Source organism: Gossypium hirsutum, chromosome A08, assembly GCF_007990345.1.
Source record: "Gossypium hirsutum isolate 1008001.06 chromosome A08, Gossypium_hirsutum_v2.1, whole genome shotgun sequence".
Classification (NCBI taxonomy): domain Eukaryota; kingdom Viridiplantae; phylum Streptophyta; class Magnoliopsida; order Malvales; family Malvaceae; genus Gossypium; species Gossypium hirsutum.
Genome location: NC_053431.1, coordinates 120282099 through 120407948, shown reverse-complemented (window position 1 = coordinate 120407948; position 125850 = coordinate 120282099). Strand labels below are relative to the sequence as shown.

At 32.9% G+C, this 125850-nt stretch overlaps 7 protein-coding genes, 2 long non-coding RNA genes and 1 pseudogene across 18 annotated transcripts in view; 6 read left to right on the top strand and 4 right to left on the bottom strand.

Moving 5' to 3' along the window:
* Positions 1-4448: 4448 nt before the first annotated feature.
* Positions 4449-19374, top strand: LOC107938987 (chromatin modification-related protein EAF1 B). 8 transcript variants are annotated; one of them, XM_041075036.1, is made up of 25 exons: positions 4546-4773; positions 4867-4911; positions 5959-6161; positions 6277-6331; positions 6408-6505; positions 6586-7756; positions 7838-8047; positions 8155-8274; positions 8459-8725; positions 9406-9591; positions 9781-9861; positions 10107-10164; positions 10242-10756; positions 10876-10929; positions 11459-11516; positions 11627-11817; positions 11907-11960; positions 12051-12131; positions 12367-12501; positions 12620-12736; positions 13823-13911; positions 14039-14254; positions 14340-14715; positions 15390-17159; positions 17545-17870. In XM_041075036.1, exons 3-24 carry the CDS (start codon positions 6019-6021, stop codon positions 17073-17075), a joined length of 5961 nt encoding a protein of 1986 aa, XP_040930970.1. In that variant the 5' UTR covers positions 4546-4773; positions 4867-4911; positions 5959-6018; the 3' UTR covers positions 17076-17159; positions 17545-17870. The 8 variants fall into 8 exon arrangements, with proteins under 8 accessions (XP_040930966.1, XP_040930968.1, XP_040930970.1 ...); XM_041075031.1 differs by adding an exon at positions 5034-5108 and having other exon boundaries at positions 6586-8047; XM_041075034.1 differs by having other exon boundaries at positions 4519-4773; positions 6586-8047.
* A 51-nt stretch (positions 19375-19425) lies between these two features.
* LOC107938988 (probable LRR receptor-like serine/threonine-protein kinase At5g48740) lies at positions 19426-24303 on the bottom strand. Its single transcript, XM_016872270.2, has 16 exons — positions 24088-24303; positions 23075-23621; positions 22423-22992; positions 22269-22337; positions 22119-22187; positions 21971-22039; positions 21815-21886; positions 21632-21700; positions 21325-21551; positions 21039-21244; positions 20717-20843; positions 20571-20639; positions 20167-20356; positions 19959-20091; positions 19662-19875; positions 19426-19581 (listed from the first exon to the last, which is right to left on the bottom strand). The coding sequence occupies exons 1-16, from the start codon at positions 24179-24181 to the stop codon at positions 19571-19573; spliced, it is 2736 nt and encodes a 911-aa protein (XP_016727759.1). The 5' UTR covers positions 24182-24303; the 3' UTR covers positions 19426-19570.
* Positions 20366-21142, top strand: LOC121204696 (uncharacterized). The gene is made up of 3 exons (XR_005899886.1): positions 20366-20746; positions 20838-20918; positions 21005-21142. It is a non-coding gene; the product is annotated as an uncharacterized lncRNA (long non-coding RNA).
* Positions 24304-28004: 3701 nt separating the features above from the next.
* Positions 28005-30090, top strand: LOC107938975 (receptor-like protein EIX2). Of its 2 annotated transcripts, none has more exons than XM_041075029.1 (2): positions 28005-28191; positions 28806-30056. In XM_041075029.1, exons 1-2 carry the CDS (start codon positions 28168-28170, stop codon positions 29766-29768), a joined length of 987 nt encoding a protein of 328 aa, XP_040930963.1. In that variant the 5' UTR covers positions 28005-28167; the 3' UTR covers positions 29769-30056. The 2 variants fall into 2 exon arrangements, with proteins under 2 accessions (XP_040930963.1, XP_016727743.1); XM_016872254.2 differs by having other exon boundaries at positions 28058-28191; positions 28714-30090.
* Positions 30091-38243: 8153 nt separating this feature from the next.
* Positions 38244-48745, top strand: LOC107938976 (uncharacterized). The gene is made up of 3 exons (XR_001695019.2): positions 38244-38442; positions 38705-39500; positions 48492-48745. It is a non-coding gene; the product is annotated as an uncharacterized lncRNA (long non-coding RNA).
* Positions 48746-60556: 11811 nt separating this feature from the next.
* LOC107938974 (cytochrome b5-like) lies at positions 60557-62712 on the top strand (annotated as a pseudogene).
* Positions 62713-62777: 65 nt separating this feature from the next.
* On the bottom strand, positions 62778-65630 carry LOC107938973 (BTB/POZ domain-containing protein At5g48800). The gene is made up of 4 exons (XM_016872253.2): positions 65118-65630; positions 64962-65028; positions 63707-64876; positions 62778-63628 (listed from the first exon to the last, which is right to left on the bottom strand). The coding sequence occupies exons 1-4, from the start codon at positions 65183-65185 to the stop codon at positions 63089-63091; spliced, it is 1845 nt and encodes a 614-aa protein (XP_016727742.1). The 5' UTR covers positions 65186-65630; the 3' UTR covers positions 62778-63088.
* A 9375-nt stretch (positions 65631-75005) lies between these two features.
* Positions 75006-76875, bottom strand: LOC107938978 (cyclin-dependent kinase inhibitor 3). Its single transcript, XM_016872256.2, has 3 exons — positions 76197-76875; positions 75336-75470; positions 75006-75264 (listed from the first exon to the last, which is right to left on the bottom strand). Exons 1-3 carry the CDS (start codon positions 76583-76585, stop codon positions 75195-75197), a joined length of 594 nt encoding a protein of 197 aa, XP_016727745.1. The 5' UTR covers positions 76586-76875; the 3' UTR covers positions 75006-75194.
* A 9927-nt stretch (positions 76876-86802) lies between these two features.
* On the top strand, positions 86803-89323 carry LOC107939000 (desumoylating isopeptidase 1). Its single transcript, XM_041075028.1, has 5 exons — positions 86803-87118; positions 87802-87882; positions 88032-88129; positions 88217-88533; positions 88639-89323. Exons 2-5 carry the CDS (start codon positions 87874-87876, stop codon positions 89064-89066), a joined length of 852 nt encoding a protein of 283 aa, XP_040930962.1. The 5' UTR covers positions 86803-87118; positions 87802-87873; the 3' UTR covers positions 89067-89323.
* A 36176-nt stretch (positions 89324-125499) lies between these two features.
* LOC107939168 (uncharacterized) overlaps positions 125500-125850 on the bottom strand; it is a 2637-nt gene continuing 2286 nt past the window's right edge. For both annotated transcript variants that reach the window (XM_016872451.2, XM_016872450.2), the window contains exon 5: positions 125500-125673. In XM_016872451.2, coding sequence (XP_016727940.1) covers positions 125654-125673 — 20 coding nt within the window. In that variant the 3' untranslated portion in view covers positions 125500-125653. The remainder of the gene's footprint in view (positions 125674-125850) is intronic.

Here is a 125850-nt window from a genome sequence, read left to right as displayed (position 1 = left end):
CGCCGGATTTGAGTACTTCTGATCAAGTGAAGTGATAAGTGGTAGCTTTAGCTACACTTATCTGATCAAGTGGACAAGTGGAAAGTGATAAGTAATAGCTTCGGCTATACTTATCTGATCAAGTGATAAAGTGATAAGTGATAGCTTCGGCTATACTTATCTGATCAAGTGACAAGTGGAAAGTGATAAGAATAGCTTCGGCTATACTTATCTGATCAAAGTAATAAAGTGAATAAAGTGATAGCTTCGGCTATACTTATCTGATCAAGTGACAAGTGAAAGTGATAAGTGATGAGTTTAGCTACACTTATCTGATCAAGAGACAAAGTGATAAGTGGCTGCACTTATCTGATCAAGAAACAAAGTGATTAATGGCTACACTTATCTGATCAAGAAACAAAGTGATAGGTGGCTACACTTATCTGATCAGGGACAAGTGAAAGTGATCATACGTAAGACCATAGTTATACTATGGCAAAGTGAAAGTGAAGTACTCAATTTTTCGTGGACCGTTCTCTAATTTGATTAAGGATGGTAAGTGACAAATGCCCAAATTAAATAATGGATATGGTAGTGTATTTTTCAGGACGATGTTGTTATTCAATAGTGATATTTTCATTGCTAAATTGAGAATTTCATAAATGTGTTATTGAATGGTATATCAATAAACATTGAGTTAATTGTAAATACGTATTAGTTTTGAATTTGATGTCATTGAATTGTACGTGAATTAATGGAAATTTCTAGTGATATGATTTAAATTATGGCATGAGAAATTGCGAATTGAATGAACGGAAATGAAGCATTAAATTGCATGAGTATGTATCGGGTTCGCAGGCCCTATTTTATGATTATAATATTTTGAGGATATATTGTGAAAATTTATAGACATGTTAATTATTTTTGAGTTTTAATTTTGATGAATTTTATACTCGGTTAAATACGTTTACAAGTGTATGTGTTTTGTAATGCCTCGTACCCTATTCCGGTGTTGGATACGGGTAAGGGGTGTTACAAAATAAATCTCCTATTAATGGTTCAACATATTTAATAATAGAGGAGATTCATAACCAACATAAATTCCCAACCTCCTTTGAGGACCCATCTTTGTGCATTGTGGTGGAGCAATTGGAACATATACTGCACATCCAAAATTCTAAGATGGGAAATATTTGGCTCCTGACAAAAGTCATTGTAATGGGGAGTACTTATTATAACTTGTTGGCCTTAAGTGCACAAGTGTTGCTGCATGCAAATAGCATATTCCCAAGTTGTAACAGAGAGATTTGTTCTCATAAGCAATTACCGAGCTATTAGTTGGAGACGTTTGATAAATGATTCAGCTAAACCATTTTGTGTATGAACATAAGCTACAGGATGTTCAACTTTTATCCCAATTGACATACAATAATTATTAAAAGCTTGGGATGTAAACTCACTAGCATTATCAAGTTGAATAGTTTTGATTGCATAATCTGGAAACTGTGCTCTTAATCGAATTATTTGAGCAAGTAGTCTCGCAAATGGTAGGTTGTGAGTCGATAATAAGCACACATGTGACCACCTACTAGATGCATCTATTAACATCATAAAATATTTGAATGGTCCACATGATGGATGAATGGGCCCACATATATCACCTTGAATACGTTCCAGAAATGTTGGAGATTCAATCCCAACTTTAGCTGGTGAAGGTCTAATAATTAATTTTCCTTGAGAACAAGTGACACAAGATAAAACCTTAAATTCAAAAATCTTTTAATGGGTGTCCAATTGAATTCTCGATGATTCTTCACATCATAATAGATCCGGGATGGCCTAATCGGTCATGCTAAATAATAAAAGTATGTGGTTCTACAAACTTCTGGTTTGTAGTAACATGTGACTCAATTGCACTAATATGTGTATAATATAACCTGATGAAAATCAGGTAGCCTTTCCAAAATATATTTCTTTCCATATTCAACATTTGTAATATATAGATATTCAACATTTTCTCATTCATAGTCTCAATAGATATCCATTAAGACGAATATCTTTAAAACTTAATAAATTCTTAGACTTGTGGAATATAAAGCACATCAATGATAAATTTTGTACCTTTAGGTAATAATATAATAGCTCTTCCAGAGCTTCAATAAGTTTTGAACTACTCGATATTGTATTAACATGGGCATACTCATTGTCAAATGAGAAAATATTTTTTATCTTGAGTATCGTATGTGTTGTAACACTATCTGCAAGACACATGTTTTCATAGATTTTGGGTCCATCAAAATTTTGTTGAATATCATATTCTTCATAAAAACAAACAAATATAATATGAGAACATTGCAATTTATTAAATATATAAATTATTCTTTATGCAAGCAAATAAAACATACTTAAAACAAAAAAATGTAAAGTAACATCAATTTTCTAATGATTCTCAAAGAAATCTACACATCTAGGTGAGTTATATTATTAAGGTCATTAAATTTATCATCCTCGTAGGCATGATCAGTTTTATATTATAGTGAATATCTTCATCTTTGCTCCATTTCATCATTTTGGGATATAAATTTGTCTCCATATGCTTTCACTCCATTTAATGGATGCTTGATAAAGTTTCACTAAATGCTCAGACGTATGACAGGTCGTGACCAATGCCCTTCATACCACATCGATAGCATATATTCTCAACAATCTTTGAATGATCATTTTGACGCTTCTTTCATGTCTTTCATTGTTATTCTTTTTCTGGTGGTTAGAAGTATCATTGTTATGACCACCATGATAACGATTACTAATACGTCTTCGACCATGTCCCCACTATGTCCATGACCACGGCGGCGACTTCTATATTTTTATTTTATAATTATTGTGTACTGCTACTTTCACTTCAGGGAATGGTGCAGAACCAGTAGGACGAATTCCATGATTTTTCATCAATAGCTCATTATTTTGTTCAGCCACCAAAAGGCATGAAATCAATTCAGAATACATTTAAAACCTTTTTCACGGTATTGCTGCTGCAGGAGCACATTAGTAGCGTGAAAGGTTGAAAACGTTTTCTCTAACAAGTCCTCATCAGTTATGTTTTCTCCACATAATTTTAGTTGAGAACTAATTTTGAAAAGTTCTGAATTGTATTCACTTACAGTCTTAAAATCTTGCAACCGTAAGTGCATCCAATCATAACGACCTTTAGGGAGTATCACAGTTTTCTGATGGTCAAATTGTTGTTTCAAATTTTTCCATAACTCAAGAGGGTCTTTCACAGTGAGATATTCCACTCTTAATCCTTCATGTAGATGATGACGGATGAAAATCATTGCTTTTGCCTTGTCTTGGTTAGATGCTTCTTTATCTACTAATATAGTATTTCCTAGACCTTTAGCATCTAGGTAAATTTCAGCATCTAACACCCATGACAAATAATTCTTGCTTGAGATGTCTAAAGCCACAAATTCAAGTTTGGTAAGATTTGACATTATAATCACTTGAATCAAAATATAAAAAATTAGTAAAATAATAAGTATTCTCAATCGTAAAATAATTCAATTATATATACCAAATTTGCTAAATAATAATATGTATGTCAAATATTGGCATAAAGAGGAATAGTCATAATAATAACTTAACACAAATTAAATTAATTGAAATTTCTTTTAATAAAAAAACATGTATATATAATTATCATTATTAGATTTTCGTTATAAAAATAAATGTGTAAATGTTACCCAAAGCAAATATTTCATCTAGAAAATAAAATAAAAGAATTATGAAAATACGTATACCGTATATAGTTTAACGAGAGTTATATAGGCAATTATATAAAGTCGAAATGACTTGAACTTCATTATGAACTCGTAGAAATTCGTGCTGATAACGTGTTATAGAAAAATTAATAAACAATAAATAAAAGTGGATGAAAATACAGAGAATTTTTCTCGTCTTCTTTTAGTTCACTCAGGTAAAGATTCTATTATAATTTATAATTAGCATTTAATGCAATAAATAAAGCTTATTTAAGTGCGTCATTAACTCATATTAAACATTGTATAATGAATGAGAGGTTTTACCTCATAAATGGGGTTAGAAAATGTACATTCATATTTATTTATAATAATATTAGTATATTTTCTCGAAAGAAAAATAAACTGTAATTTCATTTATCATTTGTAATAGCTCATCCATCAACTTTAATTACTTTTCGTGTCGTATTTAAAATTATCAAATTTAACCAACATAAAAAGAATTAATTCATTATTTATTATTTTAATATATTAATCGAATTGGTATCATTTAACTCAAGAGACAAACTAGACCGAAAATGTATAGAATTTTTATCCTTTCTTTTGGGCAGGCTATTAATGAACTAAGAAGCCCAAAGCCCGTTTGTCTCGTCGTCTTCCTTGGGTGAAACCCAAAGCCTACTCACAGTAGCCCCGAAAAGCAGCCGAGCCGAACAAAACCTAAAAAAAAAAAAAAACCAAAATTCGAACAAGAAATTTCACCATTTTTTTTTGGGAGCGAAAAAGGAAAAATAATTAAAAGGCTTTTATCAGAGAGGGACTCGACAACTCGCTCATGGCTTGCATTTGTAGGGAAGTGTCATGTTATATGGTGAATTCATGTCGTTTTGATTGAGGGCAATAAGTTTGGGGTAACGTTCAAAGCTTCAAAACCCTAAGAGATAGAGAGAGAGAAGTGTTGAAAAGAGCGGGAACGTTTCTGGTGCTCGGTGCTTTGCCCTAGCTCCCAATTATTCGACTGTATATCCGAATTCAGGTTATTTTCGCGCTTAATTTTTGTTTTAGAAACCCTAGAATTTTGAGTAATGTTTCAAACTAGGGCTTAACTTCCGTGGTTCAATGCGTTTAGGGTTTCTATTTACGCATTTCGATTGAATGCTTATGGATTTACGTGGTACGTGGTCTTTGCACGTGTTTATTTACATTAATTTGAGGTAGAATGCTGGGGAAGCTCATTAGGTTCTATGCTACGTTGTTTTAGCTTCTGATTTTGGACTTCTGGTGTTTATTTTCTAGGAATTTGAAGAGAATTGCTGGTGCCAAGCTCTTTAGATGCTATCATTTGGTTCTACATGCATTTGTATATATGAAGTATGGTTATCAATTCGCAATGATATTTTGTTGATTGCCATGGTCCAGCATTGCTTTTGGCTTTTGGACTAATGATGAGCTATAATTCATCAAGCTTTTAACTGTTTAGAACCTAGTATCAACCTCTGTCACAAGAAGTTTAATATTGTTTTGTGCCTTTTGCAATAGATATAAGGGGTTGAGTGAACTTTAATTGAATTTTAATTTACTTAGCTTGTGTTCAGTTGCTGTGAAACTACCGTGTCAGATAGGGAAATTAAGAGGTGAAAGAGGTACAAACAATGCGCAATTAGTTGACATATTTATTGAACACCTTGTTTCCCATATGAAAACTCATTGCTTTAAACAACAGAAAAAGTAGGAATCACCTTTATTTGCTAAAATGTTACTCAGTAGGATTAATACTGCTGCCCTTTAATCTATTAAAGTATTTTATGAGTACATTTTTTCTTTTCTTGGAAAAATCTTTCTAAAATTATCCTTCTTATGGCAAAACAAAATTCTTCTCTGTCTTGTACTATTTTTTTTCTTCTGTCCATTTCTTGGGGGTTTCAACCTTGGTTTTTAGTGTTGGTTCTATCCATATCTGAGCTGCTGGAAAACTACCTATATTTTAATTATCTTGAGTGATTTTGATGATATCAGTTTGTACAGTTGTGAATTCATACAAACTTGAATCTTTATCAACTGAATCAGTAGCACATCATCTTTACTGTGGTCATTAGGCTGTCTGCATCATGACTTACTGGCGGGAGAATGTTCATCGTTATTGGATGCTTCTTTTCTATTCATTTTTTGCCTTTGTTTCTACTCTAGTTGTAATTTTCCCCCTTTTTTGACATCTTTGTAGGTATTCACAGATATCATCTTTTTTGCGTCGATGGGAGGGGCTGTAGATATTTAGGTAGGAATGCATGGATGTAACTCAGGATCTGCGCTCTTAGTAAATGCTGAGGTTGATTTCATGGGAAGGGTTGTTGATGGTGGAGTCGGGATTGGTGTCAAAACCTCTCCACACAGATCAGCCATTGAGCAGGCTCAAGCAGAACTGAGGTGATACTTACATTCCACTTTTGTTTACTCATACCTTTTTCCAGAAAGTGCACTTGGTTGTCATTCCTTAGAATACACAACTTATTTTCTTTCATTTTTATCCTTATTATAACAGGCAGGAGTATGATGTTCGCGAGGAAAGGAGAAGGGAACTAGATTTTCTTGAGAAAGTATGCTTTTATATCTCCTCTTGCTGCTTCTGATTTTTTATAAATTAATATTCATCATAAAGCACCTTGCTGTCAGGGTGGAAATCCCTTGGATTTCAAATATAGCAATGCAGCTTCAGATAGTGTCCAATCTACTTCTCTCACTGATCAGCATGCACAACATTTTGTTACCAGGTATATATACATATAAATATATATTTTTTGTGTACTGTAGTTCTGAATTATATTGGAGTAACTGGCTGATATTAATACAGTGAAGCAAAAGGTAGTTTTGCACAGTCTGCTTCAGCTCATGGCGATTCAGTAGAGAGTAGTGGTAGACCAGGGGTTCCTGCAGCTTGTGAACCCAATAGTGCTGACAATCTCTTACTTTTTGATGGTGAAAATGAGTTGCCTGAAGGTGAAAGGAAGTCTATGCATTCTCGTAAGAGGAACACTGTTGTTCCATCAGAGCAATCTTCACATATGGAAGGGACTCAAAATGTTAAGGAGTCTGAAGATTCGACTATTTTTCGCCCATATGCTCGAAGGTACAGGTCCAAAATCAAACGAGATGGTGGCCGATCAAGTTCAACAGATATTGTCCATGGTCGAGGTGGTCATGGCTCTTCTTTACTTGCTCGTGGAGCATCAAAGGATGTGAAGGCTTCAACATCTGAACCAAATAACCAAAAGGAAAAAAACATATCCTCTGTTACTACCACAAAATCTGCTACTTCTAATGGTGATTTGGCTTCAAAGGTGATAACTTCTGATGATAAGTTAAATATGGAGTTGGATGGTGGGAAGCCTGTGGAAGAAACGACTGGTCATTCAAAGGGTGATCAATTTGAAAGAAAGGTTGATGTCATAGCTTCCAAAACAATGATAGATGACCTGCCTAAGGAACCTACTATAATTGAAGCTCATAAATCTCCAGTTAGTTTGGCTTTTGAGGAACCTAATCTTGTTGTAGGGAAGGAGCAGGTAGTTTCAGCAAGTCTTGAACGCTTACCTGGTACTGGTGCAACAAAACCTGAAAATGAAACTAGTTCTCATCAGCTAAATGGGGTTGCTGATGCTAAAATAGATAGGAAAAACATATCAAATGAAGAGCAAAATAGCAGTGTGCCAATAGGGACAAAGGGCTTGGATATGGAGTCATCTTCTACTAAAAACAGCTTAAGCTTAGATGTAAATAACGATAATGAAGCGTGTATTAACCCCAAAAATGTTGATTCTAATGTAAATCCCTTGGAATACACATCAGAAAAAGAAGAGTCACCAGCCTTAGCTGTTGGTGAATCGGCAAAAGAAAAGAATGAGATCAAGGTTCTTGATAATGCTGCTGTCATTTGTGATGCTAATACTTCCTTGAATCAGAACCACTCACTTAATGATTCTACTGTCAAAGTGGAGGAAGTAAGATCTGAATTGCAAATTGAGGTAAGCTGTCCTTACAACAATGAGGTGATACAAAGCAGTGATGCTGTATCAGAAGCTGATAGGAAAGTTAGTACTGTGCAGGGTGATAATTCTAACTCCAACATAGACAAAACTTGTGCTAGTAGGCCCCAAGGCACAATGGATAACTTTATGTGTGAGATTCCTGAGATGACTTTCTCAGGAATAACCTGTACTGATAATGCTGATACACAAACTAGTTTGGAGAATCATGTGGAAATGGTGGACAAGGCACGTGAAGATTCCATTTTGGAAGAGGCACGGATTATAGAGGTGGTTTGTTTATCTTTTTGACTGATAAATGCCCATTAATTTCTTAAATTGTGATGTATTTTGTTTGTCTTTAAAAAGCTTAAAAGGTCTAGTATTATGGTAAACAGGCTAAGCGGAAAAGGATTGCAGAGCTGTCTGTTGGTACCTTACCTTTGGAGAACAGCCGGAAATCTCACTGGGACTTTGTTCTTGAGGAGATGGCATGGTTGGCAAATGATTTTGCTCAGGTATTATTTCATTGTTGAATGTATATTGAATTCATCTTATGCATTCTTCTTTTTAGTTTTTTCCTTCCTATCGAGAGCCATTTTTTTATTAGCTTTACTTTTATATCTGTCTATAAAGTTGGGTCCAAAGCATAATTGACAATTTGCTTATACTCATCCTTTTTTGTTCTTTATATGCTTGTAGGAGCGTCTTTGGAAGATGACTGCTGCTGCTCAAATATGCAAACGTGTTGCTTTTACTTCACGATTTAAATTTGAAGAACAAATTCGATATTGGAAACTCAAAAAAATAGCTTTAACCCTTGCTAATGCTGTCATGGACTTTTGGCATTCGGCAGAGGTCCTACTAACTAGTAAGGATGCAAATCTTGGTCCAAAAACCTGTGGCCATGACTTGATGGGGTCAAGGACCAATAAAGTTACTGAGATCACAATTAGCGAACTAGATATGGTACTGGTTATTTCTTGGACGTTTATTGGTCTTTATTCTTGATCAATTTATGCATGTCTTTCTGTGTGGTAACAGTGATGATAATTTTTATGTTTAATTTTTCTATTAAAGCCTGGTGCAAGTTGCTTCTATATTATTCAAATTGAATTAAAGTTTATTTTAATGATTATTTATGTTGCTTATCAGCTTATAAGTTCTGTTCTCCAGTACATGGTGATTTTTACTTGATCTTGGGGGAGCTGACTTATCTTAGAAATGTAGAGGCCACTGAGAACTTGGCTAGTTATGTGGATTCTTGGCTTTCTTTAATCAAACTTTGGTTGCATCTTAATTCTAATTTCATTGGTATGCTGGCTTTTTTAAGTGCATGCTGGTTTGCTGGGCTTGATTGGATTGTTTGATGATTGAGTTCATAGGCTCTGGATGATGAGTTAACATTCAATTGAAAATGCATGATGATTTATGGCCTTTGACTTCAGAACTAGATTCTAGAATATGCATTTAAATATTTGGCATTGAGTTCTAGTTCTAGAGCTGTTTGAGCCCTTTCTCCATGCTTTCAGTTCCTTTCTCTTGCGAAAACTGCTTGATACTCCTGTTATATTCATTTCTAGATCGTACCATACCCTGAAATATTTTTCTTTCTGTCTTATCTTTTTGTGAAACATGATGTGGAGCAGGATGCAAAGGAGTGCCAGCAGCACACTGGAAAGAACAATGGATTTGCTATCCGGGCATATGCTCTTAGATATTTGAAATATAATAGTTCCCCTGTTCCATCACTCCTAGCTGAAGCACCAGCAACTCCTGACAGGATATCTGACTTGGGCATTATGGACATTTCTTGGGATGAACACCTAACAGAAGTATGGCTTAAATATTTCCTTTCAGGTTTTCTTAAACATTATTCTTGGCTTTTGCATAGAGCTTTTTGATCTCTCTTTTAATAGCTTGTATTTGTTTAACTCTGCATGCCCAATTCTGGAGTTTATTTTCTGGTAATATTTTCTTTACATGAGATTCTTTGCTTGAATTTTTATGCACTTTATTTTCAGGAAAACCTGTTCTATGCAGTTCATTCTGGAGCTATGGAAACCTACCGAAGATCTATTGAATCTTATATGGTACTGACTGAGGTAAAATATTTCGTTTAATCAGTTTATATGCACCTTTTTCTTTTTCTTCCGCTATATTTATTAAGGTAGAATAGAATTTGAAGAGCATAGTGCTGGACTGATATAATTAATCTTAAATTATTTCAGCCATGGTTGCCGTGGACAACCATGATAGTTCCATTTCTGTGCCCAATTTACCTGAGTCTTGTTCTTAGGACTTCTCTGTTTTGAATCTTGCTTATTATTGGAGATTTTTTTTCTACCAGAAAACTGGAAGTACCGTGCAAGAGGAGGTTGAAACATCTGCTTATGATGCGAGAGCAGGTAATTATTGCTCTTTATTCTTTTAGATTCTTAGTCATTGAATATTCTTCTGTTCCTTACAACTTCTGTGAATTCAGAGTTTGGATATGATGACTCTGTGTATGATGAGGATGAAGGAGAAACAAGTACATATTATTTGCCTGGAGCCTTTGAGGGGAGACAATCATCAAAATTAAACCAGAAGAAGCGAAAGAACCCAATGAAATCATATCCTGCAAGACAATATAAAGTGGATGCTGATTTGCCATACAAAAATTGCGGCCAACCTTCCATTTTCATGGGAAAAAGGCCTTCCAGTAGTCTAAATGATGGTTCCGTTCCTGCAAAACGTGTGCGCACTGGCTCCAGGCAGAGGGTTTTAAGTCCATTTAGCAGTGCAGCAGCTGCCAGGGATTCACAGGCTCCAACACAAACTGATGCTTCTAGTGGAGATACTAATTCTTTTCAGGATGAACAGAATACATTGCATGGAGGATTACGGACCCAAAACAGCTTGGAGGTTGATTCAATTGGGGACTTTGAAAGGCAGCAACCATATGATTGTGCAGGAACACCAGCAAAACCTAAAAAGAAGAAAAAAGCCAAAAATCTTGTATGTAGGAATTCTTCTGTTTTAACTGACACTGGGGTTTCTCACCCCTGGAATGATATGGATAGTCTCATTATTTGTCTTTATGGTTTCTAAAGGTGCCTTAATTGTGTTTCTGGTAGGGTTCGGCATACAATCAGGGTTGGCAGCTGGAGTCTCCTGTTCACAGTGAACAGGTATTTTTTATTTTTTAAATCTCCACTGTTCCAAGCTGTTTATCTTGTTATGAATATATATATTGTTTACTTCATAGTTTTCTTTCTATTTTAAAGAATTAGTATGTATTTATTTTATCACTATTCTTTTTTCTGCCTGGATGAGTAATTACCTTTTTTAGGTTTTTGTGTGTATTACTTTAAAAGCGTAATTGTACCCAACTTGATATTCAATTACAAAGGTATTGCCTGTTTTAAATTTGATGGTGAAATTCAGTCGTATTTCTTCTGTTTTCATGATTAAGGAAACTTTTTTTCATTTTCAAAGCTTTAAGGTCATTTCATTATTTTCAATTGTCCATCTGACCAAGTTGGATTCTGCTTTCCATGATAGATATGACTTATGAGGGTGTCATAACTCATTAGTCTTTTTATGGAGCAGTGAACTTTATCTGCATTTTCTGTTTTCCCTTGTATTTGCCAAAATTTTGGTCTATGTGCTCTTTTTCTAATTGGTAATCTCATGTTTGATGGTGTTGTTCTTTCACAGAGGGATTATTTGAAAAAGAGACCAGAGAGTCATCATTTTGATTCTAATGGAACCAGTGGTAAAGCTCTTTTCTTCTTGCATTTGATTAAATGGTTGGTTACTTGGTTGGGTATATCTATCTGGTGTTATGTTCTTCGTCCTTCAAATTTTCAGTTGTCTTTTTCTTAGGTTTATATGGACAACATAATGCCAAGAAGTTGAAGATAATGAAGCATCAGCCTGATAGTGCTTATGACATCACTCCAAATGGATCCATCCCTTCACCAGTAGGGTCCCAAATGAGTAATATGCCCAACCCAAGCAAAATCATTAGATTAATTCATGGTAGTGACAAGGGTAGAAAAGCCAAAACGCCTAAGGTATTTTTCGTTTACCTGTTTGTTACATTCTGCTTGATCATGTGCTTCATAGTTGTCTTAGTTCTGGGTGTGATTGAAACTTCTTCCAGATGTCTACTGGTCAGCCTGCTTCTGGTAGTCCATGGTCACTATTTGAAGATCAGGTTAACTTTTGGTATCTTTTCTTGAAATTATTCTTCAATTGCTGTTACCGTTACAACCACGCCTTGAGATGTTTCTGGATTTATGTTCAGGCACTTGTTGTCCTTGTACATGACATGGGTCCAAATTGGCAGCTTGTAAGTGATGCCATCAACAGTACCCTTCAGTTTAAGGTCAGGGCTTGAGCAAAATGTCTATATAAACATATCCTGTTATTTAGTTCTTCCTTCTAATGATATGTCTTATCACTCTAAAAGTGCTTCATATTTCATTTGCCATTTCTATCTACACTACAGCAGCCTTACTAGTGCTTTTTTTTTGGTCCTTTGGCCCTCACCTTGCTCCTCCCTTCCACTTGTCACCTTTCTCCATTTGGTAATAATCTTGTGAACTTCTCAATGTGTTCAGTGCATATTCCGCAAGCCTAACGAATGTAAGGAACGCCACAAAATTTTAATGGATAGGAGTGGAGATGGAGCTGACAGTGCTGATGATTCAGGGTCCTCACAGCCATATCCATCGACATTGCCTGGCATTCCGAAGGTCCTCTCTCTACCAAAAGCTAGTAAATTCAGATTTTTGTTTATGTTTAATGAATGACATATTCCATGAAGCTAATTTTATCTTGTATGATCGGCTGCTACTGCTGTGTTTCATGCAGGGAAGTGCCAGACAGTTGTTTCAACGTTTGCAAGGGCCGATGGAAGAGGATACTCTGAAATCTCATTTTGAGAAAATTATACTAATTAGCAAGAAGCAGAACTATTGGCGGAGTCAGGTACATATGTGAATTTTATAGTACATATAATTTTTCTCTAGAAATTCTGGCATGTATGTAGTATTAAGAAGAGATCAGTCTCTTCTTGGTACCTTCAGTAATTTCAAATTTGCAGTTATGTTATTTTGAATATTGATGCAAATTATTACTATGGGCATTTTAAGGACTTTTGTGCACTGTTAATTTTATTTCTGAAGGTACACAATACATGTTAAAAAACTACTAGATTTACTGTACTCAGTATTTTGAAACATTCTGACCTATGCTTCAAGGAAATGGACCAGCTGGCATGCACTATTTTAGGATTCTATTTGTATTACATGATGCCACTTGATCAATATCAGTGTCTCTTTCAATAAAGAATATATGGATGAAGTTTCATATCTTGTAGTTGTGGATGTTGGTGCTCTGAGACTGAAATGAAACTACTGAACTTGCGGTGAACTATTCTTAAAATGAAAACAAATGATAAGGTCAAAACAGCAGACATGTAGTCCCATTGTCCTCTAGCTGCAATTTCTTGAAAGGGTTTCATTAATTCTTCTTGGGTAAGCTGGGAGATCAACAAAAGAAGTGTCCTGTTTATTGAAGTTGACCTTTCCCCTACTTCCGATTATAGAATAGATACTTGCTCTAAATCCATAGTATTCTTTGCTCCTTTTTTTCCCTATACTTCATCTGAAGTATTCATATAGCACTTGAGTAGTAGTATAAAACATTAATATACATAGTTAAAGGGGATCTTAAAATGTTAGATTTACTTTGAAAACATTGAATAAGCTGTCTTTTAAGTTGAGATGCTGTTCCACACTGTATGGTGCACTTAATTGGACATTTGTCTGTGCTCTTAAAGAACTATTAAATCTAATTGAACCTAAATGTATTTCACTGTAAGAGAACTTTCACCTATTGTTTCGTAAGTGTGTTAGCAGTCAGTGGTGTGGCATAAAGTCCGGAATTGAACAAAACCTACAGTCTTAATGCTTGAAAGCATGCTAAATTCTAATTTGTTTACTTCACCTTAATTCTTCAAACTTTCCTGACTTGGTCCTTTCTTTCTTGTCTATTGTAAAACATGATTACCAGGATTTGAAGCAGATAGTTCCAGTCCATAATTCTCATGTTATTGCTCTTTCACTAGTCTGCCCAAATAACTTAAATGGAGGGGCTTTAACGTAAGCTTTGCTGTTTTGGTTAGCTTGTTATTTCATTCGTGTTCATTACTTTTTCATTGGTCTTGTCATGTTGTTGCTTTTATTGCAATCTCTGCATTTTTATTTTTTGTTCATCATCTTGATAAAGGCCTCTAGATCTTTGTGATGCCACTGCATCAAGCCAAGATGTTCTACCCTTTGGATCTCAGGCTTCTCATGTTAGTGGTTTAGCAATGTTGAATCAAGGAGATGTGGGATCAAGGCTTCCTGCCTCTGGAGGAAATTCCTCACTGCAGGGATCTTCTAGTATGGTTCTTGGAAATAATTTATCATCACCATCTGCCCCACTCAATGCAGCTGTGAGGTATAAAGCTTATGTGCGGCTTGCATCCTCTGTATGTACATACTTTCAGATACTAATGGCACAAGTTTGGGTCATTTGCTCTCAGGGATTGTAGATATGGTGTTCCTAGAACATCTTTACCAGCTGATGAGCAGCATAGAATCCAACAATATAATCAAATGTTATCTGGCAGGAATGTTCAGCAGTCCAACTTATCTCTCGCCGGGTCTGTTTCTGGATCAGAACGTGGTCGTATGCTACCTGCTGCTAATGGTATGGGCATGATGTGTGGGGTAAATAGAAGCATGCCAATGTCAAGGCCGGGCTTCCAAGGAATGGCATCATCTGCAATGCTGAATTCTGGCAGCATGCTGTCCTCCAATATGGGGGGAATGCCAAGCCCTGTCAATATGCCCCCTGGGCCAGGTTCTGGTCAAGCCAATTCAATGTTAAGACCTCATGACACCACACAGCTGATGCGAGTAAGTTATTTACTTTCCAGAGAGCGATATGGTTAAGTCTATATTTCAGCATGCTAGTCTGGCTTGGGCTTCTTTTCTTCCATGTAAATGGTTAATTGTCATATGCAAACAATCAGCATTGGTATTTCCCCCAACAAATTACTTTTCATTGATTGCTGGGTCCAGAACTCAGGAACTTTGAGGATTGCTTGCACCGAAAGATCCCATCAAAATAGATTTCTTTGATGACTGTAATCCTAAAATCTTCTTTTATCATAGTTCTCTTGTTAACAATCAGAAAGAGAATGAATTGTGGGTATCTAAATAAACACTTTAGATTTAATGACCTGATGAAATTCAGGAATTTAGTATAGGCTTGATTGCAGGCTTCAATGCTTTGAGGTTGGATGCAACAACTTGCTGAAATTCAAGAATTTAATTGGCTGGATATTACATGTTTATAGACCTCAATGCCACCAAGTTGGGTGGTACTTTGGCTGACTGATAAGCAATACCCATTGTGCTATCGATTGTTGATATGAATAAATCTTACTCTTGTATGATTTTGTTTAACTATCATTCTCATATCTTAAGCTTTAAAGTATTCCTCTGAGTATAAAAATGCAGTTGATTTGGCATTTATGTACTTGTTTCTGAACTAAGATGATTTTCCTTTTTCTATTTTTTTTTGATAGTCTGGCCCCAATCCAGAGCAGCAAATGCAAGTGGCACCTGAGCTCCAAATGCAGGCTCAAAGGAACGGCCAAGGAATTCCTGCTTTCAATGGGTTGAGTTCTGCTTACCCTAATCATCCTCAGCAGCAGCAAACGCCTCCACAGCAGTCTCGTGCACTGAGTAAATCTCGTCATGCGAATCTTCAGGGTTCTAATCATGCTACTGGGTCACAACAGCAAGTGTCTGCCATGCGCTTAGCTAAAGAAAGGCAAATGCAGCCGCAGCAGCTTCATATGCATCAGCAACAACAGCAGCCACGGCAACCGTTTGCTGCATCCAGCACTTTGATGCCACAGGTTCAACCTCAGGCCCAACTTCCTATCTCTTCTCTTCAGAATAGTTCCCAGATTCAATCTCAAGCTTCAAATCAGCCAGTATCACTCCCTTTGACACCAACTTCACCAATGCCTCCTACCTCAATTCAGCGGCAACAGAAACACCAGTTGTCCCCTCATGGGCTTGGTAGAAATCCCCAACCTGGTGCTAGTGGGTTGAACAATCAGGTAGGCAAGCAACGGCAGCAGCAGTCAGTGCAGCAGCAGTTTCAACAGTCTAGCAGGCACCATCCTCAGCAACATCAACAAACGCAGTCTCAACAGCAATCTAAACTTTTGAAGGGAGGGGGAAGAGGACTGATCAATCAGAACGTTTCTGCTGACCATGCTCGTCTGAATGGCGTTAGCATGGCCCCTGGCAACCAAGGTGCCAAGAAAGGAGAGCATATGATACAAAGTCAAGGCTTGTATTCTGGGCCAGGTGTGAGCCCTGTCCAACCATCTAAGCCTGTAGTTTCTTCTCAACCTTTGAACCATTCCCAGCCGCAGCAAAAGGTAATGTCTGGGGCAGCAGCGCTTTCTACAAAGCAGCTCCAGCAGATGGCTTCCCATTCCGATAATAGTTCTCAAGGCCAGGTTTCCACAGTGCCTTCTGGTCGTACACTATCAGCTGTGCATCAATCCGTGCTGCCAGGAGCTATGGGTTCACACCACCAGCACTTGCAGCTACAATCACAGCTGCACCAAAAGCATGCTAATCAAAACCATCCGAGCATTCAAAAGATGCTTCAACAGAATCGACAAACAAATTCTGATCCTTCCAGCAAATCTCAAGCTGAGCCAGCTCAAGCTGACCAACAGCCTAGGAATAATGCCTCACAGATGGGTACAACCACAACATCGGCAATGCATCAGGCTGGCCCTGATTTAGTTAATAACATGGTACCGGTTGTTTCTCCTTCTGTTGGTGGTTCTCAGTGGAAATCACCAGAAGCAGTGTATGATCCTGGTATGCCAAATGTTGCCACTCAAGTGGGATCCATAGGCAGTGCTCCTCTTACAACTTCAGCTGGTAGTGATCCAGGACCTTCTGTCAGCCAAGGGCTAGGGCAGAGACAATTATCCGGCAGCTTACCCCATCTTGGAAATAATTCTGGGGCACAATGGTCACACCAGCCACAGATACAACAATCTTCCACTCCACCATCATCTCAACAACACTACCAGCCACCAGAGCAATTACAACAAGATCAGCATAATTCTCCCCCACAACAGCTGCCATTGCAGCAGCAGCCACAACAGCAAACTATGCATCTGCAAGCAGCACAGGGCAGCTTGTATCACAGGCATTCTAATTCTAAGCTTGAATGAATTGATATAGTTGATGGAGCAGTGCTGACAGCAATAGGTCCTGCTGGGGCTGGGTTTGCATGCTCTTGTAACAGCATTGTACAGGTAATGACAATTTATAAAATTTAGGCAGGTCTGATATATTTTTTCTATATTTTAGGCTGGCATACTAGGCAAAACTAAAAGATGCAGAATTTCATTTTTTTGTGATGTATCAATGATGATAAATAATCCTCTCTCTCGCTTTCTCTCTCTCATTCTCTCCTTGTTGTTAATTGATTTGTTAAAGCTTCTCTATCTCCCTCCCAATTGACCCTTGCTTGATTGAAGGCTACTTTCTGCAGCTGGTTATGGGTGCTTGGGCATGTAACTATTTGGATTGTGTAAACCTGTCGCTTTTTCAGTTTCTTTTTGTTTATTTCTTTCGTATCTTAATTTTCTTGAACTTGAATGGTGAGTGGACACTAATCGAGTTGTGGGTTTCATGCAGATGAAGCTGACTATTTTATTAGGGTATTGCGTTGTGGAAATAGGTCGTTGCCATTTGCAGGTTAGAAATTCACTGGAAAAAAAGACTTAGTTTTTGTTTCTGCCTTCTTTTCGGATTTTGAGGGATTATGTATATGGCTGCTTTAGAGCATAGTGAAGATGGAGACAGATATAGAGGCATTTGTACATAGGTCACATCTCCATTTTCTTTGTACTTTCTTCCTCTTTTTCCATTGTCTTCATAGAAGGGGCCTTATTTCTTTTTGCCCGTTAGATTAGTTCATGTATTATTACCCTTTCAGATCAAAGCAGTAGCAATCATTTTTATGGGCAAACGCCTTCAGAAATTTTGTGAATATAAGGTTTCTGGTATACGTACTGGTCCATGGTATTAGAACGATCAGCATCTGAACCTAAAGCGTAGCTTAGTTAGTTTATGCAGCAACTCTTAAAAGGTAATATTCAACAAGTCTGGGGTTCAAATCCCATTATCTTTCTCCCCATTGCTGGGTAGCAGTCTCCTCTAAACCATCAATCCCATTACATTTCCCTTTCCTTCTTGGGTGTAATAAATATTAATTACAAGCCTTTGTGTATCTTAAATGGATTATTGTGTAGTTGGAGGTCAAATGCTGGTCGTACTCCTGTTATGAAGGTTTAAGATCCTAGTTTTGGTGCAATCTGAAATGCGCTCCGGATCTTATTATAATCTTTGATTTGATTTCTTTTGAATTTGGAACGACCCAATTGTCTATGGTCACTCCAAAAGAACCGTATTGCATCTCATTCTAAAGGCTTCGTTTTGCTTGGCCCTTGCAATTTTTATCTAATTTGCTTTCCCTGTTTAATTGAAATGAATAATTAAGTGCCGAACTTAGGGGTATTAAGATATTATTTAGTGTTTTAGCGTATTAAGATATTATTTAGTGTTTTAGCTATGTGTTTACCCGTTGGTATGGTTCCTATAATTAATAATGCAAAGTTATGCCGTTCATATGTATCCTATAAATGTATTACTTTAGTTTTTCTTGTTTTCAAAATTTTTATATACAATTTATGTTTATGTGACTGTTGTTTTTATGTTATGTAAATTATGTACATAAAATTTTAAATAAATTAAGTCATTAATTATTTGTTTGATGAAAAAGTTTTTAACTGTTAATGTGATAGATTTTGGATTGATTTTGGAACCGTGTAAGATGAATGTGGATCTTGCGATTAGATTGTTAAAACATTAAAACATTAATCGTATATGAACTGTCAAACTGTTCGAGTATATATTTGTATGTATGTATGCATAGAAGAATCTTAGATGGGATTGTATCAAAAACAGGGAGTAAGTTATTTTCGCATTGAATTATTACTTATGGAATCAAGCAGCAATTAGCCTAACTCAAAAGGATACTGGTGTATGTGTGTGTGTATGTACATATGTTAAAGTCAAATAGATTAATGATGTTCATTAACTATGCTACTTCATATGAATATGTATGTATATACATATTCATTCCCTCAAATTTACTCCCACATTGCAGAATGTTAAGGTTGCAAGATTCAGCTTCCAGCATATGATGAGCAAAGGAGGCTATAAGATATAAACTATAGATCAATGATATTTTATTAACTCTGCTGCTTATGTATCCTATATACTTGAAATGTCAATGGAAGGTAAAACAATTGAAAAAAGTTTGTTAGTTCCATCTTGAAGTCTAACCTTGAGGTAAAAAGGACCCAATCAAGGTTATACTACTGTCATCGTTTTTGTTCTGGTATTGGTTCTAGCATGTTACAGGATATTATTTCGGGTTTATTGATTTTCTAAAAAATATTTTCCATATATTATATATAGACATACATAAAAATATATTTATATGCAAAATAATTAAAAAAAAGAATTATTATTTGCTTGCAATTGACAAAACGGACAAAAATATACACTCTTGTAAGTATACCCTGAAATAAACCTCATGCAATGCTCAATAACTTAATGTTCATTTCTCTGAAATAAAGGCCTCTTCTTGAAACAATTATGCCTCACCTAGCCAAAAACCAAATCTTCTTGTAACATCCTTAGTAGGAAAAGAATATATATTTTTGATTTCATGTGCTAGTTTTAACCTGAGTGTCCCAAAGATGCAAGATATGAGAGCTGAATACTGTATGCATCTTTCAGCTCTGCTAAAACCTCTGCAATGGTTGGTCTCAAGGATGCATCTCTATCGACGGATTTTACAGCGACTAAGGCTGCTCTTTTCATGCTCTCTGCATCGAAGGTTCCCTTTAAGCTATCATCTACTATCTCAAATGCACTTGCCTGTAAGTAGGGCTTCGCCTGCAATGAAACCAAGTATGAACCAGATTTTAAGAGCTAAGAACTAAAATATAGGTTTAATGTTATCAAACTCAGTTACCTACCCATAGCACTAAATTGAAGGAATCCGGGGATCCGGAGTGATTCAGTGGTTCTCTTCCACATATGAGCTCTAAAAGAACAACACCGAAACTGTATACATCACTTTTCTCAGTCAGCTGTTTAGAGGAATAGTACCTGCAGGTAAAATTGCATACATCAATGGTCTGGTGCAGTGAAGGCATTAACTTAATGAGATCAATCAAGGCTTACTCAGGATCTAGATAGCCTGCAGTGCCTTTGACAACGGTTGTGACATGAGTTGCGTCGGATTGAGTTACTTGCTTAGAGAGGCCAAAATCACAGACCTTGGCATTCATTTGAGCGTCCAAAAGGATGTTACTGCACTTGACATCGCGGTGTATTATTCTTGGATCGCTCCCGTTATGCAAGTAGTCCAGCCCTTCAAAAAGAAACAGATATAAAATGTGAAAATTTGTCATTGTGGTAAACAAGAAGATTATGCATCAAATATTAATCCCCAGAAAGGATTGCTTCTATGTTAGGATCTTATAATCATTATGTTTGAAGAAAAAATTGTTACCATATGCAGGTACGAAAAGTTCGAACCAGAAAACACGAAATTTTCCCATTGCTAAACAGTGTACCAGACTTACCTTTTGCAGCATCAACAGCTATTTTCAGTCTCCGAACCCAGCTTAAAGAAAACTTTTGACTATTTGGACCTGAAAACAAAACATCAAGGTTGAACCAGGGCGTATTTTAGCATGTGAGAGGAACAGATTTATCCTTCCAAACATACCATGGAGGTAATCAGCCAGTGATCCACCAGGTAGATACCCATACACTAGTATCTGCTTCTTTGATTCATAACAAAATCCTTCCAAGCATACAAGATTTTGATGTCGAATTTTCGATAACAGATGAACCTGCAGGCATTCCATATGCATGGAGAGGCATTTAGGTCAAATTGAAATACCCCTAAAGATTATCATTAATTAATGGTATAGATGATTGTATAGAGTCTTCAGTTAAGTTCTTCAATAGAATGGCTAGAAAATCACTGAGCTCACATTGAATTATGTGTTAGGCAAGGAAACTGGAGAGAAGGTTAGATGATAAACCTCGTTAATAAAAGAGTCGGCACCCAATTGAGTTCGATCAGATCGCACTTTTACTGCTACCAGTTTGCCATCTGATAGCTTTCCAAGGTAAACAGATCCGAAACCACCACGACCTATGACTTCCTTAAAGTTGTTTGTAGCTGCTTTTATTTCTTTGTAAGAAAATATTCTTGCAGCATTCCAGTTTCGCATATCAATAGGTGCACCTGAATATGAGAAAGACGTGCATATATGAATCGTGTTGTCAATTTTCACAGTAACAATGATGTAAACAACTATCGCATACTTGTAGTATCTGCGGCTTCAGTTTCCCTTTTATTTATATATAAAAATACTGAACGAGAAATGAGGAGTAGAGCAAATATGGATCCTCCAGCTGCTCCGAGTATAATGGCTAAACGCGTATGTGGAGTGTGCTTCCTATTTGTAATAACAGTAACTTTTGGTGTCTCATTCGATGAGGCTTCGTTGCATGCCATTGTTGAAAAGGAAAGGCATAAATTCCCTAATGTTCTGCACCAGTGTTGATTCCATCCAGAAACATGAATACGAATATCTCGAGATAGAATAAAACAAGAACATCAGTGCCATACCTAACTTCCAAGCTTTCTCTGTTCAAAGATGGGGGTAGGGTGCCTTGCAGTTTATTATTCTCCAGGTTCCTGAAGAATGAAAGAACACAGTTTTTCATCCATTGAAACACATTGAGGCAATGAGGGAGAAACCACATTTTCGGTTCTTCACCGGTTGGTACGGTTTTTATAGAAGTCACTTACAGCAAATGTAGATTCTCCAACTCTCCCAAGCTGGCAGGTACTATTCCCTGTAAACTGTTATTATGCAAGTCCCTGCATGTAGAAAAATAACAATGATGCAGTATTTATACAATCAATAACAGTTTCAATGAATAATTACAGAAGATTACAACTTACAGAATTTTAAGGTTAACCAAGCTGTCTAAATCAGAACCAATGGATGTTAACTGATTGAAACTCAGGTTCCTGAGAATTTAGGGAAGATATATTATGTCTCTGCTACATGAAGATATTAATGAAAGGTGAATGCTTTGACCGAAATTACAATTTCTCGAGGTATTGCAGGCTGTCCAGATTTTCTATTGCTCCTGAAAGTGATGTGTTATGCAAATCCCTGAAAGAGAATGAGATATCTATATAGAGGATGCGATAGGCTCATAATATTAAGAGTTAAAAGACAGATGAAGACATTTACAGTATTTTAAGATCCAGCAAGTCACCAAATGTTGGACTAATTGATCTCAAGTTGATGTCTGAAAGGTCCCTAAGAGAAAAATGATAAATCCATACAAGTAGTTAGCCGAGGTAGAATATGAAATTCGTAAGCTACAGTTTACTTTGGTACATACAATGATGTCACTGTACTTCCTTCACATTCAATATGATTCCATGGAGTTGGTAAGCATGGATCATCTTGCCATCCGAGATCGAAACCAGTAGACTGCTCGATAACTTGAAGTGCTGAAACTGTAGTTGAAGAAGCCTCTGGTGGAATATCAACAATTTCATGGACCTCAAATGCACTGATTTGAGGGTAGAATCTGATTCTCCTAAATGCAATATCCAGACTTGTGATTCCCTTTTGTGTGAAATATAGAGTGCTGGTTTCTGAGGTTGTTATAGTGAAATTGGATTGCTGAACGACCCCATTGATTAATATATCGAAAGAAGCGGAAACTGGAAGAATGTCTGCAAAATAGAGGACAATATAGTAGTCCCCGAATGTATCTAGAGGTAAGTTGTAATGTAAGACGTCATCCCGAGCCAGAACTCTAGCAGTCTGCAACACATCCAAAGGAGGGCTCTCCTTTAGGCTTGATAAATTCAAGCCAAGAGGAATGTGGAAGGCTGGTGAGAGATGAGCTGGTGTGTAACTTTGATCAGCATCCCAAATGCGGTCAAATGGATCTGCAGGGTACCTGTTTTAACCAAATTTAATAGTAAAACATCCTAACAGAAGACAGCAGCCATAGATGGTGAAAGGTTGGTAAACATACTTACCTCAATGATCCATTGGTATAGCCACTATTGATTCGATACTGCTTACGAAGTGACTTATTTGAGAAACCTCCCATGCCACTACGGTAAGCCCCTTGAGGAAGTGGTCGAACTTCAAGAGAAGAAATAACTGGTGATCCACTGCTCGGAATAGCATTCAAACAAAATGACAGTGTGGCCTTACTCACTGGCCATATGAACTCTTCAATCCATGGATCTTTGTTAGTTAAGTTCACAGTACTAGTTATAGCTGTCCCAAGAGAAACTAAGAAAGCTGGAGGTTTCCAATGTCTATCATAGTTCTTATACATAAATTGAGCTCTCACAAGAACCATGGATGATGTATTTTCCACTGGTAATTTATAGCAATTACGACGTTGAGATTTGGGGAAAAACCGAAGTGGAACATTGGATGAATAAGAACCAGAATCCTCAACATAGTTGATGGTAGTCATATTGCCTGTGTTTATGTATGTATCATCTGAGACCCATGTTATATTAGATGAATCAACATAAGTCCTTGCTCCACCACATGATAAGCTCAAGAAACCTGTCACATAGCAAACCAAATGTAAAAAACAAGACACAAAGTCCTCAAATCCAAAGCCTCAGTTGGACCATTCTGTTTCCATCAAAGCTTTAAAAACAAAAATGAAGGCAAAAGTACCATGGAGGTCCTGTACTAAAATTCAGATTATATTTTGTCCTTTTTATTAACAAAATGAACAAATTAATTCCTGTAAATTAGATCAAAGAGTAAAAAATCCTTTCTGCTAAAAATTTATCCATTTCTACTGTTAAAAGTTTTCTACGGTTAAAAGCTGATGTGGTGTGTCTCCTTCAGATGTGCATGGACATTTTTAAGTGTAGAAATGGATGAGGGGATTGGTTTGCTATTTGATCTATGAACTTTTTCACAAAAATGAACAAAGGCTATAGCTAAACATAAAAGGTGGGAAACTTGGATAAAACAGCTACGCATTTACACAAACATGAAAAAAGCAAATTACACATACCATCTTGCTCACAGAAAACAACACCCAAAAAGCCAAAGAACAAAAACAAGGTGACCCAGAAGCAGTTCAAGGCCATAGAATCTACTAAAAACATAAAATGAACATAATTTGAGTAAAAACAGAGCAGGCTCCCTTAAATCCTTAATAAGAGTAATTATCAAGTTTGCATCATGGGGGGTGTAAAAGTTATAAGAGAGAAAGTAATTGAGTAAAAAGGAGTGCAAGTAATGGGAGGATTAAAGAGAAAGATAATGATGATTAAAGGGTACCAAGAAACCAAGAGTGGCATTCATTATTAAGGTTGTGGCTCGATGATGATTGTTTTTCTATGATATATGGGCTTATCTAACACCACTAGTACCTCCATTGATGCTATTGTAGCACTGTGGCAATAGATGAAAAGCAGCTCAAAGGGGTAGAATAAAAATGGTCACTTCCTTAGTGGACCAAAGGTCGTTGAAAGTACAACTTAAAGTGGAAGCCATGAAAATGATGCATGTTAACGAACTTCCATCATATCTGCTTTAGCTTTCAGTATATTTCTTCTGGTTTGATCATTGTTCTTTAAAAGGACATTCAGGCCAAACTGAGAAGAAATAAAATTAGGGCTAATTGCACAAGAGCCCCCAAACTATGATCAAGATTTTAAATTAGTTACAAAACTTTAAAATGTTTTAATTAAGTACTTAAGGTATCAATATCGTGCCAAATAAGTTTTTCTATACATGTTAAATGTTAAATTATATTTGATGTGAAACATATTTAAAACATGTCTTATTGTATATGACGAAATAAAAAAAATTTCCAAAAATTTAATATCATTGTCTATTTTATTTAAACATGTCAATTTTAAGCTATCCATTCAATAAGTTATATTTTATAAGTTTTGATTCACGTATTTTAAATATACTCTTTATCATATTGAAATCGACATTTAACACAGAACTGATGTTAAACTAATAAAAAATTCTAATTGATACGATATTGATACTCAATTGACTTTTCAAATAGTGTTCTAAAAAAAAAAACTTAAGACGTGTTTAAAATTACAAAATAATTGGATGAAATCAAGTGAAATATTATTTTCGTAATCGTATTCTCTTATAATTAAAAAAATATAATTTCTTAAATTTATTTAAATAAGAAAATTTAATTAAATTGTAAGTGTTTATGTTATATTTAGTATTATAAATTGTAATAGTATAATTATATAATTTTAATTACTTCAAACTATGATGTTTCGAGGGCTCCACCTTTGCTTGAAGATTAATTCTCACTTCAAAACGTATCTTATTTATAAAGAAAAAGCTGCTTTCTACTTTCAACAAGGTCATTTATTACTCATACATATAGTGAATTTCCTTTATTTTCAATAAGAATTGATACATTTCTATATGAGCAATAAATGATAACTTGAATCATTTTTCAAGGTAAATTTATCTTTATTATTATTATTTTTAAAAACTTAGGCAATAAATGTTTGGTGGAATTTTATTTCTTAGTAATTCTAGGAAAGTAAGTGGATAATAACTTTGTGGGGGTTGGGGGGAGGGGGTGTGCCTCCGTATCAGAAATGTTGTAGTTGCTTTAGATAAGAATTATGAGTAATTGAAGAAGTATCAAAATAGGTCGGATATCGAGATAAGGAGGTTCCCGATGTTGGGACGACGGACGAACTCTTAATTTAAGGTGGCGACAACGTCGTGACTAGTATGCATAGGATGTCACGACGATGCAACGTATTTTTCATGCAAGCAGCTGCGTTTTTTTAGAGTTTTTTGGTATTGTGCATTTAGTACATTTAGAATTATTATTTTTATATTATATTTTCGTTTGTCTACTCGTTTAGTGAAAAGTTAAAGCAAGCCCATGGTTTTATCCTTTTCGAAGGAATTTTTATAGGTAAAAATTTGTGTGTTCGTTTTTCTCTATTTTACTTATTCGTTGTTTATATGGTGTATCCCTAACAAACGTAACTAAAATAATTAAATAGTGATGGATGTTTTATGGTTAATATTGCAGTTACTAAGTTTAACCAAAGGGCATTAATGTCAATAATTCCCATATTTTTAAGCTACAGACTTTGTTGTTATTGGACTTGATTTAACGATAGCAACAGGCGACATGGGGGCGATTTTCTTTTATTGAAACCATGCCTATAAACAGATACCTTATTAGCTACAAGCTCTCTTCAGACTGAATTGTTGCCATTATTTTCTGTCTCCATGAGAGTGAGAAGACTTCATTTTCATTTTCACCTATGCCTTGTGCTTCTGTTTGCACTAACTGCTGCTGGTCTCGGTACGAGTGTCAAAAACCAGAGCGAGAGGTGCTTTGCAGCAGAGAGACAAGCTCTCTGATGAGGAAAATTTAACGAAAGAAATCAATCATACATATATATTTGTGATTTGAATGGGATTAGACTTCCAAAGACTTCTAAGTCTTTATACCTTGTGTGAAATCTTGAAAAAAAAAAAGCTAAAATAAAATGGTTTATATGCATTTTCAAAAAATATATAATATTTAATAAATGTAATATTTTAATTTTATGTATTTATATTATTTAAAATTTTAATTTAATTAGTATCATTCATCAATCTATCAAAAACTCTCACTTTTATAAAATAAAAAACATTATATATGAGGACTTTTTTTATTTTAATTAATATAAAATTAAAGAAAAAGCCATCAAAACACTAATTTAAAGTAGCTTACCTTGACCTATCCTCACTGCTAAAAATATATATTCTCCATTTCCAAATAAAATTTGCGATCCCAACTCTAATTTATTCTACTCCAATTCTTTCGTTTTGAATTACAATTTTAAAAAAATAAAAATGAAGTGAATAAAAAATAATAATCTTCAACTTTGAGTTATAAAACTTAGCAATAAATGATTAGTGGATCCCTCTTCCTTTGGTAGTTTCCAGGAAACAAGAAGGAAAGTTAGGGTGTTTTGGTGGTGAACGCAGATTCTAATTATGTAGGCAATTCCCATTTTCTAAACGTGTAGGCTCAAGGGAAGTGACTTTTGCGTAGGGTGCCCATTTTCCTCAGTTACAGACTATTCTCGTTGCTTGACTTGCTGTAGCGATAGCAACTTGGGAGATGAGTAGGGGCAGGTTTTATTATTTAAAAAACTATATATGCCAATAACCGGATTCTTTAATAGCTATATACGCTTTCTTTGGAACAACCATTTCAGAGTGAATTGTTTCCATTAATTTTCTGTCTTCATGAGAGGCGGAGGACTTCATTTTCACTTTCACCTATGGCTTGTTTTTCTGTTTGCATTAACTGCTGCTAGTTTTGGTTTGGGTGTCGAAAATCAGAGTGTGAGGTGCATTGCAGCCGAGAGACGAGCTCTCCTTGATTTCAAGAAACGTCTTACCGTTGTGGAAAACCGCCTGGTTTCATGGACAAGTGAAGAAGAAGAGTGTTGCAATTGGATAGGTGTTGGTTGCGACAACTCAACCGGCCATGTTGTCAAGCTGGACCTCGACGCGATGTTTACTACGGGCGAGATCGGGTCTTCCTTGCTTGAGTTAAAGCACTTGAGTTACTTGGACCTCTTTTCTAATCACTTCCATAAAATCCCAGACTTCATTGGTTCACTTTCAGAGCTCACTTACCTCGATCTCTCAGGCAATTCTTTCACTGGGTTCATTCCTCACCAGCTTGGGAACCTTTCCAGGCTGCTCTGTCTTGATTTCAGTCGCAATTCTTTATCGAGTTTCATCCCAATTTCTTTTGACAACATGCCAGCTCTTCAACGCATTAATTTCGAGGGAAATAATTTGGAAGGTGGAATACCAAAGTCCTTGGGGAATATCTGCAATTTAAAAGAGTTGAACTTAAACGATAACAAGATCAGCGGATCTCTCGGGGTTGTTATCAAAAACTTAAGTGGGTGTGCCAAGGATTCTCTAGAAGCTTTGAATTTGGCCAGGAATTGACTGACTGAAGCATTGCCTGATCTTTCAATATTATCATCATTGAGAAAATTATCTCTTTCAGGTAACCAACTTGAGGGGCCTCTTCCGGTCAGCATCGGAAAAATGTCTCAACTTGTGCTTTTGGATGTTTCCTCCAACTCTTTGCATGGTAACATTTCCGAAGCCCATTTATTTAATCTTACCAAATTACAAAAACTGCTCATATCATTTAATTCTTTTTCTTTCAATTCTAGCTCTGATTGGATTCCTCAATTTAAACTTGATTATATTGATATGAGATCATGTAGTCTAGGTCCGCAGTTTCCGAGTTGGCTACGATGGCAAACTACTTTCTCTTACCTTGATATTTCCCACTCCAATATTAATGATGCTAGCCCTGATTGGTTTTTGAATATTCTACCTTCGAGTCTAAATTATTTGAACCTTTCCTCCAACAAAATTAGTGGGAGTATTCCAAACTTGCCACTAAAATTTGGTGGATTCCCTTTAATAGATTTGAGTTCGAATTTATTTCATGGTCTCATACCTCTATTTTTCTCTAATTCGATGGTTTTGGATCTTTCCAACAACATGTTTAGTGGACCTTTGGCAATTTTATGCACGACGATAATGAATATTGGTTTGAATTATCTTGATCTCTCTAACAATTTGTTATCGGGTGAGATTCTAGATTGTTGGAACAAGTACATGATATTAACTGCAATCAACTTGGAGAACAATGATTTGTCGGGGATAATCCCTAATTCTTTGGGCTCACTACAGACTCTGGAATCATTGCGCTTAAGGAACACAAGTTTGTACGGTGAAATACCACAGTCCCTAGAAAATTGTACTGCATTGAAACTTCAGGATTTGGGAGACAACAAATTGACTGGAATCATTCCACCATGGATAGGAGAAAGACTTAATGGGTTGAATGTTCTTCGTCTAAGATCAAATGAATTTCATGGAAACATACCTTCAACTCTATGTCGCCAACAGCTTCTTCAAGTATTGGATCTTTCTCTCAACAACATATCAGGAGACATTCCTTCGTGCCTCAATAATTTGACAGCCATGGCTCACTTGGGAAGTTCTATGGCACTTATCCCTTTAGCGGGGATAACGTATACCGTCGATTTTATTGGTGCTATAGGGATCAACTTCCATGAGCATTTGTTAGTTGTATGGAAAGGTTTTGAACGAGAATATGGCAACACCCTTGGATTGTTAAAGAGTATTGACTTGTCATGCAACAAATTAAGTGGGAAAATCCCTCGAGAACTAGCAAGTTTGCAAGGGTTGATTAATCTGAATCTATCAAGAAACATGTTGAGGGGAAGCATAATTAGGGAGATTAGCCAATTAAAATCCTTGGATTCACTCGATTTGTCCACAAATAATCTGTCCGGTGAAATCCCGGAAAGCATGTCTGAATTATCTTTTCTTAGCATGTTGGATTTTTCGAACAACAATTTGTCTGGAAAAATTCCCTCAAGCACTCAGTTGCAGAGTTTCAATGCTACTTCATATTCAGGGAATCCGGGACTGTGCGGAGAACCATTGCGCAAATGTCCTGGAGGTGAGCCACCAAAGATGCCTAACAATGGCGGTAATGAAGGTGATGAAGGATTGTTTGAGCCTTTGTGGTTTTTTATTGGGATGATTATTGAATTTCTTATAGGATTTTGGGGGATTTTTGGTTCATTGATGATTAACAGGTCTTGGAGATATAAATATTTTTAAATTGGTGAGCAAGTTAACAGATTGGATCAAATTAACAATGGCACTGATGATGGTGAAATTGCAACGCAAACTACGATTGAAAGAGTGAGATATAAAATGCTCTCCATTTTTCTTAGTCCGGTTGCTTGTTAGGGTCTGCCTTCTAATTGTATGCTTGGATTAATAATATCGCGTTCTTATTTACAGTTTTACCATCATTGTGTAAGTTTGGATTAATAATGATTGCTTGTGTTATTCTGTTGATGTAAATAATTATTGTTTAAGCAAATAATTTTAAATATCAATTTCGATTAAAAAATCGATGAATCGTAATTTATATAAATGTGTTTTTAATTTCATTGAGAAATAATATTAAAATACAAACAAAATTGGAAAGAAACCATTGAATTTACTCCGATTCTTTCGTTTTAATTTTCAAATTTTTCGTTTTTAATTACAGTTTTTTTTTAAAATACAATTGAAGTGGATAAAAAATAATAATATTCAACTTTCAGTTATAATACATAGCAATAATTGATTGGTGGATCTCTCTTCCTTTGGTAGTTTCCAGGAAACAAGAAGGAAAGTTAGGATATTGATAATAACGTATAACTAAGGCAGGCACATTTGACTGCAGAATTGAAACAATTAAATGTTGATGGGTGCTTTTATGGTGAACACAGATTCTACTTATGTAAATAGCCATGGAATACGAAATGACCAAAATAGATTAACTTACAATGTTTACTAATGATCTCAATATAGAAAGGAAAATATCAATCAAAACAAAGTTTATCAATAAATTAAAGATTGCTGATTGAGTATATAAGCAAAACAATTGAATCAATTTTTTTTTTATGTAAAAGAGCAGTTTAATTAAATTTCAAAAGTTGATTGAAAGTGATGAAAATATTAGAGCTAAAGTGATAAATAATAATTGCTAAATTTATTATTATGCAATTTCAATATTTACTTTTTAACCCTAATGGTAATAGAACTTAGACGTTGAATTGGAGGTAATTTTAAAGGGTTCAAGTAGATATTATCCCAATCTTGAATATGACTTGGAGACATAACTATTTTCAATTGGTGAGCAAGTTAACAGATTTGATCAGATTGAAATGCTCTCCATTTTTCTTAGTCTGGTTGCTTGTTGGGGTCTCCAAACTCACTCTTAGTGCGTTGCTTGACTTGCTTGGGGATAATAATGAGTGTGATGAGCGGGACAATTCTTTTAAAATAAAATTTAAAATCATGCCAATAAACATAACACTTATTTTCAAATCAACTAGATATTTTTATTTTATCGATGTAAAATATTGTCCATGTTAATATACATTTAACGGTTAAAAATTTTATATAAAATAAATAGTTATAAAATTTTAGTTTAGCCAACAACTTCTTGGTCCGGTGGTAAAAGATATTGTAGGTATGAGAGTTTCGATTCGATCTTAAGTAACCCAATTCCCCACTCCCAATTATATTTGTGTGTTTGTTCTTCTCTATTTTACTTATTCGTTCTTAATACGGTGTATCCCCAACAAACGCAACTAAAATAATTAAATAGTGATGGGTGTTTTATGGTTATTATTGCAATTATGAGTTTAACCAAAGGGCATTAATGTCAATAATTCTCATTGTAGTGCCGTAAAAATTTTTAACTTTGGGGTCGCTAATTGTGGCGATTTATTGAAAAAAAAGTTTGAAATTTGACGTTTGATTTTTGAAATAAACAATGAGTCGCCACCAATCTTTTTTCCTAGGTGTGATCGGACACCTATTAGATCTCCTATTAAAACAAATAAAAGGCTGAGTTTAGGTCTACGTTAAAATCCAGAGAAAATTTAGGGTTCGGGAGTCGGTTACGCGCGAGGAAGGTATTAGCACCCTCACGATGCCCAAAAATTGGTATCCCATAAACATGTGTTGTCTAGATTTTCAAAAATACGAGTTCAATGTAATGTTTAGTCGTGATCTGATTGAAAAGACAAGAAATTTTAGTTTTTTCAGGTTTTCAGAAGGACATACCGTTTTAACACTAGTCAATGGAGTTTCACCCAATATAGCGATGAAATTTGATGACTTAATGTCAAATCGATATGTTACCTTATTTTTGAAATTAATTAAAACATAGGAAAAAATATTCCTAAAATAAGAATTTAAAATAAATCAATGATGCAAGTAATGACATTATGAATGAAAAATATTAGCATGGGATACTAGAACATTCGAATAACAATAACAATGACATTTGCAAAAGAAATAAAATTAAAGACAAATAATGAACGAATACAAAATATACTTAGTAATAATAATATAAAATAATAATATGTATATAAGGTAACATAAAAATATATGTTCAACTAATAACATGAGAAATACATACATAATGTAAAATTAAAAAATAATGTGCATAAGGTAGTTTTAAAAAATATATGTACATATTTATATGATAATATGTAAAATGTAATATAGCTTGAAAAATATATATGACGTATAAAAATACAATAAAAAATATACACATTGAAAATATATATATAGTATAACACTCAAATATTTATATGATACATACATATTGGGAATAAAACCTATTGAAATATTACATAAATGTATACTTATATATACTAGAGATATATGCACATATATATATAAAAACATGTATTAAGATTAACAACAATAATAAATAAGATAATAGAAAAAAATATGTACGTGAAATAATATAAGTATATACTACTGACATTAAAATACATACATAATATATACATATTAAAAAGATAATAAAAAAACTATTGACAGTGCTTCCCAAATATATAGGTATACACTTAAATGTACATGATTATATTGAGAACACGTGTTTTTAATATTATGTGAAATAATATATAGAATACAATATTAAAATATTTACATAATATACATATTAAAAATAACTAATAATAATATTCCATAAATATATATAAAACACATACGCATATATGTACATAATACAATATACACCACTACATATATTAAATATAGTAAATATAACAAGAATATAAAAATTATAATTAATAATAATAATTAACAGAAAATAAAAAACAAATAATTTGAAAATAAAACCGTAATCTAACAAAAAGGACTAAATCGAGCTCAAAACAAAATTTTTAGGGCGAAATTTGAAATAAAATAAGCCACGGGACCGAATTGCAACATGCATGAAACATGGGGGGACTGAAACAGCAATATTTTCGCTCTATCAAAACGCAACACATTAACAGGGATTAGATCGCTAATCAGTTTAAATCTTAGGGCCGATTTATAAATAAATATAGACCTGATTTAAACAACAAAAAATGCGGAAGGACCGATTGCACAAATATCCCATTGAGTTGAAAACACGTGGATCCTGAAGCAGGTTTGGGTCGAATCGGGTCGGGCCAAGTAAAACGACGTCGTTTTTTAGTCTAAGTTTGAGCCCCAAAACGGTGCCGTTTTGGTGGGCTATAAATAGCCTAAAAATCTGAAAAAAAAAACATTTGGAGAGGGTAAAGAAAAAAAAATGAGGGAGAGGGGAGCACGGGGCGATTTCCGGTGGGGGGAAGGGGCACCGGTCCGTCTCCGGACCTTCGCATGCGCCGGCACCAGCCACCGTACAGGTGGCCGGAAAGGTAAAAAATTCTACTTTTTTTTTTATTTTTTTTTTGTATTCTTTTTTTTTGTACTATATTTTATGTTTATATTAAATAAAAAATAAAGAAATGTGTATATATATATGTATGCAAAAATCGAAAGAAATAAAGAGCAAAAAAATGCAACCTTTTCGTTTACTCCTCGTTTGTTTGAACAACCACTATTGTCAGTTTATTGAAGTCTATAAATTCCTTTCGATGTTTACAAAGAATAAAGAAAGAAAGGGAAAGGAACCCTCATTTCAGTTTTCTATTAAGCTTTTATAGCCTATTTTGTTACATACTTTATTATTATTTTTGCTATTCTTGCTTCTGCTTTGCTTGTCTGTTGTTTTTGCAGGGCATGGCCGGTGCTAGTGGTGGGAGTGTCAGACGGTATGGGCAGTGCCAGGTCTCGGGCAGAGGCATGCCTAGCATGCGGCTGAAGAGGGGCTAGGGTTTTTTCTTTGCTGGAAAATGTTTAGTGGTGGTGGGCTAGGGTTAGTGGGTTAGTTTAGGTGGGCTGTTAGTTTAGATTGGGTTTGATGATGTTGGGCTGATGAAATTGGGGTGGGTATTAGGTTGGATTGGGTTGTAGTGGGCCATTCGGGTTTGGGTTAGATATTGGGTTGTTTTGTATTGGGTTTTAAGGGGTTTAGGTAATTGAGTTGTATTTGGGCCAAAATTGACCTACAACACTCATATTTTTAAGCTATGGACTTCTTTGATCTTGGACTTGATTTAGCGATAGCAACGGGCGACATGGGGGAGATTTTCTTTTATTGAACAAACCATGCCTATAAACAGATACCTTATTAGCTACAAGCTCTCTTCAGACTGAATTGTTGTCATTAATTTTCTGTCTCCATAAGAGGGAGAAGACTTTATTTTCATTTTCACCTATGCCTTGTGCTTCTGTGACGCAGTTGCACTAATTGCTGCTGGTCTTGGTACGAGTGTCAAAAACCAGTGCATGAGGTGCTTTGCAGCAGAGAGACGAGCTCTCCGATGTGGAAAATTTAACGAATGAAATCAATCATGTGGAAAATATATATTTGTGATTTGAATGGGATTAGACTTCTAAAGACTTCTAAGTCATTTTACCTTGTGTGAAATTTTAACAAAAAAAATAAGCTAAAACAAAATGGTTTATCATGCATTTTCAAAAAATATATAATATTTAATAAATGTAATATTTTAATTTTATTTACTTATATTATTTAAAATTTTGATTTAATTAGTATCATTCATCAATCTATGACAGTCTTAATTTAGTTATGCAATTATTAAAATCTCTCACTTTTATAAAATAAAAAAATTAATGAGGATTTTTTTATTTTAATTTATATAAAATTAAAGAAAAAACCATCAAAGCACTAATTTAAAGTAGCTTACCTTGAGCTATCCTCACTACTAAAAATATATATTCCCCATTTCCAAATAAAATTTGCGATCCCAACTCTAATTTATTCTACTCCAATTCTTTCGCTTTGAATTATAATTTAAAAAAAATACAAATGAAGTGAATAAAAAAATAAAAATATTAAACTTTGAGTTAAAAACTAATAATTACAATTCTTCCTTTGGTAGAATTTCCAGGAAACAAGAAGGAAAGTTAGGGTGTTTTGGTGGTGAACACAGATTTTAATTATGTAGGCAATTCCCGTTTTCTAAACGTGTAAACTCAAGGGAAGTGACTTTTGTGTAGGATGCTTATTTTCCTCAATTACGGCTATTTTCGTTGCTTGACTTGCTGTAACGATAGCAATGTGGGAGATGAGTAAAGGCAGTTTTTTATTATTTAAAAGACTATATATGCCAATAAGCAATAGAACTTAGACTTTCAATTGTAGGTAGTTTTAAAGGGTTCAAGTAGATATGATCACAACTTTTTTTTTTCAATTATATTTTGGTCTAAACTATCTTAATTTGGGGTTTGGTATGCTAAGGGTGCAACGATGGATGATCACCTTAAAATACTGTTGAGGTTTGATTTTTTTAAAAAAAATATTTATTTTTAGGCTAAAAAAATAGTTAAAATAGTTAAAATTATTTTATTAGACACAAAGAATACCAACAAAAATAAAGGTAATTATTTATTAAAAAATCACTAATTAAATCAATGTAAATCATATGAAGCTTTCGTGATTTGAATGGAATCACAATTCTAATTTTAATTATATAATTCTTTCTTCTTAAATTACAAAAATAAAAAATAATAATAATAAACTTTGAGTTATAAAACTTAACGAGAAATGACAGCTATATGCTTCTCCATTTGTAGTTTCCAGGAAATGATTCCCCGCATGTGACATGGGGAATTCCCATTTTCTAAAGTGTAGACTCAAGGCAAGTGAATTTTGCCTAGGGAGCCCTTTTTCCTCAGATTTACTGTTACATATTATTCTTGTTGCTTGACTTGCTGTAGCGATAGTAATGTGGGAGATGAGTGGGGGCGATTTTTTTTATTATTTAAGAAACTATGCTAATAAGCGGATTCCTTATTAGCTACATATGCTTTCTTTGGAACAATCATTTCGGAGTAAATTGTTGCAATTAATTTTCTGTCTTCATGAGAGGAGGAGAACTTTGTCGAAATCATTTTTTTGAAAACGGGAAATCGACTTTTGAAAATGAAAAGTTGGGAGTCGTCACAGATCCTTTTTTGAGGTGTAATCGGACCACCTTGAGGTTGATCATTTTAATAAAATATTTAATTTATTAAAACAATAACTTTAGGTCTACGAAAATTGAGAAAATGGGTTCGGAAGTCGGTTACGCACGAGGAAGGGTTAACACCCTCGTAACGCCCAAAATTGGTACCATTTGATTATTTAATGTCCTATCATTGAAAATTTGGAAAAGATTCAAAATATGATTCTTTTAAAAATGTATGAACAATTTGAAATGGATTTTAAGGTTCTCTCGCTCCAAAGAAATAAAATACCACATCCAATACGTTAGGACACGATACTTTAAGTCTCCAAAAATTGAAATCCCCTCATAATTTCCAAAACACGCAATGAATTCTTAAAAGGGTATTCAGTTATTTGGTTCAACGATAAATCGAAACCCAATACGTTAGGGCACTATTACTCGAATTTTCAAACACGAAACATTGCCTTGTTTTGACATTTTAAAACAACGAATGAAATTTTTAAAGGGATGTTTGATTATTTTGGGTAAACAGAAAATCGAAACCCAGTACGTTAGGGCACAATTTCTCGAATTTTCAAAACATCAAACATCGCCTTTGTTTTGGGAGGTTTTTAAATACGAATTTTCAAAACATCAAACACGAAACATTGCCTTGTTTTGACATTTTAAAACAACGAATGAAATTTTTAAAGGGATGTTTGATTATTTTGGGTAAACAGAAAATCGAAACCCAGTACGTTAGGGCACAATTTCTCGAATTTTCAAAACATCAAACATCGCCTTTGTTTTGGGAGGTTTTTAAATAAACAATCGCAAAATCAGTTCAACACGCCTTCACCTAACTTGCTTAGAATAAAAATGAGACAGCCAACAAACATTGAAATTTGAATCCCGATACAATATCATAGAAAAATCAAAATTACACCAATGCCGGCATTTATATTCAAAGGCTAATAAATTAAAAGCAAATTTGAATGAAATACCAAGCATAAATAACATGCACAAGTCTTAAAAATAAATAAACAAATAAATGATGCAACTTGAAATCGACGACATGCAAACAAACAACGACATATGAAAATCTTGAAGTATGTAATTCACATGAAGACTTGAAACAAACAATGGAAAAAAAGTAATATATGAAATAATAATGCATAAATGACATTTCAAAATAAATAATGAGTGTAGGAAAAAAATATCTATCTAAATTAATAATACACATGGAATGGAAAAAACTTAATATAAACAATATGCACTAAACAAGGCTAAACCTACCACAAATTATACATAATAATATATGAACAATTACCAATATATATAATATGCAGGAAGATATGTGAAATAAATAATGCATAATATAATAATAAGTAAAACAAATTAATTTGACTAATGACACATATGTGAAAATGGGAAAGAAAGAAAAAAAAACATATATAAAGATACTAAAGTATTTAAAATATATAAAAAAATAAAAAAATAATATCCCTAAGAGAGAACCAAATTATATAAATAAATTTAAAAAACAATATATATAAAAATAAATTTAAGAGAGAATATTTACATGAAATAAAAGGAAGTCAATAATGTACACTTAAAAAAAACTTAGTATAAGTTACACATACATGAAATAAAGAAAACCTAATATAAGCAAAGTATATAAATACAAAATAATATATGAGAGTATTTTGGGAAAAAAACAAATAAATATGCACATAAAAAATAGTATATTCTTCTTGCTAAAATAATATATACAAAAGTAAATATATCAATCTTCTTAAACAAAACTATATATTAAACTAATATATTCTTTTTTATAAAAAAAATAATAAAAAACTTAATTGGAAGAAAAAAAAATTAAAGGGACAATTTATGAACAAAACAAACCATTTAAACAGAATTTTGGGCCAAAGTAAAACGCACTCCAACGTTTGGTGTCTAAAAATGCAAATTAACCAAACCCCAAAACGGACTCTTCCAGCACGGACTAAGATGAACACTCGCGCAAATACCTAGGACAATTTAAAAGAATTAAAGAAACCATGGAAAGGGCCCAATTGAACACTGGTGCAAATGGGAAAGACTGGCCACGAAATTACCCATTCAAGGTAAAATGCGTGGACCCAGCCTGGCAAATGGGTCAACACGCCTTCCCCCACCCCCCAAATGTTACTGCTTCTCACACTCAAGCATTTATTTTATTATTAAAAGAAAAAGTTTGTTTTAAAGCCAATCTTTTGCTAAAGAAAACACTTTAACTTCTGTTTCTTAAAAAAAAAACTTTATTACTCCCACAACTCACCCCCCAGACGAATGGCCAAGCTTTAACCGCCTCAAAATCCGACTATGGCAAACGGAGTCGAGCCATCAGCTGTCGTGAGCGTGATGCAACTCCGGTAAGTCTCCTCCTTTCTCTTATATCTTAGTATATTTGATGAAAATAGAAAAAAAGAAAAACGAAATCAAACAGCAATCACCACCTTTGAATATCTCTTGGTTGCTTTTTATTGATTTTTTTAATGTATTTTGTATACAACTTGTGTTCTATCTCTTTGAGAAAAATGAAAAAGAAAAGAAAAACCACCCCCCTTACAATTAAAAAAAATCGAAGGCTTTATAGCCTATACAAACGGTTCCTTGCTATTCTCCATTTTGCAGGTACGTGGAGACGTGAAGAGTGCGTTCATGGGCGTGTGAACGTGAAATATGAAGGTGGAAGCGTGGGCTGAAGTAATGGCGCGCGTAGAGGCTGGCTCGAAGGCAGCAGCAGCGCAAGGGGGTAAGGGAATGGGTTCTGAAAACTCCAAAAACCTGGGCCTACTGGCTTTGGTTCATTTCATTCAGTATTAGGCCATTGTAAAACTTTTTGGGCCTGTTTTATTTGGGTTTAATGCAAGGCCGGGCAAAATATGGGTTTTACAGACTTCATTTTCATTTTCACTTATGGCTTGTTCTTCTGTTTGCATTAACTGTTGTTTGTTAGACGTTTCTATCCTACTCCAACTGTGACATCCATTTCACCAGTAGTGACTTACACCAGCTACCCCTTTAATCAGTGATCTTTAAATATTGTTGATAGCTGCATTCCTTGTTGGTTGCAATACCCCTTATATATATAATCTGTGTTGTACTTGCTCTGCCATACTGTATCTTGGTGTTTTTTTTTATTCATCCATCATTGATCAGCTTTTGACCTCTGAAGGCTTCAACTCTGTGTGTGTAGATATATATATAACTATCTAAGTGAGTGTTAAACAATAAACACACAAAACAAGGCCAACCGGTGAAAGCCACATAGGAACTTGTTTATCTTTGGGAGTTATTAATATTATTTTTATTTTGGGCTGTGAGTTTCTGTTGTTGTGCTGAGGCCTTTCAATGGCTTCTTTTGTTGGGGCAGTGAAGCTCTTTATCTCTTTGGTTATTTGGCTCAACGCTCTCTCATCTCTTCAAGGTTTTCCCTTCTTCTCTCATCTCTTTCTCTTTTCCCATCTTTCTCCACTGTTTCTGCATATATATATCATCTCCTTCTTGTTTTGTTTTTTGGGTATATATAGTTTTTCTTAATCTATCGGTGAAAAAACAATCTGAAAATAATTTTATTTACATATGTTCCTTCTTCAATATAAGATGCATTTTGTTTCTGGAAAATTTGGGAAGAAATTAATGTCAACTGTGATCCCCTATTTTCCTTTTGTTTTATTTTTCTACAATTTACTTCCTTTTAATTAAATGGGCGTAGTTAGATATCTTTTCATTTCAACCTTTTTTTTTTTTTCATATGAGTTTCTTGTTTGAGTTTTTTTACATTTGAACTTAATATGGTTGCATTAAGGTCCTAATGATCTCTGAAAGTGACTGTAAATTATCCTGATGTTGAAGAAAAAAAGTTCAAATAAAAGAGAATTTGGTCCAACAATAGTTGACTTTTTTATATACATGTGAAACCTGAAAATCATTAAGTATTGTCCACAAGAAAGTATTTATTAAGTATTTAGGGTCCCCCATATCGCCAAAATTCTTAAATTAGTTGGTGATCCCATTTAAATTTTTTTTAATTAAAATCAAGGATGTAGATGTTTCGGTTATCAAGAAAAATTGATTAGGTTATTGTTATGAATTGTAAAACTGGAAAAATAAAAAGAACCCATTAATGATTACATCTTCCTTTCAATGAAGTCATCTTTTTTTCCTTAAATATTCTTATTTTTCTTTAAATTTTTGTCCCTTTTATTGTGTCACCTATTAAATGTTTGGATGTGATATTGAGTGGTCCTTCTGCCTTAATTTGGTTGATTCAGAGATATGATTAGGTAAGGTCTAGTATAGAATCCGAAATAGAAAGCAATGACATTTATTTGTACTTCATTATTTGCCCTATACATTTAATTTGGTACAGCCTACTAAGATTATGATTTACTAGGGCACAAGCACCACCAATTGGATTAAATTCAATTTCTTTTTTTTTTTTATGAGAGTGGGATGGGATGCTAGGCTAGTGAACGAGTCCTATCCATGGATGGAGAAACAGATTGTTCACCAGCCTAAACTAGCACCATGGCAAGATGCCTTCAAGGACAGTCTTTTAAATATTGGGGTCTCACCTTATAATGGATTCACCTACGACCATATCTATAGAACTAAAGTTGGAGGCACCATTTTCGACCGATTTGGGCATCGTCATACGGTGGCTGAGCTTCTTGCTTCTACTGACCCGGAAATGCTTACTGTTTTAGTGTATGCCACTGTCCAAAAAGTCTTATTCGATAAATCAGTAGGGAGTGGCCAAAGGCAATGAGAGTGATGTTCAAAGATGAAAATGGGAACCAACATTAGGCATTTTTGACTAATAATTGAAGGAGTGAAGTGATTTTATCATGTGGTGCAAACGGGACTCCTCAATTGCTAATGGTTAGTGGCATTGGACCCAAAGCTGAACTCTATAGGTTGAACATTTCCATGGTGTTGCATAATGAGTTTGTTGGAAAAGGCATGGCTGATAACCCGATGAACTTGGTTTTTGTCCCGATGACACGTTCTGTGGAACAATCTTTTATACAACTGTTGGCATTACCAAGATGGATGTTTACATCAAAGCTAGCAATGCATTCGGACGGTCCTAGGACAGTATTCATTGTCATCATGGATTGTTGTCTACTGAGATAGGGCAACTCTCAACAGTTCCACCAAAGCAAAGAACACAACAAGCCATTGACCTTCAACCTACAATTTTGATATCCACAAACATCAACCATTTCTGCTTGCAATCCCTCTTCGTTTTAGCAGAACTGAGTATCATTGATTCAAGCTTTAAAGCCTCACTCTCTAGCTCTGCTTTAACTTTTTTATTGCTCGTGGACAACTTAGATTACTCTAGACAATCTCGCATCCTATGCGGACCACAACAAAAAAAACACTTCACTGACTTCTTCTGATTCTCTCTGATCCTCTTGGCTTCGACAGAACGCACAATCGAACCAAGTCTCATTGATGCTTTATCTGATCATCCCCTTCGATGGCAGAAAACACAAACCTTTTTGGACAATCCCTCATCATATGTAAACGATCACAAATGAAGCATTTCACTGACCCCTTTGATTTGTTGTTGCGCTTTCACTTGCGATTAGGAAGTTCTATGGAAGCTATCTCTATAATGGATATAACTTTCATGGATTTTAATGTTGGTATAGGGATGAATTATTTCGTGCATTTTAATGGTGGTAAAATGATGAACTTTGATGAGCATTTGTTAGTTAAATAAAAAGGTTTTGAATGAGAATATGGCAACACACTTGGATTATTAAAGAGTATTGACTTGTCATGCAACAAATTAAGTGGGGAAATACCTCGAGAACTAGCAAGTTTGCAAAGGTTGATAAATTTGAATCTTTTAAGAAACATGTTAAGAGGAAGCAAAATTAGGGAGATTGGCTTTGGATTCACTTAATTTTTCCACAAATAATTTGTCTGGTGAAATCTCAGAAAACATGTTTGAAATATCTTTTCTCAGCATTTTGGATTTGTCAAACAACAATTTGTCCAGAAAAATTCCTTCAAGCACTCAGTTGCAGAGATTCAATGCTATTTCATATTTAGGAAATTTGAGACTGTGCGGAGAATAATTAAACAAATGTCCTTAATATGAGCCACCAAATTTGCCTAAAAATAGCGGTACTGAAACATACAGTGAATGTGATGGATTGTTTGAGCCTCTATGGTTTTTTATTGGGATGACTACTGGATTTCTTGTAGGATTTTGGGGGATTCTTGGTTCATTGGTGATTAATAGGTCTTGGAGACAAATATTTTTAGTTGGTGAACAAGTTAAGAAAGTGGATCAGATTAAGAATGGCACTAATGGTGGTGAAGTTGCAACACAAACTTGGATTGAAAGAGTGAGATATAAAACGCTATCCATTTTTCGGTTGTTTATTGGGGTCTGCCAACTTGGATTAATAATAATTGTTTGTGCTATCCTGTTAATGCACCAAAAAGAAATATTTTGATGTTAACTGAGATTGAAAATTAGGTAATCAACTTAATTACTATTCTTAAAGCAAATGATTTTAGATCCCAATTAACATTTTCGATTAAAAAAGATTTATATAAGAGTGTTTAAATAATTCATTGAGAAACAATATTAAAATACAAACAAAATTGGAAAGTTTAATATTGGTTTGATATATACATATAAACATGTGTTTGTTTTTGAAGCTTTATTATGGCATGTTAAATCGATGTTTAAGTGTTCATAAATTAGGCAAAATGGATTGAATTAGGTATGTTTATAATTTGGACTTGAATATGTTTATAATTGGGACTTGAATGATGTTTTAATGATATGTTTTGATGATATAAATGTGGTACCAATGAGGATACATTGATTAGGCACCTAGGATGATTATTTTGACATGATTTGAATGTGTTTGGTTGTGTTTTGAATTGGTTAAACGAATAATTTTTGAATTGCTTAGTGTCCAAGCTTGCAGGGAATGGTAAACTTGTTATTTAAGGTACATTTTGAGTCCACACGACCAGACACACGGGCATGTGTTTGGGCCGTGTGAGACACACGGCTAGCACACAGGCGTGCGAGGTCATTTCAAAAGGGCACATGATTTTTTACACGTGCGTGTGGCTTGGCCGTGTGACCTAAGTCAGAGAGTTACACGGGTACAGACACGGGCTGAGACACGACCGTGTCCTTACTTTGAATGCCTACACGGCCTAAGACACGAACGTGTCTCTTGACCGTGTGAACCCTGCAGTTTTGAAAATTTTTAATATTTTTTGAAAAAATCTTGAAGTTTTCAAATTAGTTCCGACTTATTTTTAACGCGTATTTTGGGCTTCGAGGGCTCGAATAAAGGATAATATGTATGAGTTTAATTGGTTTCTGACCTGAATATTATATGATATAAACCTAACCACACGGTCGTGTAACCCTTGTAGTGTTGAAAATTTTAAATATTTTTGAATATTTTTGAATTTTTTTTGAATTTTCAACTTAGTCCCTATTTGTTTCTAATAAGTAATTTGGGCCTCGATGGTTCGTTTAAGGGACAATATGTATGATTTTGGTTGGTTTCTAATACAAATGCTAGATAAAAATAAAATGTGTGATAATTAATTTATAAACTCTGGTAATTCTCCGTAACTCTGTTTCGGCGATGGATTCGGGTTAGGGGTGTTACATTCAGAGCTCACTTGCCTCGATCTCTCATACAACCCTCTCACTGAGATCATTCCTCATCAGCTTGGGAATCTTTCTAAGCTGTTTTATCTTGATCTTGATCTTATTTACCTTCATTCATTGAAATCCGACAACCTTGAATAGATTTCTCATCTTTCTTCTTTGAAATCACTGAAAATCGGTTCCACCAATTTTACAAAAGCTACAAACTGACTCCAAGTTATTCAATTTCATCTTTTCCTCTTAGTATTACACTTTGACCATTGTGATTTTCTAGAGGTTGATCTTTCATCTCTTTCCAATTTTAATTATTCAAATTCTTTATCTGTTTTTCACCTGACATCATCTACTTTACAACCTTCAACATTTCCTTTGTTGCTGAATTTAAGTCAAAAGTTTGTTGAACTCAATTTCTCTAATAATTACTTCTTGGGTTCAATCCCACTCTCTTTTGACAACATGGCAGCTCTCCAACGTATTAATTTAAGAGGAAATAATCTTGAAGGTGGAATACCAAAGTTCCTGGGGAATATTTGTAATTTAAAAGAGTTAGACTTAAGGGATAACAAGCTCAGCGGATCTCTCGGGGTTGTCAAAAACTTAAGTAGGTGTGCCAAGGATTCTCTAGAAGTTTTGGTTTTGGCCAGGAATCAAGTGACTAGAGTATTGCCTGATCTTTCAATATTATCATCATTGAGAAAATTATCTCTTTCAGGAAACCAACTTAAGGGGCCTCTTCTGGTCAACATCGAGAAAATGTCTCAACTTGAGCTGTTGGATGTTTCCTCCAACTCTTTACATGGTGTCATTTCTGAAGTTCACCTGTTTAATCTTACCAAATTGAAAGAACTATCCAGATCCTTTAATTCTGTCTTTTAATCTTAGCTCTGATTGGATCCCTCTATTTCATATTGATTATATTGACATGCGTTCATGTAAGCTTGGTCCATAATTTCTGAGTTGGCTTCGACGGCAAACTAATTTCTCCATTATGGATATTTCTGACAACAACATTAAAAAACCACATAAGCTCAAATAATCCTTCATCACTTTTATTGCTTCTTTCAATATTGCCATTATTAGGCACCTTTGGTGGCTCATCTTCAGGACATTTGCATAATGATTTTCCGCACAGTCTCGGATTCCCTGAATATGAAGTAGCATTGAAACTTTGCAACTGAATGCTTGATGAAATTTTTCCAAACAAATTGTTGTTCGAAAAATCCAAAACGCTCAGAAAAGATCTTTCCTATATTTTACCAGATAGATTATTTGTGGACAAATCGAGTGAATCCAATGATTTCAATTGGCCAATCTCCTTAAATATGCTTTCCCTCAACATGTTTCCTGAAAGATTCAGATTAATTAACCCTTCAAAACTTGCTAATTCTCGAAGGATTTCTCCACTTAATTTGTTGCATGACAAGTCAATACTCTTTAACATTCCAAGGGTGTTGTCATATTCTCTTTTAAAACCTTTCCATACAACTAACAGATGATCATTGAAACTAAATATAAAGTTGTCATCGTCGGCGATACCAAAACTCCCCTCCCATAAATAAGTCATTGCTTCAAAACTTGCAGCACTTGCCATGGCAGTCAACTTGTTGAGGCACGAAAGAATGGCTCTTGATATATTATTGAGAGAAAGATCCAATACTTGAAGAAACAGTAGGCGACATAGAGTTGAAGGTATGTTGTCATGAAACTCATTTGATCTTAGACGAAGAACAATCAACCCATCGAGTCTTTCTCCTATCCATGGTGGAATGATTCCAGTCAATTTGTTGTCTCCCAAATCTAGAAGTCCTAGTTGTGTACAATTTTCCAATGAGTGACTTCAAATTTTATAGTGAGCCCAAAAAATTAGGGATTACTCACAAAAATTATTGTTGTCCAAACTGATTGCACCTAATAATATGTACTTGCTACAACAATCTGGAATCCTACCTGATAACAAATTATGAGAGAAGTCAAGATAATCCAAATCAATATTCATTATCGTTATGCAGAAGAACGACAAAGATCCACTGAACATGTTGTTGGAAAAATTCAAACTGAACGAATTAAAAAAAATAGAGGTATGGGACCATGAAATATATTCAAACTCAAATATATTAAAGGTAATTCATCAAATTTTAGTGGCAAGGTTGGAATACTCCCACTAATTTTTTTAGAGGAAAGGTTCAAATAATTTAGTTCTGAATAAGGTAGATTCCAAAACCAATCAGGGATAGCATCTTAAATATTGGAGTGAGAAATATTAAAGCAGGAGATATCATTTTGCCATCGAAGCCAACTTGGAAATTGTGGACCAAGACTGCATGATCCTATGCCAATATAATCAAGTTGAAATGGAGGGATCAAATTAGAGCTAAGATTGAAGGAGAAAAAATTAAATGATGAGGACAATGCTCGTAATTTGGTAAGATTAAATAGGTGAACTTCGGAAATGACACCATGCAAAGAGTTGGAGGAAACATCCAAGAGAATAAGTTGAGATATTTTCCTGATGCTGACTGAAAAAGGCCCCTCAAGTTGGTTTCATGAAAGAGATAATTTTCTCAATGATGATAATATTTAAAGATCAGGCAATGCTCCAGTCAGTCGATTCTTGGCCAAAATCAAAGCTTCTAGAAAAATTTAACGAATGAAATCAATCATATATATATTTGTGATTTGAATGGGATTAGACTTCCAAAGACTTGTCTTTATACCTTGTGTGAAATCTTGACAAAGAAAATAGTTAAAATAAAATGGTTTATTCACCTTGGAAATAAAGAAATGCAAATGAAAATAAAGAAATTTTGAAAAGATAAAGTTATTTAAATCTTACTAAGCTTAGGATAATATGTATAAGTGATGTTATAGATTTATTCACCTTGTGAGTGGATGAATATAGCTTCATTAGTATTACGGTATCAATTTTGAATTATTCTTGATATGTATAAATTTCATATTTGAAAAAAAATATTATGATTAAAGTTTATACGAGCTTACTAAGCATCCATTGCTTATGTATTTGTTTTCCTTTATTTTTCAAATTATCGGAAGTTCGATTGGGTTGGAAGCTTGTAGGAGTTATATCATACTATCCATTGGTTTTATCGGTATTTTTGAATGTTTTGATTTTAGTTATAATGGCATGTATATAGGTATTTATTTTAATGATGGCCTATATGTAATTTGTTGAGTTTAATCACTTATTTTGGCTTGTTTTGGATATCTAAATATGGCTTGTTGATATGTGTATTGTTGATTGTAGATTGACATAGAATTGAGTGAGAAATATAACTTGTAAAATGACCTATTTTCGTCCACACGGGCAGAGACACTGGCGAGTGTCTCAATCGTGTGTGACACACGGCCAAATGACTCGACCATGTGTCCCATGTTTCTTAAATTTGCAGAAAACAAAATTCCCACACGGCCTGAGACACAGGCGTGTCTCCAAACCGTGTGAGTCACACAACCTAGCCGCACGGCTGTGTAACCCCTGCAGTGTTGAAAATTTTAAATTTTTTTGAATTTTTTTGAGTTTTCAACTTAGTCCCTATTTATTTCTAATGAGTAATTTGGGCCTCGAGGGTCTGTTTAAGGGACAATATGTATGATTTTGGTTGGTTTCTAATACGAATACTAGATAAAATAAGATGTCTGATAATTAATTTATAAACTCCGGTAATGCTCTGTAACCCTGTTCTGGCGATGAATTCGGGTTAAGGGTGTTACATTTAGAGCTCACTTATCGATCTCTCATACAACCCTTTCACTGGGATCATTCCTCACCAGCTTGGGAATCCTTCTAGGTTGATTTATCTTGATCCTGATCTTATTTAACTTCATTAATTGAAATCCGACAACCTTGAATGGATTTCTCATCTTTGTTCTTTGAAATCACTAAAAGTCAATTCCACCAATTTTACAAAAGCTACAAACTGGCTCCAAGTTATTCAATTTCATCTTTCCCTCTCATTATTACACTTTGACCATTGTGATTTTCTAAAGGTTGATCCTTCATCTCTTTCCAATTTTAATTATTCAAATTCTTTATCTGTTTTTCACCTGACATCATCTACTTTACAACCTTCAACATTTCCTTTGTTGCTGAATCTAAGTCAAAAGTTTGTTGAACTCAATTGCTCTAATAATTACTTATCGGGTTCAATCCCACTCTCTTTTAACAACATGGCAGCTTTCCAACGTATTAATTTAAGAGGAAATAATCTTGAAGGTGGAATACCAAAGTTATTGGGGAATATTTGCAATTTAAAAGAGTTAGACTTAAGGGATAACAAGCTCAGCGGATCTTCGGGGTTGTTGTCAAAAACTTAAGTAGGTGTGGCAATGATTCTCTAGAAGCTTTGGTTTTGGCTAGGAATCAAATGACTAGAGCATTGCCTGATCTTTCAATATTATCATCATTGAGATAATTATCTCTTTCAAGAAACCAACTTGAGGGGCCTCTTCCGGTCAACATTAGGAAAATGTCTCAACTTGAGCTGTTGGATGTTTCCTCTAACTACTTACATGGTGTCATTTTCGAAGTTCACCTGTTTAATCTTACCAAATTGAAAGAACTATCCAGATCCTTTAATTCTTTATCTTTTAATCTTAGTTTTGATTAGATCCTTCTATTTAATCTTTGATTATATTGACATGCGTTCATGTAAGCTTGGTCCACAATTTCTGAGTTGGCTTCGATGGCAAACTAATTTTTTCATTATGGAATTTCTAACAACAACATTTCAGGTACCATGCCCAACTGGTTTTGGAATCTGCCTTCAAGACTTGAGTTTTTGAACCTTTCCTTCAACAAAATCAATAGGAGTATTCCAAATCAGCAACTAGAATTTGATGATTCCCCTGTTATAATTTTGAGATTAAATCTTTTTCATGGTTCTATACTTTTTTTTGTTTAATTCAGAGATTTTGGATCTATCCATCAACATGTTCAGTGGACATTTGTCATTCTTACACATGAGGATAAATAATGATTTGATTTATCTTGACTTCTCTTACAATTTGTTAGTAGGTAGGATTCCTGATTGTTGGAACAAGTATAAGAGATTAACTACAATTAATTTGGAGAAAAATAATTTTTCGGGGGTAATCCCAAGTTCTTTGGGCTCACTGCAGACTCTGACATCATTGCGCTTAAGGAATACAAGTTTGTATGGTGAAATACCACACTCCCTAAAAAATTGTATTGCATTGCAACTTCTTAATTTGAGAGACAACAAATTGGAATCATTCCACCATGGATAGGAGAAAGACTTGATAGGTTGATTGTTCTTCGTCTACAATCAAATGAGTTTCATAGCAACATACATTTAACTTTAAGTCGCCAACAGTTTCTTCAAGTATTAGATCTTTCTCTCAAAAACATATCAGGAGACATTCCTTCATGCCTAAATAATTTGACAGCCATGGCTTAATTTGGAAGTTCTATGGAAACTATTTCCATAATGGGGATAGGTTATTTCGTAGATTTTAGTAGTGGTATAGGGATGAATTATTTCGTGGATTTTAGTTGTGGTATAAGAATGAACATTAATGAAAATTTGTTAGTTGTATGGAAAGGTTTTGAACGAGAATATGGCAACACGCATGGATTGTTAAAGAGTATTAACTTGTCATACAACAAATTAAGTGAGGAAATACCTCGAGAACTAACAAGTTTGCAAGGGTTCATAAATTTGAATCTTTTAAGAAACATGTAGAGGGGAAGCATAATTAAGGAGATTAGCCGATTGAAATCATTGGATTCACTCAATTTGTCAATAAATAATCTGTCTGGTGCAATCTCAGAAAGCATGTCTGAATTATCTTTTCTCAGCGTTTTGTATTTGTCGAACAACAATTTGTTCGGATAAATTCTGTCAAGCATTCAGTTGAAGAGTTTCAATGCTATTTCATATTCACGGAATTTGAGACTGTGCAGAGAACCATTGAGCAAATGTCCTGAAGATTAGCCACCAAAGCTGCCTAAGAATGGCTGTATTGAAAGAAACAGTGAAGGTGATAAAGGATTGTTTGAGCCTCTATGATTTTTTATTGGGATAACTATTGAATTTCTTATAGAATTTTAGAGGATTTTTAGTACGTTGGTGATTAACAGGTCTTGGAGATATAAATATTTTCGGTTGGTGAACAAGTTAAGAGAGTGGATCAGATTAAGAATGGCACTTATAGTGGTGTAGTTGTAATGCAAATTTGGATTGAAAGAGTGAGATGAATGACTTTCTCATATTTCTTTTTTAAAATCACTGAAAATCAGTTCCATCAATTTTACAAAAGCTACAAACTGGCTCCAAGTTATTTAATTTCATCCTTCCCACTCAATATTACACTTTGACCATTGTGATTTTTCAGAGGTTGATCCTTCATCTGTTTCCCATTTTAATTATTCAAATTATTCATCTCTTCTTCACCTGACATCATCTACTTTGCAACTTTCAACATTTTCTCTGTTTTGAATCTTAGTCAAAAGTTTGTTGAACTTGATTTCTTTAATAATTACTTCTCGGGTTCAATCCCACTCTCTTCTGAGAAAGCTAGCATATTGTCAAAAGAGAGTGGGATTGCGTTGCAACTTCACCACCATCAGTGACATTCTTAATCTAATCCACTCTCTTAACTTGTTCACCAACTGAAAAAATTTATGTCTCCAAGACCTGTTAATCACCAACGTACTAAGAATCCCCCAAAATCCTACAAAAAATTCAGTAGTTATCCCAATAAAAAACCATAGAGGTTCAAACAATCCTTCATCACATTCACTATTTCTTTCAATATAGCCATTCTTAAGCAACTTTGGTGGATCATCTTCAGGACATTTGCTCAATGGTTTTCTGCACAGTCTCAAATTCCGTAAATATGAAATAGCATTGAAACTCTTCAACTGAATGCTTGACGGAATTTATCCAGACAAATTGTTGTTCGACAAATCCAAAATGCTGAGAAAAGATAATTCAGACATGCTTTTCGAGATTTTACCAAACAGATTATTTATGGACAAATCGAGTGAATCCAAGGATTTCAATTGGCCAATCTCCTTAATTATGCTTCCCCTCCACATGTTTCTTGAAAGATTTAGATTTATGAACCCTTGCAAACTTGTTAGTTCTCGAGGTATTTCCCCACTTAATTTGTTGTATGACAAGTCAATACTCTTTAACAATCCATGTGTGTTGCCATATTCTCGTTCAAAACATTTCCATTCAACTAACAAATTCTCATCAAAGTTCATTCTTATACCACAACTAAAATCCACGAAATAATTCATCCCTATACCACCACTAAAATCCACGAAATAACCTATCCCCATTATAGGGATAATTTCCATAGAACTTCCAAAGTGAGCCATTACTATCAAATTATTTAGGCATGAAGGAATGTCTCTTGATATGTTTTTGAGAGAAAGATCTAATACTTGAAGAAACTGTTTTCGACTTAAAGTTAAAGGTATATTGCTATAAAACTCATTTGATCGTAGACGAAGAACAATCAACCTATCAAGTCTTTCTCCTATCCATGGTGGAATGATTCCAATCAATTTGTTGTCTCTCAAATCAAGAAGTTTCAATGCAGTACAATTTTTTAGGGAGTGTGGTATTTCACCATACAATCTTGTATTCCTTAAGCGTAATGATGTCAGAGTCTGCAGTGAGCCCAAAGAACTTGAGATTACCCTCGACAAATTATTTTTCTCCAAATTGATTGTAGTTAATCTCTTGTATTTGTTCCAACAATCAGGAATCCCACCCACTAACAAATTGTAAGAGAAGTCAAGATAAATCAAATCATTATTTATCCTCATGAATAAGAAAAACAAATATCCACTGAACATGTTGATAAATAGATCCAAAATCTTTGAATTAAACAAAAAAAAGGTATAGAACCATGAAAAAGATTTGATCTCAAAACTATAACAAGAGAATCATCAAATTCTAGTTGCAGATTTGAAATACTCCCATTGATTTTGTTGAAGGAAAGGTTCAAAAACTCAAGTCTTAAAGGCAGATTCCAAAACCAGTTAGGCATGATACCTAAAATGTTGTTGTCAGAAATATCTATAATAGAGAAATTAGTTTGCTATTGAAGCCAACTCAAAAATTGTGGACCAAGCTTACATGAGCGCATGTCAATATAATCAATATTAAATAGAAGGATCCAATCAAAGCTAAGATTAAAAGACAAATAATTAAAGGATCTGGACAGTTCTTTCAATTTGGTAAGATTAAACAGGTGAACTTTGAAAATGACACCATGTAAAGAGTTAGAGGAAACATCCAACAGCTCAAGTTGAGACATTTTCCCGATGTTGACCGGAAAAGGCCCCTCAAGTTGGTTTCGTGAAAGAGATAATTTTCACAATGATGATAATATTGAAAGATTAGGCAATGCTCCAGTCACTCGATTCCTGGCCAAAACCAAAGCTTCTAGAGAATCTTTCGCACACCTACTTAAGTTTTTGACAACAACTCCGAGAGATCCATTGAGCTTGTTATCCCTTAAGTCTAACTCTTTTAAATTGCAAATATTCCCCAATAACTTTGGTATTCTACCTTCAAGATTATTTCTTTTTAAATTAATACGTTGGAGAGCTGCCATGTTGTCAAAAGAGAGCGGGATTGAACCCGAGAAGTAATTATTAGAGAAATTGAGTTCAACAAACTTTTGACTCAGATTCAGCAACAAAGGAAATGTTGAAGGTTGCAAAGTAGATGATGTCAGGTGAAGACCAAATAAAGAATTTGAATAATTAAAATTGGAAATAGATGAATGATCAACCTTTAGAAAATCACAATGGTCAAAGTGTAATACTGAGAGGGAAAGATGAAATTGAATAACTTGGAGCCAGTTTGTAGTTTTTGTAAAATTGGTGGAATCGACTTTTAGTGATTTCAAAAAAGAAAGATGAGAAATCCATTCAAGGTTGTCAGATTTCAATGAATGAAGTTAAATAAGATCAGGATCAAGATAAAGCAGCCTAGAAAGATTCCCAAGCTAGTGAGGAATGATCCCAATGAGACGGTTGTATGAGAGATCGAGGTAAGCGAGCTTTAAATGTAACACCTCTAACCCGAATCCATCGCCGGAACAGGGTTACGGAGCATTGCCGGAGTTTATAAATTAATTATCAAACCTTTTAGTTTATCTAGCATTCGCATTAGAAACCAACCAAAATCATACATATTGTCCATTAAACGAACCCTCGAGGCCCAAATTACTCATTAGAAATAAATAGGAACTAAGTCGAAAATTTAAAAAAAATCAAAAATATTTAAAATTTTCAACACTCAGGGGTTACACAACCGTGTGGCTAGGTTGTGTGACTCACACGGTTTGGAGACACGCCTGTGTCTCAGACCGTGTGGGCATTTTTTTGTGCAAATTTAAGATATAGAGGACACATGGTCGAGTCACTTGGCTGTGTGTCACACACGATTGAGACACACGCCCATTTCTTTACGCGTGTGAACGAAAATAGGTTATTTTACAAGTCATATTTCTCAATCAATTCTATGTCAATCAACAATACACATATCAATAAGCCATATTTAGATATCCAAAATAAGTGATAAAACTCAACAAATTACATATAGGCCATCATTAAAATAAATACCTATATACATGCCATTATAACTAAAATTAAAACATTCGAAAGTACCGATAAAACCAATGGATAGTGTGATATAACTCCTACAAGCTTCCAACCCAATCGAACTTCCGATAATTTGAAAAGTAAAGGAAAACAAATACATAAGCAATGAATGCTTAGTAAGCTCGTATAAACTTTAATCATAATACTTTTTTTCAAATATGAAATTTATACATATCAAGAATAATTCAAAATTGATACCGCAATACTAATGAAGCTATATCCATCCATTCAAAGTGAATAAATCCACAACATCACTTATACATATTATCCTAAGCTTAGTAAGATTTAAATAACTTTAACTCTTCACAATTTCTTTATTTTCATTTGCATTTGTTTATTTCCAAGGTGAATAAACCATTTTATTTTAGCTATTTTCTTTGTCAAGATTTCACAAAGGTATAAAGACTTAAAAGTCTTTGGAAGTCTAATCCCATTCAAATCATAAATATATATATGATTGATTTCATTCGTTAAATTTTCCTAGAAGCTTAGATTTTGGCCAGGAATCTACTGACTGGAGCATTGCCTGATTTTTCAATATTATCATCATTGAGAAAATTATCTCTTTCAGGAAACCAACTTGAGGGGCCTTTTTCAGTCAGCATCGGGAAAATGTCTCAACTTATACTCTTGGATGTTTCCTCTAACTCTTTGCATGGTGTCATTTCCGAAGTTCACTTATTTCATCTTACCAAATCGCGAGTACTGTACTTATCATTTAATTCTTTATCCTTCAATCTTAGCTCTAATTTGATCCTTCCATTTCAACTTGATTATATTGGCATGGGATCATGTAGTCTTGGTCCACAGTTTCCAAGTTGGCTTCGATGGCAAAATGATATCTCCTACTTTGATATTTCTCACTCCAATATTTAAGATGCTATCCCTGATTGGTTTTGGAATTTACCTTCTTCAGAACTAAGTTATTTGAACCTTTCCTCCAAAAAATTAGTGGGAGTATTCCCAACTTGCCACTAGAATTTGGTGAATTACCTTTAATAGATTTGAGTTCGAATCTATTTCATGGTCCCATACCTCTATTTTTTTTAATTCATTCATTTTGGATCTTTCCAACAACATGTTCAGTGGATCTTTGTTGTTCTTCTACATGACGATAATGAATATTGATTTGGATTATCTTGACCTATCTAATAATTGGTTATCAGGCAGGATTCCAGATTGTTGTAGCAATTACATATTATTAGGTGCAATCAGTTTGGACAACAATAATTTGTTGGGAGTAATCCCTAATTCTTTGGGCTCACTACAAAATTTGAAGTCATTGCACTTAAGGAACACAAGTTTGTATGGTGGAATACCACACTCCTTGGAAAATTGTACTCAATTAGGACTTCTAGATTTGGGAGACAACAAATTGACTAGAATCATTCCACCATGGAAAGGAGAAAGACTTGATGGGTTGATTGTTCTTCGTCTAAGATCAAATGAGTTTCATGACAACATACCTTCAACTCTATGTCGCCTACTGTTTCTTCAAGTATTGGATCTTTCTCTCAACAATATATCAAGAGCCATTCCTTCGTGCCTCAACAAGTTGGCTGCCATGGCAAGTGTTGCAAGTTCTGAAGCAATACTTATTTATGGGAGGGGAGTTTTGGTATCGCCGACGATGACAACTTTATATTTTGTTTCAATGATCTTCTGTTAGTTGTATGGAAAGGTTTTGAAAGAGAATATGGCAACACCATTGGAATGTTAAAGAGTATTAACTTGTCATGCAACAAATTAAGTGGAGAAATCCCTCTAGAATTAGGAAGTTTGGAAGGGTTGATTAATCTGAATCTTTCAAGAAACATGTTGAGGGGAAGCATATTTAGGGAGATTGGCCAATTGAAATTCTTGGATTCACTCGATTTGTCTACATATAATCTATTTGGTGAAATCTCGGAAAGATCTTTTCTGAGCGTTTTGGATTTGTCGAACAACAATTTGTCTGGAAAAATTCCCTCAAGCATTCAGTTGCAAAGTTTCAATGCTACTTCATATTCAGGGAATCCGAGACTGTGCGGAGAACCATTGTGCAAATGTCCTGAAGATGAGCCACCAAAGGTGCCTAACAATGGCAGTATTGAAAGAAGCAGTGAAGGTGATGAAGGATTGTTTGAGCCTCTGTGATTTTTTTTTGGGATGACTATTGGATTCTGTTAAGAAATGGCTTAAAATTGGTAGTGGATTGTTGTTGTTGGTAGTGGGTTGTTGGTGGTAGTGAATTAGTGGATGGTTGTTGGTGTCCATTTTCAACCACAAATCTTTGCCAAAGTTTTGGACAATTATGTCCTTGAACTCTCTTATAAATAGAGAGGTTCATTAGCCATATTAATCATCCCAAACCAAGAGAGAGCAAAGCTTGTTCTTTGAAAGCTAGGATTTTAGCTTTCGGGTTTTCTATAGGGGTTGAGAGTTGTGAGGTTCTCGGGTTGTGTCTTGAGTGTAAAACACTTGTAATCTTCATCTTGTTATAGTGAAATTTCTTTTCGCCTCTGCCCGTGGACGTAGGCATTAAAGCCGAACCACGTAAATCCTTGTGTTCACTTTATTTTTCGTTCCGGTCAATTTACTTGTAGTCATATCGGAGTTCTCGAAACGATCCTTTCCGCAACAAATTGGTATCAGAGCGTAGTTGAAGGAGTGATAATATTTTCTGAATTGCCCTGTGACTGCAGCTTTGTCTGATCTTTCACATCAGAAAGAAAATATTATCATTCATTCAAAGGTTCCAAATTATGGCTACAAGTGTTTCATCGACTAAGTATGATGTCGAGAAATTTACCGGGAAAAATAGTTTCAGTTTATGGCGCATCAAGATGCGGGCAGTGCTGGTTCAACAAGGATTGCTAAAAGCATTGTCTGGTAAAGATAAATTACCAAGCACGCTTTCGGAAGAGCAAAAGGATGACATGCTAGAAAGAGCACATAGTGCTATTCTGCTATGTCTAGGAGATGAAGTGCTACGAGAAGTAGCGGATGAGAAAACCGCGTCCGGTTTGTGGCTCCGGTTAGAGAGCAAGTACATGACGAAGTCATTGACGAACCGGCTCTACCTCAAGCAAAGACTCTATGCCCTGAAGATGGAGGAAGGTACACCTGTTTCCCAGCACCTGGATAAATTCAATTCCATTATCATGGATTTGAATAATATCGATAACAAAATCGATGATGAGGACCAAGCAATAATTGTTTTGTGTTCTTTGCCTCCCTCGTATGAGAATTTTGTTGATACAATGATGTACGGTCGTGATGACCTGACTCTAGAGGAGGTGAAAAATGCCTTAAGTTCCAGTGAGTTGAGGAAGAAAATCACTGGTAAGGTGGTCGAAAACAATGAAGGCGAAGGCTTGGTTGCTCGAGGAAGATCCAAGGCAAAGGGTGGAAGTTCAAGTAAAAGCCATCCTAGATCGCAGTCCAAGAAGAGAATACAGTGCTACTACTGTAAGAAGTACGGGCACATGAAGGTAGATTGTCCGAAAAGGAAGGAGAAATCAGAATCACAGGAGCAACAAAATGATCGTGCGAATGTAGCTGATGCAGATTCTTCAAGTGATGCCGAGATCGTTCTTGCAGTATCCGACTCTTACGCTGGTGGGAGATGGATTCTTGATACGGGAGCTACATTTCATATAAGTACTTCGAAAGATGCATTCTCAACATACGAGAAGCATTCTGGTTCAGTACTAATGGGAAATGACCACGCATGTCAAGTCATGGGGATTGGCACAGTTCGTATAAAGATGTTTGACGGTATTGTTAGAACTCTAACTGATGTTCGGCACATTCCAGAAATGAAGAAAAATTTGATCTCTTTGAGTACGTTGGACAAGAAAGGCTTTCGGTACTCTGCTGAAGGTGGAGTTCTCAAGGTATTCTCGGGTGCTTTGACTGTGATACGTGGTAATTTGGAGCGGGGCCTTTACTTCCTCGATGGTTCCTCGGTTACAGGTGTTGCGGGAGTGTCATCATCAGATGATCTAGATTCTGACACCACGAAGTTATGGCATATGCGGCTCGGGCATATGAGCGAGAGAGGCTTATCGGTGCTAAGCAAACGAGGATTATTGTCTGGGCAGTGTACAGGAAAGTTGAATTTCTGTGAGCACTGCGTCTTCGGTAAGCAGACTCGGGTAAAGTTCAGCACTGGGATTCACAAGACAAAAGGCACAGTGGATTACTTCCATTCTGACCTTTGGGGGCCTTCTCCGACAATTTCTAAAGGTGGTTACAGATATCTGCTTACCTTTATCGATGATTACTCGAGAAAGGTTTGGGTGTATTTTCTGAAGAGCAAGTATGAGGTTCTCATCAACTTCAAGCAATTTAAAGCTTTGATCGAAAATCAAACAGGAAAGAAGATCAAGCGATTCCGGACGGATAATGGCTTGGAGTTTTGCTCAGGTGAATTCAATGAGTTCTGCAAAAATGAAGGAATAGTGAGACACCGCACTGTTCGTCGAACACCACAACAAAATGGAGTTGCAGAACGCATGAATAGAACTCTCTTGGAGCGAGCTCGTTGCATGCGATCAAATGCTGGGCTCGGTGAAGAATTTTGGGCTGAAGCTGTTAATACTGCTTGTTATTTGGTTAACAGATCTCCGTCAACAGCTATTGAGCTGAAGACTCCTGAGGAAGTATGGTCTGGTTCTCCTGCTGATTACTCTGGTTTAAGAGTGTTTGGCTGCCCTGCGTATGCTCATGTAAATGAGGGAAAACTCAAACCGAGGGCGAAGAAATGCATATTTCTTGGATACGGCCAAGGGGTGAAAGGATACAGGTTGTGGTGTCCTGATCCGGTTTCGTCCAAGTTCATCATCAGCAGAGATGTGACTTTTGATGAGTCATCCATGCTTCGATCCACCACAAATTCCCGGGAAAAGGAGGAGTCAGATAGAATGGGAGATCACGGTGTTGAGAAGCAGGTGGAGTGTCAGGTGGACGCTCCAATTCCTACGGAAGGTACTTCAGTCCAGGATGATCAAGTTGAGGTGCAAGATTCCGATGAAGATGAGTCACCTCAAGAAAAACCATATAGCATTGCCACTGGAAGAACGAAGAGACAAATCAAACCAAATCCGCGTTACGCTAATCTGGTGTCTTTCGCGCTCAGTGTGGCGGAGTCCATTGGTATAGAACCTTCCAGTTATAATGAGGCTGTCACGTGTGATGAGTCGGCACAGTGGGCAATTGCTATGAGTGAGGAGATAGAATCTCTTCACAAGAACCATACTTGGGAGTTGGTTAAGCCGCCAAGTAACCAGAAGATAGTTGGTTGCAAATGGGTCTTCAAGAAAAAGGAAGGCATCCTAGGGGTTGAAGCAACTAGATTCAAGGCACGATTGGTTGCTAAAGGCTTCACTCAGAAAGAGGGGATTGACTACAATGAAGTTTTCTCCCCAGTCGTAAAGCATTCTTCCATTCGTGTATTACTTGCCATGGTGGCCAAGTCTGATCTAGAACTTGAGCAGCTTGACGTAAAAACGGCGTTCTTGCATGGTGAGCTCGAGGAAACAATCTACATGCGTCAACCAGAGGGTTTTACAGTTCCTGGTAAAGAAGACCATGTCTGTCTATTAAAGAAGTCTTTATATGGATTGAAACAATCCCCAAGGCAGTGGTACAAGCGGTTTGATAGCTTCATGATTCAGCATGGTTACACAAGATGTGACTATGATGCTTGTGTCTATCATCGGAAGCTCTCAGATGGTTCGCACATTTATTTGTTGCTGTATGTTGATGACATGTTAATTGCTTCCAAAAACATGTCGGAAATCAACAAGTTAAAGTCGCAGTTGAGTGGTGAGTTCGAGATGAAGGATCTGGGTGCTGCCAAGAAAATTTTGGGCATGGATATTCACAGAGATCGCAAGGCGGGCAAGCTTCGTGTGTCGCAGAAGAACTACATTGAAAAGGTTCTTCAACGCTTCGGCATGGATAAAGCGAAAACTGTGAGTACTCCGTTGGCACCACATTTCAAACTCTCTGCAGAGTTGTCACCACAATCTGATGAAGAAAAGCAGCAAATGTCTCACATTCCATACTCGAGTGCAGTTGGAAGCGTGATGTATGCAATGGTTTGCACTCGTCCAGACATTTCACATGCAGTTAGTGTGGTCAGCAGATACATGAGTTGTCCTGGCAAGGAACACTGGCAGGCCGTGAAATGGATTCTCAGGTACTTGAGAGGTTCTGCAGATTTATGCTTGGTATATGATCAGAGTGACTGCACTAGCAGTGTCACGGGCTATGTGGACTCTGATTATGCTGGAGATCTGGACAAAAGAAGATCTCTGACGGGTTATGTTTTCACTTATTCTGGAGGAGCCATTAGTTGGAAAGCTGTGTTACAGTCTACCGTAGCCTTATCTACGACTGAGGCGGAATATATGGCATTAGCAGAAGCAGTGAAAGAAGCATTGTGGATGAAAGGTCTAGTAAGCAGTTTGGGTTTACAACAGGATTTCACTGTTGTATTTTGCGATAGCCAGAGTGCCATACATCTGACTAAAAATCAGATGTTTCATGAACGGACCAAACACATTGATGTCAGATATCATTTTGTTCGGGAACATGTTACGCAAGGTGACATTGTTATCAGCAAGGTTGCTACCGAGAAGAATCCTGCAGATATGTTAACTAAGGTGATCCCTGCATATAAGTTCAAGCATTGCTTGGACTTGATAGGTATTCGGGATTGATTAGCGCCAGAGAGGCGTTTGGAAGAGGTGATCCAGTTCGAGGAATTCACTATGATGTTCAGCTTGGTAAATTTCAAGCCAAGGTGGAGATTTGTTAAGAAATGGCTTAAAATTGGTAGTGGATTGTTGTTGTTGGTAGTGGGTTGTTGGTGGTAGTGAATTAGTGGATGGTTGTTGGTGTCCATTTTCAACCACAAATCTTTGCCAAAGTTTTGGACAATTATGTCCTTGAACTCTCTTATAAATAGAGAGGTTCATTAGCCATATTAATCATCCCAAACCAAGAGAGAGCAAAGCTTGTTCTTTGAAAGCTAGGATTTTAGCTTTCGGGTTTTCTATAGGGGTTGAGAGTTGTGAGGTTCTCGGGTTGTGTCTTGAGTGTAAAACACTTGTAATCTTCATCTTGTTATAGTGAAATTTCTTTTCGCCTCTGCCCGTGGACGTAGGCATTAAAGCCGAACCACGTAAATCCTTGTGTTCACTTTATTTTTCGTTCCGGTCAATTTACTTGTAGTCATATCGGAGTTCTCGAAACGATCCTTTCCGCAACAGATTCCTTGTAGGATTTTAGGGGATTTTTGGTTCATTGGTGATTAACAGGTCTTGGAGATATAAATATTTTCAATTGGTGAGCAAGTTAACAGATTGAATTAGATTAACAATGGCACTGATAATGGTGAAATTGCAATGCAAACTACGATTGAAAGAGTGAGATAGAAGATACTCTTCATTTATCTTAGTCTGGTGGGTCTAAAAACAAGAGTTTGTGACGAAATTAGAATAAAAGTTATAAATTAGAAATGTACTGTGTATAAAAAATTACAATCACACAAAATTTGAATTGATTTTATTAATAAATTATTTTACATAACTCCAATTTAAATTTAGAAACAAACAATTTAAATTCAATTGATTAAGAAGAACTCATTAAAAATCCATTTATTTATAAAATTAGTTTCAAGTTCTTATCTTTAAATTAATAAAACATATTCTTACCCGACCCCAACGCCTCTAAAATACCCAGCCAATCAAAATATTGCCCACTAATTCACTTCACTCTCCGCTCTCTACGTCAATTTACCTTATTTTTCTAACTCTATTTTTTAATCTTTGGGGTTCAAAACCCAATACACACAGACAGTGGCACTGGCAACCACACGACAGCAGTCAGATCAGCAAATCTCTGCTCTTTTTTCCTCAAACAAGCAAAATGAAAATTGTAAATGGGTGGCGAAGGAAAGGTCTATACTTGAGCAGAGTTTTCTCAACACAACAATGCTAAAGACTGTTGGCTTCTCATTGGGGGCAAGGTACCATCTTTTTTTTTTTTTTTTTGGTTTTGTTAGATTTTTTTTGATAATCTAATTTTAACCTTGAACCAATCTGGGGTTGGTTTTTTTTTTCTTGGTTAAAAAAATGGTTTCTTTTTGCTTATATTATGCTAAAAGTTGGGGTATTTTAGTTTAATTCTCAAGTTGCAAGATTCGAGTGTTAATGGATCTGATGAATCCTCTTGTTCTTTATTTGATTACTCTATAACTTAACTCAGATTGGTGAATTGACAGTTCAGATTTTGTTCCCTATAATGGATTCTGTGGGATGTAATGTATTGTTAGTTGGTAATAATTTTAACAAAAGAGAGATCAGTCATTTTGTGTGTAATAATGTTCAATTTACTGAGTACTCGTTGGCATGTAAGAATGTCTTTTTTATGGAATTCGGCTATGGTGTTTTAGGTGGCTGCAATAATTAATCAGTCCCTAAACTTGTAGTAACATGAAATATTGTTTGAATAGGTATACAATGTGACATTCTTGGAGGACCATCCTGGTGGTGATGAAGTCTTGTTGTCTGCAACTGGTATGACGAATACCGTAACTTTTTTCTACTTGTTCTGTGTAATATAACGTCGGAACTATTGCGGAAGATGGAAGAAAGGGAAATAACTTTGGCTTGGTGTATGCTTCATAGGGAAGGATGCTACCGATGATTTCGAGGATGTTGGTCATAGCAGCAGTGCTAGAGCAATGTTGGATGAGTTGTACGTGGGTGATATTGATGCATCAACCATTCCCACCAAGACAAAGTACACTCCTCCGAACCAGCCTCACTATGAGCAAGATAAGACCTCGGAATTCGTTGTAAAGCTTTTCCAGTTCCTTGTTCCACTCCTAATCTTGGGATTGGCATTGGGCATCCGCTTCTATACCAAATCACCAGCTTAAGCATCGAGACCATAAGAGAAGCTGGCAAGATTCTTCACAATAAGGTTATGTTGGTGAAATTTTTCAGAACTGTCATGCTTGCTTTCTCTATCGACTAGTTCCCCATGCCCCCTTTTCAATGTATGATCGAAGATTGTTTCCATTTTTCCTTGTAGCTTGGAAATTTTCCTTTTCTTGCGCTCTTGCGCATTTGGTAACCGGAAAACTTGTCTTTTTGGAACCAAGTTCATTGATTTTTGAGCAAAATTCATGTCAAAATAGTACTAATCCTGAATTTAATGGGACCAATAGGTTCCGGAAAATGGTTTCTCTGCAAGTTTTTGTACTTACATTTAGCTTTGGGTACAAAATAATGTACCAACAGTTTCTTTGCATGTCCATGGCAAGCCTTTCAGGGTTTTGAAATCATGAAAAACATGGTACATTTTATCTCTTACATCGAAAGACCGACATAATTTAACATACAAAATGGGCTCTACAACCATGGTTGAAAGGTTACAAGAACAAACATGGGGGTATAGTATATGCTTCCTTAACATTTTCTTACAGGTATTTTGCTAAAGAAGAACGAAAGAAGGCAGCCATTGAAGAAGAGGAAGATCCGCTGAAAGCAGGGGATTAACAAGGACACCATTGCAGTCTAAAGAAAAATATGGAAAAACATCAACATAAAAGGTCACCAAAACCATGGCCTTGCTCAACAAAGAAAGGGGAACCCCCCCCCCCAAAACACATTTTAAGCATCTAATCAGTGCTTGCACATGTTCTCTCAATCACCTTAGAATCAGTTCTATATGATTGCCTTGAAGGGGAACTTGATCCTCTCGAAGAACTACGTCCAAACAAGCTTAGTTTACCGATTTTCTTTGAGAAAGACCTCATGAATCTACGAGACCGAGACTTCACCATATCCCTCTTCATGCAAACATGTTCTTTCTCTAGATCATTTAATCTCATCCGCATTCGAGTAAGCTCAAGTTTTAACTCCCGGTTTTCTCGCCTCAGAGATGCATAGTTGTCTCTTGGGGACATTGCTGCACTGAGTGCACCGCTGCTGATCCGCCAGGACTGGTGATGCACTGCCGGCTTGTGATCATCGTCAGGATAAGAGCAGCACAAAGCATTTCTTAGCCTTAATTGCTCGAAATAAAGAACTTGGACTATCGATTGGATCGGAAGTCGTTCATTCTGTGCGGCATGTGCACCGGCTTCTTGTGAGAGCTTTTGGAAATCAATCAGCTTGCAGAGTCTCTTCCGGTCTTCATCTAGTAAACCCGGATGAGCCTGAACACGATGCAATCATTACAAGTCAGGTAGTTGCCTGAAAAGGTTATCAAAATCGGAAAATATTGGCATACATACTTTTAGATAAATATCAATGGCTCGATATAGCCCGTCGTGGATAGTACGAGCGTGTTCTGGTAAAGTCTCTGCGATTCCCAAGAACTTTGGAAGCTTGAGATTTGCATCAGGAGCAATTTCGGCTAAGTAATTATCAACTAGTATTGCAACTTTGAACAGTGCAGTTTGGGATGGTGATCGAGGACTATCAGATTCGAAAACCGACTCATCATCCATATCACCTTCACTGTCATCTTGCTGGGAAAAGTTTACTAATATCCTTTGAACTGTATCGACATCAAATAAGGTCCCATCTCCTGAATGTCGAAAAGACGGGATCAAGATATCATCAAGAGTTGCGATATCCAACATAGATCCGATCCTCCGTTCTAGATCAAGCCTACAAGAAATCGAGCAATCAAGCATCACTGCACTTCGGAGGAGTCCGAAAAGGAAACTGATAGGCACAGCAAGTTTCTCAACAGGTAAAAGGCCAATGATTGCCTCGACCACAAGCTGTTCATGATCGGTTGAACCCAAATCAACTTTCGTAAGGCCCGATGGATTCCACAAACTGCATTTCTTCGTCAGCTCCTTCTGAGCGAAATTCACAAGGGAGGCACCAATACTTTCAGGACGGACACCGCGACATTTCATGGCCGTAATGAGTCTTTGATACAAATCAATCTGAATAACAGAAAGATCTTCTATCCACCAATCTCCCTCACATTTTGTTTGCCTGTTCATATGAAGCCTACCCGAACTGCTATACTCTAATCGTGAGAAGCTCGATGCAATCTGCTCCGCACAAGCTTTCGAGGCAATCGCATCAATGCAACGGCTAATGATTTTCAACTCATCCGCAAGAGGAAGCAGACTCTCACATTGCTGCAAAACCTCAACACACATCTCCAAGTTCTTGCAAACAACAATCTCGAGATACTCTTCAGTACGAGACCCGAGATTATCCTTCGAAAACTCCTCAGTCATCTCGAGGTAATCGGAAACGCAATAAAGCTGAGCCACATTGAAAGATGTAATCTCAAAGTTAATGCCATAACAGAACTTTGCAGCCAACTCGAACGACTCGGCACCTCCAGGTACGTTAACAAGCTCCACTCTTAACATATCGGAATCCCTATGCTCTGCAACTAGTTTCTGAATTCTCCCACTTCGAGAAACAAGAGGAAACTACACATGTATACATACATACATTCATACATACATACATACATATTAACCATCTATATTTGATGAAATTAAAGCAATAAATTACCTTGTGTAGAGCAAAAGCTACACCATTTACTTCTATTGTGATATCACTTGGAACATCTCGAAAAATCCTACAAAAAAAAACCACATTAAAGGTGAACAATCCATTGAATACCCAATAACAGTATGCATTAAACAAAGCTAAAGATCAAATTTTTACCATTCATTACAACGCTGTCTTGTGCTCTTTGCTAAGAACAGCTGTTGCTGTTGCTGGTGTTTGTCCATTGGCAGAGAAAAGTGAGCTTAACTTTCAAGAGAGACAAATATGAAAGGAGAGAGAGACAAAGACAGAATCTTTATTAGAAACGTAAGTTGTTGGTTAACTTGCTTGGCCATTTTTGATGAACCATAGGTTGCTATTGGCTGAACTAATGGCCTCTAATGGTGGGTCATCTTTTTACACCCCGTTTCTCTCTTTCTTTAATTGTTCTTCAAAACTTCAAATGCACTAAAAATCTTTTAAATCTTACTGTTTTTCTTTGATGTTTAGCTTTGGTTTGTTTATTTTTACATTTTTTTTGGGGGGGGGGGGCTTAGAAAGTCAAAACCTCTCATTAGAACATAAGAACAAAGAACGGCAAAAAGTGGGGGAAAAAAAAGAGTTGTCATCTTTGGACATCTTTTTGCATGCTTTTTGCTTTTTTCTTAGTGACAAATGTGTTTTTATATTCGTTTTATGGTTGGTGAAGCTCTCAACTAATCTTTTTATTACCAGACCGACGATCAAGTCACCGGCCAAACCAATTTAAAAAACCGATTTAACCACCAGTTCAACTGATTTTTAATTGGTTCAATTGGTTCATATTGATTTCTCGTCTAATCAATTTAAAGTCAATTTTTAGATCGATCCCTCAGTCGATTTAAAGTCCAACCAATAGTCTAATCCGATTCAAACAACATTGCTCTTGACAATATCATCTCGAGGATCTAAACTTGAGCTTTCTATTTGAGAGCACGATGTGCCTTCCATTGCATTCACCATTTTGTTAGTTGTTTCTTTTATTCTCTTAAACATATGTATACAAAACATTCGGTCGAATTATGGTTTTAGTCCCTTTATTATGTTGATACTAGGGATTTAATTTATCCAATTTGGCATAATTTAGTCTCTCTAGTCCAAATTGATAGCACTATTAGTTGATGCTGTTAGAATAATGGTTTGGAATTCTTTTTAGAACAATCTTAAGCATTTTATTGACAACTATATGATCAAACAATAATTAAAAAAATATTATGTCATAATTTTAACGGAGGCAACTATCAATATTATCAATTTGGATCAATAGAAATAGAGTATTAAATTATACTAAATTAGAACGATTAAATCTTAAATTTTAACACAGAGAGACTAGAATCATAAATAGACCAAAACAGATTATTTTTCCCTCCTTTATGCATTGTTTGTCTTTGTAGCAAACTTCAGTTATAAGTTATGTAGAAGACATTGATTTGCATTGCCAAGGAAGCCATCAACTTGGGATAATTTCATGATAACCCATACTCTTGTTTTTTTCTTTGTCGAGGGATCATTAATGAAAAAAAGACAATGATTAGAATAGTGTTAATGATTGGTTTAACTAATTAACCCGAAATCACCATAAAAATTCATAGTTCTTAAATAAAATTTTGAATTTGAGTTTTATAAATGAAGAAAACAGTAGTGAATGAGCTTTACTCTCGATTAAAAACTCGACTTAGTTTAACTTCAAATTTTATTTTTTAATGGAAATATTATTTAAAAAAATATAATGGAAATGGCATAACATATGTATTGGATATCAAGTTATTTTAATTTTTTGGTACTTTCTGAAAAAGAAAATTTAAAATATTTTAAGAAGTTCAATATATTATATTTTTTACCATAATGGAACCCTAAAATCTTTGTTTGATTTGATTGAATGGGACGCCAAATCTAAAGTAAATTATTCATATTACAACATGCACATTTGTTCTCAAGATTTAACAATCAACACATTCAAAATTAATTATTTTAACACTGTTGCTATTAGACATGAACAAAGGCCAATGTGATTGGCAAATTTCTCAATTTAGTCATATTAAAAAGAAGTCAACAAATTTAAGTTTTAATAGAATTAATATTTATTATTTAAAATTATTTTTTATCTACAATTTAAATTTAAATAAAATATTTGATTTACAAAGCTATAAAATCTTTAAAAAAGTATTAATGATATTCTTTAAACAATAAAGGTTAAAATTTGTTAAATTTTAATTTTATTTTTTAAATAATACAATGATTAAATTGATTTATTTAATAGTGAAGGAATTAATTTGATAAGATTAATTCAAATTTCACTATTTGTCCTTGTATTATGTGTAAAATCTAAATTAAGTCTCTAAGTTCTAATTGGATCAATTTGTAAAAGTAAAACCCAAAACTTGGAGGGAGGGGAAGGTGGGAGGCGGTGCTGCCACTTTTTGATGATGTTTTATGATTAGCCACCGCCAGCGGCCACCACCACCACGTTTAGGGGGAGTTCTTTTAAGTGGGGGTATCATAAGTGGAATCCCTTCCCCACATAATTATACCTGTTTTTTTGTTTTATTTTTGGTCGGCTTTTTTTAATTGAATAGATCTTTACTTGTTATCATTTGATATGATTTATCTCCCACTACTAACCTTTCTATTCCTTTCATCTTCATCAAGTTTTCATGTCATGTACCAAATAAAAAAGTTTCATGTCTGCCATGAAAATGGTCAATTCTGCCATTGGATACATCACCATTGGCATGCATTACCCCAACTACATGCAAGCAAGGCAATGGATGAATCATTCATCACAAAATATGATTTAGATTAAACAAATTTAAATTATGAATTTACAAACATTGGTAAATTAAAAAAATTTTGAAATTTATAATTCAAATCCAATTATTTTTTTGGTATAATCATAAGTATCCTCATTCATTTTACGATATAAAAGTAATCATATTTAGACTAAAATAATATTTAAATAAAATCTTCTCAACAATATAAATTTGATTTAATTTATCAATTTGAAATTATAAATAAACTTTACCTGAATCATCATCACTATTTGGCACGCGTTTATGCTTATATATATTCATGTGTTTTTTTTCCAAGACAATATTATTACATGACACCCTATGTTCCAACAAATGTTTCAGGGATTTGGTATAATTTCTTGTTTCATTTTGGGATGTTTGAACTTCATTATAGATGCCTTTTATGTGGGGTGTACATGCAAATTTAAAAAAAAAAAAACCTGCCTTTGAACCAATTTGGTGTGGAAATTAGAATGTATATTCTCATTAATCCTTTTTTAATTTTACTTATTTATATTATATAAACTAACTTGGTGGTGTTGGTCCAAAAATATATTGGAGGAACACATTCCATTTTAGCATTTCAACATTAATACAAATAAACTGAATCATAAACTATCTTAGGAAGCTGATTTAAGGCATGTCATGATCTCTTTTGAAATCCCATGAAACCTTAAAAATGGTTAGATTTATCATTCAGTCCTTTAATTTTTTATAAAATTATATGTTAATATAATAGTAAAATTATACTTTAACATCTTTAATATTTATTATTTATTTTTGATCTCTTTTAAAGTAATTTTCTAACTTCGTCCTATTGTTAATGTTAAGCATCACACAAATCGGATATTGTTAGCTTTAATCACCCCTATAATGAATAATCTAATTTTCTTATATTTTTATTATCTATCATTTTTGAAAAAAAAAAATTTAAGGTACGTGCTCTCGAACCATGACCTCTATGAACATTGGGGTCAATCGACAACCATAATACCATTCGTACTAACTATTTTTTGGGAGTAACGAGAGGACAAGGCTTGATCCCAAGACAAAACAATGAAACTTAAGATGCTTCGCATCAGATTTCTTTGCATATAAAAGACCCTTTTGGTTTAAACATTTGCCTGCACATTTTGCTATACATCACATGCAACACAGTCTTTTGTAATGATAGCTATCCTGTTTGCTTACCATAATGATTTACCTAAAGGGGGATGTATGATTTCAATTGCAAGGCTAACAATTGAAACAATTTTGTCCATGCTTTGAACTTGATTTACTGTGATTCCTTTACTGTTACTTTAGCTTAATTTTTGTATGGATATATGTAAATGATAAATCATGATAATTATCATCTTATTGCACGACCAAGAGCATGAAAAACTAGGAGATTGGCAATTTGTTTACATGTAATTGTGAAGAACTTGCCAAACTGGTTTAATTCAGTTGATTGAGTATATTCATCAATTATGACCCAACTTGAAATTAAATTTTGAAGAGTTTATTAAAATTTTTAGGTTTAATAAGAATATTTTAAAAAATAATTAAAATTTATGAAAATTTTAGTGGGTTCAATTAAAATTTTCAAAACTTCGATAGAGTTTAATTAGGATTTTCAAAAAATTTGAGAGATAAATTTAAGTAAAATTTTTAAAATTTGTAAAGGTTTAATGATAATCTTTTAAACTTTCGAGGGACTTGGCCCGCTTAGGTTCCTTTTATATTCTACCCCTCTTTGATAAGCACCAAGATTCAAATGTCTCTTGAGTGGCATCATTGGTGATCTATAAGTACCACTTTCAATATTCTTTCAAACTATAATTTATCTTTACCTTCAACTGTAATAATTTCTCCACATTTAAATTTTATCTAGCCATAAAGAAAACAAAACATAGAATGGAACTTGTTGATGTGCCTAGGCTCTACCGAGAATCTTAGGGTTCATTAACTTAGGAGTATATCAACAAGTCCAACATTGTCCTCGATCAAAGTTTATCTCTCTATTCTATCAAGAGTTGGAGCAAGTTGATACGGTAGGAGCAACTGAGCTCAAAACATGCTCCCTAATTATGGCGTATAAGTCATAGTTCATGAGGCCAAGTTAAGACCTTGCACAAACTCTTCATTTTATGAATGGTTACACCTATTCATGCAGTATAAGATACTCCTATAAGAGATAAAACCCTAACAAAAGTTAAAGATAATACTGAACTTAACCTATCAATTCGTAGAACTCTCTACAGAGCCGAACCACATCAACAAAACTCATACTTTTGTTGCTTGAAATTTAAAGAAAGGAAACTGCAATGCCGGTAATGTCTATTTAGCTCAATGATCACTAACAATTCTATCACATCTTTGCCATACTTTCCACTGGTTAAACTTTTAAGCATGTTGACCACCCACTTTCTTAACCATTATTCTTTGTGTCACCCACTTAAAGAAAAATCTGCTGATTCCCCTGGCAAATTAAACACCAAGTACCGGGCCCAACATCAGCACCACCGTTGCTGCATTGGCGCTGCTACCAAATCACCAACAGCCTTTCCCCATCTTCTTTTACCAGTTTAGTGACCTACCATCATCTCTGCCCCTTTATTTATAATCACTAATACCAGCTTACATCTGTATAAAGTTCAACCCCTTTCTGTACTAACAAATAGAAGATTATCGAGGATTATGTTCCATGTGAATATGAAGAGTCCGAAAAACATATATTATAATACGAAAAGTTGTTTGCCATAAGTGTCACGGTGAATCTTGCACATGCCATGACAGCAGCAACGTATAAGGAACCTTTTCAGTCAACTTAGCAGTGTTCTTTTTTTCCATGTTAAGAATTTTGGGCCTATCCCACATGCTCGGACCAGCATTAATCATGATCCAACATTTTTACAAAGATAAGCAAATTATTTTGAAAGTAACCATTTGTTTTGACAACCTATTGTTATAAAACACCCAGAAATTAAGATGTTTTAATCCATAGAAACAAGAACATTACTGTTGCCTGCCATGTATGCTAATGCACAGCTTTCTGTTTGCTATATATATAACCTAATACCTACCCACAGTAGTTGAGTTTCTTTTGTTCCAAAAATATAAAACAGTAACTTACATATCAACTGTAAACAAACACTGGTCTTTTTGGTCCATTTTTTGTCTATTGATGAACAGCATAGCAACCCTGTTTTATATGCATGTGTATATGTTTATGTACATACGTATATGTATATGTATATGTATGTAGGCCATTGGCTGTCGGTCATGAAAAAAGAGCTATGAATAAGATGTTCACAGATTTTTTTTTTCTTTTTTCGGTTTTCTAAATGATCCATAGATGCAGTAAATGCAAAATCTGGCATTACAGTGGGGTTGATACTTGCTTCAGGCTTGCGTCAAAATCAAATAGTAGAAGTTGTTCTAGCTTTTTGTATACTAATTCCGTAAGTAATGATTCGGATTTCAATTTTGTCTTTCTGGATTTAATGCATTTCTGATTACAATCAGCGTTGATGATTACAAAAGGTTAAAATATGTCACAACTCCCTGTATTTTTTGAAGATTAGGATTTTAGTTCCTATACTTATATTTTATGGAATTTAGTCTTTTTATTTTTTATATTTTGAAATTCAGGTCCAATTGTTAATACTGTTATTTTTTTGTTAAATTCATTGCTGTGATATTTTTCAAATAAAAGAAACTCATTTGATAGTCATTTAATCAAAAAATGAATTTGTAATTAACTTGAATTTAACAAAAAAGATTGACAGTACTAAAAGTTGAACTTGAATTTTTAAACCTGAAAAGTGGAAAGACTATATTCCATGAAATAAAAATATAGGGGCTAAATTTTTATCTTTGAAAAGTACAAAAACTTGTGTACATTTTAACCATTACAAAAAAAAATAAACAGTTTATTTATAGGTTTATTATCGTATCCATTAAAATTTTAAAGTATCAATATATTATGAATTTATTTTGTTTAGAATAACATATTATGAATCTCGAACAATATATATATATTATGAATTAAATTTTCGAGCAAGTAAAAGTATCGTGGAGGCTTTTATATTTGTATTTTACCTCTCTACTCAAAAAATAAGTAAATTAGCTCTTATAAATTAGACCAATGAGCAAACTGATCATTCTATTAAAAAATTCATTCATTTTTGTTGTAAAAAATTTGTCCATATATGTCAATATGATGTATATGTGGCACGTCACATGTCACTGTTTATTTAATCAACCACACCAGTTTTTAACAATACAAATGAATGAATTTTTCAACAAAAAGGACCAATTTGCTACTTAATCTAATGTAAATAGACTAGTTTGCCCATTTTTTAAATAGATGAGGCAAAATGTAGTCTAACTCCTAATATAAGGGCTTTATAGTACTTTTACCTCTAGCATTAAATATTCAAAGAGGGAACAAATGTTGAAATTTATTTTGGAGGCAAAATTAAATTATAAACTTTTAAGGGGTGAAATATAATTCTATCATTGTCTTAATTTATTATTTTACATTTTTTAAAGGTATCATACTAGTGCAAATTTACAGTTGTATCTCAAAAGTATTTTAAAGGACTAAAAAGCAAATTTTAACAATTTTGGAGTGACCAAAACCTCTTACCGCCTCCTCTTGGCCTTGATTTTGGATCTAATGTGAAGAAAGATTAAGTTCGAGCAGAGCAAGGACTTCATTTTTAGTTACTATTAAATATCAATAATTCAATTTAAAGTATTCTAGTTGTTTTAATAAATGGAAAGAAAATTTTGGCCTTCTAAAGATTAATTATTTAATATAAATCCTTCTAAAATAAAAAATTTTAATTTTAACCCATCAAAATTTTATAATTTTATCTAAGCTCTTTCCCTAATTTCTTGATTTTGTTAATGCTATATCATTTTTAACGTATCATATCAAAATTCCTAGTTTTGTTGTTCCTACAAGGACGATTCTCGATCTTGTTGACCCTACGAGGGCTATATTTTTTTAACACATCATATCAAGCTACAATATAGTAAGTGCAAATATTTTTTAAATATGCTTCTAAGCTAATAATTAATTATCAAGATTTTGACAAGACGGATAAAACGACTTAATTTAATGTATTAAAATTTGAAGTATAATTAGAATTTCTAACCATATCTAGTTTACCATTTAGTACAGAGATAGAGCGAGAGGGCAGGCAATAGCCTTGACTCCTTAAAAATGAAAAAATTTATATTAATTTATTTAATTATTATAAAATTATAAATTAGTATGATGATAAAAGTGTACTTTAACCCTTTCAAAAATATTTATTTATTTATTTATTTATGCCCCTAAAACAATTTTTTAGCCCCTAAAATTATTTTCATGCTCCTGATTTAATATGTACCAGAAGAAAAATATTTGATTGAAAATATCGTATCTTTCCATTTTTCTTATTTAAAACCACGATTTCATTCGTAATAATTTTTTTAAAAAAAAAGGAAAGAAAAATCCCTTATAATTTTTTTATGAAAAAAGTCCTCTATAATTTTACAGTAATTATATCATATCCATGCTAATCCCAAAGTAGAGAAAGTATACATCAAATTTGTCCAAATGTTATTGAAGGACAAACCTCTGCAAAAACACATCTGCAAATTAGAACTCATGTTTAGGGTTAATTCACCAAAAGTCTCAAAGTTATCGTCTAGATTTTAAAATGGCCCATAAACTTGAAAATGATCTAATTTAGTCTGTAAAATATGAGTACTATATTGATCAGATTATTCTATTGGCTTAACCGTCAGTTCAGGAGTTAAATGTCAGTTCAAACTTGGCGTGGAACGTATTTAAAATACATGGATTAAATTTTAAACATGTGTGTATTTACCGCGTAAACAATTTAAATCTAACATGTTAAAAAAATAACCAGTATCAATAAAATGTACGAAGGTTATCTTTTTTAGTTTGTGTAACCCAAGCTATTCATATGGTAGGTACATATGTTTTTAAAAGTATCATATTGGATTGGACATTTAAACCCAAACATGATTGATATAATTTTGATACTTTAAATATTTAATTCAAACATTTTAAAAAATTTAGTAGGGTTATGAATGAATTGAACTTGAACGAGCAAACCTATGCCTATGTTCGTTTGTCTATTTTTAAGTTTGTTCATGTTTAGTTTGTATTCAATTCATATTTGTTAAAAATCTCAAAATTGTATTTGTGTTCTTTTATTTAAAATTTATGCATGTTCATCTTCATTCGTATAAATTAAATGAAGTTGTACATAAACATTAGACAAACACATTTACAAACATGTTCACAAATAATATTCATGAATAATAATAATAAACAAACAATAAATCATTGAGTATAAATTTAATAATTATATTATACATAAATAAAATACACACACAACACATAATTATATTGTTAATTATAACAATCAAATAAAAAAATTAATTTAGATGATTTATTAAACAAACTTGTTAAAAGAAACTTTGCTGATAACTGCACAAAAATTGAAGTGTTCTTCAAATGTTTTGTTCATAACAACCCTAAACACCAAAGAGTGATCTTATTCTCACATTTATTGTCTTTATTTAATTATTTTGCAATTGAAAAAGTAAAAAAGAAAATTTCAGAAGAGAAACAAAACCATGAAATTTGGTTCCAACCCACCAGGCTAGCCTAACAATACTTTACAACTTCCAGTTTTCCACAGGGTAATGAATGTAGGCATTTCATTTTCATTACACAATCACCCAAAATAAAAAAAAGGGACATCATCATCAAATCTAAGGTTGAACATGTTTAAAAAAAAAAACCTGTTTCACTGAAATCTCTGTAAAAAAAAAACCGTACAGTGTCCCATGTGAATTGTAGGATTACACTCATACAACACAAAGGTCTTCCCTTTCTTTCTGCCATTGATGTACCTTTCAAATTAATGCCTCAACTCAGTTGACAAAATCAGCAGCTTTATTGCTTCTCACACAAAAAAAAAAATTGGGACCAAACCCAAATCAACACATTGGTTTTAAAACAGAATTTAAGACTACATGATGTTTGGAAACAATATTGAAAAACTGACTGTTGTTTTGCAGGTAAGTGATTTCATGGAGATTATTTTCCAGGGAAAAAAGACAAGTTATAAATATGACAAATGAACTCGCATTTATTTTCCAGGAATCATCATCAAGGCAAAAGCCCTTTCCTTACAAGAATATAGACAAAAGTGAAGAAAGAAAATAAACCCAGAAAACATTGATTCATTGATGTTGTCCTAACATTACAATGATGAAACTAAAAAAAAAAAACAGCAAATTCCTACCAGGCTATCATGTTTTGAGGTATGTAAATGGGGTTAAGTGTAATTTTATAAAATTACACAAATCTTAGTCAAGGCTCAAATCAATCTTTTTTTACATTAATGGAGGATTATGGGATTATTTTCACCCATTCATAACGCCCTTGAAGTGGCAAATCATTCACAATATCAAAGTTATACCTGCAAGAAGATATCGTAAGACTCGGCCGATTAAAACGATTGGAAAAATGAAAACTTCGAAACCCACTTACTTCTCCATGAACCGTCGATGTTGTTGTTGTTCCGCGTAGACGACGAACTCTTCCATTTCTTGCGTTGACGGGACAGACTGTAGCACATCGTTCAAGTCCTTTGTTAAGCTACACGGTGTGCTTTCTCTCGTGCTCCTGCATGAAAAAGAAGTACAAGTTTTAGACATTAATTAACTAAAATTCACTTAATTACAAAAACCAAGACTAAAATTCCAATTAAAATGGAACAAAATGTTCATGTAATGCAGTGACCAATTTGTCACTTATTACTGCTACACAGAGAATCCCACATTCATGTCTGAAACTAGGCCCCGTGAATATGATATATCCATATCTAACACATAAGTTACTCGTTTTCGACACATATTTAGATATGAATAATGAGATATAATATTTGATATAAAGACGTCACTTGGATCAGAGTTCGAGTAACATAAAGCTACCAAAAAATGGCAGCTTGCCGCCTAGTATTGCCAATTTTTTTTGTCATTTCATTTTTTCTCTTTGTACAATGTACTTACCAATTTCCCATTTAGACCCTAAACCTACGCACCTAATTTTTTTTTTTCAATTGAGAATCAAAAACTTATCAATGTCTCAACAATTATTAAAAAAAAATTCATAAATCAAAAGCAAAAACCAAAGAACAAACATTTAATATTTAAATCTTTTTTGCTAATAATATGCTAAATTTTTTTCATGATAATGGAAGCAACCCGATACAACAGAGAAAGCCCTAATCCTATGCAACAGAGTGGGAAAAAAAACCTTTGAAAGCTTATGTAAGCTAAAAAAATGAGGAGTTTTTCAATAAAAAATAAACTTTTTTTAATGGCTAAAGAAGAAGAAGAAAAACCAGACCTGTCTCTGAGTTCAAAATCCATAGCTTGTTCTGTTCCACAACAAATCCCTACTTCAAGAACAATTTCCCTATTCCCAAAACACCCTTTACTTTTCTTTCCACCATTCTTTCCTTCCTCTTCTTCTCTGAACCCACTTTCTTTCTCTTCTTGTCTCTGTTTCGTTTTACTAGAAACAGGGGAAGCCAGCTTTTCCAACCTACGGTTCCTCAGTTGAAGATAAGACAAGGAAGAAACATCTTGGTTCGAACCAACAACTTGGGTGACTTGAGTTGTTTTTGAAAGCCTTTGTAAAGCTAGAGTTTTAGCAGCTCTGGTTCGAGACCCCATTGTTGAACGATGAGAAACTTCCATTACTGCTACGTCTCCTGTTATCTTAGACTTCTTCATTGAAACTTTACACCCCCCCCCAAAGACACTTTTGTGTTTTTTGGCCCTGTTTTCAGTGAGAAAAAAAAACAGTTTATGATTGTTAGCAAAAGGGGGCTTTCTTCTTTAAACAGAGGAGGGAAAATGGAGGGACCAAATTTTTGTAGCCTGATAGTGAAAGGAGGAAGAAGGAGAGAGAGAGAGAGAGAGAGGGAGAAAATATTTAGGATTTTGGGGGGTTTAGGGGAGAGCCGCTGCCATTTTTATTTTCTCAATCAATGGTATTTGGATTGGCTAAACTGGCGGCCCCATTGGCCTTTTCAGATATTCTTTTATATAATTATATTTTTTTTTTTGGAAATGGAAATATTAATTTTGGTATTTTAAAAGATATGACATTATTTATTAAAATTTTAGTGTTAAATAGATTTGTATGATTTGATGATTATAAATTTTGAATTTTAAAGATTATCCATGCTAAATAGTTTTTTTTTTCATAATCAGTATCTTTGTTTACACAAATTTTTTTTTGAATTATAGATAGGGTTAAGAAAATCAAGGGGAAGTAAAAAATTATGTATAGAAGTTGATATAAAATAAAAAATTTGAAGGCAAAGGGGAAATTTTGTAATTAAAATTGATTTAAATTGAAATTTTAAGAGTTGATTTAAAAAAGGTTAAAAAAATTAAATTAAATTATTTATATTAGAGAGCTCCTAAAAATATAATTATACATTCAATTAATGGAGGCTCAATTACACCTGTTAAGATGTTATTCGAGGAAGGTGAAATGAGCTTGGATACTTTAAAGGTTCTTGCAAGAGGAATGTGACTTTAATGTATTGAAACTTGAAATCCAAAATGCTTTCCGATTATTAATTTAATGCAGTGATGTTATAATTGAGAAAACAAGAACTAGAGATAATGACGAAGAAGATGAAGGAGAAAGAACCCCTAATATATTCTTTGTCCCAAGCTTTCCCTTATTATTTACATTGTGAGTTGATTTTATATCGAGGGTGTCTTTAAATTAGTGTTTATTTTTAATGTGTTATGTTTATTTTTTTTTGTCTTACACTATAATATCATTGCCGTAATTAATTCTATCGCCACTGTTATTTTTACACTAACCACATGTAAACATATTATTCATGCAAAAAAAACCCTAAATTTGATTTACACCATTAATGCTTAATAAGTAGTCTTATGTCCTCATGATATAACAAATTTTATATATTTTTCGACATAATTTCTTATGGATTTATTTGAGTAAATTATGCATAGAAATATAAAATAAAAATATTTATTTTAGAACATAAAGTAAAAATCTTGCGGGTAGGGTTTCAATGTGAAAATGAAAAGCTCCAACTTTGCAACTAGGGAAGACATTTTTCTTTGCCTTTTAGTGCTTGTTTTGTGGTTGGTATTTTAGTATAGAAAAGAACAACTTTAGGTTCAAAGCAATCTACAAATGTAAGTTCTTTTGTTTTTGGTTATTACTTTATTTTCATAGTAGTTGTTGGACTCACCATGTTAATGGGATTTTTTTAAAATTTCTTATTATATTAACGGTCGAAGATAGTATTTTCTTAATGGACCTAAATAAAATAAAATAAAAAATCTTGGAGGGATTACAACATGAATTTTGTATTAAAAAAGTTAAATTAAGTTATAAGCTTTTTAAAAAGGACTAAAAGAGTAATTAACCCGCCAATAAGACATTGGTATTATCGTGGCTTTTGAATGTATTAGATGATGAATTGGTTAGTAAAGATTATTCATGAACCGTTGAAGACGTGGTAGTTGCAGGAAGGGTAAAGGATGCAATGAGGAACCAATTTGTGCTTCGGATTACCCTTTGATTTGGTCATCTGTTTTTGTTATTTTCCTACCCCATTTGAGTAAAGGGGCTGTGGTGATAAATATATTTTTTTGGTCTTCTGTTAAGGCTGAATATATGTATATGGTTTTCGTCACTTGTGAGCTCAAGTGGCTGAAGGCCTTGTTATTGAGTTTAGGTACTCATCATCCTAAAGCTATTTCTTTATTTTGTGATAGTCATTCTGTATTAAATATTGCACAAAATTTTGTATTTCACGAGTGTACTAAATACATTGAAGTGAATTGTCACTTTGTTAGAGATGCAATCCAAGATGGGTTGATTGCACTTTCTTATGTTCCAACCTCTATTTAGTTGCTGACATTTTTACAAAGATACTTGGTAAACCATAATTTGAATACATTCTCAGCAAATTAGGCATTAATGATATGCATGCTCCAACTTGAGGGGATTGTTAGAAAATTATTATCAAATGTTATCTTTTAAGAATATCTAAATATATTGTATATTCTTATTTTTACACGACTATTGTTGTGTAAATATTATATATACTCTTGAAATTTATCTATAAGATTAAAAGGAGTTACCCTAATCTTGTCATCTTGTTACAATGAGACATTGGTATTTTGAATTAAGATAAATGGATAATTGCAATGTATAAGTCTTCAGTCTCATCACATGGATATACCATGTATGAGTTATTTGTCCATTGTGTTTCATACCCTGTTTGTAATAGTAAACTTTACAACAAAAAAGTATAAACCCATTAAAATCGAGAGGAGCGGCAAAGCCCTATCTGTTCCCTTTAATATTAATGTTTGATTTTTAATACTCAAATTTTAATTAAAGTAAATCTCGAGTTGGATCTCTGAATAATCTCTCTACTTCCTCTTATTAAAAAATATTTATATTTGATAAAAATATTTAAACATAATTAACTCAACATAGAGCTAATTATATTTTTTATGTCTTAATAAATTCACTTTTAAATATATGTTCTTTTTTTTCCATTTTCCCATAAGGTGAAATTAATGTTTCTCAGACGGGCAACTGCCCACCGAGTAGGGGAGCAAGACCATTTGGATATGCTCAGACATTTTATACGTAGCTTTCAAATAGACTATTGCCTTTTATGTGTGAGGCTTTTAGAATTTCTTTGTTTTTTTTTCTTTAAGCTTGCTAAGAATATTCCTTTTCTATTTAATATTATCAATTTTAATATTTTATAATAATATATTTTATTTTTTAAAAACATCAACTAATTTTTTTTATATATTTTTTCTTTACATATAATTTTTATATATTAAATATTTATTTTAAATATTTATTTATTATAAATTCTAATATAAAAATCAATTAATCATTTCAGGTATCATTATTTTTAGTAAATATAATTTTTATATGTGAAATATTTATTTTTTTCTACCTACATTATGGGTATGGTAAATTCTAATATAATAAAATTAAATAATTATTTCAAATATCATTTTTGTACATAAAATATTTCAAATAATTATTTAAAATACACATTCAAAAATATATAATACTAAAATTTGTCAATCTCATGATATGGATGGAAAATAAATAAATATTTCACATATATAAATTATAAATATTTCAAATTCATCATTCAAAGATTGTATGAATTTATTTTTGAACTGTGGTATGAAACTTAGGTTTTGGTTAGATTTGATTTTGCATGCGTGACATTTAAATTAATTTAAAATATGATTTTTAATTAATTAAGCATAAAATATAAGTTTTATTAAAACTAAGTTAAAAATCACTTTTCGCTACTAATGAGTATTCCTAAAAGAATCATCGAAGTTAAACTAAAACATTTCTTTTTATAACTCGTCAACTTTTCTGAAAATAAATTAAATTTTCTTCTAATATAAATAAATGTTTTAAGTTTATTGTTTTATAAACTCTGATCATACTAGGTCATCTCGGCAGCCAATATAATCTCTTGAATTCGAGTCTAATGTTTAGGCTGGGCTGGGGAGGTTACACTTTATGTGTAGTTGTCTAGTTACTTTGTCAGCAACGCCTATTTTTAACAATAAAAATGAATGAAATTTTAAACAGAAATGATCGATTTGCGCTTTGATCTAACATATATGAATTATTTTACTATTTTTTAGTAAAAGGGAAGTTAATAGTGAACAAGAGTTCATTATGTTTTTGAAAGAAAAAAAACAGGATAAACACTCAATGTAATGGGAAAATGTTACACGGAGCTTCTTAACTACTTTCATATCTAATCCATTAAGCAAAGCTCATTGGAACATCCAATAATAAAAGTCAACCCAAGAGCCGTGGGGGTCATTTCTACTTCTTCTACTTTGTTGAAGTAGTGCCCTATGAAACATCTTTTGCAAAACATTTCTTGAAATACAAGTTATTCTTAATGAAGAGTTGTTCTTAAATGAGAGCTATTCCTGAAAAAAGGTTAATCTGAGTTCTTTTAAATATGAGTAGTTCTTAACATAACTGTTCTTATTAGATGTTGTTTTGAATAAGAATTGCTTTGTGGTAATGTTATTCTTGTTGATTCTTCTTAAAAATACAATTGATGTAAATAAAATATATTTCGAACAACAATTGTTTTAAGCATAATTATTATTGGAACACAATTATTCTAAACAAGTCATCTCGAACATTAGTTGTTCTCAAATGACAATTACACTGGATGAAAGTTGTTCTAAACTGGATCCTTGTTCTAAGTAATGTTGGTACTTGTTCCAAGTTAACCTTGTTATTATCATAATATGTTTATTACAGGATTTGCAATTTTCTAAAATATAATCTTATTCATCCTTGAAAAGAAAAAAGAATTATTAGTAATCAAAACTAAATATCTATACACTTTCACTTCTTTTATACTCGCTCTTTCATAACCTCCTTTAGAGGATCACTTGGGTTCAAATGTTTCATTCAAAATCCTTTTGCATGGTTTAAATTACTTTAAATTCTCTTCACAAATTTCCTTTCTACATTCACCTTAACTCTCATCATCCTAAGTCACCTTCAACTTTCATCACAACAATGCACCTATTACCACACTTTATTCTCTTCACGATATTTAGTCCTACTTGTTTATAGCTTTTCTTTTTTTCCATCCAAAAAAAACTCATCGTGAAAATATGAAACAATACATAAAAATTCCTTATTTTGTCATGGCTAGTAGAATTTATGTTGGTGGGTGGGGACAAAAATAAGCTTATGAAAAATTAATGAAGGCTTCAAGGTGTGTATCAATACACTTTCTTTAAGGTTCTATTCGTCCCCACCTATATTATAGTGTGCAAAAGAGTTACTAGCAAATGAACTTCGAGGATACAATGAAGCCCAATGATTGTCTACGTTTTGCATTGACGAAAGCAGTCTATTGAGGAATGCATAGTAAGGATATCAATTTCTATGAAGAATCTAAGAATATAAAAGATGGTGGGAGATCATAAAGAAACTTTTTTTTTTCTATATTTTTAGATTGTCATGCAAATGAAATTTCACTCCTATTTATAGAAAGCCTCGTGTCTCGTCATAGTGATATCTTTAGCAATAAACATAATTATTTAATAAATATCTATATAAATAATTATAATTATTTATTATTAATTAAGTAACATAATTTTCAGTAATTTATAACTTTTCATCTATAACTATTAAAATATTATATATTTTTAAAATGTTGAATCTCAAGTATTAATAATAACAAGATGTTAGAGATAGTTTTCATCATTGTTGCAATTTTTATAATTAACTCTGAAATAAATAATAAAAATTTACCTACAATGTGAAAGATTCTCTCATGATTCCATTGAAGAAAAAATATATGAGGCCCATAGGTTGATTTGGTTCATTAGTGTTAAAAGTACAATTTGAAGTTAAGTGTGAGTAAATTATAGTATACATTCATGTTAAAAAGATCATTATGAGATACATATGTACCAATTATGAGGATACATCGCTTTACTACTCTCTTCTATATATTTAATATTTCTTTCGACAAAATTTTACCACTTTTTTTTTAGGGCACGATTATCTATAGTCATTACATCATCAATTAATTCTATAAACACAACCATCCTATGTGGGGGAATCTTTTTTTCCCGCCAAAACCACTTTCACTTATTTGGGGCTTTGATTATTTCAACCCCCAATTAATAATTTTATAGAGATTCAATTTTGTAGTTAGTGGAGGAGTGAGGTTAGAAAAATTTTTAGGGTGAAAATTAAATTATAATTTTTAAGATAATAAAAATGTTATTTTATTATTTTATTAGTCTATATTTTTATAATTTTTAAAAGATTAAATTAAAATTTTTTTATCATTTTTAAGGGATTAAAGTATAATTTTATCTTTATTAATTTAAAATTTTAAAAAATTTAAAGGACCTAAATTTAAAAATTTTTGATTTTAGGGGGCTCGAGCCCCTATCAAGCCCCCTAGCTATGTTCCTGAGTTGATGTTGTTTATGAATTAGGTGATTCATTCGATTTTTTGAGGTCGAGTTTAAATTTATTTTTTTCTTTTAAATTTTGGATTGATTCAATTTGATTTATTTTATTGTTCAGAAATAAAAAATAAAATAATTTTATATTAATATTGATATTTTTATAATTAAATTAAATTAATTATTCATTATTTTTGAATAATAAAACAAATAATTTGAATAAGTTGAATTTGAACTTAGATTATTTTAGAATTGAGTTTCGATCCAATCCATGAATATCTTTAATCAAATTATTTTATAGTGTCGTTAAAATTTTTCACTTGTAGCATTACTTTAGGATAAGGCGATTATCTAATATAGATTGGTTTTTTTATCAACTTTTTTCTTAGATAAAAAAAAAGTTACTTCTACCCATAATTCTCCCAAAAACATTTAAATTAGAGAAAAATACAAATTTAAATATATTCAAACCTTCTAATTATTGCAGTAACAATGCTGCAAACACTCAATCCAACTTATATCATTTATTACAATTTCTATATATTAAAAACAACAACCTCCTCCTCCTTAAAAACTTCAAATTTTATTATAAAAAGTGTTAAAAGTTTGTGTGGATGGAATCTTATCACTTATTGATGAAATAAATACAGTGGGTACGTACCGTGTAACACAAGTTGAATCTATAAATATTTAAACAGAACAGGATTTTTCAACCCTTAAATAGATGTAGTCGAAATTCCTCTTGTATCATTCGTTTTTTAACATTAGTGAATTTTCTTCGTTTCCTATAAAGAGTTTTCATGTAAAATATGTGTGTTCTTATTTTTTCTTTCAACAATGAGAGTCTTTAATTTTGTTAGGAAAATTAATTAAAAAAAAACTACTTTATTTCATTATTTATGCTAAAGTAGAATATAAAAGAAATTTGTTAAAAAAAACGTGATAAAAAAATTATATTGAAAAATAGAAAATAAAAGATTATAAAAGTTTGAAAGGTGAAAACAAAAAATTGTTTTGATCCACTTATTGAAGGTTACAAATTTAAAGAGTTGGAAGGAAGGAAAAGACTAAAGACTCTTGCTTTTGTCTTAACCTTTGTTTCATTGTAATAATATTATTCTTTTTTAATATTCAATCAACCAAAACATTAGTATATATAATCATCTTTAAATAAAGTTTTAACTTTATTTTGTTTTTTTTATAAAATGTCTTTCCTTTGCTTATCATTTAGTGAAGGTATGATGAAACTTTATGAAGATGTGTCATTCTCGTCGAGATTCTTTGCTTTTGTTTAAGCAATCGAAATAACTACTCCTATGGCTTTCAATTTTTTAAATAAATAATAATAATAATTTTGAAAAGTTGGTGGTTATCCTTGAATTTATTAAATCCAAAGGTTAATCAATTTAGGTAATATTAAGGTAATTATCCTTAAATTGCTTAATATAAAAATCAATACTTAAACAATTTTTATATATAGAGAGAATAACTCTTTAATATTGTAAAATATAGAAAAAAGGTTATACGATGTTTACATTCAGGGTCATGACATGTGTATGAATTAGGTCTTATTCTCATAAACTATTAGGAAGCATAATAATCCTTTTTTTATATATAAAAAATAACTCAAAAGCCGTTATATCAAATTAAAAAGCATTAGTAAGTCTGGATACTAAAAGATACAATGTTTATTAATAGCAAATTTATAAAAATTATAATTCTTTACATAAATTATAATAGGATATAAATAAATTAAACAAGATATTATATGTGCACTATACAATAAAGAACTCAACACATATTTTTTACTAAATAAGTTGAAGGCGGTACATTTACGTGAGGTGGTGGCAAGGTGGTGGTATTAATGAGATGATACTTTGATGAAAGGGTTTTTTATTGAAATAATTTTTAAAAAATTTTTTAATTGAGTAAAAAACCCCAAGATGAAATGATGATGGTGAAGTCTGAATAAGCAAGGGTAAGCTAGTTGGATCCAAAATCAAAGTGGTTGTTAATAAAAAAATAATTATAATTGATATTTACGAAAAGGAAATTATTTGGGAGTCCTTGAAATTGCGTGTAGGAGAGAAAAGAATATACTGACAACCCTAAAGCCCCCTAAATAAAAAGTACAAATCCCTAAAACCCTAGGTTCTTTTGCATCATTATTTTTTTTAATGTACAAACCCCTAAAAACCCTACTTTATTTTACTTTGCATGTATATTTTTTGTGGTCTTTATTTCTTAATTTCATTTCGTTTTCGTTTTCGTCTTAGGCTTAGGTCCCCAAGAAGGCATAATAATTTTCTTTTGATTTTTCTAACTTCAATTTTTTTTATCAATTCATCTCAAAATAAAAAGTTGATATTTGTTCAAATATCTTCTTTCATATTTAATTTTTTTTATATATTTTTATGTCCTTTTAAAGGTTTATATCTGAAATTTTTGATTGAATATTTTAATAATCTAGTCTTTAAAATTCAAACTATTTTAATATTTTTTTTATATATAATGTTTGGAATAAAAATTTTGTGAATACAAAAATTAACACTTTGAAAATTTTTGCTTTTTTTTATGAGAATCTTACTTGAATGAGCTCTCAATTTAATCTAATACAGGAGAATAAAAAAAATTAAATTCTGTTATTAATCTTTGGAATTTAAGTAAGTTGTGTATTCTAATTTACTTCATTTCAGATTTTTTACTTTTTTAAGTTTTGAAATTTTAGTTTTGAACTAAATTTTGTCAAATTTTGTCATTACTTTCATAAGTCAGTGATTTAGCTATTGTTCTTCAATTTGATCACTTTAGAGTTATTCATGACAGAACCCTCTCAACTTTCAAGTGGACTTTTAGGACAAGCCGAAAGGATTCTGTCATGAATAACTCTATTATGAATTATAGACTAACAAAATGCACTAAATGAATCAAAGTTGGTTCAAATTAATTTATGATTAAGTTGGTTCACAATATCAATTCAATTTATAAAGTTTTAAAATAGTTTAAGTCATTTGGTTATAAATTATGAATCTTCATAACAGAATCGACGAGTTTAGTTGACTTTTAATTTATATTTTTTTCTTAGTTTTACATATATTTAAAGTTAAGTAAACATAAGGCAATTATTTAATGTACTGTTTGTAGAGTTTTTATATTTTTTTACAAATTTAAAATTTAACCAAATCCATAAAATTGATTCATGGTGTAATATCTACATGCTTAACAAGTCAAACTATAAATATTCTCCAACCATATCTATTTTTTCAGAAATATTCGTAATTCTTTTTAATAATTTTATTATAGGTTCTGATCGTATTTATTTTTTTTGATATAATACTTAGAGCTACCCATAGACCCATTCTCAACTCATAAATAGAGAGATAATATGTTTCAGCACACTCAAATTCACATTCTACTACATTAGTAACAATGCTGAGCTAAGACTCAATTAACCACAAATACCCATAACTTGGAGTATTGTCTTGAGAAAGGGATAAGTGAATTAAGCTTAATTTGTTAGTTGATATTGATTTACATTTATAAAAAGGAATATATGACGGAAAGAATATAAGTTGCAACTGAAAAAGAGATGTAATGCTTATGCGAAGATAACCCTTTATGGGTTTTGATGTTTCTTTGGTCCATTATGCTTATTTTGGGCTTGAGCTTATATATATATCAAATCTGGGCTCACTTAATTTGAGATATTAATCATCTTAATAAAAGCAAATGTTTAATTATGGTTTTAGTTTATCAACTAATTAATTTTAGGATTTAATTGAATATTTTTCCTTGGTACATATTGTTAATTGAAATATGATTGATTGGATTTTAGGGTACCTCATCGCCAAGCGGAAAATTAAATTATAATCATATTAAGATAAAGGATTAAATCTAACATTTTAACCAAATAGGAGGGTTAAAATCCAAATTAAACCAAAAACAACAAACTCGCTCGCTGTACATGGCGCGGGACTCCTCACGGCTCACTCCAGAGCCGCGTTTCTTTTGCCACTTAGGACCGTCACCGTCCTTAACACATTAAAATCAACACGTGTCAGAAATAGATTGGATAGTAAGTTCTAGAAGGTCATAGAAGACTGCGAATCATGCAGAATCTCGGAGCACCGAACAAACCTAACCGCCCAACTATAAATTGACCTCTTTCCTTTTAATTCGTCCAGTTTCCAATCTCACGCAAAGCGGCAATTTGAGGAATAAGAACTAGAAAAGCTTTTGCGATTGCGATCTCAGGTGCGTTTGTCTCCCTCTTCGTATAGTTTACATTCCCCTAATAAATTTGAAATTTGGATTTCTTGATTCAGTTTAGTCTTTGTGTTTATATTTTAAATTTGAAGCGATTTTGATTATGTATATTTTTGGTATTGTTCAATTCGGTTACGTTCGCAGTTTGGATTGTGTGTTATGTTTCACTGTGGAGTTGTAAATTTTAATTTTCGTGGTTTGTTGTGAGGAAGATTGGGAGTTTTTAAGTCAATCGAATTTTCTTGGGTGAAAAGTTAGGTTTTTTGTCGTTTAAGCTAGTTACTAATTGGCTAGTTTAGGTATAAATTTTGATATAAATATGTAATTTTCAAATATAGATGTTGGATGTTTGCCATCGAGTAACACGGATGAATGTGCTGAAGTGCTGAAATCTAGTTATTTTATTTTGAGATAAACACAATAAGAAGTGTTTAGTAGGAAAAATTGCTTGTAAAACCAGAGAGTATTTCTCTTACAATTAATTGTATTAAGATTAATCAATCACAAATCAGAATTACGTAGGTCTAGGATAGGGTCATACTTTTAAGCGGTGAATTCAAGCATAATTTTTATAATTATTGGACATCATATTATCATAATAAATTTTATTGTAGGCAAGATGCTTCCTTATAATTGATCTCATTGATATGTTTGGACTTCTGTTTGGACAGGTTATCTTCTCCAATAAATTAGTGGTTGCATTTTTCTTTTTCTTGCAAGACCTTTTATATTGAACTGCAGGAATGGCTGAGGTATTAAATTCTTTGCATATATATTAACTTTTTTTTTTTTATTCTTTCCTTTGCTCTGTTATATTTCTTTGCATATCTGCTCTTGGTTCTTTATAATATCTTTCATCAAAGATGCATGTGAACTAATGATGGCTTTGGATTGGTGGCAGGAGGGTCATAAGGTCACCTTGAATGTGTATGACTTGAGTCAGGGACTGGCTCGGCAGCTGTCGATGACCTTATTAGGGAAGGTTATTGAGGGAATATGGTAAGCATTCGTTTGAGGGTAGACAATAGTAGCATCTGATTGTTTGCGATTTCTGACTTGGTTTATTGGTTTTTCTTTGCTTGATAGGCACACTGGTATAGTAGTTTATGGTAATGAATACTATTTCGGTGGAGGAATCCAACACATTCCTGCTGGGACAGCACCATACGGGAGACCAATTAAAGTGATCGATCTAGGTGTCACTCATGTGCCTAAAGATTTGTTTGAGATGTATTTACAGGAGATTAGTCCTCGTTACACAGCCGAGACCTACAGTTTGCTTACCCACAATTGCAACAACTTCAGCAATGAAGTTGCCCAATTTCTAGTTGGTACTAACATTCCAGACTATATTTTGCAACTTCCAAATGAAGTTATGAGCAGTCCAATGGGTTCACTTTTAAGTAAGTTACCACAACCTATGTTACTTGAACTCGAGTGTAATTGCCTTTTCAGCTAATTAGTTAAACAATATGTAAACATGACCATTTTGTTCATGCTTTATACAGTGCCCATGATACAAAATCTGGAGACAACTTTGAGGGCTGGTGCTGTTCCTCAAGTTCCCCAATTCAAGCCTTCTGTTTCTGCTCAGCCATCTCAGCCCTCAAGTGCCAGTGTGAACAGTTCATCTGATACCACTAAGAAAGACGAGGTTAGCAGTAAGGTGAAGGCTGATCAGCAGCCAAACCACGCGGAGACGGATAAGACTACATCATCTGTCAAACCGACAGGAGCACAGGAGAAATCATCGACCAGTGGAGCTGCAACAGACCCTCTTGGGGATGCTCGAGCCAAGGTCCAAGAAGAGATAAGCCGTGAATTTGCTGCTATCATGGCAGCTGGAACGCTGAGAGCTAGCGAGGCAGCTGCACTGGCAACCAGGAAAGTGATGCAGAAATACGGACACTTGAATGTTGTTATGCCACAGAGTTAGAAGCAGGCGAATGTGATTTATTCGGATCTTGCTCTGTAGGTTGCAAAAATATGGATTTGGGTTAAAAAGAAAAAGTGAAATAAGTTGTTTCAGCTTTGTTTTCAAATTTAAAATGAAAAATCAATCAAATCAAATTATTTGTTCCTGTGATATGATCTTGTTTACCGGTTAGTCAAAAGTAATAGAGTGGGGTCATTTTGATTTTGGGGCCAAGTGTAATAAACCCATTAATATTTATTTCACATATTTTTCCATCATGGTTTCCTTGCAACTTACAAATTATATTTTTTATTTTCAATTATCGTATTAGGTGAAATATAAGATTTCATTTCATTGGAAAGGGTGGAGACTGGGGAGAGAAACAACTAGAAACATCACCAAATGCCAACAAACGAGTACCGATTAATCTCCTTAATAGTGGATTTGAAAGTGGGATTATGTTGCATCTATCCCAATCCTAATAGCAGGTTTCAACCATTTATACAAACACGCAGTAGTCTCCTAACTCCACCGATTAATGGACTCGAAAATTTTATGAAGAAAACAAGTACAAGCACAAGAAAGTCGAGGAACACAACCATCATAGGTAGAAGGAAAAATTATTAATCTGGCTAGACTTCATCCTTCTAGAAAACATAGTCGGAATCTGGAATACGGACAAAGCCTATGATAGGAAAGGGGCCAGTGACCGGTTGTTCCATGACCAAACAACCAATCACCACATCAACATCTAAACTAATAACTAAACAAACACAGCTGCTCGAGATCTCCTACCGAAGATTTGAGCAGGCCAATGGTGGCAGAGTAGAAACGAAAAAGATAAGCAGCATACTGGAGGTGCTACCAACAATGGATTGAAGCAGTGGGAGACCGTCTAGTCAAGGTCAGCGACAACCCTCTCTCCGACAAAGAAAATGCACGAAGCATGAAAGGTGTCGTTTTGTTATGCTTTTGGTTGAAGAGGGGAGAGACCTTTTGAAAAGCCTACAACGGTGGCCGGAGAAACAAATGGCACCGGCAGAAGTAGCTCTCCTCGGGAGAGCAAAACAAGAGAGAAAATGGGTTTATATTTTAAACCTTTTGAAATTTCAATAAGAATTTGATTAATAATTTCTAAATTCTACCTTTTTCTTTTCCAATCGTACTCTATAATAACTTACAAATCACAATCTTTGTGGTACCGTAAACCTCTCTAACACCTACCCATGACGACAAAATCTATTGCACATATAAGGTGTTTTTATGCCTTTAGGCCTAGACCATCTAGAGATGCTCCAACTTCAACTATGCTCCATACACTCAGGCTTTTGATGGTCACAATGTCTATATCAACACATCTTCCACCCTTTCTGTCGAGGTCCAAACTATTCAAGTAACGGTGGAATTTAGAAAAAGAAATGAATAGATTAAAATTATTGTTGAATCGAATTGCTCTGAGCTCTTTAACAACGTTGAGGATTGGCTCAAGTTTCATAAGAATTGGATGCTATTATTCACAACATTCTTGATTTATCTTCCTTTTGTACATTTCCTATGTTATGACATTATTATAGAACAACTTGTTTAATCAATGACAAAAAACACTAATAATTAACTGATCATATCTAATGAACTCATTGATTATACCCTTCAAACTCTCTCTTTTGTTGTAATCTAAAATTGTTTTATTGATAAAATAAAATATTTTTACTTGAAGAAAGTGTAAAGACTATCAATTTGAGTGTCAATAATTTTTTTTTCTTCTTATGTTGAAGATGTTATTGAAAAGAAAACATAATAATTAAATGAAAGAGAAAAAACATGATTGGATAACAATATATATCGTATTCAACTAACAGGAAAATGACACAGTAATAATTATCAAATCATGACTTTAGGGGCATCTCGACTTTCTCGGATTATGTGTTCCCACAAAGACAAAAGCAATGTCCAAATTTACTGAACCCAACCCCAAAATTATTTCTTCACACCAACACCAAACAAAAAAAGTTGTCCTTCTTCACTGTGACATAGATCTGTCACAGTCTACACACAGCTAGCTGCCCCCCTTCATTTCCCTTCGTATCCTTTCCTTTCATCTTTAAAGAAACATCCCCATGGAAGCTAATCAATGCACTTAAAAGCTTCCTTAATAGAAAAAAAGAAGCAAACAAAAGCAATTCACTAGCAATCACACTTTCGTTCACTTGCAAAAAAGTTACAAAAAAGAGGTTCATATCCCACCCACCATAAGAAATTAATTATATGAATGATAGGAATAAAAGTATCATCATGACTTAATTAATCCAACATGGAATTGAATGAAATCATAGAAACCATACCACCACCATTATCGATCATCTATATATGATAAAACATGTAGAAATATATATATGTTTATATATATATAATAGAGTATCTTTCTTCCTATACATTTCTAGTCCATAACCAAAACAAAACTCATCACAAAAAGGACAACAAATATATTAATGGAGGATCTAAAAATATAAGTAGCTAGGCATAAAGATATCACAAAAACAAATTAACAATATAACTTTTTTTTTTGTCACATATTCCATGTTCTTCAAGCTTCAACTCCGATTACATCACCTATTGGAAATAGGGTTGGGACCGCTCGGAACCTCGTGAGCTTCGGCTCCAAACTCTCTACGTGACGAAGACGACGTACCCAAGGTTCGTGTTTGCTTGGGATGCAAATTCATGTTTGAGGAAGCATCTAAAAGAAGCCTTTTGAAAGGGATAGAAGGGGTGCCATTGGGTGAGTCCATGGGGTAATTTGTGGGTTTAGGGTTAAGGAGTAGAAGGAAAATGAAGAAAAGGGTGAGAAGGAAAAGGAGAGAGTGGGATTTGGCAAAGGTCTCAGCCACTATGGATGATGATGATGATGATGGTGTTTTAGGTGTAGCTGCCATGCAATCAATGAAAATAAAAAACCACCCCCCAAGATCCCACAAGGGTTCAATATCCATGAACCAGCACCAACGCTAGAGGTGGGGGAAGGGGAATTTGAAAAGAAAAGAAAGTTTTTAGTAGAAGTGAGTGGAAAGTAAGGTTTGGAATTCAAATACACATTTGTTGAAGAAACCAAATTAAAAAGAAAAGTGGGAAACCAACTTGACATGGAAGCTTTATATCAGAAGTCTTTGCTATTTGATTGATAAATTCACCAATAAGCCCTTACATTTTTTATTATTCAATAATTAAGTTTATGAAACTCTAGTGAGCATAATATAGATTTAATTATGAATTTTATTCTTATATTTTCTTAAAAATTAAGAAATTAGTCCTAGTTAATTTTATTAGGATTTGGTCCTCATACTATACAATAACTGAGAAAACCCTTAATTTTTACTAATTTTTCGCATATAAATTGTTGAACAATTGCTTTTTATTGATTCTTTACCAAAAAAGTTGTTGAACTAATGTTTTTTAAGTCAATGAGTTAACGATAATGTTTGATTGTGTTATCTAATTTAATTGATTACTCAGTTTTTTTTATAAAGTGTGATAACCAAATTTAATAAATTAGAGGGATCAAATTTATAATTAAAAAAGTTTAATTTTATTTAGTTATTTTTGGATGGGTATTTTTTTCTTATCATGAGTAATGCCCTTACTAGGGCTTAGATATATAGTAAAGTTTGATTTTTTTTTATTTTATTTTATGAATCATCCATTTGACACATGATTACATACAACCAAAAACATTGCATTAAATTATTGCCTTTTCCAAATGGTGAATTTCTTTACCTATGGAAGCAGCTAAAGTTGCTAAATTATCGAGGGGCCGTTCGTGGATCATGTTTTGCATGATAAAGCAAATTAAATTATTTGTACCGTTTTAATATTTCTAAATACCTATTAAACAAATTAGATTGATGAAAGATTTTCGATTTTTTTGAAAAAGTAATAATAATTTAAGTGCCGTTTATTCAAAGTTGACATATTTTTTAAAACGTTTGGTATGGTGATTATGCAAGTCTTAAATTTACTATATTCATGATATTCTAGCCAATTAAGTTAATAGGCTCATAGGTGTCTTACATGTAGTAGAGTACAGGCTCAATTCTTATTAAGGGTTAGTGTTAACATTTTATTAGTAGGTGATTATGTGTCTCAAAGAAGCGCTCAAACCCTAGAGGCTCTCATTAGAATCAAAAGAAAAAATTTTAATAAAAAATAATATCAGTTTTCTGAGGACCTGATAAGAAACTTTGAAAAACTTTTTTTTTAAAAAATCATCCTCTCGAACAAATTTGAGAAGTTGGTGCATGTTATTGAAAAAAATAAAAAAGAAAAGTTAAAAAGGGGTTGAAAACATGAAGAATATTTAAGTATAGATTTAAAACACAAATGGGTGGAAAATCAAATAAAATAAAGAATCTTGAAAGATATGAAAGAAAAGGTGTAATGGGAACAAAATAGAAAGAAAAATAAAGGAAAGGAGGAATAGAACAGGATATGGTGGCTTTTATGGCTTGGCCGCTTCCCCAAGAAATCTTTCTTTGACTTCTTCTACCCTTTAATAAATAATATGCTAATGATTTTTTGCTTCTTTTTTTCTGCAAAATAACTATGGTTTTACTTCCTCTTTCCGGCGCGTGAAATACAATCCAAAATTTCGTATTTGTGCAAGGACTAGAGATGAAATAAACCCCAACTCCACCGTTTTGACTAGACTCGATTTCATATTGTTGGATTTTTTTTTTTTTAAGATTAGGTTTTGGGATGGGACCCCTGGGTTTAATTTTTTAATCAATCGGGTCATATTTACCAAAAACTTGTCATGCATTGAGATAATTACTAAAATACTTTTTTTAATATATATGATATTAATTTAAATTAATTAACCCAATAAGGTTTACATTAATAGTTGCTCTAACATAATTATACCTAGATAATAATTAATAAGATCTTTAAAAATAATAAAATTATAAAATTATTTTGATAAAAAAATGTCACATATTGGGTTGGGTCAGTATAGTTTTGATTTTTCGGATGGTATTAATTGAGTTATATTGAGGATATATGGAGTCAGGATTGGGGCAACCAAAAATGGTCTCGACTTGTCTCATTGCTATCTTTACCAAAGATTAGGTAATTTGTTCAATTTGATAGATTTTATTTGACTTGAATCAAATTTAGATAAATCTAATCAGTTATATATATTTAAAGGTGGGTTTTGAATTAATAAACTTAGTTTATAGTGGGAAAGCCTCATGAAACCAGTCATAAGATCAGAGGTAAATTTAGGGGATAGTAGGGCCAAAACCCTTAAAATAAAAAATTATTATTTAAGCTATTTAAATTTTTTTTAAATTTTAAATTAATAAATATAAAATTGTACTTTGAACCCATAAAAATATAAAAATTTAATTTAATTTTTTAAAAATTATAAAGATATAGACTATAAAAAACTTATATTTCATTCGACCCTTAAAATATTGTTCTCTCTTCGCTTCTGCATAAAATTATTGCTCTTAAACATGTTAATGTTCCCAAATTATTGAAAATCTTATTTAGAGTATAAGAGTTAAATGTAGAAAACATGTATTGTCCAAATAGTGTGGGTTGAATTATTATTATTTGTTGTTTCTTATGCAACATATAATGATAAATGTGCCATTTCTGGTATTAAGATTATAAAAGAAAAGTAAGCTAAAAGGAAGAAATGATACACCAAAAGTGATGAATGGTGTATCATATCATCATAATGATATTCTAATATATACTTTTGTATAGAGAGAGTGATGGCCAAATATTGTTTATATATATATATTAGATTTTTCCACCCTCACCATTTTGGTGAACGAAAATATCTTATATATTAAAAATATATTAACAGATATTCATTAGTGAAGTGGTAAGGATTTTTTTTTATGAACTTGTTAGTTTTGTGCTCAATTTCTAAATATTATTTTTTAATTGTTTTATTTGAAGGCTATATGAAAGTATGAAAAGATGAGAATACCTTTATAATAATATTAAAACAATAACAATTTAATAATTTTATAACTAAATTAGTGTCGAGTTCGTGACACCAACTTAAGTGAACTACTTTACATATAGCATAGGTATTAAAAATTTTTTTATTAAATAAATTGTTATGCGTGCAAGCAGGGGCTAAAATGGTAAATTTATACTTCGTTCCTCAAAATTGAAAAGATTTTTATTTCATCCTTTTAAAAATGATGAAATTATAAATTAATATAAGATAAAATTACACTTTACCCTTACAAAAAATTATAATTTAATCCTAATCCTTAAAATATTTTTTTAGATTTCTCTAGTTTCCAATACTTGAATTCTCCAATTGAAAGTGCAAAGTAATTTATTATTACATTTAATACTTGTTTTTCTTTTAAAGTAATATAAATGGATCTCTCAACTTGTATATATAATTATGGGTAAATTACATATATTGTTACTCATTATTAAAATTTTTCTTATTAAGGCACTTAACTCTAAAAAAACTATAAAAAAAATCATCTGACTCATCAATTAATTTATTTTAATCGAAAACCGTTAAAATACTAAAATTATAAAAAAAAATCATCTAACTTATCAATTAATTTATTTTAATCAAAAACCGTTAAAATTCTAATAATAAGTTAACTTGCATTTTTTCCATTAATTTTTCCACATAATTTACATGTCATTTTAAAATTAAAATATATAAAAAAAACTATTTTAAAAGCCAAAACGGTACTGTTTTGATAAGTTTGAGTGCTTTAAAACCCTAAAGAATATAGGGGAAAAGTTGAAGAATAGAAGGCAAGGCTGCCGCGACGGCCGGAATGCGTCGCCGCAGTGTTATATAAGGGAGGCGCTGCACCTCCGCCTCGGCTTCTGTCAACTCTGGATCCGGAAGCAACATGGTTCGGTTCTACACAGACGATGCTCTGGGCTTGAAGATCTCCCCTACCGTTGTCCTAGTCATGAGTCTGTGCTTCATTGCCTTCGTCGCCACTCTCGACGTTTTTGGCAAGATATATTGTGACAAAGCCGGAGGTGGACCATGAGTCGTGACCCGATCCGATGTCATTTTTTTTAAAACTTTTAATACTGTAAATGATGGATCGGTGGCAAGCTTGTAATTATCTAATGTTGTTTGATCCAATTAATTTTCAAGTTTTCGTTAGTGTTCTTACTTTAATTCCTCGTTCACTGTTTCTACTTTGCCCTTTCTCTATAATGGAAGAAGATGGAGATATATCAGATTTTCATGGTTTTAAAGCACCAAAAACGGTACCGTTTGGGTTTTAAAATATTTTTTAAATTTTAATTATAAAATAGCATGGAAATTAGGTGGGGAAAAAGTATTTTATTTTAATACTCTCTTTATAGGTTTTGATCATATATACTTTTTTCGATATAATAATTAGAAGTATTTATAGTCCTTCTCAAATCTATAAATAGAAAGATGTGTTTCAACACACTTGAATCCACGTTCTCCTGTATTAACAATAATACCTATGTCAGTCGATAATATGCCATTAAGATAATTATTAGTATTTTAGTGATTTTAGACTAATTTTTTTTAAAAAAAATTAGGTGACTTAATAAGAAATTTTTTAATAATCGAATTACTATTTATGCAGTTTATCCAATAATAATAATAAGAAAAAGGAGGAAGGAGGAAGGACAACACGGAAAGAAAAGGAAAGGTAAGCATCCAATTCTCTCTTCTTCTTTTAATTTTGTGTGTGTCTCCCTACTGAAACAACGAGAGTGGTTGAAGTCTCTCGGCATATTGCAAAGGCCGGTACTCTGTATGTCTCCCATTATGGGTACTGCATGGGCCCTAACTAATTTTGATTACTTCTATATAGGAATTATATTTCTGCATAATATGAAAATGTAAAATAGTATGTTCGTAAAAATAGAATCAAATAAAATAATTATGTATAAAATTTTATAAAATTAAAATTTATATATAATATTATACATTCAAATTTATGTATAATTATAATATTTAATCTTTTTATTTTCAATAATTTTTTAAAATTATTCATTAAGTCATTCATGATGGATTAACCTTTTGCTATGGATGTGGATCGTTTACGAATTATGCCAAAATATAATGTTAGTTCTTGTGCGTTTACAGAATTTGTGATTTAGTTTTGTATTTTAATAGTTTAAAGTATTTTTTTATCAAAAATTGTCAATTTGACAAATTTATTTCTCATCAAACATATATCATGTTATATGCAAAAACATTAGGTCAAATTTTGTTATTTACCCTTGTATTATACATAAATAACGGATTTAATCTTTATAGTTTAGTTTAATAATTTTTAATTTTATATTTTTAAAATTTAAAATTTTAATCGTAACTCATATTGATTGTGCTTAATTATAGGTAATGCTGATATCATGCATTATTTTCCCATTTTTAATAGTTTTAGTGTGCATAGTTGAAGGAAAAGATGATTAATTGCACAATTTGTAGGCATTGATAGGACTGCATTTAGAATAGAAGATTTTGATGTGATTCAAGAAATCACATGGTTGACGAAGGTAGCAAAAATAATATAAGTGAAGTCTTTTCTTAATTCACTTCCTATTTGATATGAACATGATGTATAATTAAAATGCAATAGTAAAAAAGTAGGTTTCCAATTTAAATATAAAATTTATTATTTAAAAATTTATATAATATTAATTATTATAATATTAAAATTTATTTAATTATAACATTAGGGAAGATAAAATGGATACGGATGCGGAAACAAACGAAGACAGAGTGACAAATAAAGTGCGACATCAGGACGATAAGCCTCCGAGTGTGGGAGACAAAGGAATGATAGAGCTCAATGGTTTTCCTTCTTTCAAATATGTGCTTACTAACGGTAGCAGAGCCATAGAGACAAGGAAGATTACGAGAATGATGATTTTGATATGAGGGAGGGAGATGCTATCACGTTCATTGTTGATGGGATACTGAATATTCGTTTCTCCAATAGAGTACACTCGATGGTCCGAAAAAGTATAGAAAGGCCCATGATTATTAAAATGATGGGCAAAAAAGATTGGATTTAGCACTTTATGTAGTAAGCTCTATTCTTTATGGAAGCCGACTTGAGCATTCCAACTAATGGATCTTGATAACAACTACTATATCGTTAAATTTCAAGCCAAAGTGGACTTTGGAAAGGCTTTAGCAGAGGATTTAGAATTGAGATCAATTTTATTAACAAGATGGATGTACTGTGGGTGAAAGTTTTACATGCTAAATATAAGGTTACTGAAACATTTCTTAGTGGTGTATCCTTGAACCAATGTAGCCATGTGTGGAGATCAATGATGAGCATTTGGGAGGATTTAAAAGAGAACGTGGCTTGAAGGATTGGTAATGGTTGTGATGTAAAATTTTGTATAGACTCTTGGTTAGGGACTTTGGTTTGTTGATCAATTATTGCACTCAAATGAAACCTTTGTTCCCGGAAGCTACAATCTTTGGGATGGTGACAACTGTGAGGGATTGGAACTGACATTGTTTTGTTGGTGAACTTCCATTGGAGATTGTACATTACTTTGTTGAATCCAGTCTACCTTTAGAAGCAAAAGGCAATGATATTTGTGTGTGGAAGGCCTCAAAATTAGACAATTATACGGTGTCAAGGGGCTATAAATCCATCCAGAAAGATATTTGGCCTGATATGAACGAGAAATGGAAAGCTATTTGGAGAATTAAGGTACCACAATAGATAACACAATTCCTCTAGCTGTGTTTACATGGCCAACTGTTAACTAACGAGGAGAGATGTCGTCGTCAATTAAAGGACGATGGCTCGTGTCAAATATGTGGTAATGTGTTGGAATCAATTGAGCATGTTTCAAGAGAGTGCCCACTAACGCAAGCTGTCTAGAAAAGGCTAGTCCTAGTTGTAACAGCCTAATTTTCAGTGGTGTCGGAACAGTGATTCGAGATCACTAAATCGGAAAAATGAGTAGGAAATATTATTAATTTAGTGAGTATAAGTTAAATGTGAAGTTAGGAAAAATTTTGAAGTAGTGAATAGTGTACTAAAAATAAATATTAAAATAATTAGAATCAAAAACGAGGTATCGAGACCTCGAGAATTTTAAATCGAGCCATAAATATTTTTATAAATATTTATGGAGTGTTAATAAGTCAGTATTAAAGTTTCGTCAAAAAATTTTAAAGTTCTGATAGTTAATTGAACAAAAAGGACTAAATTGTATTAAATGCAAAATTGTGGGAAATGATTAAATAGCTTAAATGATAAAAGAAAGAGGGTTTAAAAGGAAAATAGGCCCAAGGTCTCTTTGGGCTGGACGGAAATGGCATGAAATCAGCAGGAAAATAAGGAGAATTAAGGGCAAAATTGGAAAATTACAAAATTTACTTAATAAAGCTAGGACTAAAGTTGAATTATCTAGATTTCTCTTTATTTTTCTGCATTCTCATTAGCAAAAACACCATGGAAGAGTTCCCTTAAGCTGGTTTTTCATATTTTTACTTCAAGTAAGTTCAATTCTTGATTATTTCTTGAAATTTTTGTGTTTTTTGTGACTTTTACAACGAGGTCCACTTGTTAAATTCATTAGTTTTTGATTCTATGAAAGAAATTGAAAGTTGCTATGAATATGTGCTGGAAGTATATGATGATTTGGCATGGAATTAGAGCTTTAAATTGTTTATATGCTGATTTTATTGAAAGACTTGAATAGAAAGTGAATGTTTAGGACCTAATTGTAAAAGAGTTTGAAGTTAGAGTTTTATGTAGAAATTCTGAATTTCAATAGCTATGAAATAACTTATAATGTCTAGGAAAAGTATTAATTGAGAAAATTATCTTAATTGAGGGGTTAATTGAGTAAGGACTGAATTGTATGAATTGTGAACTTTGGGGCAAAATGGAAATCAACATTTTGCACTAAAACTGTTTTGGACAGCAGTAGTAGTCTAACTTTGAAAAATCACCAAAAATTGTAGAAATGGAATTAGAGGATGGATAAAATATGAAATTAAAGCTTATTGAGTCTAGTTTGTTATAGAAGAAATAATAGAATTGTAAATCATGAGATATGATAAATTTTGTGAGACAAGGTCAGTATGATTTCGGGTTTCCCTGTTCTGACTTTGTAAAATCATCAAAAATTGGATAAAAATAATTAGGGGCTTAAATTTATATGTTTAGAATCCTGAATGAGTCTATTTTCAAGAGAAACAAACGGGAACAACATCCGAATCCTGTACAAGGAGATAATTAATTTTTAGTGAAGAAGGGTCGGAACTATCAAACAGCAGAACAGGGGAGACTTCAATGAATAAACTGTATTAAGGCCCAACCAAAAATTATGAAATTTTTATAGGAAGAAGATATGTGAGTCTAGTTTCAGGAAAAATTAGCGGATCTTAATTTGGAGTTCTGTAGCTTCAGATATAAATAATTTAGTGACTATGACACGGGTGGATAGCTTAAATATTCACATAAGTGATTAGTGAAAATTATGGATAAGGTTACTTACAAGTGTGTTATTTATACCAAGGATGTGGATGGAGAGGAGGAGGAAAAAATATATGAATGACTCGTGTATAAATTGATTACATGCCCGATTATAATCGATAAGTGTTGGATTAGAAATGATATAATGTTTTATTTGGAATATTTATTATGAAATTATGATTATCGTTATAATACAAAAATTGAACTTGTGAGTTTATATGGCTAAATTTTGGTGATTATTTGTTAATTTTATGAATTTCATAATGTGTTATTTCATATGTATTGATGATAAAATTGTGAATAATGTAAAAGCATGAAAATTGAATAAATGATCAAATTGAACATTTCAGTTCAGTGACAATATTAATTGAAGGAAAAGACCATGGTTGGACCATGGCAACAAGTGATAAGTGATAGCTTCGGCTACACTTATCTGATCAAAGACAAGTGAAAGTGATAAGTGATAGCTTCGGCTACACTTATCTGATCAAGGACAAATGACAAGTGAAAAGTGGTAGCTTCGGCTACCTGATCAGTGAAAAGTGGTAGCTTCGGCTACCTGATCAGTGAAAAGTGGTAGCTCCGGTTACTTGATCAGTGAAAAATGGTAGCTCCGGCTACCTGATCAGTGAATAGTGGTAGCTTCGGCTACAAGTGACAAGTGATTTCCGTATAAGACCATATTTGGGATATGGCATCGGTGTGATATATGCTACTGTATGGCAAGAGTGATCTTGTATTTGTGAGATATGTGATTCGTGTACGACCATATATTTGTGAGATATGTGATTCGTGTACGACCATAGCTGGGTTATGGCATCGTTATGTGATATGTGATTACCTGTAAGACCAAAGCTGGGCTATGGCATCGATATTTGAATATGTGTAAGACCATAGCTGGACTATGGCATCATTTGTGAAGATGTGTAAGACCATAGTTGAACTATGGCATCGAGAAAACGAAGTACTCAATTCCGTAAGGCGTTCACTAATTTGACAAAGTTTGGTAAGTGTTACATGGAATTATGTGATACAGGAAGTATGAGTTGATAAGATATGAGTATAGAACTTGGTTGATAAATGAATTCATTTGTGATTATATAATTGTTCATCTTGAATGTACTGTCCACATGTATTGATAATTCAAACGTATTAATGAATAAAGTTTCGACATGGAATAAATTGAATACGAGACAAATAATTATGAAATTGAACTCGGAATTCATGAAAATGACGGTTATTGATATATGGAGACATGAGACATTGGTATGGTATATGAATATGGAAAATGTTTGATAAATGTGTTTGTTCATAATTATGGAATTATATACCTCATGTGTACTATTTGCATAAAGATGATATTTCAAATACTTTGGTTATTTAAGATTAAATATGAAACAGTATGAAATCAAGATAAGTTGTTATAAAAATATATTTAGATTACAGAGATATGGCTGATATATGTTGTATAATTACATAACGTGAAATTGTGTATATATATGAGAAATTTAATGAGAAATGAGCCCATACACGTTTCTTGTTATTTATATGAAGTGTACGACTGACAAGGGTGATGAAGTTATAAACAGAGAGTTACACGGGTTGAAAACACGGGCGTGTGACTCTCCAAAGTGTGAAAATTTTCTAAGTGTTGCAAAAGTTTCATATGTTTACGGTTTGGTCCTGAACCACCCTGAATGTATGTTTTGGGCCCCATAGGCCCATATAAGGGACGTTAAACATATGTATGAAAGTTTTTAATTTAGAAGAAGTTTTATGGATGATTTTTACACTACACCAAAACAGGTTTTTAGCGGCGTTTTTTTAGGCCTTTAGCGGCGCTTTTTAACGCCACTAAAGATATTTGCGGCGCTTCTTCAAGCGCCGGAAAAAATGCCGCTAATGAAAACGTCGCAAATGTTTGCAGCGTTTACAAACAAAAACGCCGTTAAAGACCATGTTCTTTAGCGGCGCTTAGAAAAAAACGCCGCTAAAGATCATGTTCTTTAGCGGCGCTTAGAAAAAAACGCCGCTAAAGATCATGTTCTTTAGCGGCGCTTAGAAAAAAACGCCACTAAAGAACATGTTCTTTAGCGGCGTTTGTAAAAAATGCCACTAAAGACCATGTTCTTTAGCGGCGCTTAGGAAAAAACGCCGCTAAAGAACATGTTCTTTAGCGGCGCTTAAGGGAAAACGCCGCTAAAGATCATGTTCTTTAGCGGCGTTTTTTTTCTAATCGCCGCTAAAGAACATGTTCTTTAGTGGCATTTTTTACAAACGCCGCAAAAGAACATGTTCTTTAGTGGCGCTTTTATACAAAAACGCCACTATTTTTGGGATTTTTTTTATTAAATTTTTCATTTTTTCTGCCCTCCTGTAGCAAAATTTCAAAAGCAACATTTCAAAAGCAACCAATAGCAATAAATTTATATAATATTTCAACATAAGGGAATAAAATAATATTAATATCAATAAATAAAAGTGAATTCATATTGTTTTTGCAAAAAATGTTAAATGTTAAATGTTAAAATGATAAAAATATTTATGTCATACACTATGAAGGTGGAAGTTGCGACTTAAACATCTTCATCATAATCTGAAGCTGCTGCTGAAGTTCGTCGTACTTTTTGCTCTGCTCTGCTTCTCTTGCTGCAGCCTCCGCTTCCCTCGCTGCAGTCGCTGCTTCCCTCGCTTCCGCCTCTGCTTTAAGTTGTAGCTGGAGTTCTTCATATTTCCTTTGAACCTCAATTGTAGTCGCTTGCATCTGAGCCATTTGGTCTTTTAACCTCTGAACTTCAGCTTGAGCCTGACTCCCCGAAGCCATGTATTGGTGGGAGCTGGATCCAAAATATTGGGTTGGGCTAACAAAAGATCCTTGAAATCGAACTCGACCATACCTTTCAGGACCCAAAACTTCAGTAATAATCCGATTATCAATATCTTCAAGATGAACCGAACTATCACTAGAAGCAATTGCTTCGTACTCCGCCTTTTTATCATTTAGTTTTTCCTAATAAATATATCACATAGTTAGGAACACAATATTATATATTGAAAAACATATGCAACATAACAATAGTCGCATTAACTGCAATGAATTAAACCATTAGAAAATAAACACTATAAATAACTAAAATAAGTCAAATCGTATTAAGTAAACGTACCATTATTTCAGCAGCTTCAGGAGTCATGGGAGATCCATCTTTCTTCCTATGTGTAATTTCAAAAAGTTGAAGGCGTCCAACTTTTTGACCGGACGACCGTTCCTACAATATAGTAGTATAAATATTATTTAATAGAAAGTTATACATATTCGACAATATTAAAAAATTTAAAAATACCTCCGCCTCAGCTACACATGCGAAACTTCTCGACCCGGCTGTGTGGGTGAATTTTTGTTTCTGCCTGCTGCTTATTCCAACTTGTTCACGATCCTACGTTATGAAATTTTTTAGTACGTAAATAGAAAATACTATAAACCAAAATAATTACAATAGTTTAGAAGGACGTCAGACCTCGCCTTTATTCGAATGCCAAAATCTAATCGCATCTTCCCATTGGTACCTCAACATACCCGGCGGGACATTTTGCAATTTCTCATCGAGGGTTGTTTTTGTCTTATAATAATTTTTCTTCAAAGTACTTTTGTTGTCTCTCCATCTTTTTCCCAATGCCTTCTTTACATAAGCATCCGAGACCTCTAAAGCAAACCTCGCCTGCAAAAAACAAAAAACACAAGTTAATAAAGTAAATATAAATGAAACTATTTCCCAAGCATTATAGATGACATTAACATTTTGTTACCTTAATATTATCGAGGGCTTGGTTTTTGTTGCTATCGGGCATTTGATGCCATGACTCGTAGTTTATAGGTAACATATTCGGATTTCGTGCTAAAATGCCCATGTATCCAGCTAGAAGTCGAGCTTCTGATCCAACAGGTTGACCAAAACTGTTTCGTCCAACTTTGACACGCTCGACTGAATCTAACTCGTACAACTCTCTAAGTAGCGTACGTCCTCGACCTCTGCGCGTCCCACCATTTTCAGCTACAAATGGTATATTATAATATAAGAATTTGAAAAATAAATCAACTATAACAGAAACACGCATGTAAATTAAATGAAAAATTACTTTGAACTTCTGTAGGATCCTCAGCTGTAATCGGAACATTTGAAGATCCAACTGCTGTCTGTTATTCAGTACTATTAGTTTCTGTCGAGTTTGGATTATTTTGAACAATGCTTCCCCTTAGAATTTTTCTTCTAGGCATTTTATCTACAATACACATAAAATAGTTAATAACTTAATAGCTAATTACAACAATAACAGCACATATAAAACATTTGAAACATATAATAAGACGAAGATTTAAATTATGATATTATATATAATTAAACAATCGTAAAATCTTACTACATCATTATTCGTAAATATCTTCATCGGTATCCTGACGAACCCATCCAAATTGTGCACTAGTACTAGGGATATTATCGTTTAAGTTTAGTTCTGGAAAGGGTAAAGTTACTGATCTATCTTCGATGTTATCTCTACTTCCACTGCCCATATCAAACAAGTCTCTAGGGATGTTACGGAGTACAACGTACCAACCCTCATCAGTTGGATCTTTTGAGTAAAAAACTTGTTTGACTTGAGATGAGAATACATACGGCTCATCTATCAGTTGTTGTCCTGTGTGAATCAATCGGTCAAAGTTCACCATTGTAAAACCAAATTGATCTTGCTTAATTCCACGAGCTGTATTAACATCGGCCCAATCACCACGAAATAAGACAACTTTCCATTTGCCGTAGTAATCCAACTCAATTATGTCAGTAAGTTGTCCGAAATATTCCACATTTCCCTCGACAGGATTATTGTCCCTAGCACTAGCATAACTCGTAATTGCAGAATTGACAACAATTCCACAATTTTGCGTTCTCCTCAACCTCTCGCGATATTTTGTATGAAATCTGAATCCGTTGATGAGGAACGCACTATATCTTTTAACCACTCGATTTGGACCTTGGGAGAGCCATTTAACATCGTCGTTTACGTTCTTCCCGCTCCAAACCTATTGAATGGAAAGTAAACTGAGTAATTCATTTGTTATGAGAAAACATTATTATTTGTAAGCGGAAGCTCGAACTGCATACCGTTTGGCTTAACCATTCATAAAATGATTCTGTAAACAACTTATTGATATCTCGATGTTGTGTTCTTCGGGAGCGCAAACGAGATCTCAATATTTGTTTGTACTCACTGTGTTAAAAAAATGTGATCTTTGTTAGAAGATAAACAATTATTAGTTTGATAAATATTTATCAAATTTGTAGAACTTACTTCCGCAAAGGTTCCAATAAATCGTGGTGAAACAGAACATATCGATGTGCTTGTACCCACGATAAATGATCTAATTCTGTAATTTCAACTTTTCCGATTGGTTCTCCAAAACTTTGGAACAAATAAGTATCGGCTAAGTTATGGTCCGTGAGTCCAGCATTCCTATTTGGTCTGTTTAACCTTATTTCAACATCTTCCAAATATCTTGAGCAGAAGGTCATACATTCTTCTGCCAAGTAGCCTTCAGCAATAGATCCTTCTGGATATCGCTTGTTGCGGCAGTAAGACTTTAATTTGGATAGAAACCTAAACATAATATACAACATTTCTTAATTATTGAAACTAAAGGCATAAAGGTGAATGAAGGAAAACTTTAAAACTTTTAATTAACACCTTTCTATGGGATACATCCATCGATAGAAAACGGGTCCGCCAAGAATTACTTCGTGCGGGAGATGGATTATCAAGTGAACCATAATGGTGAAGAAGGAAGGTGGGAAGATTTTCTCCATGTTGCATAAAATTAAAGCGGTTCGATCCTGTACCTTCTGAAGTTCTTGAACGTCCAAAACTTTGCCACAAATGGCTTTCATTATGTTGGATAGTTCAATTATACAAGACGTCACCTTCTTGGACATACAACATCGTAGAGCCACTGGCAGTAAATCTTGCATCAAGATGTGATAGTCATGTGATTTTAGCGAATATAATCTTCTATCTTTAACACTAACACATCGAGATATATTTGATGCATACGCATCTAGAACCTTTATATCCTTCAACACCGTGCAGAACAATTCTTTTTCCGTCTTTGACATTGAAAAAATAGAAGGCGGCACCGATATTTCCCATTCGGAAGTGGATTGGGATGAAGATCAGGTCGGATTCCCATTTGGACTAAATCAAGTCGACTCTGAAGATTGTCTTTTGATTTTCCGTCGACATTCAAAACTGTACCCACAATGTTCTCGCAGACATTTTTCTCAATGTGCATAACATCAAGATTGTGTCGTAGAAGGTGATGCTCCCAATAAGGTAACTGAAAAAAATACTTCTTTTTTCCACAACTCCGCCTCATTAGGATCGTCCTCTTCATCAGAGTCATCATCAGCTTCATCATTGGATCTTCTATTTCTTTGCGTGTTTGGCGGTTGGTTCATCTTCCCATAAATAAAATTCATATCTTCCAACATGAACAAGATTTCAGAGCCACTGGTCTGCGAAGGAGCTTCTCTGAACTCTTCAGTACCGTCAAATACAGAACTCTGAAATCTAAATCTATGATTTTCCGGTAACCACCGACGATGCCCCATGTAAGAGAACTTCTTCCCATTGTATAACCATTGCGAACATGTTTGTGCAGCACAACAAGGACACGCATAACGACCCTTGGTACTCCAACCGGATAAATTGGCATAAGCGGGAAAGTCATTAATGGTCCACATTAAAGCTGCACGTAAATTAAAGTTCTCCTTTCTCAGCACATCGTATGTCTCAACACCAACCCACAATTGTTTTAACTCTTCAATAAGTGGCTGCAAATAAATGTCGATATCATTCCCGGGCCCTTTCTCTCCAGGGATAATCATAGATAAGATTAGGGAAGATTGCTTCATGCAAATCCATGGAGGCAGATTGTAAGGAACAAGCACTACTGGCCAAGTACTGTAGGCAGTGCTCATGATCTTGAAAGGATTAAATCCATCAGATGCTAGCCCAAGCCTCACACTCCTAGGATCGCTTGCGAAGCTTGTAAATTTATTGTCAAATGATTTCCAAGCTAAAGAATCTGCCGGATGCCTTAGTAATCCATCAACGGTTCGTCCATCATGGTGCCATGTCATTGACTCCGCTGTCTTCGACGATAAAAAAAGCCTTTGAAGCCTTGGTATCAACGGAAAATACCGTAAAATCTTGGCTGGCTTCTTCCGTGACTGTGCATCATTTTCATCGTCGTTCCCATCTTCTGTGTTTCTACTTGTCCAACGAGAGTGGCCGCATACATGACAGCACTGTTGGTTTCTCCGATCGCCCCAATACAACATGCAGTCATTTGGGCAACTATGGATTTTGTTATACCCAAGGCCTAAATCTTTTATCATCTTCTTCATATCTTTGCAGGACCGAGGGATTTTTGCAAACGGGAACATTTCTCTCAAAAACTCTAACAGCATTGTCAACGAGTTTCCCGTCCACCCTCCCAAACACTTTAATTGAAAAAGACGAACACAGAAGGACATCTTTGAAAATTTTGATCCCTCATACAGTTCTTCGTTCATGTCATTAAGTAGCGCGTAGAACTTCGCCGCTTCTCCATTCGGCTCTTCATGACGTACACTACTTCCCGGTTCGGTAAAAGTATTTCCACCAATATTACAATCATCAGAGGCCATAAAGTCCGCTGGGAATGATTCGACACCATGATTGTGCATATTAAATGCATCCCGCAACATACCTTCCATGTCATCCCCTCTACCAGACTGATGGTAAGCAGTATCAGGATAAGTTACATCCATACTTGAAGAGGAAGTACTAGGCGGGCATTCTCCATGAAATAACCATTGTTTATAACCCCGAACAAACCCATCAACAATTAGATGCTCGTATACAACTTCACGATAATGCCAGTTTATGTTGACACACTTCTTACACGGGCAAAGAATCATGTTCTCTTGGCTTGCATATTGAAATGCAAAATTTAGAAAAGTCTATACTCCATTTCGATAACCGTCGCTTACCCTTAACAAATTCATCCAAGACCGGTCCATTTCTTAGATCTTGAAGTCTGATTTTCACCAGAAATTGCAATGGTAAGTTATGTAAGTTATGTAAGTTAAATGTATTATGTAAGTTAAATGTAAGTTGTAAGTTATTATGTATTATGTAAGTTGTAAGTTAAATGTATTGTGTAAGTTGTAAGTTAAATGTATTATGTAAGTTGTAAGTTATTATGTATTATGTAAGTTGTAAGTTATTATGTATTGTGTAAGTTGCAAGTTAAATGTATTATGTAAGTTGTAAGTTATTATGTATTATGTAAGTTGTAAGTTATTATGTATTGTGTAAGTTGTAAGTTATTATGTATTATGTAAGTTGTAAGTTATTATGTATTGTGTAAGTTGTAAGTTAAATGTATTATGTCAGTCAAATGTATTATGTAAGTTGTAAGTTAAATGTATTATGTAAGTTGTAAGTTATTATGTATTATGTAAGTAATGTAAGTTAAATGTATTATGTAAGTTGTAAGTTATTATGTATTATTTAATAAAATAATATATAATTTAATAACATTACTAATATAATTATTAATAATATTTAATAAAATAACATTTTATTTTAATAGTCAATTTTAATATTCCACATATTTTTTTTATAATTATTAATAATATTTAATAAAATAACATTTTATTTTAATAGTCAATTTTAATATTCCACATATTTTTTTATATTTTATTTTATCTTTTATGATAACATGATAACAAAATTTAATTATAAGGTATACTCTTTAATAAATGGTTTATTTATAGCAATCTTTTGGTTACGTAAGATATGTATGATGTAAGTATAGCACTTTTATGCATCTTATTTATAATTATTTAAGTAATAAATTTAAGTAACATATTTAAGTAATAAATTTAAGTAACATATTTAAGTAATAAATTTAAACAAATTTTAGTAAGTAATGTATTTTAGTAAGTAATGTATTTTAGTAATAAATTTAAACAAATTTTAGTAAGTAATGTATTTAAGTAATTAATAAATTTAAACAAATTTTAGTAAGTAATGTATTTTAGTAAGTAATGTATTTTAGTAATAAATTTAAACAAATTTTAGTAAGTAATGTATTTTAGAAATAAATTTAAACAAATTTATGTAAGTAATGTATTTTAGTAAGTAATGTATTTTAGTAATAAATTTAAACAAATTTTAGTAAGTAATTTATTTTAGTAAGTAATGTATTTTAGTAATAAATTTAACATTCAATCGCATAAATGAGAACTAACGTCGATAATTTATTAATTGACAAGATCCTTGAAAATCGATAATTTGTTCACTTTAAAACGAATCCACTATTTGCCCATAATTTATTCACTTACTCAAATATATAAACTGATTTAAGAATTTTAATCATTTGCGTAATTATTTTTGTTTGGGTAAAAAATACGTACAAGAATTACAATCATAGTTTATACCTTGCAGTTATGGAAAAATTTGGCAAAGTAACATGCAAATTGAGCCAGCAACATATAAATAAAAAATGATAAATAAACCAATACCCACAGCGTAAAAAATTTTTTTTAATTAAAACTCCCTTTTAAAACTCAAAAATAATAATTAAAGTAACAAAATCCAAAATTTAAACATTTGGAGGTGTTTTTTTAAGAAAACCGAGGTGGGAAACATAGGAATAAATACCTCAATTTCCTGGACTTCGAAGCAAACTACTGCAAAAAATAAAAATAAAAAGGAAAACATAAGTAAGTTAGTTCCAAATAAACAGGAAAGAATTAGTATAAAACTTAAATATAACAAAATCCAAAATCCATCATGTACAACGCTATTAAACTTTGCAAGATGGAGTTTTATGAGCTGATCATGTTCAAAAAAGCACAACACGTAGTATAACTAGCTTTTGTTGTTGGATGCTAATCAGGAGTCCACTCTTCTTTCTTATGACAGAAGAGTTGGCTACTTTCTGCTTACATCTAATTCACTTTTCTAACTGCAAAAGAAATAAATACTCTGCCAACGCTTACACTCCCTTCAAATTTCTGAGTACCTATAAAATAGTTGTTCATTTTAGAAGTAAAAAAGAATGTGATAACCAAACATCATGATGGATTGGTATTTCTAGGCCTTGCATCTCTCAAACACTGTTTATGATCCCTCACCTCATGCATATTGCTCATATTAACTTCCAATGGATTGTTTTCTTCAAAATTGTATTATCTTTAATGATTTCGGACTAGTTATATATATAATCATGATATACCTAAATACAGTAGCAATATTAAAACTTACAGATTTTTATATGTACATTCACGATTCTTGTTCATAATCTAATTTCAGATTGGAAGATATGAAAGATCAACTGAGAAAGTGTATGTTCACAAAGCGAGTAGTTAGAAGGATTGAATTTCATATTGCCAATGGACTGTCAATTGCACTGAATACTTATGCTTTAATTCGTCCTACAGTTCCAGGTAGACAACTCTCCATGTTCTAGTTGAATCTTGAATGTCAGGTGCCATAATATTTAACTCTTTTCCCTCATTTTTCTATGTCTGTAGGGGCCATTACATGGCTTGATTCTGTCACAAATCATCCTTTAAAGGTAATTACAAGTTGTTTTTATGGCTCATGTACGATATAGGCTCTTAACATTTGGTAATTCTGACGTTTCATAAAAAAAATGGTAATTCTGAAAAAATACATGCTATATGTGACAATAGGCAACAATCATTTATACACACATAAGCATCTGTTGGCTAAGTTTTATGTGGAGTACTTGTTCTATTCTAGGCTTTTATCTTCTTTATGTTCCATCCTTTTCTCCATCTTGCAAACTTTCCCAAAATCGGAAGGTCTGTCCCTGTCTTCAATCTTAACAATTTCATTTTCATGGCCACGCCATTGATGCTCCTAGTTTTATTATTGGCTGTGTTTTGTATTCGGGCAACCCCTAAATAGACAAAATTTTACCCCGAACAAACCCTTCTATTTAAATTGCTAAATAAACAATTCACAAGTTCCCCAAATTCCCAAACAAGAATGGTGTTTTAACCTAAACCGCAAACCCTAAAATTTATTTTTTTTTTCTAAGCCCCAAATTCGAAAAACACAATGCACCCAAAACCCCAAATCAAGACGATGTTCTTCAGAAGGATTAAACGCATACCTTTTAACCAGATATTCTGCAACTACTGTCAAGAATGGCGCAATCGTTGCTTCCTCTTTGATGATTTCTGATTTTAGTAAAAAATATGTTTTAGTAAGTAATGTAAGTCATGTAAAATATACTTAAAAATATATATTTAAGTAATCTAAGATATAAATTTCAAAAAATTATTACTTAACAATATATATATTTAATAAGTTAAATTAAATTGTAAGTAATATATTTAAGTAAAATATTAATTTGGACTTGAAATTAAATTTTGAATTACAAGTTTTAGTAAGTAATTTTTATTTCGTGGATTTTGTTTAAATAATACACATACCATTGATTGGAAGCATTATTTAAAATAAGACAATCATCAAAAATTGGATTTTGTGAGGCATAAGATATTATGTTTCAAATATATTAAGTTAAAACATAACATATCTTCCAATATGTTATAAAGGAATATTAGAAAAAAACAGAACAATTGATCAAATGGCTGTTAAAACAATTTGCATTCGATACTACTCGCATACATTTGATGAGAAACTGTGAGATACCAACTTCTACAACAAATAAAATATGAAAGTATTATGTGCATAACTAAATAAACAAAGTCCACTTGCTTAAAACCATTTCGGGATTTGCATAATACATGACAGGCTGACCAAAATGCAACGGGTATATAACTACCACGAACAGCAAGATGATTAACTAAAGATGATTAACTAAAAACCTTTTATTTGCAACATAAAATTTGCCTTTACAAAATTTACCTCCACGCCAAAGAATATCCAAATTTGGCAGCAATGAAACGAGCTCCAACCCAGCAAGCTAAGAAAGCAACGCAGACAAAAACCAGATCCAGATTTCAGAACCAAAGCATAATTCAGAACATAACAACATAATCAAAAACAAATTATTTCAGACTCAAAAATTATTTCAAATCCAAAGCATATTTCAGAACATAACAACATAATCAAAAACAAATTATTTCAGACTCAGAAATTATTTCAAATCCAAAGCATATTTCAGAACATAACAACATAATCAAAAACAAATTATTTCAAATCCACTCAATTATTTCTGCACATAACAACATAATCTAATTCTAATTGACCAACCAATTCGGATTTTACATCCTCAAGAGAATCCATAGCAATTCATTTATTTATTTTTATCCATCCCTTCCAATTCATGTGCTATAATCTAAATCGGAATATAAATTTTGCCACCCTCTCATGTGCTATAATCTAAATCGGAATAGTAAATTGATACCACAAATCAATATTGTGGCTGTAATATAAATTTTTTCAATACCACAAATCAATACCAGAAATCAGAATATGAAACTCAAATCCATAAGTGGCTGTAATAACAGAAACGCCTTACCTATTTAACAGAAACGCCTTACATATTTAATCGGAATAGTACATTGTTGAAGTTGTTTAATCGAAACCCTAAAACCCTAAATAACTATGACTGACCTAAAACCCTAAAAATTTAATCCAAAAATAACAGAAACGCCTTACCTATTTAATCGAAAAATCTCGCAGCTGTGCCAAACTTCTTTCAAGACCGACCCCAACCTTCTTTTTTCCTTTGTAAGAAGTCTGAAATTTGTTCCCTTTCGACACTTGAGGTCTGCAAATTCACTCTTTCTATTTTTGGAGGACGAGAGAAGGGTATTAAGTTAAATGTCCCCTTAAGAAACGACGCCGTTTAAGAAATTTTTAAGTCAGATTTGCGGCGCGTTGAGAACAAACGCCGTTATTGAGTCCACACTTGCGGCGTTTTAAATAAAAACGACACTAAAATTCCAAGTTCAGAATAAAACAGTGCCGTTTTCACTTATATACCGTAACATTTTTGCGGCGCATTAGCAAAAGCGCCACTAATAAAAATAGGAAACGACGCCGTTTCCTCAACTCGTTATAAATTTTTGTGGCGTTTTCCAAATGCGCCACTAAATGAAAACAAAAAACGGCACCGTGTCTTTGTTACACTTAAGGAAATGGGCGGCGTTTCTTCATAAAACGCCGGTAATACATCACCTTTAGCGGCGTCTTTTGCTCAAGCGCCGCTAATGCCTTCATCCAAGATTCAAGCCAAATTGATCCAAAATTAAAACAAAATTTATAAAATGAAATTATCAATTAATAAAAAATGGGAGAATAATGCATTTTTAAAAATTTATTTCATGATCTATAAAAATTTTTACATCAAAATATATTTTATATTGAATAAATATAAATATTTATGTATGCAATATACGTAAATTAAAATGATGTTAATTATATCAATAATTGTGTTAATATTTTACAATATTTAGATCAAATTAAAGTTCATGTATACAATTGAACATTAAACTGTTGTTCATGCACGCTTTTAGGATTTAACCCTAAACCTCTAAACTTTTAAACCCTAAAATCTTAAGCTGCTAAATCGTTAAACCCTAAACTCTAAAACCAACAACCAGACCCCAAAATCCGAAACAATATTAATCTATTAACATGACTAAAGTAGCCTAAACCCCAAACTTTAAACCTTATACCCCAGACTCCTAAACCTTAAACCCTAAACACCCTAATACCCTAACCTTAAACCTACATCGTAAACCCTAAACTTTAAACTTTACACTGTAATCCAAAAATACTAAACATTATATAATGAACCCTAATACCCTATACCTAAACCAAATATGATAAACTAAATATATAGTAACCTACATTACATAATGCATGGTTAAAACCCAAAAATCTGTTAAGATATTTTGCGGCACTTTCAACAAAGCGACACTAATTTTAGTATAAATTAAGACCAAAACGTTGCGTTTTGTTTATGGTAAGTCGCGGCGCTATCAACAAATCGCCGCTAATACTATGCTTTAGCGGCGTTTTACCGAAATCGCCACTAAATCAAGTATACATCAAGACCAAAACGATGCGTTTTGGTTCAGATACTTGGTGGCGCTTTTATCCAAGCGCCGCTAATACTATGCTTTAACGGCGTTTCACTAAGCGCCACTAATTCTACTATACATCGAGGCCAAAATTATGCGTTTTGGTTAAGATATTTTGCTGCTATTAATATTCTTTAGCGGCGGTTTACCGTAAGCGCCACTAATTTTATATACATTAAGATCAAAACACTGCGTTTTTGTTAAGATATTTTGCGGCGCTAGCTACAAATCGCCGCTAATACTATGCTTTAACGGCGTTTCACTAAGCGCCACTAATTCTACTATACATCGAGGCCAAAATTATGCGTTTTGGTTAAGATATTTTGCGGCGCTTCTCACAAAGCGCCGCTATTAATATTCTTTAGCGGCGGTTTACCGTAAGCGCCACTAATTTTATATACATTAAGATCAAAACGCTGCGTTTTTGTTAAGATATTTTGTGGCGCTAGCTACAAATCGCCGCTAATACTATTCTTTAGCGGCGTTTGACCTTATGCGCCACTAGTTCTAGTATAAATCAAGACCAAAACGATGTGTTTCGCTTAAGATAGTTTGCGGCGCTTCCATAAAGCGTCGCTATTACTGTACTTTAACGGCGTTTTCCTATAAACGCCACTAATTCTAAGATACCTCAAGACCAAACTCTGCGTTTTGGTTAAGCTATTTTGCGGCGTTTCCAGAAAGCGCCGCTATTACTGTCCTTTAATGGCGTTTCGCGTAAACGCCACTACTTTTAAGATACATCAAGACGAAAACACAGCGTTTTGGTTAAGAGATTTCGCGGCGCATTGTGGTAAACGCCGCTAATGATGTTCTTTTATGGCGTTTAGGTCTTTGCGCCGCTAATGATCGGTTTTTAGCGGCGTTTTTCGTCCAAGCGCCACAAAATATGCCGCTAAAGACCTGTTTTGGTGTAGTGTTATATGATTGATCATATTAAGTTCGGTAATGCCTCGTACCCTATTCTAGGCTCGAAATACGGGTAGGGGGTGTTACACCAGTGGTGCTTCAATAGAATTTCTTTATTGATAATTTTAAGTTATGGCTACGGTTGAATATTAAAAAATCGAAAAATATTCTGGAGAAAGGGATTAAATGGGAAATAATCTTTGCAAGTACATTATGGAGGCTATGGAAAGTAAGGAACTTGGCTATATTCACAAGCCAGAACCTGAATGGCAAGAGTGATCTTGTATTTTTTTTTGTAGATTTGAACCAAATGTCTACAGAATGGGAATGTCCACGGGTGGGATGGTTTAAACTTAACACGGATGGTGGAGTGACGTGAATTCTGAAAACGCAACGGTGAGTGGCTTGATAAGGTGCTCGAATGGCAATTGGGTTTTAGGATATGGCTGGAACATGGGAGTTCATTTGATTTTAGATGCTAAACTACAAGCGATTATTGATGGGATGAACATGGCTTGGGATATAGGGATGTGTCATTTGATCGTTGAATGTGATAGTAAATAAGCGATTGATTTAATAATGAGACCTGGAAGCATGGGGTCATCGTTACTGGGAATAGAGGCCTGTGGATGGATGAGGATGGATTGACAGATTAAAATTAGACATGACAAATATGACCGTTGACGCTCTAGTCAAAGTGGCTAAAAGGTGTATATCGAGATTTCATCTTTCTTCTCAGTTGCCATTGCAGGTGCAAGTTGTTCTAGACCATGATCGGTGCAATTCTACTTAATGTTTTTCCTTTAGATTGAGCTTGTTGCTCAACTTCCTTTTGTAAACTTAAAAAAAAAATTTATTTAATTATAAAACACTTGAAATAGGACATGAGAAAAAATACGATATGAATATAGATTATCGAAGTCTAATCTTATGCCTTCTTTTCTCATCTTTTTTCCTTCCAACTAGTTAATGAAAAAAAATTAAATTCCCACTCTTATAAGCGAAAAAGGAAATGTTCTACTTCAAGTAGAATTTCGTATAAGGAATCTTTTAACTATGGCATGCTTTGTAAATTAAAAAAATTTAAAAATTATAAATATTAAAATTTGAATATAATATCTATTGCAATGTATATTTGATTGCATGAACCAAAATTAACTCACTTAAGACTCGAATCCTAAGAAAAGATATATCTTTAAAAGAAGTTTTTAAAGTGTCATCTTTAGAAGTTAATAAATCTGTTAGTGAGTTGATATTATCTCAATAAAAATCTAAATCTACCAAAAAAAGAGTAAATATTTGTACTTAATAAGGTTTAAGCGTGTGCCCTATAGTATATAGGATATTTGTGACTATACTACTACTTACCTTTTTAGTAGCTTTGTATATTTTGCTCTTGTAAAAAACAAGAGACAAAATCCCGATTAAAAACAATATCAATCTATTAAGAGATTCATTGAGGACCAACATTTCGAATTTTTTTTTTATGAAAATTCTTCAACAAGTTCCTACTACACAGTCTACACTTTTATTGATTTTCATAAACTCCCTTGTAAAATGACTTTCCAATAAATTTAATATTTGAAAAAAATTCAATTTATTCGCTCTAAAGTTTAAAGAATTTTCAGAAATTAATTTCTTTTATTCTATATTTGAACAAACGATTTGAAATTTGAAAATATAAAATGATCATAAATTGAAAATATTCACATTAAATACCTCGTTTGCTACTGTGACGCATGCGCAAATTTAGTTGGTGAAATGACATTCTCCACGCCACGTACTAACCTAACCTTTTTAAGTCTATTATTTATCGTCCCATTACCATTACCATTGCTTTGCCTTTTTCCAATTAATGCAAACCTTACAATAAATTTTTATTTAAAAAAGAAATCAGGTTTTTTTAATACTAATTGTTGATGCAAATATCATCAAAAATGATATTTTTAAAGATTAGATTAAAATGTTTATTTTTATGTCGATTTTTAATTTTTTTTATTATACGATTCGTTTAGAGACTAATTTAATTTTTTTGTTTGAATTAATATATTAATGAATTTTGAATTCAATATCAAATAACATTGAATCAATTTAAGAGTTTTCTAAATTGATTTAATATAATTAATCAAAATAAAATTCAATCCTAAGGAATTGGTATTTAAGAGGTAATCTTTGAGAATTCTCGTAAGATATTAGGTGCCACTTAAACCAATAATTTTAGGATCACCCTCCATCAAAATTATGGCATCAAGGTCTCTAAAAATACTTTATAGTACCAAACAAGATTTTCTCAGAGTTTTTTGTTTTTAATTTTTGCTATCAAACCTGTAAGTTATTGTTTCTTTCTCTACGTTAAGGTTAGAGGAGCCTTGGCCTCCAAAAGTTTTTATAATTTTTAGTTAAGTCTTTATTTTTTTGTTGAAAATTCTAATTAATTCCTGTGAAATTTTTAAAGTTTTAGTTTTAACTTTTAAAATTTGAAATTTTAATTAATCTCAAAATAATTGAAAATTTTTATTAAATTTCAATTTTTTTTAAATTTTAATTAAATTCTATCATAACTTAATTTCATGTTCATTGGAGACAAAACTCAACTTAATGACATATAACCACCCCACACCTAGTAGGGTATTATTGCATAAGCCCTGCAAAATACCGTATATATGTACCTTAAAAGAGCTAACAACAAGGGGGCCTTCTCTTCATCATTTTCTCATCTCCTTGTTCACGGGAGAACAACCCATTTGTGGGGGATTTCATTCATATTACCAGAGAAGCACCAAGCTTCATCCCTTTTCTCATCTTGCCATTCATAACATTGGCTCTGTAGGAGCGCATATAAGAGCCTTCTTCCCTCCCTTAAATGGTAAACTTGTCATATAGTCACTTTAAAATTCAAAGTTAATGTAGTAATAAAATTATACTTTTTAACTTTCAAAAAATTTTATAATCCAAATTTAGGTTAAATAATTTTCTGACTTCACCTTTACTCTTTGGTTTATCCTAAACAAAATTAACCGACCATTTCCAACCTACACATATGCATTAATAATATAAATATATACATATTCGTACACATACTTACATACGCACGTCATTATATAAATAAAGCCACTAAAAGATTGGAATATTGACTTAATGAAATGAAAGATTAATTATATAAAAATTTGAAGAAATATTCTGGGACCTTAAGCAATTATGAAACATGTATATAATTTGGTCAAAAAAATGCGTCTTTCAAGGCAGATGCCCTAACCTAAGCTTAACACATTACTTTCCCTCCCTCTTTAAAACTTCAACGATGCCCCATTATCTCATTTAAGCTCCCAAAATTGCTATATAATAATGCCTTCAAACTTTAGGACAACAGTCATATAATTACTCTCTTTTTTTGTAACCTACAAAGGTGCAGTTTGTTCTTTTCTTTCTTTTACTTCTAGAGCTTGGTCAAGTGTTCATCTCGAGGCTCATATATATATATTAGCTGGTCAAAATTGCAGCAGAAAGTAAAAGCAATATAATGTATGACATGGCAAGCTTTAACTTTGGAGAAGTGTTCTTTTCCATTGGTTTGTCATACAAATTCAATACAAATGTAAAGGGTAAAGACTATGTGGAAAAAGCTGGAATCCCATGCATATATGTGTTGTATTGTTTAGGGGTTGATAGAAAGTAGTAAACATCAAAAACCCTAACTTAAAAATAGTCTGGAATTGTCAACTAAGCTACTAGATTAGTGGCAAAAAAACTTCCATTCATATGATTTTTTTTTTGTCTGTTGATGTCATGTTTAGTGTTGGAATTTGAACTATTCAAATTTCTTTCCCTTAAAGGAAGTCTGAAATTTAAATTTCCTTCCTCATCATCAACCTTATCTTTGGCAACTTTTTTCTTCCAAAGTTTATACTTACATATGTATAATTGCAGCTTTTCTGCACCATGAACTTTGTTAAAAACAATTGTATATCATTCACTTTATTGAAAGTGAATAAAATTTGAAACTCATGTGGTTCATGTCTAGAAAGAAGCAAAAGGGAGAAAAGGAAGGCCAATGCATGGGTTTTTTTCATATTGTAGAAATAAAACTGACCCAAGGCTTCAAATTCTTAATAAGGACAAAGGGATTTTTTTTATTGAGAACAAACTAAATGTAGCTAAGATTTGGGATTGGTTTGTATCAGAAGTGAAGTTAAAAAAAAAAAATTTAGAAGTTGAGATAAAATTAAAAAAAAAAATTGGGGAACATAGTTATAAATTTTGTGTTAAGATAACTTAAATTGAATTACTAATTATTTGAAGAGGTCGAAAATGTAAAATTTACATTTAATGAAAGAGTTAAAAGAGACTAAATTGAATTATTAAATTCAAGAAGACTTAAAAAAACAATTATACCATTTAACTAGACCTCCCATTTTCCACTTAAACTAAATCCTTCTATTGATCATTATTTACAATTCGAATTTTAATATCTGGGGCAGTATCAAAATTTGAAAGCTCGAGATTTTCTCTTATTTTTAAATCTGTGTTTGATGTATTGTTGATGGCAGATGGTGGTCCTGATTGATCATAGCAATTAAATCAATTTAGAGAGATCCCATTCATGTTTTAGCAAGAAATATCAGACACAAATCTTGTGTAAGATTAGATTACATTAGAATATTAGATTTAACCTCTAACCATTTTTACTTTCTATTTTTCTTTTACGATTTTGATTTGAGTTGTGAAATGTAATCAGTTTTAGGTTATTTTTACAAGTTTTTTTTTTTTGGTTTAACATAAGTATTATATTTGTAAGATTTCAATATATTTAATAATTTACGTTATGTAAGTTGAGTCTTAGCTTGATTGGCATCGACATCGTTAACAGTGTAGGAGGATGTGAGTCCGAGTACACTGGAACGCATAAGGTTGAGTAGTTTTAGATATTATATCAAAATGAATAAATATGATAAGAACCTATAATAAAATTAATGTTAAAACAAATAATTTATGTTATATTTACACTATTGATACGAAAATATACATAGACAAATTACAAAACAAAGTTTCATCATGTCATATGTACATATATGTATCAATTCTAGACGAGCATTGATAAAGACAAGACACGGTAACTTGAAAAGTATTGCTTATGCAATTTTCCATAGGATGACAAATAACAAGACAATACATTTTAACCAAGGAGCAGGAGAACTTTCTACTTTAGTACTAAAATCATTCACAATAATTCAAACAATTAGATCCTACAAAATAAAATCAAAAATATATATGAGAATTTTTTACCTTTTTCTTTCATAACACAAAAAATACTGATGCTTTAATACTCTACACATATGTTAGTTCATAATCAATATGAACTCAGATGAACTGGTTCATGCAGTCACTCGTAATTACAATTAATATGAAAAGAACAACTCAATAAGACTCCAAAATTATGACCCAGAGAAGAGGGCAAGACAATAAAAGATTAAGGCAAAGTTGTCTTTTCTTTGCTTTTGTTTCAATGGAAAAATCACTAGGAACAATAGAAAAACAAATCAAAAGGTTCCAGCTGCCTAACTAAATTCATTAAAGGTTACTTTCAAGAAGCCAACAAAATAAGAATAAGAAAAAGTGGGCAAGACCAGTGTGGTCCAAAGAAAATAAACAAAAGAACACTAAATAGTATCTAACATATTTGATGATTCTACAATGATAGCACATAAAAAAGTTTTCACCACTAATGAAAAAAAACACCCAGATTTATATTTTGAGATCTTTTTTTCCCTTTCAGTTGTGAACACCTTGAATTGTTTAATGCATAGTATGGAATTTCTCAGCAAGAAAAGAATATCATGTAAAGATGGTAGGGCACAAAGATTATCAATCTTTTTCAAATGTATTATAGTTTATGTGCATGTGATTTTCTAATGTTCATTTCCCCCCCGCCATTTTTCTTCATTAACATTAAGAAATTCAACACACATGCAAAATCAGTAACAATCAGCCAATAAAAAGTGTGATCTGCAAATGTTATGTATTTTAGTATGTATCTTTAATAATACAGTGAATTTAACAACTGGTTAATACCTGCTTGTGCTTAAATGGGAAATGAGGATATGATTCAACCATTAGTGTGAAGAAATGGACTATGGGAGGGTAGAAATGGGCTCAACATACTACCCTATCAAGGTTGTTAATTCTTTGGGTAAAAAATAGTGTGAAGAATTTTGCATTAAAAGTTAGATTACATCTTGTCCCTTTCATTTAAAAAATGGATAAATTAATCATTGTATGTCAAATCAAAAAGCAAATTTAAACTTCTGTTAAAAGTTCCTTTCATTTCTATTGTTAAAAATTGGTCCCTGTAAGCTTAAATGAGGTACGCACGGCACGCCATGTGTAACTATCTAGTTGTTCCGTTAACCATGCTAGTTTTTAATAGTCGAAATGAATAAAATTTTTAAAAGAAATAATAATTTTTCTCTTTATTCTAACATATAAGGACTAATTTCCTCATTTCTTAAGTGAATAAGGCAAAATAATTTAACTTCTAATATAGAGACCTCCATGATACTTGCCTTTCCTGGTAAGTTTTACAAAAAAATGAATTATCACATCATGATTTTAATGAAGGTGGACACACTTCTATATTTTCTTGAACACTAACCCACTAGGCTTATGAAGCCATCCATTTAAGAAGAGAGGTTACATACAAATATTGCATATGTCTTGTCATCGATATGTTAAGAAATATGGATATCACATATATAATAAGAGTAACAACATATTATTATTTAGTATCATAAAATGTTAGTCCAAATTAAAAATGATCTAATTTGGTTAAGGTTTATTGGACTTTAGTTATTAAATAAAGTTTGGGCCAAATATGTGTAGATAATCTAGTAACTAATTTCTAATTGATGATGGGCTGATTAGAAATTAGGGTTAAAGTGCAAAAATTATACATTGGGTTACACAAGCAACTTTTCTAATATCTCATCTTTAAAAAAGAGAGAGCAACATTCTTTAAATTATTTGTGTACTAATTTGAAATATCAAAACCACAAGATAGAAGATTTCAAGAAATCAATAGATATAGGTACGCTTCCGCATTTAATTTTGTTCTTAATGATTTGATATTATAAATATTGATTTATGATTTATTAAGTTTTATATAAGATATTATTTTACAGTTTTAACACAATATCCACCCCTTCATTAGCATGCATAGATGCGTACAAGATTAACTAGAAATTGTTATATGGAGAGAAAGAAACAAAATAATGTAACATTAATAAATAATGGTGTAGTAATAAGACACATTATTAGAGAATTTAAGTTGAAATATTAGAAATAAATTATTCAACCTCAAAAGAATTAGCTTCTAGAAACGGTAAAGCTTTGGGCAAATTTCCATCTAAGAAACATAGTGAAATAACGTAATAAAAGGTGATTAGGAAAAGCTCACAACACTGTTGGAGAATTATGACGTATTTTATAAAATTTCAATTTTTTCGTTTGCTGAAATTTTATATTCATTTTATGATATATATAGAATTTCCGGACCTTAATTCTGGAGAGAAGCTCATGGAAACGTGGCCCAAAATGAAATGGGCATTATGGATTTCTACCAAACTACGCGCTTTGGGATTTTCAAATCTCTTTTTCAGTTATTTTATAATGAAATATTTTATGTTATTATTTGACTTTAATAATACTTATAAGGGTAATCTACAAAAATAGTCACTTTTGTTTGTCTCAGGTTACATTTTAGTCACTTATGTTTGAAATGTTACGTTTTAGTCACTTATGTTACTATTTTGTTACGAAGTGATCACTCTACCGTTAAGTTCAGTCCAATTAGATTTTAGATGCCAACTTGGATTTCTAAGGATGAAAATAGATTTTTAATTAAAAAATTTAATTAATTAAAATTTTTAAACCTAAACCTTAACTAAAAAATCTGTTCATCTCATCTTTTTAAATTTTCTTCTGTCTCTTCTTTTTTCAATGGTTTTTTTTTCATTTGATTGGAAAAACTATTATTAAGATCAAAATAGTTGAAATCAAATTGACTACTTCATAAAGATGGATTCAATGGAGGGTTCAGGTATGCCTTCTTTGCACTCCTCTATCTTTTTTATTCAATACTGAAAAACAAAAGATTGAATTTTTTACTGTTTAATGAAAATCCTAAATTAAAATTCTTGATATGAATATTAACAACTAAAAGAATTTCAAATCAGAAAAAAGGGATACCCACAAAGGGATTGTGAACAAACAAGCCGATTCAGATAAAAACAAATAGGATTGAGAAACTAATTATTCAAGAATGTGAAGAATTGGAAAATACAATGATTAGGAACAAAAATGATTACCATCTTCTTATTTGTCGACAACCACTTCATTTTGAGTTTTAGAACATAAATTTATCGGTGAAGAGGACATACTTGGACCCTCCATTGAATCCTCTTTTGTTTTCGTACGTGAATAAAATTTTTTGACGATAATAACTTTTTTAGTCAATTGAAAAAGAAAACTAAAAAAAAGAGGGAGATGAATGGTTTTTTAACTAAGATTTAGGGTTTAAAATTTTAATTAATTAAATTTATTTAATAAAAAATCTATTCTCATCCCATTAGGAAATTCAAGTTGGCACTTAAAATCTAATGTTGGTACTTAAAATCTAATTGAACTGCCACGTAGGATTACTGTTAGGGAGATAACGGAACTTAACGGAACAATGATCATTTCGTAACAAAATAATAACATAAGTGACTAAAACGTAACATTTCAAACATAAGTGACTAAAATGTAACCTGAGGCAAACAAAAGTGACTATTTTTGTAGTTTACCCTACTTATAATTATCAATCTTTTTATCATTAAAATCATTTTTCTAAGTATAACACTTAATTTTAATTTTTAATTTTTATTATAATTATTTGAAATATATTCTATTTTAATTATTATAATTATTTTTATTTTTAACTTTTATACCAAATGAAAAAAAAGAAAGAAAGTATGGTATGGAAAAAAATCATTATCAAATAATTAATTATTTTATATACTTAAAGTTTTTAATTATTTTAATTTTATAAATCAATTTTATATTTTATTTAATCATTAAACATTCCACTATCAATTGCTTTCTTATCTCTACTTTAATTTAAGAATTCTATGAAGCTGGTGTCACTTTTAACCAGATCATCAACTCAATTATAAAATTACAGAAATATTTTTTCTTTTTAAATTTTAATTAATATTATTACGATACTTTTGACCTTTTATGATTTTATATCATCTTTAAATAAAATAATTAAAAATTAAAAATCCAGATATCAAATATGTGTTCAATAATATTAAAATATAAATTTATTAACATATTAATTATTTAATAATTTTTTAAATATATATAAAATATATAAAATCTAATTTAAATTTATTACTTTTGAAATGATATTTTTAGTTTTTAATTATTTTTCAAGTATCAATTTTTACTATAAGTCACATTTATCCTCGTTTAGTTAATTAATAAAAATAATCGATTGAATCTTAATTCGATTGGCATGCCTATGCAATCCAAGAGGATGTGGGTTCATGCTAGAGCGCATTATCTTCTTATTTATAAGTTAAGGAGAGATTATGAAAATTCTAGATATTATGTAAGAAAAATATATTTTAATAAATTAAAAAAAAAGTAAATCCATAAAATCTATGTTGAGAAAACTTTTGAATATTCAAAGAAAATCTCTAAATCTAATATAAGGTATCAGTCCCTCAGCTCTCGACATTCATTCTTTATTTTTAGGTACTTTTATTTGACCAATGAACACCACACATATCACATATCATTCAATATTTTCATGCAAAATGGATATTAAAGTCATAATAATTTTCATTAGTCTCTCTGCTGTGTTACACTTAAAACATTAATTTCAGATCTTCGACCCTCCCTTACTAATATCTCCTTTTTATCCATCTAAATCTATGAAGCATTTGCTCATTTCAGCTTCTCCCTTCCATTATCATCCTCATAGCTCCAACACCACAACTGTCCAAAACAATAAACCATATTAATATATAGATATAACTTTTATATATATATATGCATATGCATGTATGTGTTTAGGGGATTTTGACTTCTCAAGAAAGAAGCTTGTGAAGTGTTGATCTTTAGGGGATGACTTCAATAGATCTAATATCAAGTTCAATTTTATCATTAGATTTT

What these genes read in the sequence shown, in the direction of transcription:
- LOC107938987 (XM_041075030.1), top strand. Translation starts at nt 6,019, where the DNA reads ATGCATGGATGTAACTCAGGATCTGCGCTCTTAGTAAATGCTGAGGTT. An exon ending in CAGGCTCAAGCAGAACTGAG is followed by an intron (nt 6,162 to 6,276) that starts GTGATACTTACA and finishes TTATTATAACAG; the next exon opens with GCAGGAGTATGATGTTCGCG. An exon ending in CAATTAGCGAACTAGATATG is followed by an intron (nt 8,726 to 9,405) that starts GTACTGGTTATT and finishes GATGTGGAGCAG; the next exon opens with GATGCAAAGGAGTGCCAGCA.
- LOC107938988 (XM_016872270.2), bottom strand. Translation starts at nt 24,181, where the DNA reads ATGTTTTTAGTAGATTCTATGGCCTTGAACTGCTTCTGGGTCACCTTG. An exon ending in GGAAGTACAGTGACATCATT is followed by an intron (nt 22,338 to 22,422) that starts GTATGTACCAAA and finishes TTTTTCTCTTAG; the next exon opens with GGACCTTTCAGACATCAACT. An exon ending in AGAGAAAGCTTGGAAGTTAG is followed by an intron (nt 21,552 to 21,631) that starts GTATGGCACTGA and finishes ACACTGGTGCAG; the next exon opens with AACATTAGGGAATTTATGCC.
- LOC107938975 (XM_016872254.2), top strand. Translation starts at nt 28,146, where the DNA reads ATGTCTCAACTTGTGCTTTTGGATGTTTCCTCCAACTCTTTGCATG. An exon ending in TTCCTCCAACTCTTTGCATG is followed by an intron (nt 28,192 to 28,713) that starts GTAACATTTCCG and finishes GTGAGATTCTAG; the next exon opens with ATTGTTGGAACAAGTACATG.
- LOC107938973 (XM_016872253.2), bottom strand. Translation starts at nt 65,185, where the DNA reads ATGGACAAACACCAGCAACAGCAACAGCTGTTCTTAGCAAAGAGCACA. An exon ending in AGACAGCGTTGTAATGAATG is followed by an intron (nt 65,029 to 65,117) that starts GTAAAAATTTGA and finishes TTTTTTTTGTAG; the next exon opens with GATTTTTCGAGATGTTCCAA. An exon ending in CCATTGATATTTATCTAAAA is followed by an intron (nt 63,629 to 63,706) that starts GTATGTATGCCA and finishes CATCGTGTTCAG; the next exon opens with GCTCATCCGGGTTTACTAGA.
- LOC107938978 (XM_016872256.2), bottom strand. Translation starts at nt 76,585, where the DNA reads ATGAAGAAGTCTAAGATAACAGGAGACGTAGCAGTAATGGAAGTTTCT. An exon ending in GATTTTGAACTCAGAGACAG is followed by an intron (nt 75,471 to 76,196) that starts GTCTGGTTTTTC and finishes TTTTTCATGCAG; the next exon opens with GAGCACGAGAGAAAGCACAC. An exon ending in CATCGACGGTTCATGGAGAA is followed by an intron (nt 75,265 to 75,335) that starts GTAAGTGGGTTT and finishes ATCTTCTTGCAG; the next exon opens with GTATAACTTTGATATTGTGA.
- LOC107939000 (XM_041075028.1), top strand. An exon ending in AAGGTTATTGAGGGAATATG is followed by an intron (nt 88,130 to 88,216) that starts GTAAGCATTCGT and finishes TTTGCTTGATAG; the next exon opens with GCACACTGGTATAGTAGTTT. An exon ending in TCCAATGGGTTCACTTTTAA is followed by an intron (nt 88,534 to 88,638) that starts GTAAGTTACCAC and finishes TGCTTTATACAG; the next exon opens with TGCCCATGATACAAAATCTG.